The 138,118-nt window shown below is 54.2% G+C and overlaps 3 protein-coding genes, 2 long non-coding RNA genes and 1 pseudogene across 28 annotated transcripts in view; 4 read left to right on the top strand and 2 right to left on the bottom strand.

The window, feature by feature from the left end:
- Window positions 1–839, top strand: part of LOC137202469 (uncharacterized) — a 4,074-nt gene extending 3,235 nt beyond the window's left edge. The window contains exon 3 of the long non-coding RNA XR_010932631.1: window positions 1–839. This exon is cut by the window's left edge and continues 199 nt beyond it. This is a non-coding gene — a long non-coding RNA (uncharacterized lncRNA).
- Window positions 840–19,731: 18,892 nt separating this feature from the next.
- On the top strand, window positions 19,732–49,898 carry CSNK1E (casein kinase 1 epsilon). 8 transcript variants are annotated; one of them, XM_067698084.1, is made up of 11 exons: window positions 19,732–19,876; window positions 29,342–29,429; window positions 37,996–38,106; window positions 38,248–38,396; window positions 39,730–39,958; window positions 40,979–41,149; window positions 42,447–42,595; window positions 46,731–46,923; window positions 47,023–47,162; window positions 47,761–47,823; window positions 48,714–49,898. In XM_067698084.1, exons 2-10 carry the CDS (start codon window positions 29,354–29,356, stop codon window positions 47,791–47,793), a joined length of 1,251 nt encoding a protein of 416 aa, XP_067554185.1. In that variant the 5' UTR covers window positions 19,732–19,876; window positions 29,342–29,353; the 3' UTR covers window positions 47,794–47,823; window positions 48,714–49,898. The 8 variants fall into 8 exon arrangements, with proteins under 8 accessions (XP_067554185.1, XP_067554187.1, XP_067554181.1 ...); XM_067698080.1 differs by lacking the exon at window positions 19,732–19,876 and adding an exon at window positions 25,615–25,860; XM_067698082.1 differs by lacking the exon at window positions 19,732–19,876 and adding an exon at window positions 26,000–26,066.
- A 13,665-nt stretch (window positions 49,899–63,563) lies between these two features.
- Window positions 63,564–112,466, top strand: TMEM184B (transmembrane protein 184B). Of its 4 annotated transcripts, XM_067698064.1 has the most exons (11): window positions 63,574–63,701; window positions 79,315–79,477; window positions 88,079–88,328; window positions 89,849–90,014; window positions 101,690–101,780; window positions 102,298–102,373; window positions 105,152–105,243; window positions 106,218–106,387; window positions 106,858–107,052; window positions 109,079–109,099; window positions 110,057–112,466. In XM_067698064.1, the coding sequence occupies exons 3-11, from the start codon at window positions 88,137–88,139 to the stop codon at window positions 110,296–110,298; spliced, it is 1,245 nt and encodes a 414-aa protein (XP_067554165.1). In that variant the 5' UTR covers window positions 63,574–63,701; window positions 79,315–79,477; window positions 88,079–88,136; the 3' UTR covers window positions 110,299–112,466. The 4 variants fall into 4 exon arrangements, with proteins under 4 accessions (XP_067554164.1, XP_067554167.1, XP_067554165.1 ...); XM_067698063.1 differs by lacking the exon at window positions 79,315–79,477 and having other exon boundaries at window positions 63,564–63,701; XM_067698065.1 differs by lacking the exons at window positions 63,574–63,701; window positions 79,315–79,477 and adding an exon at window positions 65,055–66,723.
- LOC137202467 (uncharacterized) lies at window positions 92,773–103,952 on the bottom strand. 3 transcript variants are annotated; one of them, XR_010932630.1, is made up of 4 exons: window positions 103,070–103,952; window positions 98,737–100,490; window positions 98,432–98,539; window positions 92,773–93,556 (listed from the first exon to the last, which is right to left on the bottom strand). It is a non-coding gene; the product is annotated as an uncharacterized lncRNA (long non-coding RNA). The 3 variants fall into 3 exon arrangements; XR_010932628.1 differs by having other exon boundaries at window positions 98,737–103,952; XR_010932629.1 differs by having other exon boundaries at window positions 98,432–98,543; window positions 99,245–103,952.
- Window positions 112,467–114,090: 1,624 nt separating the features above from the next.
- On the bottom strand, window positions 114,091–128,496 carry MAFF (MAF bZIP transcription factor F). Of its 12 annotated transcripts, none has more exons than XM_067698067.1 (4): window positions 123,595–123,613; window positions 122,280–122,346; window positions 116,488–116,553; window positions 114,091–115,913 (listed from the first exon to the last, which is right to left on the bottom strand). In XM_067698067.1, the coding sequence occupies exons 1-4, from the start codon at window positions 123,606–123,608 to the stop codon at window positions 115,461–115,463; spliced, it is 600 nt and encodes a 199-aa protein (XP_067554168.1). In that variant the 5' UTR covers window positions 123,609–123,613; the 3' UTR covers window positions 114,091–115,460. The 12 variants fall into 12 exon arrangements, with proteins under 12 accessions (XP_067554168.1, XP_067554173.1, XP_067554174.1 ...); XM_067698072.1 differs by lacking the exon at window positions 123,595–123,613 and adding an exon at window positions 123,371–123,584; XM_067698073.1 differs by lacking the exon at window positions 123,595–123,613 and adding an exon at window positions 122,485–122,884.
- Window positions 128,463–129,151, top strand: LOC137202466 (succinate dehydrogenase [ubiquinone] cytochrome b small subunit, mitochondrial-like; annotated as a pseudogene).
- Window positions 129,152–138,118: the final 8,967 nt, after the last annotated feature.

The raw sequence follows: 138,118 nt of genomic DNA, 5'->3' as shown, positions 1-138,118 counted from the left end.
GTTCCTTCCATCACATCAGCTGTTGGTTGAATTTTTTAAAGTGACGGGGGAAACAGTTCCTCGCCTCAGTTTCCCCTCCTGCCGCAGAGGGAACCAGAATGATCCAATCCTCCCCTCTCCGGGGAAGTCCACGCCAGGCAAGTGGTTACTAAAAATTCTCGGGCCGCATGCCAGCCCCGGGGGTCCCTGCGCGATCCCTGGGGTCCCTTCCCACAGCGCCGCCCCGTGGTGGCCTCGGGGGCTGCAGGCTGAGTGCACCCGGCGGACGTGTCCCCTCATTCCGGTTCCTGCGGTGTTGGGAAGCCCCGGCCTGAGCCCTGCTCCGCCCTCTCTCGGTATCCAAACCTCTCCGCATCCTTCACGCCTCCTTGCCACCAACACGCAGAGGGCGCCTCACACCGTCTCATTAGATGCTCCTCCACTACCTCGAGGCAGGACAATTCGCCCGTTCTAGGCGCGGAGATTCGAGCTCTGGAGGTGAAGCCACTTCCAAGGAAAGGGCAGAAGGTTGGAGGCGGGATTGGGGCCCAGGTGTCTTTGTCCCCGTATTTTGTTTGGGACACCAGAATCTGCTAAGTGCTCTTCACAGACATTATCCAGTCCAGCGTTGCTCCTGCTGTGGCCCCCGGGGAATCCAGACCAGGTCACCGGCTGCGCTGTCAGGTATAGTAGCCACGACCCACAGGGAGCCCTTGACTCGTGGCTGGTCGGAGTTGAGAATTGCTGTAAATGTAAAACACACAACCGATTTCGAGGTCTTAGTACTTAAAAAAAGAATACAAAATATCTCATTTATAATTTTTTATGATTGATTACATGTTAAAATTATACTTCAGATAAATTGGGTTAAATAAAATATGAAATTAAAATTGGCAAATGTGGCTTGTATTTGTGGCTCAGATTTCCACAGGACAGCACTTGACCAAAGGTGCCCATTCCTGGTTCCCACCCAAGACCCCTGACAGCCTGTCTGGGATGGGACCCTGGGACCTGCATTTTAACAGGGTCTCTTCAGGGATTCTGCAGACCACCAAAGTTTGAGATGAAGCTCCAGAAATATTTTTGGCTTGTTCACTATTATATTTTTCGGGATCTGGCATAGGGCCTGACACATAGTATGTGCTCATTAAATGTTTGTTGAGTGAATTAGCACATCCAATGCTCATAGTAGGTAAGTAGAAGAGATAAGACGTTAAAAAAAAAAAAAGTAACTATGGGACTTCCCTGGTGGTACAGTGGTAAAGAATCCGCCTGCCAATGCAGGCAGGGGACACGGGTTTGAGCCCTGGTCCAGGAAGATCCCACATGCCGTGGAGCAACTAAGCCTGTGCACCACAACTACTGAGCCTGCCTGCTGCAACTACTGAAGGCTGCGTGCCTAGAGCCTGTGCTCCGCAACAAGAAAGGCCACCGCAATGAGAAGCCTGTGCACTGCAACGAAGAGTAGCCCCCGCTCGCCACAACTAGAGAAAGCCTGTGCACAGCAACGAAGACCTAACGCAGCCATAAATAAATAAATACATTTATTTTTTTAAAAAAAGCTTGCTGCTAAAATACGTCTAATTAAGAAAAAAAAATAGTAACTATGGAGTTCTGAATACCAGCTAAAAACCCAAAATTAACTTATATGTTCTGAGAGGAAATATGGCCAATATATATTGCTAAAGAACATTATCTACATAATCCCATCAAACAAAATATTTTTATATAAAGGACAAATGGTCTGGTTTCTTCAACAAACAAATTGCAAGGAAAATAAAAGAGTTAGGGTAGGAACCTATAGATTGAATGAGATGTAGCAGACAGTGACCAACTACATGCTTTCACAGGCCTTATTTAGATCCTGAATGAAACAAACGAATAAACAAACAAAATGATATTTGATGATGTTAGGAAATTATTGTTACAGGATGATAACGGGACTTGGGGTTTTTTTTTAAGTCCTTTCCTCTTAGAGATACATATTCAAATATTTAAGGAATAATTTATATGACATATGGGATTTGCTTTAAAATAATATGGGATGGGGGAGCTGGTGGGTATAAATATGTTGATTTGGTATATGTCTAAGCTGGTTGATGGTTACATGGGAGGTCATTTATACAATTCTGTACTTTTGTATATGTTGAAAGGTTTCCATAATACAAATATTTTCAAAATAAGAAGTCAAGTCACTTCTCACTAAGACCAACTGGTAGTTCAGAAGTGATTTGACCCAGATAAGAAGAATAGTCCTTCTTTACCTGGGAAAAGATCAAAATCAAAAGATTTATCATTATTTAAACAGACAAACCAAGCTTCAAGACAAAAGCATTATTAGAAACAAGGAATGTGTAACTCCAGGAAGATATAACAATTCTAAACTCTTATGCACCTGATAACACAACTTCAAAACATACAAAGCAAAACAAGGAGACATAAACAAATCCATTATCCCAATCAGAGATTTTATCACAGCTCTTTCAATTGCCGATATATCAAGAGGATAAAAGAATTGCTAAGGATATGGAAGACATAAACAAGAAGATATTAAATATCATTAGTAAACAGGAGAAGTAAATTAAAGCCACAGTGAGTTGGAATTTTACTCCCACTAGCTTGGTAAAAATTACAAAGTTGAACAGTTCCACATTTGGCAAGGATGTGGCTCAGTGGGGACTCTCCTTCCCTCTGGGTGGGAGTAAAAATTGGTTCAATCTCCTTGGAAAATAGTTTAGCCTTGCCTAATAGAGTTGAACATGTTGCACACACAATAATTCAACAGTTCTCCTCCTAAATTTGTTATGTAAGAGTACATATATGTGACCAACCTATAAGGAAAGTCAGAAGAGGAAGGAGGGTACAGCTGCGGAGGGGCACAAAGGTGTCCTTCTAAGATGCTGGCAAGTTTTATGAATGGTGAGGACATGGATGTCTGCACTGTTTTCCTTTGAATTGTATATTCTTTGCATGTCCATGTTAACAATAAAAATGCTATGCCTATATATTTGCCTCTATCACGTCTGTATGTAAATGCATAAGAGGTTGGAAGGAGACCCCAGACTGTTCACAGCAGCTCTTCCTGGAGAGTGTCATGCTGGGGGGGAGGGGCAATTCATATTTTATTCAAGTATTTCTTGATTGTTTGCATGATTTTACAGTAAGTGTGTATGACCCAGGTAATTTTTTTTTTTTTTTGCGGTACACGGGCCTCTCACTGTTGTGGCCTCTCCCGTTGCGGAGCACAGGCTCCGGACGCACAGGCTCAGCGGCCATGGCTCACGGGCCCAGCCGCTCCGCGGGCATGTGGGATCTTCCCGGACCGGGGCACGAACCCGTGTCCCCTGCATCAGCAGGCGGACTCTCAACCACTGCGCCACCAGGGAAGCCCTGACCCAGGTAATTTTAAAGACCCAATTAGAGCAACGGAAGCAAGACAAAACCCAAATGCAATTAACATGAGAAGAGTGAATATGCCGAAAGGGCATTTTAGGAGGCAGGTCTGTGGAATGGAAAGAGCTGTCACTTTCTGGTAAGTCATGTGATTTCCCTAAGGCTCAGTTTTCTCATCTGTAAAATGGGCCTAATGGGGTCTGGTCTCATGGGGGTCTCTGGAGGACTGGGTGGGATGAGATGAGTGAAGGGCGTGGCTCAGCCCTGGGCCCACCGTGAGTGTTCAGTGCACAGACATGCACGTGAGAGAGGTTCGAGTATTTTGGAGTTCAGAGGAGGGGGTAGAGAGTGTGAGATGGGGAGCAGACTCAGCTGACTCAGCTGGGGGAGGTGACAGGTGTGTGCCAGCCTTGGGGAACTGGGAGAATGTGGAGATGGGGTAAAAGAGTGACATATTTAGCTGGTGGATAGGGGGTGAGGAGGAAGGGGCTTGTCCAGGCTGGCCAGGTCTGGGGATGGGGGCAGGGATGGGGGACGAGGTGGGGAGGGAAGAGGCTTCCCTCAGGATAAAGGCTGACACAGGCTTCATTTGGAACCAGAGACATCATGCAAATATATGCAAAAGACCATGCAAATTAACCCAGCTGGTGGCCAGTGGGAAGAGGACCCAGCTGGTGATTTTGTTTCTGTAGTGTGGCCCAGGGCCACCTGTAACAGAATCACCTGGGGAACTTATCCTAGTCCCCTGCCACCCCCAAACCCACTGCTTCCACCCTCTGGAGCTGCAGCCCGGGAGTCTGTATGTTTAAGGAGCTCCCCAGGTGATTATTTACTTCTGAACTCATTTATTAAACATGCACGTAATGTGTTATAATTATAACACATTATGATATATGCACGTTATGATATATAAGATAAACATTCAGACAGAAAAGTAAATCTCCTTCTCTCCTCATTCTCCACCCCCATGCCCAGAGGCAACCACCAGTACCAGTTCCTTTGTGTCGTTCTGGAAGCGACTCTGCACATTCCCAGGTGATTCTCTCTGACCTTTCAGATCCACAGCGTCTTGGAGTCCCAGGGTGATGTCTCTGGATCATTCACAGACCAAACTGTCATTCATTCATGCCTTTGTTCACTCACTCAAAATTCACTAAGAGCCTGCGGGACTCATGCCAGGCACAGCCCTGCCCCTAGGAGCTCACACAAGAGGGGGAGCCATTCGCAAAGGCAGCACTGCCCAGTGGCTAGCTCCCAGCTCTGCAGTCAAGATGCCCTTTTCAGCAAGACCCTCACTCCCTGAGCCTCCACATCCCCAACTGTATCAGGTAGTAATGGTACCTGGCTCTCAGGGCAGTGATGCTGTGGGTCAAGAGAAATGATGAGAGCAGAGCAGGCTCTTCAATAAATGCTTATTTCCTTCCAGAAGACAAGCCTTGCCTGGAGCAGAGACAATGAGAACAGGGAGATTTTTCCAACATAGGCTGGCTTGGCTCGGGGCCAAAAGGAATGAATTGAGGGTGGGAAGGGGCTTCGTTATCTCTCCCCTCTCTCAGGAAGAGATCTCTCCAGGGTGGAGTTTTGGGTGCTCTGGGGCCTGGGAGAGCAGCTGTGACTACAGCATCCCTTGGCCTGGTGCACAGGGACCCCAGGTGATAGAGGAGCCAAGCAGCTCCCTCTGGATCTCTCTGAATCAGCCCTTACCTTCAAGGCCTGCCTCCTTCAGGTAGCCTTCCTGACTGTTCCAGCCAGAAAGGGAAAGGGAAGGAGTGTTTATTACCTGCCGGGCTTACTAGGTGCTTGTCACTGGGCCTGGCACTTTCATACTTCTTAAAATCTAACTTAATCTTCCCAACCCCTCCTGGAGGGAGATAGTTCATACCATTGCACAGGTGAGGCAGCTGAGGCTTGGGGAGGTGAAGGGACTTACTCAAGGCCACACAGGGAATCAGTGGCTGGGTATTTGTCTCCATGGGGGCTCTGAGCCTCTCCTGTCCTCTCCTTGGGACTCCTCCCCTGAGGGCCTGAATCTCCCAACAGTAAAGTGCCAGGGCCTGTGGAGGGACTGGGATCGCTAAGTTCCTGTAGCTCAGACACTCAGAACTCAGTGACCCTGGCTGATCTGCCCTCTTTCCTCCTCTCTCTAAGCCTCGATGACCTCATCTGTCAAATAGGTAGATTACCTCACCTGTCATAGGGAAGGTGTCTGTGAGAACATCTACACACACAGTCCGTCCTCAGCTCCTCCCCCCGCCCTCTCCAGCTCCTCCAGCTCAGAAGGCCCCAACAAGCTCAGCACCCCCCAGGCACCATCCAGGTCCACGGCCCCCATCTCCTGGGCCAGAATCCTGAGCTCTCCCTTGAAGTCGCCCCTTCCTTGCCCCCCACACACAGTCACTGAGTCCTGTAGCTTTTCCCAGCAAAGAGCTCAGCAGGCTCCTACTCCCACAAAGATACAAGCTCCTCCCAGGGTGGGCCCAAGCCAGGGTCTTAGTTTGAGCCGCTGAGCTCTAGGAAGCCCCTCTGTCAGGTTCCAAAGCCTCACTGTTTTCGGGCCAGCACATAATTCAGCTGTGGCCTGGACCCCTCCAAGGCAGAGCGATCACCAACACTCAGGGCCACCTGTTCAAGTGACATAGCCTCCCAGAATCATCCCAAGTTTCCCAATTGTAAGTGAACGCATTCAGGGCACTTCTAGGGGTCGCAGTCTCAGTCCTGAGAGTTTTGGGTAGTCAAGGCCCGTCTTCTCTCTGCCGGTGCCCCTCGCGTCGGCCCTGGGCTTGGCACCAAGGAGCACCTCCGCCCCGCGTGACCCGGACCCGGCCTGCAGCGCCCTCAGCGGCCACGTGGGGGCAGCAGGCGCGCGCCCTCCGCGCCGCCCGCCGTCAGAGTTCTAGCCCTGGGAGGCAGGCCAAGACGTTGCGGGAGGAAAAGCATCCGGGAAACGGGGGGGACCTGGGCCTGGGGCTGGCCGGGCGTTGACTCCCCGCTAGGGCCCCAGGCGGGTCGCCTCACCCCCGCAGCCTCACTTTCCCCATCTATCAAGTGGACACGGCAGTCTGCAAGGGCCTTTTTGACCCTGGCAATCCGGAAGCAAGATTTAGTAACAAACGGAGAGGGGCTTTTGTGCCAGGTGTCCCTGCTCACAAAGCAAGGTCCTGCCTTGGTCTGACCGAAACCTCTCATACCCAGGTGGGGAAAAGGAGCCAGGAGAAGGAGGTGAGTCCCCTGAGGTCACACCTGACTCCAAGCCCAGCTCCCTGCCCATGGAGATCCCCATCTGCAGACGGGGGAACCCGAGTCCCCAAAGGGGAGGGGATTTGCCGGTGCTCTCACACGAGGACAGGACAACGCTGAGCCTCTGTCTCTGCCCAGTGCGCCCTCCACTGCCTCCCTGGAGGTTTAAGGACTTAGCAATCCCACCTCCACCCCTTACTTTGACTTGGAAAATTAAACGGAACAGGAATTGGCAGCTCACTCTGCACGCAGCGGGAGGAGGGAGAGGCTCCACAGGCCCCGTGGGAGGTCCTGGACTCAGGGAATAGCCCCCTTCACAACCTCCGGAGTGTCTGCCATGTGGGCCCTGGCAGACCCTGAGGGCCAGGACCTGCTTCCCACTTGGCCCTCTTCCCACGTTGCCTCAGGGCCAGCCTAACACAGCCCCTTCCATCTCCCTCATGGAGAACCAAAGCTGGGGGTGGCCTTCACAGCCCCTGTGCGTGGCCTGTCACACGTGCACGACACAGCAGCTAGGAGAGGCAGATGAAGATACTGACGTTCAGAGTGGGTCAGAGGTGGGGCCAGGACTTGAACCTCCCTCTCTCCAGGCTGTCTATACCACTGAGCTGCCCACTACATACCTCAGAACAGGAAAGGAGGGCAGAGGGGATATTTGCTGAGGCTCTGCCTTGAGCCTGGCCTGGACCTGGCATGCTTGCCTCATGCAGAGCTCCAGCTGCTCTGAGAAGCAGCCCCATCATGTATTCCACTTACAGATGAGGACTGAGCCGTGGCCACCAGAAGGAGTGAGCAGACTGGGATTTGAAGCCAGGTCGGGTGGCTCCCACACCTTGGCACAGAGCCCAGGGTCTGACCTATCTCCTGCACAGGGGCCTGCAGGCTGCTTCCCCGTGTGGTCCCAGAGCCCAGAGACCAGCAAGGGGAGCAGGTTTCTAGGGTGGCTTGGGCAAGTCAGGGCACCTCCCTGTGCCTTGGTTTCCCCAGCCCTACCCACTCAGCACAAAAAAGTACTAAGGATGGGAATTCCCTGGCAGTCCAGTGGTTAGGACCCTGTGCTTCCATTGCAGGGGGCACGGGTTTAATCCCTGCTCAGGGAACTAAGATACCACAGGCTGCACGGTGTGGCCCAAAAAAAAGAAGAAAGAAAAAAATGTACTAAGGAGAGCCTTCCAGCCAACTGGGCTAGCGTGTTCCAGTCAGTGCCAGTGGTGGGGGAGAGCATCATGGGCCAGGCTTCCAGGACACCCCCGCCCAGGTTAAGGAGAGAGGGAAAGGCACAGCCAAGGGCAACCAGTGTCAGCATCATGGGCCATGGTGGGAGTGGCAGGGCCAGAGGATGAGGGGCTGATGTCACGATGGTGACAGAGTTGCGGTCCTCCCCTGCCACCCAGTGCTCAGATCCAGGCAGTGCCCAGCCTTGGCACAGGGTGGTAATAGACACACTCTTGGCCTCCAGGACTGCCCTGGTCAGAGAAATATGTCAGCAGAAGGGCCAGAGGTTGCGCACCCTCTTCATCGTGGTTGTCATCGTCATCACCACCACCATAGTCATCAACGACTCCAAAGAAGTTCAGAGAATTTCCTCCTGACCCGAGTGAAGCCCACTGCATGGAAGCAGGAGGCTGGGTAAGAAGCCCTCTGGAGGCCTCCCCTGCTGGGGTAGGGAGAGCGGGCAGAGGCTTGAAGCCTATCGCATGAATTCTCTGCCTGGGAGTCCGGGAGACTTCTCAGAGGAGGTGGCCTCCTCTGAGCTTTAAGAGACAGGTTTACGGCTCCACTCGTATGCGGTACCTGAAGGAGTCAGGTTCACAGAGACAGAAAGTAGACTGGAGGTTGCCCCCAGCTGGGGGAGGGGGAGTGGGAGTTAGTGTTTAGTGGGCACCACGTTTCAATTTGGGAAGATGATGGTGGTGATGGTTACACGACAATGTGAATGTACTTAATAACACAGAACTGTGCTCTTAAAAAATGGCTAAAATGGTAACTTTAAGACATATATATTTACCACAATTTAAAACACACACAATTTTCATTAAAAATTTTTTCTTTTTTTTTTTTTTTTTTGGCCACACGTCCTGCAGGATCTTAGTTCCCTGACCAGGGATCGAACTGGTTCCCCCTGCAATGGAAGCGTGGAGTCTGGACCACCAGGTAATTCCTTAAAATTTCTCACTGAAAAAATTTTTTTGATTGAAAAAACCTTCCAAGAAAAAAAATGAAATTTACATTTTATTTAAAAAACAAGAACTGAGCTGGAATTGGGCAAGCAGAGCAGGGGAAAGGGGAGTCCTGCAAAACTGTAGAAGAGGAAAGAGAGTGTGTCCTCAAAAGGCAAAGGCACTGAAGTAGGAGCACAGAATGAAAAGGAGGAAGGAGGTGGGGCAGTGCTGGGGGCGGGGGGCGGGGTGAAGGCAGGCCCCGCCCCGGCCTGAGATCCCAACCTTCCCCACACAGACTCACACTGAACGAGACATTCCAGGCTCCCAAGACCTCTCGGTCATCATAACTCAGGGAGTCTTAGTGTCCTATGGTCCTCCCACCCCTACCCCAGCTGTCACACACAGACCAGCCCTCTGAGAAGACCCTCAGGTCTGTCCTCTGCTGAAAACCTCCTGGGACCCCCGCAGTCTACAGGATAGGATCCAGAGGCTTTGGCCTGGCACTCAAGGCTCCTGGCCCCAGGTGACCTCTGCCATCACTCCTCGGGGGGTTGCACCAGACCCTGCACCTGCCCTCTGGGCACCAGCGCCACTTCAAGGAGTGGCCCTGTAGGAGGCTCTGCTCCTGGGGTCCTCGTCCTGCCCGCCCCCTCCCTCACTGGTGCCTTCGCTCTCCCTCCCTCTGGGAATGCCTTCTCCCGTGTCCTCCGGCGGCGTTGACCTTGCTTCCTCTTCTGAGTGCCTCCTGTACGTCGCGTCTCCACAGACTCCAGGTCCTTCCTGGTGGCAGCGCACAGTAGGAGCTCAGGCGGCATCTGCTGAAGCACTGGTTTAAAGCAACTTTCCCGTCCACCCTCTTAACTCAGTGGGTGCAGGTGGAGCTGGTAGAGAGTCAGGTGTCAGGAGCCCTGGGTTCCTGCCCTGTTGAGATTTGCTGTGTGACCTCAGGCAAGGGTTTCCCCTCTCTAGACTTTGCTTACAACCTTCTAGGAAGTGTGGCCTCCTGGGAAGTCAATCCCGAGGACGTGCTCCATCAGAGAGCAGTAAAGGTGGGGCAGAGGGAGTCATCAAGTTCCATGACCTGAGGGCAGGGCACCCTCATTGACAGGGCCAAGGCCATAAGCCCACAGTGGAGTTTTCTGGGTGCTCACACTCCCACACCCCCAGAACTCTGCCCAGCACTTAGCTGAACCCGCCCTGGCCTGCCGGAATGCCAGGGAGAGGCCAGAGTTCCATCACCAGCGCCACTACCGCTGTCTTGCTCCATGTCACCGCCGTCATCCTCATCCCCACCATCATCAAGAAGCTAGAGGGCCCACCTCTGGCCTGCTCTCTGTACACCCCGTGGGCTGGACAAGAAGGTCTTTCTAGGCCCCTGGGAGGGGACTGGAGGGAAGCCCCCGTGATTCTGTCCCCGACCTTCTCAGGAGTGCAAGGGAGGGAAGGGACCCCACTTGACTGAGCACCTGCAGTGTGCCAGGTACAGGGCTCTATTCTCCATCAACTGCAAGGCGGGATTTTTTCCCCATCTGAAGCAGTGGCTCAGAGAAGTCAGGGTTGCACAGTTGTGGGTGCACAAGGGGGGGCTTCAACCCAAGTCATCTCACCTTCAGTTTGCTCATCCCCCTGCCCGGTGACCCCGTGCGCTGTGGGGAGGTGCAGTGTAGTTAGCAGCCAGGCTTGGGAGCCTTCCCGCCGGGGTTCGAGGTCAGTTCTGCCTCTTACCAGCCACATGATCTTGGGCAAGCCACTGCCCTGAACACCAGAGTTCAGCTGTTAACCGGGGATGCTAATAGCACCGGCTGCCAGGTTGGCCCGAGGGCCGGGTCAGCCTGTGGAGAGCACGTGGAACAGAGCCAGGCACATGGTGGGCGGTGGGCGGTGCATAGGCCTGGGCCAGCAGGATTAACATTTCCCTGCCAGGTAAACTCCTCCTCCTTTAGTACCTTCCTGGCTACCCTCCCACGCCCAGCTGCCCTTCCTCCACGGGAGCGTTTCTCACCCTTCGAGGTGAGGGCCAGTGACACCCCTGCGCCCCGTGCCCCTCCTGAGAGCGGGCGGGCCTGAGTGTCCTGCCAGCCCCTCCCTGCATCTGGGGCCCAGCCCAGGGCTAGCCTCAGCTGATAACTGAATGGGTGAATCCGCATCCGTTTCCTCTTCCCACTACTGCCAGCAACCTCACCTCCCAGAACTTCGTGGAATCTCCCCTGACCTTCTGCTGCCCCATCTCACAGCTCAGGCCACAGGCTCTGTGGTCCTCCCCAGCCCTCATCTCTCCACTCCACCCTTCAAGTACAGGAGGGGGCTGTCCCTACAATCTCTCCACTGCCCTGCACAACTCCTGGCCTCAGTCCTGCCTTCCAGGAGCCTGGAGTCCTGACATTCCCCTACCCACTGGCTGTGTGATATTAAGCAAGGCCCTGCCCCTCTCTGAGCCCCAGGGATGTCAGCTGTAAAGGGAGGAGAAGAACCCACTTCTCAGTGCATTGCTCTGAGATTAAAGAGAGGAGGTGGGGAACTCTTTGTAAACTGTAAAGGGTGGTGCACTTTAGAGATCTGTATTAGTGGGTGCTACATGCTGGCTGGAATGGGAGTGGAGTGGTGGGAGCTTCAGGATATAACCCCAACACGAGCTGGGTTAGAAATCCCCTCCTTTCTCTCAGAAGAACTAAGTGGGAGGAGGCTTGTGTCCTGTGGCCTTGGAGTCAGAAGACTTGGGATCAGTTCAGTTGAATTCATTCCTGCCTGGCCTGAGTTCCTGCTTTGGGCCAAGACCTGTGCCAAGCACTGGGACCAGGTGAATCCACGGTCTCTGTCCCCAAAGGGCTGAGAGCCTGACGCGGAAACAGTTCTGGAAACCCTTTACCATCAACAGCGTGAACCAGGGAGCCAAACAAGGAAGCGTGACTGCTGTGAAGTGGGGGAGCTGGCGGGTCCTAGAGGGGTTCCCAGAGGAAGCAGATGCTGCATAGAGTGAACTGGAAGTGGCCGGAGTCTCCGTCTCCCCCAGAACTCCCTGGAAAGGTCTCGAAAAGCTGCAGAGAGGAGGCAAATTCAGTCTTGAAAGAAACTGGCGTAATTCAATCATAAAAATAATCCCATTAATTTAGTCAAAGAACCACTTAATTGAATTTCTTTCCAAACCCAGGCCTATTCAAAAAGCCAATGAATCCAAATGCTACTGAATTTAAAGTAAACTCCCAAATAATTTAGTGAACGGGCCAGTCCAGTCAAGTCCCTGATAAATCTAGCCTGAGTCATCCCAGTCCCATGACTGCTCATTCAATCAGCTTATCCTTTTTTTAAAAAAAATAAAGTGTAATTCAGGCAAACAATAGTCCACTTTGGTCAAATAACCAGAAAGTTCAGGATGAAGAGTTAACTGAGAAATCCATCACACCTGCTGGCCAGCTGGGGTGGCATCACGTGGTGATGGCCAACGGGAGGGCCAGGAGCCATGGATGTGAACTGGATGTTGGCTGCCCCCTGCACCCCAGCCTTGTGCCTTCAGGGAGTCATTCTCCAGCTCTGAGCCTCAGTATCAACATCTGAAAAATGGGGAGGTGGCTGCGAGAATTAAAACAGGAAAGCAAGGAGAGGGCACCCTCCTTCCCTCGTGCCCTCCTTTACCCGGGGTGTTGTAGGAGAGGAACCTGCAAACTCTGTCGACCCGCGAGTTTCCCTTTCTGTAAGATGGGCTCTTAAACTTTTAATTTAATGTCGTTTTTGGAATGGAAAATATTTTCACATGGATCAAAATTCAAAAGTTACCAAGATGGTACAGTAAAAGTCTCCCTCCCATGACTTTCCCTCAGCCACCCATTTCTTCTCCTGGAGAAGACCCCAAATCATCAGCCTCTTATATCGCCGGTCAGAGATATTCATAATATAGATAGAGGGACTTCCCTGGTGGTCCAGTGGTTAAGACTCCACGCTCCCAACGTAGGGGGCAAGGGTTTGATCCCTGGTCGGGAAACTAAGATCCTGCGTGCCACGTGGCGTGGTCAAAAAAGATAGATAGTTTTTTTTCACTGAGCAATACTTCATGTAGATCTTTCCCCATTTGTACATAAAGTGCTTCCTCCTTCATTTCTATGACTTCATTAAGGTCCATTGGATGAATGTTCTATTCTATCAGCTCCTTATTGATGGACATGATTCCAACACATAACACACACACTGCTATGAACAGCCCTTTTCATAAGCCAGTTCCCTCCTGTGCATTGATACCTGTAAGATAAATACCTGGATTTGGACTGAGGTCAAAGGAAACGTGCAGTTCTCATTTCGATGGGTGTCGTCATTGCTCTCCTCCGGGGCTGTACACACTTACTCTCCCTGGGATGAAGGGGCCTGTTTCCCCGGAGCCTTGCCATCAGTGTGTTACCCAAATTCTGTATCTTTCCCAAGCTGATGGGTGAGAATGGAATCTTGGTGTAGCTGTCATTTGCATTTTTCTTAGTTTGAATGAGGCTGCCATCTTTTTTTCTTTTTAATATTTATTTATTTATATTTGGCTGCATTGGGTCTTCGTTGCTATGTGCAGGCTTTTCTCTAGTTGTGTCGAGTGGGGGCTACTCTTCGTTGCAGTGCGCGGGCTTCTCATTGCTGTGGCTTCTCTTGTTGCAGAGTATGGGCTCTAGGCGCATGGGCTTCAGTAGTTGTGGCACGTGGGCTCAGTAGTTGTGGCTCGAGGGCTCTAGGGCGCAGGCTCAGTAGCTGTGGCCCACGGGTTATCACTAACCCTGTGATTTGGGCAAACCACTTCTCTTCTCTTAGCATCAGTTTCCTTATCTGTAAACTGTAGGATAAAATAGCAGACCTAGTCCATGATCATCAGTGGATGCTAAGATCCCTGGGTAAAAGTTTGATGGCGAACTTTATAACAGAAGGATGCGGTCAACAACACCTAAGGCCACTGGTCAATCTCAGCATCGCTAAATGGTGGAACAACCCCATACTCTATGGCTCCTGCTCTGATGCACTGGGAGGGGCACAACATCACCCGTGAAATATCCTTGAGAAAATCATTGACTCCAAATCAAATCAAGCCTCCAGCCTTTAGAATCGACATCTAATTACCAGCTTATAGGAAATACGGGGGATAGTGGAGCATGTTGAGAGACACCACAGGGATGCAGTCAACCAGTTCTAGACTGTGGGAAACTCGATCTGGAATACTATTCAGCCAGAAAAAGTACTGCATCCCCGAAGTACTGATACATGTGACCACATGGTGGAACCTTGACAGCAAGATGCCAAGTGAAGCCACTTGCAAAAGGTTGCACATCATGTGATCCATTTATATGAAATAACTAGAATAGGCAAAAGACAAAAGTACATTACTGGTCACCAGGCGCTGGAGGAGGGCGGAAATGGGGAGTGACTGCTGGTGGGTATGGGGTTTCTTTTTCTGGGTGATCAAAATGTTAGGGAGTTAGATAGAGGTAATGGTTGCAAGACCCTGTGAATCTACTAAAAGCCACCAAGTTGTATACTTTTTTAAACGGTGAATTTTATGTTACGTGAATTATATCTCAATGAAAGACAGAGAGAGAGAGATTTAAAAGATATATCAACCCTATATAGGGTTGGAGGGAAGTTCAGAGAGTGGGGTATGAATTGAAGAAAACACTCGAGGAATCAGAGGCTCCCCCTGTCCCTCCGGAGATCATTCCTTACCCCAGGTGATTTGAACCTGGAATCCGAGGACCCAACTGTTCTGTGTAAGCGGGGGAGGGGGGTGGATGTGGGGTGGTGGGAATCCCAGCTCTTTCTCGGTTTCTCAAGGGGTCCCTCACTCTGGAAGAGTGGAACCTCCCCTCTCAGTCCGCCCACCCCCGGGGGTCGCACTTGGAGGCACAGCTGACGGCTGGGGGCCCGGTCCGAATGAGGCGTACGTGTCGGGGGAAGTGTCCCCATCACCTCACCCCGCAAGCAGGAGAACCACGAATCCCCGCGGGGCTGGAAGCCGGGGCGGGGCCGGGAAGCCGGGGGCGGGGCTGAAGCGGTGACGTCACAGCCCCGCCCCAGGCAGGCTACCTCCTTCCTGCGCGCTGCGCCCTAGCTGAATCCTCACCTGGAGAGACAGGTGTGCGCATCTTCCATCTCGGAGGCCAACACGCGAGTGTCAGGTAAGCGTCAGCAGGAGTTCCGACTGGGGGCTGGGAGGAGGGTCCGTGGTGAGACTCCTCACTGGACGCAGAGGAGAGCCTGGTCAAAGAACGGAGCGGGTCCTGGGTCTGTGAAGGTACTGGTTGCTCCCCAAACTCCTACCATATCTCTCGGTTATAGTCACGTTGTACAGAAAACGTAGGCTTTGGAGGGATCTGAAGGAGAGGAAGCTGAAGAGGAAACAGCAGGTTTCCAAATATTTCGACCACAAATTATTTTTTTACATGATATCTCTGCTTTGTTGTAAAAGTAATGTGCACTGATTGACTCTTTGGCAACCGGACAAAAATAGGAAGGAAATCACCCATGGTACTAACACATAAGCAAAACAACTGTGGATATTTTGATATATTTCCTTTCAATCTTTTTTCTATCCACAATCATTTTAATGTAATTTTATACTGTATTTACAATTTTTGTGTCTTGCTTTTCTCCTCTTAACATTGTGTCATAAGCATTTTCTCATGTTGTTATTAGTCATTCGTGTATGTGTAATCATTACTTTTAACGGCTGCATGATGTTGCATCTGAAGGATGGGCCATAGTTGGGTACCATTCTGAACCCTTGGAGGAAGGATTTCCGGGGGAGACAGGGAGGTGTAAGAGAAAAAACATGGGCTCCAGGTCAGGCAGGCCAAGACCTCTGCCTCCAACAGTGGGATCTTGGGAAAGATCTTTGCTCTCCCTAAGCATCAGTTTCCACATCTGGAAAATGGCTACATAAAGCTATTTCCCCAGAGTATTGTGAGGATTAAGTGAGCTAATTTATGTAGAAAACCCCCCCACCCACCCCACCGCATGGTTCTGACAGAAAAAGGTTCCATGTGTTAGTGAGTTTGGAGGAGGGATTTGGACCAGCGGAAGCTGCTGAGGGAGTGGAGTAGGGGAAGAGCTGGGGAGAGGGGGATGGGTTCTTGGGAAAAACCCCAGAGTGGAGAGGTCTCTGGGTCTGGGGCAGATGGGCATGAACCAGCATCCACTCTGTGTCGGCCAGGCACAGACAGGGCCCCTAAGGCAGGGCTGGTGACCTCCAGGCCCTCAAAGGCTTCAATTCCTTGGGACGAGCTTCTGAACGAGTTCAGAGTGAGGGGAGTGGACAAAAAGCAGAAACTGAGGCTCCGAGGACAGGTGATTTGTTCAGCATCCACATAGGCAGCAGTAACGAGTACATGTGGACTCCAGGGCTCCTGACTTCCCCAGGGGTCTCCACACCAGAGGCTACTCAAGGTAGGGGGAGGAGGAGATCAGGGCTGAGTCACCAGCTGCACTTAGACCAGGCCAAGTTGTGCTTAGAGAAGACAGAAGTCTCTGTTCTTTGAGCCTCCATTTTCTCATCTGTGAAATGGGGATAATAACTCTCCACCTACCTACTTAGTACCCACTGCCAGACCTGTCCATCCACAGGTAGCCAGGGCCTCCTCCACTTTTAGGGGCCCATTCAGTCATATACCCTCACCCTGAACTCCTCATCTTCTTGATCCCCTGGCCATCTTCAGAGGGGGTCTGGGAACCTGTCAGCTGAACCAGGCAGGTACCTGTGGCCACACCTCAGTTAGGGTGGGAAATCCACGCTCCCCTGAGCCATCTGTTTCTGGACCTGGGAGGTTTTGTTCTGTGTTTCTTTCTTTTTTTAAAACAATTTATTTATTTATTTATTTAGTTTTGGCTGCGTTGGGTCTTCATTGCTGCACGCAGGCTTTCCCTAGTCGCAGCGAGAGGGGGCTACTCTTCATTGCGGTGCGCAGGCTTCTCATTGCGGTGGCTTCTCTTGTTGCGGAGCATGGGCTCTAGGCATGCAGGCTTCAGTAGTGGTGGCACGTGGGCTCAGTAGTTGTGGCTCACGGACTCTAGAGCGCAGGTTCAGTAGTTGTGGTGCATGGGCTTAGGTGCTTCGCTGCATGTGGGATCTTCCCAGACCAGGGCTTGAACCTCTGTCCCCTGCATTGGCAGGCAGATTCTTAACCACTGCACCACCAGGGAAGTCCCCTGTTCTGTGTTTCTAATTTGGCTCTCCTGTAACGTGCCCCTATAGCCTGCTCCCGCTGGATGAGAAAGGGCTCTGAGCCCTGGTGGGAACTCCTGAGTATTAAGAAAATCTTGTAGTGAGTGTCTACAGTCCTCTGAGGCTATCTCTTTCTGCCTGGACTGTCACTCCAGGACAGTAATGAGGGTGTCAGGTGCCCCTAGCAATTGGGTATCTGGGGTCTCTGATGTTCTGAAGCAGAATTGGGGAGGTCACTTTCCAATTCACGGAAAATTGGAGGTAGCCCGTTGCATGGTCACAGTTTTTAAGTCATTTAGAGTGACAGTCAGTCCCAGGACCAGAACCAAGTCCCTGCCTTGGGCCTGGGAAATGATACTTTCTGAAACATCCACACCTCTGTTGCCCCTAAGAACCAAGTAACGAATACTTATTGAGAGCCTCATTTACCAGCCTCTTGTTCTAAGTGCTTTAGAGCAATACTATGAAACAGACACATTATTGTCCCTGTTTTACAGATGGTGAAACTGAGGCACAGAGAGGTTAAATAAGTTGCCCACGTGGAGCCAGGGTTCAACCCCAGGCATGCTGACTCGAGCGTGCATTCCCATTACTGCTGCCTCTTTAGCCTAAGATGGTGTCTGATTTGACACACGTCTGTTTTTCCAAATACATCCCTGTGTTGTCATCTTCTGCGTGGACCATCAGGGCTTTCTGGGATTCCTCACACTCCGTTGGTGTCTGTTGATGTCTTGACCTATGTCTTAACCCTGGTCATACTGATTTCTAATGACTCATTCTGGGTCCTGGATCTCCCACAACAGACACACTCCACCAGAGCAGGGCCCACCCCAAGGCCCAGATGAGGTTTGGCCCTGCTTCCCGTAACTGAATTGGTAATTACTGCATCTGACACGCAGGTGTCAAGCTCCGGGCTACAGACTTTTTGTCCATCACCTCTTTTAATCCACCTGAGGTGAGTACTACTGCCACTCCCATTTCCGAGAGGAGGAAATGAGGCTTAGGAAGGTTCTGTAAACTCACCCAGCCACATAGCCCGGAAGTAACTGAGGACTTGAATCCAGCTGGTTGAAGCAGGGTCTCTACCACCAATGCCTCTCAAGTGAGAACTCATTGCAGGGGTCCTAAACACTAATGCAAACTTTGGCTGCACACCCAGTCTGTACAAATACTTTTGAACATGACTTTTGTTTTTAAATGTATGTATGTTACAACTTAGGTATATATATTCTCTGTGCTAATGTGTGTATTATAGCACAAACATTAGGGACTTCCCTGGCGGTCCAGTGGTTAAGACTCCACGCTTCCACTGCAGGGGGCACGTGTTCGATCCCTGGTCGGGGAACTAAGATCCTGCATGCCGTGCTGCACAGCCAAACAAACAAACAAACATTAAAATAGAATATTCGGAAGACTAAGATGAACTAAGAATACAAATTCTGACTTCTTTCCTTCCCGCACCCCAGTGGATCACTGCATGAACTTTCTGGGGTTCTACAGGCATCTGCTTTGGAGATAGCTACCTTAGTGGACAAGAGAATCCCTGGATGTTTCCAGAGCAGGTGAGCAGACTCATTCAGCGGAGGCCTCAGATACACAGGCAGGTCTGGGTTGGCATGCACCGAGGGAGGCAACGGCAGATTGGGGCACAGTCCCTGAGGCAGGGTGAAGCTCCAGGCTGGGTCTGGGAGGGTAAATGGAGTCTTTCATAACCTTTATGAACATTGATTCTCCTCAACTCTCTCAGCCTCGGGCTTCTAGCTGTGAAACAGGTGGGGCGATCTCCAACGCACGGGATTGTTGTAGAATTAAACAAGATTCAATCCTAAGTGTCTAGTGCAGCGCGCGGCACACTGTCTGTCCAATAAGCTAGTTCAACTTCTCCCTCTTCTTCTCATCTGTGCGTAAAACTCGAAGCTGCTCTGAGCAAAACGAGTGGATAAATCCCATGTTTAGCTGTTTGGAATTGGAGACCCTGCCAACTTCCACCTTCCTTTTCAACCTTCTCCCCAGAGGAAGAGGGATCCCCGGTGCCATTGGACTGGTCTCCCCACAGTGGCTCCCGCCCCCAAATATCTGAGGTTCCCTCCATAGAACATTCACTTGGACTGTTCTTCCTTATCCTCTGTTTCCACTCCACCCTCCAAATCCCACCCATCTTCAAGTCCCCCCTCCCCCACCCTCCCCCACGGCAACTCCCGAATCACTGAAGGGGCTTGGGGGCAGTCTGGTCAGAAGGGGGCTCAGGGACTTGTCTGGATGCTGTATTTGTGTAGCATTTCACATGAAGTTAAGAAAACCCAGGTCATGTATCTTATAGAATGCCCCAGTGGAGGGTGAGGGGGCAGCTCACCACACTTTGGTGCCTCCGCTGATCCCAGGTCCCGTGGATCTGTCCTCCTGCACTCACTGCTGGCATGTTCTCTCCAGCATTGGTTTTTTTTTTTTTCCCCACGCAGCATGCAGGATCTTAGTTCCCCAACCAGGGATCGAACACATGCCCCCTGCAGTGGAAGCGTGGAGTCTTAACCACCGGACCGCCAGGGAAGTCCCTCTCCGGCACTGTTAGTCCGTCTTTTTCCTGGGTATACCCAGCCTCCCCAGGCAGATTGTCACCTCTCGGCGAACAGGGTCCAGTGTGGCTCTCTCAGGCCCTGCAAGGAGTTGGCATCAGGAAATGTTTGTGGACAGACATGTGACATGCTGAGGAGACGATGAGTCGCAGCAACTATGCTGAGTTGAGAAGCGTTGTTGTGGGAATTGGGATTATTAGCCGTGGCAATCATCGTAGTTCCCGCAGCCCGGCTAATGAGTGGTTGTGTGTCCCGGGGATGGGATTCCTTGGATTCCCAAAGGATGGAAGGAGCAAGGTTTGGAGAGAATCGACAGCAGTGCGAATGAGGGAGATTGTGCCGGGCAGAGAGGTCAGGTGAGCCCAGAGGGGCAGCCAGGTGACAGGCTGAGTTGAAGGAAGGAGGTGGATGGAGGCATTGGGGGTGGGGGGGTGGGCTGGAGGTAGGCTGATGTGATCCTTCGGTGATGCTGGGTTATTGTTAGTGTTCACTGTGCCTTTGGACACGTGGCAGGCATTCCTAACTCCACTGGGAGCTGATTTCCCTTAAGAAGACAGCAGCCCAGGGATTGCTGAGAGAGGCTGTGTGCAACTGAGGGGGCGGGCCAACAGCCCACCACAAGAAGGCCAAGAAGGCTGGGAGGGGGTGGGGAGAAACCACAGGCCTGTCCCTGAGGGAAGGCTGTCAGGCAACATCTGACCCGGGGATGGGAAGTGCCAGGCCCTGCCTCCACCCCAGGGACCACATACCCGTGGCAGAGTTCGTGGCAGAGTTCGCTCATTGCACAAGTATTTATGGGGCACCCATTACCAGCTGAGCACCCACGGAGCAGCTATAGAAGGGCTTCTTTCTCTCGGAGCTTATGTTCACGGGCATTAAAAATAAACAAGCTAACGTTTTCAGCCTCTAGTAAGTTCCATAAAGACAATAAGTCAGGGTGATCCAGCAAAGAGGGACGGAAGACAAGGGGGACCACTTCAGATTGTGTGGTCAAGGAAGACCCCTGTGAGGAGGTAACATCTGAGTTGCCGTTTGAATCATGAGATGGAGGCAGCCATTGACGACCTGGGGAGATCATTCTAGGCAGAAGGAGTGGTCAGTGCAAAGGCCCTGAGATGTGACAAAATGAAAGACCAAGGGGAGAAAGGTTCAAGGTGAGATCTGAAAGGCAGTTTGGGGCCAGATCATAGCAGACCTGGAAGAGAGCATGGATTTCACGCCGACAGAAGGGGCCATTGGTGTATTTTCAGTAGCAGAGGGACATGATCTCACCATTAACAGACCAGTGTGGCATCCAAGTAATCCAGCTGGGTTCAGCATGTAGTTGGGAGACAGAGCTGACGGGAAGTGCATGTGTTTTGAATATGGGGGTGATGGTGGGAAGAGAACCCTTTCCACTGAGCCCAGATGTGTGGGACCTCAGGAGCTCTCTCCACAGAGTGCCGGATGTGGAGCGTGTAGGCCGTTCCCCATCTGGTGCAGCCTTAAGTTTACAGACAGGGAGACTGAAGAAAGAGCCTTAGAAGTCTCTTGTCCAGCCTCCTGGGGGCTGTGAATTCTCCAAGGTCCCCCTGAAACTCAGTGGCTGAGCTGGCACTCGAACCCGGGCCTCCTGGGCCCTGGTCCAGGCCTGTTGCTAGCCCGCCCTGCTGCCTCTCAGCTGAAGATGGCAGAGGAGGGAGGAATCACTGCCGGGAATGACCTGACTAGTCACGACGATGTGGTGAGGTCACCCAGGAGAAGCGTCGAAAAGCAGTGGAGACTGGAGAGGGCAGGCCGAGGTGTCAGGACACTGCCGTGGAAGCAGCCAAAGGTTGGGGGAGGGCACCCTGGAAGGCTCTGGGGGCAAGGAGCCCAGGTGAATGGAGCAAGGCAGCATTTTCAGGCTGGCATGCCTGAGGAGGACCTCTTAGAGCAGAGCCTGTGTGGGCCACTGACCCTTGAGGGTCTTGGGAGAGACCCAAGTAGGAAGACCCCAGAGAAACTTCTTGCAGGGGCTTCCTAGAACCAAGACCACAGGTACAGACAGAGAGTGGGCAAGGCCAGTGGCTCACTGGGCCCAGCTAGGACTGCATACCTCCAACCCACGCCCACCTCGAAGGGGCTGGTGGCGGACCCTCCAGGGGGAGGTGAGGCGAGGAAAGAAGCTGGAGATGTAGCCTGCACCGCTAGAGGGAATCCGAGACAGGCAGCTGCATTGGCTCCCTGTCCACTCCTTACAGCAGTAACAGGATCAACATCTTCCTCGTACTCGGGGCTTCTCTGGACCAGGGTGTTTCTGCGCGTGATCATCTGCGTTAGCTCCATTTTACAAATGAGACTCAGAGAGTTTAAGGAGCTTCCTAGGGTCCCATAGTTAAAAGGTGGCAGAGTCAGCATCTGAAGGCCGCTTCTTAACCACGGTGGGCTGCTGTCTTGGATTCCCTCTGTGACCCTGAGCAAGGCTCCCTGAGTCTCTGCCTGTGAAATGATGGAGTTGGCATAAATGACCCCCACTAGCCCTGTGGCTCTCAACTGGGGCCCAGAGTTGCTTCTCTAGTAAAGGAGCTCAGGGGTCTGATGGAGGGAGCCAGGGCCCTGTCCCGGAGCTGTGTTCTCCACCAGCCTGGGCGAGGTGGTTAAGAGAGTGGGCTCTGCCAGGCCACTATCTCTGCTGAGGATAGATGTGAGGACCGAATGCAGGTATCGGGTCTCAGAGAGGGCCTGGCACACAGTAGGTGCTCAATAAGTGATAGCTCTTCATGTGTCCTCAGAGAGAGTGGAGGCTGTCCCTTTACCATCCAACCATTCACTCATTCAGCAAATATTTGTTAAATCCCTCCAGTGCGCCAGACACCAGTCTTGATACTGGTGACGCAGTGATGCCCCCAAAGATCTGTAACTCCCTGCTTTCATGCAACTGATATTCCAGTGGGGGAAGCAGACCAAGAAAAACAAAAGTCAAATAAGTACTATACAGAATAAGTTAGGTAGTGGTTAAGTGCCAGGAAAAAAAATGAAGCAGAGAAGGAGAGGCAGATCTTAAATCAGGATTGGAAGGCCTCCCTGTGAAAGGGACTCGAGAGTCCTGACCTGAGGGTGGTGAGGTGCACAGCTGAGGGAAAAGTGCCCCAGGCAGCGGGAGAGCCAGGTCTGAGGTCAGCCTCAGGGCACAGATTGTGTAGGGTCATTTTGGGGACCCTCCCCTGCTGCCTGGTAAATCCATGGTGACCTCCTCCTCCCCACACCCCACCCCCAAGACTCAGGTTGCAGGTCCCTTGGGGGTGGTGCTGAAATCTTTCTCGCCATCACTGGGCACCGCAAGGTCCCCAGTCCCGTGCTCTGGGGTGCCGGGGAAATAGGAACAAACTGTCTGGAACGGCTCCCCTGACCAGTGCAGAGCAGCTAAAACCCAGGGTGGGACCCAGTGATCAGCTCTTCACTGACACCTGTCCCAGGCCCAACTGCATCTTCTGGGTGGGTGGGTGGAGATGTACAGAGGGGGGCTAGGGGAACTCCAGCCAGACACACCCTTGGGCTTTAGAGTTGAGAGTTAAGTCCCAGGAGGAGTCATTGAGAATCCAGTCTGGAGAGAGAAGTCAGGCCCAGAGGCTGCTAGAACTCTGTTGTAAGTTTTCTTTCCCTTTGGAACTGCCTCCCCTCCTTGGCTAGGTTTTGTGTCCCCTCAGTTTCTCCTGAGAGTTGAGCTGCAAAGTGCTTCAGAAGGACCCATGGGTGGTCTCAGAGCGGAGTAGGGAGGAGGAGAACTTGGGTCCACAGAACAGCTAATCAGGGAGGGGGTGTGGGGAGCATTCTTCCAAGGCAGAGACTGGGGGGCGATGGGATGGGGTGTGTGTGTGTGTGTGTGGAGAGGCCGGGCGCAGGCCTTCAGGGGAAGAGTGGGTCTCAAGACTGGTTGACCAGGATCTTCAATAGTGGTGCAGAGGGGGGTCAGTTACAAGTTCTGGAATGGGAGGGGACATGTGACAAGATTGGGAGGGGAAGCTGGGACATCTGACTGTTAATGTGTACCTGAGGCAAAGGTGAGGAGCCTCAGATTCCTCTCTGAACCTGGGGAAAGGACAGAGTAGGATTTCATCTGTTGTTGAGAGGGTTACATGAGATGACACCTTTCCCAGTGCCGGCTACTTCGTAGATGCTGGAGCAGTATCAGTCCCTTCCTGGAGAGGGAGGGCCGGGAAGCAGGGCCAGGTTGGAAGGTTGGGGTGGTGAAGACAGAGGACACGGTGGTGTATCCACCCTGCTCAGTAGTGCTGGGGGGCCCGCTGCCTGGGACCCTAGGCCTGGCACCTTGTCTCATGTAGGAGAACCTGCAGGCACAGGGAGGGCCGGCTTCCCTGGACACTGGAAGCAGGATTCAGGGTCGGTGAGACTGGGATGGAAACAGATGGCGAAGGGAAGGGCATTGGTAGCCGAGCCTGGTGGCTGGCCTCTAGGACAGGTCACATTTGGAGACCTCCAGGAGATGAGGGAGTCATAAAAATGGGTAAAACAAGTGGGGGCCCTTGGGCTTTGATAAATGTGGGTGGCTGCCGCCCAGGCCTGCTGAGTATGGTCAGGGCCCAGGGTGCGTTTGGGCCCAGAGTGGCAGTTCTCCCAGTGCTTCGAGAGAAGTAGGGAATACAGACCTGTCATATGAAATCTTCCCATCTTAAAACACTGGGAATCAGTTAGCAGAACAAAAGAAATAACGAAAAACACCATGCAAGCCAAGCAAAGCCCACCACTTTTGCTGGTGACCCTCTTCTCGGCAAAAGTGGCTTTGAGGGCAGATCCCCAGCTGACTGCCCCAGGCCTCTCCTGGGAGGCTTGTCCTCACTCTCCTGCTTTTGGAAGTGAGATCATGATAGACTCATTTTCCCAGGGACCTATGAGAGAACAGAGCCATCTCGTGCTGTGTGGTCCCAGGCCAACCCCTTCCCGTCTCTGGTCTGCAGTTTCCTGGGCTCTGAAAGAAGAAACCAGTCTGTGGGGCTCCTGACAGTTTGGAGAGTGTGTGTGACTAAGTCCCTCAGGCTCGAAGGAAGGTGTGATTGTTCTTGAAGTGACTCTTCCCAGGAACCTTGCTTCTGGGACGGATGCAGTGCACTCCAGCATTTTGTGTGTCCACAGCCACAGTTGTGTGCGTGAATGGATGTGTGTCATAATTTGGAGCTTTGCATGGTACAGTGTAAATATCATTTTAATAACTCTGCCCTGGAATCTTTCATCGCCTGCTCTGGAAGCCAGTAGGAAGCCTTAATTAATTCTCGGTGACCTGGGGAGGGACGGGTGTTCCCTCCCGATTTGCAGATAAGGAAACCCCAGCCCAGAGCTGGGCGGGGACTTGGCTGAATGTGCACCACTTGGGGGACCCTGGCTCAAGTGTTGGCTCCATGGCAGTGTGTGGGGTCTCTCATTAAACGAGTGAGGACAGGATTGGGTTGGAGGTCAGCTCTGTACCCATCAGTTTGAACTGCCGGAAGAGGAAGAAGGGTGAAGAAAAAGGTCTTTGCATTTGTTTTTTCCATGGGAGCAGAGCGCAGCATAGCCCCAGCTACCTCTCTGGGCCGTTTGTCAATATCCCTCCGTCTCTTGCTCTCCGGTCAAATCGCTGGCCCCTGAGTCAACCTGGCCTGTGTGCTCTGCAGCACTCAGAGTCCCGAGGCGGAGTGTCCCCCAACACTGTAAACATTCTCCTTTTGCAAACACCGGCCTTCAGAGGGGCCCACTACTAGGGTGTGAGAGGAGAGAGAACCGGGCAGAGGGGAGAGGAGTGTTTGGGTCTAGAAGAACCCAGCTTTTTGTGCGCCCTCCTCCTCCCCACCCCCTCCCAGGTTTTTCCACGTGTGCCCCCACTGGATCAGGGTGTCAGTGTCTGTGTGCGCTCCTCGGCCCCACACGTAAGGCCCCGTTCCTGCAAGGTGCTCCTCGTGAGGCTGGGGGGCCGTGTTTCCTGGCTGCGGGGCCCCCCAGCGTCCCCGGGAGCGGAGGGCGTGGGCCCTTTAAATCCTCCAGGGCGGCGGCGGCGGGCCCGGGATGACATCAGCGGGCGGGCCCGGGGCTCAATGGGAGCCGGCGGGCGCGCGCCAGGCGGGAGCGCGCGAGCCGGCGGCGGGGGCGGTCGGGCAGAAGGGCCGGGAGGAGGGAGGCGGCGTCGGCTGCGCTGAGATCCCAGAGCCTGAGCCCGGCCGGGACGAGCGGAGCGGAGCGCGGCGGCAGCGGCGGTGGCGGCGGCTGGGCCAGGAGAGGCTGGCGCGCCCGGCGGCTCTGCGAATCCTCCGGCATCCGCCCAGGCGGGCCGCCCCCGCCCGCGGCAGCTCCCCGAGCAGCGGCCCGGCACCGGCGCCTTCCCGGCGGGGTAAATATTGGGGGGCCGCGGGCCCGCGGAGGGGCGCAAACCTGGGGGGAAACGGGGCTCCCTCCGCCTCTTTGTTTTTGCGCGAGAGGGAGGGGAGGAGAGGGCGGACACACGCGCGTTCGCACTCGGGTATGGGGGGGCTGCCCGGGCGCCGCCCGCTCGGCCCGGCGAGGACAAAGGCGCGACTGGGGACGAGGAGGAGGAGGGTGACTATTATTTTGCAGACTTGCCCGGGGGAGGCCCCCCCAGTCCGGCCCGCCTCCCCCTCCCCCAGCTGGACCGTTCAAGGCCCCAGCCAGCCGGGGCGGCCACCCCAGGCTGCGATTTGGGGACGCTGAGGGAGGGGGTCCGGGACTGGGGTGCTGGGGTGCACCCGATACTGTTGATTCGGAATTCTCTCCCAAACCCTGGGGCTTCGGTAGGGTTCACCAGAGCATTAGCAGAGCCCCCAACCCCTTCGCTCCTGGCCTGGGTGCTCCAGACCTGGGGGTCAGCAAAGCTGCTCTCCCGCGTGTTGGCTGGGGGCGCTTGGGGGGCCCTGGGGTGATGGGGTGTGTGGTCACCCAGCCACCGATTCTGTTTTCCTTTGTGGAGAGAAAGAAAGGGGTGGGGGTTATTTATCAGATCGGATTCTCCCGTTTCTGCGTGTGAGAAATCCATGTTTTGCAAGTCCCTGTGGAACATAAAACTATGTTTGTGCCCGGGTGTCCTTAGAGAGAGGATTCCCAAGCTCTTCACGCCCAAACTCAAAGTGGGGTGAGCCCCCTCCCCAACTTTTTCCCTTAGTTTTCTTGCATATTTTCTTTTTGGATCACTTCGTCAGGGAGATAGATTTGGGAACAGGGGAAGGGGATCCTGAGTGTCTAAGTTGCACCCAATAAATGCCTGTTTGGGGCTCCTTTGCCTGGGTGTCTGGGATGTTCCTCCACTTTTTATTTTAATGGTCCAGGGACAAGGGCCCTGGCTGGGGAGGGGGGTGGGCAGGGAGTAAGAAAACTGCCCATGTGCCGTTCTGCTTGGTAGTTTGTCTAATTTTTTTTAACCAGTTGAAACTCCGGAATCTTCATGTCCGCCTTTTTTTTTTTTTCTTCGTTTATTCCAACGCCAACCCCCCACCCCGCCCCCCAAAGGAGAGAAGCAGCAAAGAACTGGAAAGCCTCTTCCATTCCTGACTCAAGCCTCTCTCCTCTCCTCTGGGAGGCTTTTGGGGAGACAGTGCTGGGACAGTCTAGGCTCTCCTTGGGGCCCTGGCCCCCCGGGTGTAGGAGGGACGCTGGCGGGTCTGGGTGGTAGCCCAGAAAAGTGGTGGTTGCCTGCAGGGCTGATTGCTCCCTCTCTTCTCTGCCCTTCTCTGCCGACAGCCCGGTGAGTGGGGAGGGGTTGGGGGGTCATGTGCAGTGTATTTATGTAAGACACCCAGACGGAGGGCACGGGTATTTATATAACCCGGCGTGGGTATTTATGTAATATAGGATGCGGGTGTATTTATGTTCCTTTCCTAACCTGCGGCTTTCCCGGCTGCCATGTGTGGTCTCTGAATTGGCCTTGGCGGAAGACGGACGGGCCGGGGAGGGGGGGGGGTTGTTTGTGTGTGTACACACCCGCCCGCCCCCCACCCCCTTCCCCAAGCAGGGCTCACAGTGTATGTCTGCGTTTCTTTCTTCCTTTGGAGTGTACACACGGGACGATGTGTATGTGAGGTGTGTGGCATGTGAGTTTCCCGCATATGTGGAGTGTGTTCTGCTGGCAGCCCTGGCACCTCAGCTGGGACTGGCCAGGCGTGTGGGCAGAAGCCCTTGGTGGAGAGCCCGGAGTTTGGCTGGCGCCGGGTGGAGCTCCTTCCTTGTGACCATTGGTGAAGGGCTAGTGGCGGCTCCCTGGGAACTAGTGCTGGGGCTGGGTGTCTCTCCTGGGCAGGAGCTATTGGCTCCTTGCCTCCGCTGGGGTGGAGAGCTCCAGCCTGACCAACTGTGGAATAAAGCCCTCCCGTCTCCCCTCCTGGGTGGGTCTGGCTTTTGGGGTAGTACTTGGCATGGGGAAGGGGCAGAGCCTCTGTGCCGCACACAGCTGCTTTTCCACCTTCCTGTTTTGTTTGCCTCCTGGCCCTGGCATGAAATAGGTCCTGTTTGAGAGGGTGGAGGCTGCCAGGTAGGGCAGCAGGAACCCTGTCTGGGTCTTAGGGGAGGAAACTGTCACGAACTTGCTGCTGGGGTGGGGTGGGGAGCAGGTGGCGTGTCCTCCCTGGGCCTCAGTTCCCTGTCTGCAGGGAGCGGCACCTCTTTATAGTTTTCTGCACTTGCCCTCTCGTAGACCCTATGAGATCTTAGGGATCCCCCATCCCTCTCCTTATTTCACAGGCCAACCCTCCCCATCCCCCAGAGCAAAAACCACCTCCTCCTGGCCTTTTGAGTTTCCTCCTCTGCTGCCCAGACCTTTGCCCCAGGCCAGAGCAGAGGCATCCCTACCAGGGTGGCCCCTGATGTTCCGTGAGCTTGGACACCCAGGGTGGGGCACAGGAAGGAGGGAAGTGCTCAGGTCAGCGCTTTCCCCCCAGACCTCCTCCCACACCACAGAAGCTGGTCCTTCAGCTCAAAACCTGGCTTTGGTCCCCTCAGTTGCTCTGCAGGGCCCTCTTAGGAGACCCTCCTAATCTGGAAGAAAACCAGCCCCAAACTGTTCATCCAAAGAGATCCTTGCAGAGAGTCCTTTGTGAGGTTCTTGGTGTTGTGAGGTCGAGAGAGGGAGAGGACCAGAAGGTGGATGTTCTGGGGGCCCCTTTCTTGCCTTCCCCGTGAGTTGGGGAGGAGACCTCTCTGGCAGGGCACACTGCAGACTTGCAAGGTCTGCCTCTGGGAAGACCAGCCCAGGCTGTGAAGACCTGGCCTCCAATTCTTGGTGCTGGAAGCTGGAGGCCTGGGGTAAGGATGGGGGCACGGGGATCCTGTCAGTCCTGATGGGGCTGAGGAACTCCTTTGGTGACAGTTCAAGCTGTCCTATCCCTGGAGGTTGGAATTTGCTGGTGGTTGCCATGGCCGCACCCCCAGGGTGATCAGCTCCTGCATCCCACCTCCCCATCACCCCCTTTGTCCTTGATTTTCCTATCAGAGTCTTTGCCCATTGTGACTGGCCTGCCTCTGAGAGGCTCCTATCGGAGGGTCCCTGAACGAGTAACCCCCGAGGAGATGCTTGCTTTGCTCTTTTCCTCCTGGGCCTTGTCTCTAGTCCCCATTCTGCCTGGCTACACTGACACCTGTTCTAATAGCCTCAGCACAGGTGGAGGCTATTGGGCTTCCTGACACCTGGTTGCTCTTAGGCAAAGCAAGGCCAAATCCCTTCCTGGACGGTGGGAGGGAGGATGGTGGTGTCCTAAGTTTCTCGTGGCTTTTCCTGACCTTTGGTGGGGGAAGAGTGGGCTCCGGGGGCTAGGCCCCCTTCCCAGCTTCCCTCTTCTCTGACCCTGTGTCTCTGCTTACTTTTGCAGCAAGAGTGAACCATGGAGCTACGTGTGGGGAACAAGTACCGCCTGGGCCGGAAGATTGGGAGCGGGTCCTTCGGAGATATCTACCTAGGTGAGTGTTTCTGGCTCCAGCTCAGTGGCTCTGGAGCCCCTGGGACAGCCCTGGGCACTAGGAGGAAAGATGCCAACATTTCATGCTTTGAAGTCAGAACGTGGCTCTGGTGGCATGTTTTGGTCATTTTGTCCCCAGAACCATCCCAGGTGGGGAGGGAAGCAGCAGGCTGGGGGTGAGGCAGGCCGAGGGGCTCCTCAGTCAGGGCAGGATGGGGTTCCCACTTGCTGCAGTCTGGGCAGAGGAGTGTATTTTTAACTCTGGTTTCTAGCTGCAGATGAGCTGGGTCTCCAGCTGGGCGTGGGAAAACGCAAGCTGGGTTAGCACCCCTGTCTCTTGTCTCCTGGGGGAAGGATGCTGGTGGACAGAAGAGGCTTGAGCAAGCTGATTGCTCCCAGCTAGGCCCCCTCCCTGTGGTCCGGCCTCTTGGAATTCAGCCCAGGAAGGCTTCGGAATGACGCAGGCTCCCCCGTAACCTCAGGGCCAACCTCAGGGCTGGGGCGGGGGTCGGTCTTAGCTTTTAGGATCTCTCTCCCTGGATGCGCTTCCTGTTGAAAGTCTGAGTTTGCTCTCTTGTTGATTAAACAAATCACTGACATCTCACCCCGTCCTTGACCCAGGAGAATGCCCCTTTCTCAGCTGCCCTGGGGGTGCGGGGGCACAGTCAGGGGGCGCGGCCCTTCCTTGGCAGTCGTTGGTCTGGAGGGGAGAGACTGTGTTGGTAATCGTGAATTGGAGTTGTTAGAGCAAGGTGGCAGCCCCTGGGGTTTCTCCCCATTCCTGTCCCTGTGCCCTTGGAAGCATCTGTGCCTCTGTTTCCCTCCTGGGAAAAGAACAATAAGTCAGTTCTGTCCTGGGCAGAGGAAACTGACAGGTCAGTGTGCCATGCTTGTTGCTTCAGAACTCGGGGGGTTTCTCTTACTCAGTGATCTGGGTCCCTGCCCTCTTAGGGTATGAAATCTGCTTCTCAGTGAGCTGCCCTTTCCCCATCAGAGGGGAGGGGGACACGTATGCCCACACTCTCTGCACAGTACTCAGGCTGGGCTGGGCCCTGTTTGAATGCCGTCTTCCCTCACAACAGCCTCTAGAGATGGTGCCGAGCTGTCCCTGCTTCACACATTGAGACGGGGGCGGCACAATCAAGTTGGCCACCGAGGCTTCTCTCCAAAACTAGAAAAGACAGGGAATTCCCTGGTGGTCCAGTGGTTAGGACTCTGCACTTTCACTGCCAAGGGTGCGGGTTTGATCCCTGGTCGGAGAACTAAGATCCTGCAAGCCGTGTGGCGTGGCCAAAAAAGAAAAGAAAACAAACAAACAAACAAACTAGAAAAGGCAAACTTCCTACCCACAGGCCTCCACGGGAGTGAGAGTGTAGAGGACAAAACGTGGGAGAGAGCCGTCAGACCTGGCTTTGTGCGGTTGGTGAAGGTTGTGTGATACTGCTGCCTGGCCCACGAAGGACTTTCATGAGGCACAAGTGAAATGGGCGCGTGGGAAATCATCTTGTAAACTGTAAAGTGCCAGCCAGATGTGCAGGTCATTGTCAGACACCTAGTAGATCACCCTCCTGTGAGCACTGCAGAGCTCAGAACAGAGGGAAGGAACAGTGCAGGCTGGAGCTGTTTGAAAGGTTTGCTCTGTGACTCTGAGCTCCTCTGGGGGGAGGCGGGGAGGCGTTGGGTTGTGTCCACCTTCTCGCCCCAGCGCCCAGCACGTGGGGGCTCAGTGAAGGCCCTTCACATGAATGAATGAGGAAATGGGGGCTGTGACGTGCAGAGGCCTGTGAAGCGGCTTCACTTATGGCAGGAGAGAAGAAGGTGGGGATGTGGGGGCAAGTTCAGGTCCCCAGTCGATCTCTCATGTGCTGTGTGACCTGGGATCTGAGCCTCAGCCTCTCTCCCTGAGCCTCAGCATTCTCATCTGTGAAGGGGGTGCCCATCTCCTTACTGTTTGTGAAATTGGGGTGGGTATAAAGGACCCTCTTATCATGGAGGCTTTGGGCTCAGGACTGAAGCCTGGAGCCACTGGCTTGAGGGCAAAGGGCAGGGAGAGGCAGCTTTGGGCTGGTGCATACCTGCTGCTAGACAACACCCAGCCCCAGGCCTTCTCTTTGCAGAAGGGAAACTGAGGCCCATAGATGGAGGGGCAACCCAAGGTCATTCAGAAAGTCAGTGTCCCTGGTCCCTGTGGTGGGACCTTGCTGGGGACAGTACTTCCTGTTTATCCAGTAATCATCTAGTTCATTTTTTAAAAAATATATTTATTTATTTATTTTTGGTTGCATTGGGTCTTAGTTGCTGCGCACGGGCTTTCTCTAGTTGCGGCGAGTGGGGGCTACTCCTCGTTGCGGTGAGTGGGCTTCTCATTGCGGTGGCTTCTCTTGTTGCGGAGCATGGGCTCTAGGCGCGCGGGCTTCAGTAGTTGTGGCACGAGGGCTCAGTAGTTGTGGCACGAGGGCTCAGTAGTTGTGGCACGCGGGCTCTAGAGCGCAGGCTTAGTAGCTGTGGCGCACGGGCTTAGTTGCTCTGCGGCATGTGGGATCTTCCCGGACCAGGGCTCGAACCCATGTCCCTTACATTGCCAGGCGGATTCTTAACCACTGCGCCACCAGAGAAGCCCCCATCTAGTTCATTTTAAAAACTAGGTCCGGGTTTACTCCCCTTTGTACAGGCTTTGGAGTAAATTCTACCAGGGTTTAGGTACTGGCGTTTCTTTTCCTCACTGTATGCCCTTGAGCAAGTGATGACCTCTGCCAGCCTTGGCTTCCGCATCTGTAAAATGGAGTTGCGAGGCCTCCAGGGTGGTGAGAAGTAGTGAGATCACAGCATGCAAAAACTGCACATGCTTGGCCCTGCAGTGGTGCTTTTATGTTGTGTCTGTCCCCCAACCCTCAGTCTTGGTTAGGATTTGCTACTGTCAGGAACTGGGTCCTTTTGGGCCTGAGCTGGGGGGTAGGGAGCTGGTTCTCTGCTGGCTGCACAGGCCTCGGGGACCCTGGCCTGATGCAGTGTCCTGCCAGCTCCTTCCCGGGCCCCTCTCGCTGGTGTGGGGATGGTAGTGATTGTAGGGCCTCCCCGGCTGGCCTCACTGGCTCCCTTTGTTCAAAGCTCTGGCCACATTCTTGTCACTGGTGCCAGTGCCAGGGCCTGACTCCAGATGGCCTCTGCAGGTGGGGCTGGGTGCGGCCTGCAGGCCCTGCTTTCCAGGATCGACTGAAGGCGAGCACATTTGTGGATGTGGCCGCAAGGCCTATACTCCTCTTCCAGCGCCTCCTCCCTCTCCCCTCGGCATCGTGCGGGGCCAGCTCTGGTAGGGCCTCACCTTGGCTGCATGGGGTCCGGCAGTGGCCGAGCCTGTGCCACCCACTCTACCAGCCGCTGGCCATGTGCCTCAGGAGCTCTCTAGACCTCTTAGTCTCTGGTCCTCAGTTGCAGATGGGGTGATGGTGTGGGTACTGCCCACCTGCAGTCCCGCCCGGCCCCCGATTGTACCGTCTGTGAGTGAGCCCCCGCCTCAGCTTGATCCTCCCCCTCCCCACCTAGAACTTGCCGAGCTCCCAGACCCTCTAGGGCTGGCCAGGTCTGAGCCCTTCTCTACGTCCAAGTTTGTTTTCCACACTGGCTCGTCCCCCGACAGGGCTGCTCGTTCTCCGAGGGGCCAGGGGCCACCTCTGCCGCCTTTGCCTGGCACTTTTCACTTAATCAAAGTTATCCTTTGTTGTTCCCACAGAAGGTGAGCTGAGCTCCTCCAGGGCGGGGCTGCCTCAGGTGGCCCAGGGCTCGGTATGCGTCTGGTGATTGAGTGAATGAGATGCTAGGGAACTGGAGTAGAGAAAAAAGCAGGGGTTCTAGAGACTAAGTTTCAGATCCTGGCTCTGCCCCAGCCAGTTCTGTGTGACCTCAGGCCAGTTACATATCCTCTCTGAGCCTCAGGTCAGTGGTTGTGAGAAGTGAGGGAGGTCAGAGAGGACTGGCAGCTTCCTGGTAGAGTTCAGAGGCAGTGCAGGGGTCTGGTGGTGGTGGGACCCGTAGGCAGCTGTGACAGCTTTCCAGCAGTTGCTTGGGGTCAGAAGCCTTTGCCTAACAGCTTAGGTCCCTGTTCAGGGAAGTTGTGTGGCATTTGGTCATTGACCTTTGGTGTCTCCGTTTCCTCGTATGATACAAACAGTAGTACTGGCAGGATGGTGTAAGAGCTCAAGGGGACAAAGGGCTTTTCCCCTCCACCTCCCCATTTCGGGAAGGGGCGTTCTCCGGGCACCTCTGCTCCCTGCGCAATCTGCTGAGTCATAAGTGCTGAAGGCCCTGCATCATCCAGTGTCTCTTGGTCTCTTCCCCCTGCCTGGGCGGGGCCGCCATCGACCGGACAATTGCAGCAGCCTCCTTCCGGGTCCCACCCCCTCCACACCTCAAGTCCTCTCCAGTCCTTTCTAATACACCAGTGGGTCTCAACAAGGGGAGGGAGGCCAGATTTTGTCTCACAGGGGATGTTCGGCAAGGTCTGGAGACATTGTTGGTTGTTTCACCTCAGCGTGGGGCTGTGCTGCTGGCAGCGAGTGGGTAGAGTCAGGGATGCTGGTAAACACCCTGCGGTGCACAGGACTGCCCCAGAGCAGAGCGTCAGCAGTGCCCCTGGAGTCTCAGGCTCACGGCCAGGATCGTAGCTTGGCATCTGAGCCCCTTCCCATCTCCCCCGACTCACCTCTTCCACTGTCTTCTTCAGCCACCTCGAGCTCCAGCTGCACCAGACCACCCAGCGTTCACTGCACCCGCTCCTGTCGGGCCTTTGCACGTGCTGTGACCACGGTCTGGGATGGTCCTGCTCACACAGCAGGAGCCCTTGCAGCCTTTCCTCCCACTGCATGGCCATTGGACTGCAGTGAGCCCCAGCTCCCCCCCACCCCCATCCTCACTGTCGCCTGGAAACGTGTGAGGCTCTCCCCAGTGATGAGTTTTGACGTGTCAAAAGCACTTTACAGTTTGCAAAGCACTTTCTCTCCCATTGCTCACTGGATTTGGGAATCCACTTTTTTTTATTTTTAAGTGGTTCAGAAATGAAAACACAAAACCAAAAACCAAAACACAAAAACATGCTAAGTGAAAGAAGCCAGTCACAAAAGATCACATATTCTATGATTCTCTTTATATGAAATATCAGGAGTAGGCACGTCCATAGAGACAGAAAGTGGATTAGTGGTTGCCTAGAGCTGGGGCGTTGGGGGAGATGGGGAGCGACCCCTAAGAGATGCAGGTGTTTTGGGGATGGTGAAAGTGTTCTAAAATTGATTGTGGTGTTGGTTACATGACCTTGTGAATATACCGAAAACCACTGAATTGTACACTTTAAAGAAGTAATTGTGTAGAATGTGAATTATGTCTCAACAAAGGTGTTGAAAAAAATGACAAGACGTAACATGGTATCAGAGAAGTGTCCTTTTCCCCTCCTGTCCTCATCCAACCCTGCCCCGTCTTGACTGGTTTCTCATGTTCCTTTTGAGTGTTTCTTTATGTTGATACAAACAAACACAGATACATATTGTTTCCGCACTTTTTTCTTTAACCACTGAAAGGAGAGCATATAATACATACTGTTCTGTACTTTGCTTTTTCACTTCCTGTATCTTTGAGATCTTTCCACTTCTGCACCGAGAGAGCTTCCTCTTTTCTTTCTCCATTGTGTTCCGTTTTATGCATGGGCCTTTCTTTATTTAACCAGTCCCCACTGCTGGACATTTGGGTTGTTTCCAAGCTTTTACTGTTGCAAACAGCCTAAGTGGACAGCCTCGTCCAGGCCTTATTTTGCACTGTGCGAGGGTATCGAGTAAAGTCCCCAGAGTGGGAGCTGAAGGAAGCCGAGAGGCCTTGCAGCCAGGCTTCCCCGGTTCACACGGCGACCGCTGGGGAGGAGCGACCCCTCCCACGGAGAGCGCAGGCCAGCTCGGGTGGACGTGGTCTGTTAATATTTATTTGTTCACTTATTGTGGCTGCTCTGGGTCTTGGTTGCGGTACTCGGGGTACTTAGTTGCAGCATGCCTGCAGTACCTAGTTCCCAGACCAGGATCGAAACCGGGCCGTCTGCATTGGGAACTCGGAGTCTCACCCGCTAGACAACCAGGGAAGTCCCTGAGTAAGCCATTTTTATACTAATGATTTCTTTCTCTCTCTGTGAAGTGTGTGCTTGAATCCTTTACCCTATTTCCTATGGAGTCACTGGTCCTTTTCCTACTGCTTTGTGGGTGCTCACTGTATATTAGTGTGATGTAAGCTCTTTGCTATTGATAAGCGTGTGCACTATTTCTTAGGACTTTGTTTCTGGTGTTTTTGCCGTGGAGAGGGATTCGTTTTTTTGGAGGAGGGAAGGGAGCCTTTTTTTTTTTTTTTTTTCTTTAATGGCTTCTGGATTTTAAGTCAGGATAAAAAGCCTTGCCTACCCCCAAATTAAAAGGCAGTGCTCCTTTCTTCTAACATCTCGTTGTTTTACTTTTTTATTAAATGTATAAAACATGTCCATGGTATAAGGCATCCTTCCCAACACCCAGTTGGAGGGGGACATGCCTGTCACCTTGAAGGCCCCTGGTACCCCACCCCACCCCGTCCCGCCCTCTGCTTCCCCCAAACAGAGGTAAGCACTATCTTGACATTTTAAGTTATTCTCTTCTGTTAGTTTTATCGCATGTTTATATCCCTAAACTATATATATTTCAGTGTTGTGTGTTTTGAAATTGAGACAATTAGAACTGTGCTTGCATCCTTGTGTCTCTTCCTTCCTCTTTTTTTTTTTTCCTTAAATTGAGGTGAAATTCACACAACATAAAATTAACCATTTTAAAAGTACACAAGTTAGTGGTATTTAGTACAGCCCCAGTGTTGTGCGACCGCCATCCCTACCTAGTTCCAAGACGTTTTCATCACCCAGAAGAAAACCCTGCACCTATTAAGCAGGCCCGTCCTATCTCCCCCTGCCCCCAGCCTGTGGCAACCACCAGTCTACTCTTTGTCTCCATGGATTCATCTGTTCTGGGCATTTCATATAATGGAATCAGACAGTATTTCTTTGCCCTTCGGTGTGTGACTTATTCACTGAGCGTAATTTTTTTTTGTTTTTTTTGTTTTTTTTGTTTTTTTTTTTGCGATACGCGGGCCTCTCACTGTTGTGGCCTCTCCCGTTGCGGAGCACAGGCTCCGGACGCGCAGGCTCAGCGGCCATGGCTCACGGGCCCAAGCCGCTCCGCGGCATGTGGGATCTTCCCGGACCAGGGCACGAACCCGTGTCCCCTGCATCGGCAGGCGGACTCTCAACCACTGCGCCACCAGGGAAGCCCGAGCGTAGTGTTTTTAAGGTTCACTGATGTCACAGCATGTGTCAGTGCGCCGTTCCTTCTCAGGGACAGGCAGAGTCTGCTGTCCACGCCTCTTTTGATGGACGTTCAGGTGTCTCCACCTTCTGGCTCTTGTGAACGGTGCTGCTCCTTGCTGTCTGCACTCAGGGTTCAGATGCTGAGAGCCACCCGCTTAGCCATCGTGTATGCCTTCCACTGCCTGTGGCATCCCCGGGGCGCTTGCACCACCCTGTAGCCGTCCTTCTGGTGCTGGACTTTGTGGTCTTTGTTGCTGTGCAGGTCCTTCGTGTCGTCCCGGTGCTCACGGTTCTGAAGGGCGTACACTTGGGAGTGGACTGGCTTGGCCAAGGGTTTGTGTGTGTTCAGCTTTGCCAGGTAGAGGCCAACCTGGTTTCCGAAGTGGCTGAGCCAACTTACACTCCGATTTTCCCCCCCATACTATATTTTGCTCCACTTCGGACTTCCGGTGCGTGCTGTGAGCTGGGCTGTTTTTTCCCAGATGCCAGTTATTCCAAGGACGTTTGTTGCATGGCCCCATCTCGTCCCCTGATTTGAGGTGCCGGCGTTATCCTGCCTGTCCTCAGTTCTTCCAGTCGTCGTGCCCTCCTCCGGACTTTCTCTGTTGTCTGTGTGCTAAGACTACACCGTTTAGTTGTGGCAGCTCAGTCCCGCTTGGCCCCAAGGAGCCAGCCTCTCAGCCTGGCCCCCAGCCCTCCAAGTCAGCCCACCCCTTACTGTAGCTGGGGAGACTGAGGCCAGGTGCAGCGGGGATTTGGGTCTTTCTTGAGACAGCCTTGCCCCCCTCCCTTCTCTCCTCCTCATCCCCACACCCCAGTGACCTTACCTGTCTTCAGCTCGGGAGTCCTCAGTAGCTCCCACGCTCCAGGATGAAGTTCCCCTTACTGGTCTGTGAGCGTTTTTCGGCTGTGCCCTGACCCCCCTCGCATCCAGCCTTCCTGCTGCCCCAGCCTCCGGTTCTCTGAATGGTCCATAGCCCTCACCTCCTTCCCGTGGCATGAGCTGCAGCTCTGGCTCTCCCCTCCCACCCAGGCTGGGTCGGGTGCCTGCTCTGTGTCCCACAGTCCCTCCGCTTCCCTTGGATACAGGGCCGGGCCCTCTGCACAGCCTCCCCCAAGGGGCGCTGAGCTGCTTGGGGGCAGACACTTAGTTGGTCCTGGTCTGACGCTGCCTGCCCAGCTGAGTGTGACCCCGGTCCCTTGCCCCTGGCAGGTGCCAACATCGCCTCTGGTGAAGAAGTTGCCATCAAGCTCGAGTGTGTGAAAACGAAGCACCCCCAGCTGCACATCGAGAGCAAGTTCTACAAGATGATGCAGGGGGGAGGTGAGGGCTGGAGGGGGCTGGAGGGGGCGGGGCCTGAGGAGCTCTGTGCCTGTGCAAGTGCTTGCGCACGCCCGTGGGAGGGGCCCTGGGGCTGAGCGGGGTGGGGAGTGACCGACCCTGACAGCCCTGCGTCCCCCGCAGTGGGAATCCCGTCCATCAAGTGGTGCGGAGCCGAGGGAGACTACAACGTGATGGTCATGGAGCTGCTGGGGCCCAGCCTCGAGGACCTCTTCAACTTCTGCTCCCGCAAGTTCAGCCTCAAGACGGTGCTGCTCCTGGCCGACCAGATGGTGAGTCCCCCAACTACCCACTCGGGCTGGGGACTGGGCTCCCAACTTCCCTTCCAACCTCCACTGCCCCGTCGTGCCAGTGGGTCCTGGGTACCCAGCTGGAGGATGCTGGAGCCAGGAGGCAGTGACAGCGACGTAGGATGGGCCTGGTTCCTGGACCAGGACCACGGGACCTTGACCATCAGCCGTAGTTGGGGGGTAGGTAGGGAGGGGGTATTAAAATGCAGGTTCCCAGTTTCCACTCCAGACCTGCTCGGTTGGGCTTCCGGGCAAGGCCTGGGACCCTGCCCTCAGGTGAGCGTAAAGCCTGTGATCACACAGACCTGGGTCCTGTCCCTGTGGGGTGACCGTAGGTGAGCTGCTGGGCTTCAGTCTCCTCAGGAGCGTCTTCCCTTTGCTGGGTTGTTGTGCGGTCACCTGGGACGCCACACGGTGCCTGGACCAGAGCAGGAGCCCACGGACAAGCAACGCTTAGGTCCTCAATCCCTTTATAGGTTCAAGGGAGGAAAATTTTAGGAAAAGAAAATTTAAAAAGCATAGAATTCTAGCCCTGGAATGATACGTGGAGATCTTGTTACACAGGGGTCTGTAGCTGTGGCTGCCCTCCAGAACGTCTGCAGACATCCTCCAGTTTTAGGCTAGATGTGTGTGTGCAGAGGAGGGTTGTCAGATTCTCATAGGACGGGAGACTCAAAAAGGGTTTAGGAGATACTCAGAAGCCTGAGGCCCAGGGAGGGCACCAACCTGCCAGAGGACCTATTGTGTGCCTATATGTTAATTTAAGTTTCTAACACATTGTTTAAAGGAAGACAAGGGCCTGTGTGTCCGCCTTACTTTGGTGTCCTCTGGAAGCCAGGGGACAAATCCTGTCGGTGTGCTCCCTGTCGGTGTGCTCCATCTCTGTCACCCCTGCCAAGTTTAGGGTTCACTGGTCCTCCTGTTCCCCCCAGTCTGGTTGCCAGAACAGCCTTCGAGATGCCTCTTTGGTCCCTTGAGGGCCTCTCATGTCCTCTGTGGTGTAGAGCCAGGCAGGTGAGGCCTGAATGCCTTTCTGGGCTTCATTTCTAGATCTTGCCATTCGCTTCCCTGCCTTGCTCTCTTTCCTTTGTCACAGCGAACTTGATGAACTCTTCCTTCAGAGTTCCTCTCTACTGTCACTTCCTCCAGGAAGCGTTCCGTGACCCGACCCTTGAAATCATCATACATGGTGATTGCAGACTGATCTGGCCCTCCCCTCCGGCCCGTGGCAGGGACCACGGATGTGTTTTCCATCTGTACAGCCCCAGCCCCTCTGTGGAACATGTGCTGAACGACTTGCTCTCCCCTCCCCCAGATCAGCCGCATTGAGTACATCCACTCCAAGAACTTCATACACCGGGACGTCAAGCCCGACAACTTCCTCATGGGGCTGGGGAAGAAGGGCAACCTGGTGTACATCATTGACTTCGGCCTGGCCAAGAAGTACCGGGACGCCCGCACCCACCAGCACATCCCCTACCGGGAAAACAAGAACCTGACTGGCACTGCCCGCTACGCCTCCATCAACACCCACCTGGGCATCGGTGAGTGAGCGAGGCCCGGGAGCAGAGTACACCTGCGGGCTGCTGGCCAGGACCCTGGCTTTCCTTCTGCAGCCTGGGTTTATTCCCCTGGCTGGCCGCACAGGCAGGTCTTCTCTTTCACAGGAAGAGCTGTGGGGTGCTGAGCACCCGCCCTCTCGTGCCTTACTCATCCCCGCAGCAGCCTTGGTGCGCAAGGCTGTTTCCCCATTTTTTTTTTTTTATAAATTTATTTATTTACTTTTGGCTGCCTTGGGTCTTCGTTGCTGTGCACAGCCCTTCTTTAGTTGCAGCAAGCGGGGGCTACTCTTCGTTGTGGTGCGCGGGCTTCTCACTGCGGTGGCTTCTCTTGTTGCAGAGCACAGGCTCTAGGCGCGCGGGCTTCAGTAGTTGCGGCACGAGGGCTCAGTAGTTGTGGCTCGCAGGCTCTAGAGCGCAGGCTCAGTAGTTGTGGCGCAAGGGCTTAGTTGCTCTGTGGCATGTGGGATCTTCCCGGACAAGGGCTCGAACCCGTGTCCCCTGCATTGGCAGGCGGATTCTTAACCACTGCGCCACCAGGGAAGCCCTGTTTCCTCATTTTTACGTGTGGGGAATGCTGGCTCACCGTGTGACACAGGTCGCTTAAGGTCATACAGCTTAGCAAGTGCCAAAGTCAGAACTGACCCCAGCCCTGTCTGATGCCACTGCTCGAGCCTTATCCGCAGGGTGGGCCAGGCAAGAAGGCCCCGGGGTGCCTACTGCATAGTTGCTGAATGAATGAGAGCCTGAGCTGGAAAAACTAGGCCTAGGTTGTGTTGGAAAAGCTCAGCCTCGGGCCCCTTCTCTGTAGAAGGGGGTGATAACAGTGCCTGTTCGTAGTGGGGCTGCAGCAAGCCAGCATGTGACAAGGGGGGGCTCGTGCTGGGTGCACGGGGGGGGTCGTTCCCCTCAATCAAGGAGCATGTCCTGGAGAAAGGGGTCCTGACTCCCGCCAGCCGGGAGCCCGAGTGGACCCTGCCCCTCACCTCGTCCTTGACTCTGCAGAGCAAAGCCGTCGAGATGACCTGGAGAGTCTGGGCTACGTGCTCATGTACTTCAACCTGGGCTCCCTGCCCTGGCAGGGCCTCAAAGCGGCCACCAAGCGCCAGAAGTACGAGCGGATCAGCGAGAAGAAGATGTCGACGCCCATTGAGGTCCTCTGCAAAGGCTACCCCTGTGAGTAGCCCAGTGGGGCAGGTGGTTAGCCTGGGACCCCTGAGGCCCCTTCTGAGGGGCAGACGAGCCTGTCCTGGGCTACCACTGCCTGGCACCAGAACGTCAATCACAGGCTCTGCCACTGTTCAGGCACAGCTAGGAGGCCTGGCTGGTAAATAGCGAGTGTCCCCAACCCACACTCCGACCTCACCTCGTAAGGGCTGAATGTCAGGAAGAACTCCGGACCTTCCTCTTCCTGGGAGTCTCCTTCACTACTCTCACGGAACACCTCACTTCTGACACTTCTGGTCACCAAAGGTCTGGGGTTCTTTTCCCCTCAGCAAGCCATTCTCTGACACCAGCCGGGTGTCCTAGAGTTTAACTCAGTTCCGACACTATCTCCCTGGAGGTAGTGTCAGATCCCACAGGGTAAGGGCTCCGTCCCACAAGGCTGTCCCCACCACACTTCAGATGCCGGTCACGAGTCCAGGTTGCCACCTGTGCGTCTGGTTGATGGGCTATAAATAAACCTGAGGTTCCCATGACTCCCTCCTTGGGTTTGATTAATTGGGCTCACAGAAGTCAGGGAAGCACTTACTTGTTTACCAGTTTATTAAAGGATGTGGTAAAGGATACAGATGAACAGCCAGTGGAAGAGATAGGTAGGGTGAGGTTTGGGAGGGTCCCGAAAGCAGGAGCTTCTGTGCGTGGAGTTGGGGGGTGTCACCCTCCTGATGTGGATGTGTTCACCAACTGGGAAGCTCTCCAAACCCCATGCTATTGGGATATTTATGGAGGCTTCATCACGTCGGCACGGGTGATCATTGACTCCATTGCCAGCCCCTCTCCCTTCTCTAGAGAAGTGGGTGGGGCTGAGGGCTGGAAATTCCAAGCTTCTGATCATGGATTGGTCTTTCTGCTGACCTGCCCCCATCCGGGAGCCCTAACCCAGAGTCTCCTCCTTAGAGCAAAAGGTGCTCCTACTGCTCTTACCACCTAGGCAGGTACAAGGGCTTTAGGGGCCCAGGGGCAGGAACCAATATATATATTTCCTGTTGTCTCACAAGGGTCCTCTCTTGCCTCTGATTTTCAGAGGAGGAAATGGAAGTTCTCCTCCTGTGGCCTAGAGTTCCCATCGGGCTCTTGACAGTCTGAAGTTCATAGATTGTTGTAGGGAGGACGGCCTCTTGGACCTTGTCTTGACCCCTCTTAGACCAGCAGTATCTGTAGGGACGGTGGCTGGGTGGGACTCCGCCGGCTGTTGGGGGCCCTGGGGGCACACGGGCCTCATGGTGACACCTTCTGTCCCCTCCACCAGCTGAGTTCTCAACATACCTCAACTTCTGCCGTTCGCTGCGGTTCGACGACAAGCCCGACTACTCCTACCTGCGCCAGCTCTTCCGCAACCTCTTCCACCGTCAGGGCTTCTCCTATGATTATGTCTTCGACTGGAACATGCTCAAATTCGTGAGTCACCTGGAGGCCGAGGCGGGCTTGGGGGACTGGATTGGGAAAGCCAACGTGACCCCGTAGCGGGTGGGGCTCCCGGAAGATGGGAGCTATGAGCCGGACAGTGCAGGTGACGTCACCGGGGTCCCGGAGCCCCCGTTCTCCTCCCACTCCAGCGTCATCTGTGCTGACGGCACGTGCTGCTGCGGTCAGCGGGGCCCAGGCGGGCACCACCTCCCACCACACCCAAGAGGGCCTGTTTGGGCCTTGAGTCCATCTTGGGTGCCTGGATGGGTGGGGCCCAGATGGTGCTGGTGGGCCCCCCTGCTGTCTTGATCGTGGCCTACACCATCCTGCTTTTGTTGCTCTGTACCTCCCAGGTGGCGGCCTTCACTGAGGCCCCCTTGGCCTGCCTGGACCCCTTCATTGTGGTTTCCTTCTTCCTGGTCATGGGACCCTGGGTCTTGCTAGGCGCCTCCTCTCTCTGTCTCTGTCTCTGTCTCTGTCTCTGTCTCTCTCTCTCTCTCTCAAGAGTCTTGCGGGTGGGGTGGGGAGAACTGTTGTAGTCAGCTGGGCCTAGAGCTCCGGAATCTGTGAAATCCTATGTCTTGTTTCCCATCTCTTCTGGAAAAGGGGGCTTCCTCGAGCCAGGCTCAGCCCCGTGACAGCGACGCTATTGCACTGCCCAGGCCCCGCCCCTGTGCCTGTGCCGGGTCCATGTACCCACCCACGTACTGGTAAGGACCCTCCAAGACCTGGCCTCCAAGACGTACTGCTCAGCGGGGTGAGCACAAGAGGCTGAGCCCCTGCTGTGCTCTCTCTGTCCCTTCCAGGTGCCTGGCACCCCTGGGCACCCAGGACCCTCCAGATAGGCCCATGGAGGAGCTGCCCGCCCCACACTCCTGGCCTGTGGTCTGGACCTCAGGGCCCCAGTTCTGACATCCCCGGGTGTGCCTGAGCCCACCGGGGCTAGGCCCAAGGAGACATCCCTTGGCATGGTGGGAGTACAGTGGAGAGGCATGATGGAGAAGGCCCTGCTGCGAGATTCTTGGGGACAAATCGGCTGCCTGATGAACAGAGCCTGAAGGAGGGACGATGTTCACTGCCCTGGAGGGGCCTGGTGGCAATGGGCCCCAGGAGCAGCCTCAACCGGACCCTGTCGGTGGCCTCTGTATCGAACCTGAACTCATTAAACGCCGCTACCTGTACTGCGTTCCATCGTGGCGTGCCTCTTGGTGGGTGCCCTCGGCCTGCCCCACCAGATGCTCAGGACCGAGGCCTTGTTCTCCAGGACGCTGGGATCGGCACTTGGTCTTGTGCCCCTCCTCCCTCTGGCTCTCAAACAGTGGCCTGGTACTGTTCCCTAAGGAGTGGGGCAGAGGTGGGGGGTCCCACAGGCCGAAGGGCCCCAGGGGTGAGAGATGGGCAGTGGGGCACCTTTCACCCCAGACCTTCCGGCTGGGAGCACAGCTGAGGGCCCGGGGCCAGCTCTTCTCGCCCCAGGGCACTGCTCAGCGCACTGGGCACCCGCTCATCCATGTAGAAAGCCATTCCTGGGCCTGGTTCTGGGCTGAGTTTGGCCCTTTTCTCGGTATAGCTCCAGGAATGGATTTTGAATCGTCCAGGCCTGTGCCCTCCAACGTGGTAGCCACTGGCTACGTGTGGCTAATTTTTAATTAAAATTAATTAAAGCTGAAAACGTACTTCCTCAGCTGCAATTGGCACATTTAAAGTCCTCAGGAGCCACAAGCGGCTGGCTAGCGGCTGCCATGCCCAGCAAGGCGGATGTGAACATACCCATCATCACAGAAAGGTCTGTGGGACCTGCTACTCCAGATGGCTCCTCACACAGCTGCTCGTGGGACCATCCAGCCGACAAGATCTCGCCTCAAACCAGGCCGGGAGCACGCGCTCCACCCATTGCTGGCACGCTGACCCCTTCCTGGGATTCCCTTAGAGACAGGCCCTGGACTCAGAAGCTGAGCAAAGGCGCCAACAGCCTTATCCTGCCCCGATCTCTGACTTGAGGGCCATCATACTGGATAATCGGGCACCTTTGACCCCATCACCACTGGAGTGAGCTCAACCGCCTCCGCTGCCCCTGGCAGAAGTATCTGCAGACACGTGATGGAGACCTTCCACACTTTCACCTCGAGACCAAGCCCCTCCCACATCACCCCTTCCCCGCTGCAAGAAACCTTCATCAGCACCTACCAGCAGACTGGACACCATGCTGGACGCCGTGGGCCGCAGACTCTTCCATGGGAAGGATCCTGCCCTTGACTGAGAACTTCCCTCCTTGGAGTGGCCGCCTCGTATCGTTTGGCATCAGGGCCCTGGAATCCCCGGATACCTGGAGCCTGGGATGTTGCTCTCAGCACACAGAGCCACTGTGTTCCGAGGTCTAACTAGCTGGCCAGGGGGAAACTTGACACAGCCAAGGACAGGGGTCCATACGACACTGGTGAATGCTTGTGTGACTCTGATGTTGACCTTTTTGTGTTTTCACATGGGCAAATAAAAAGCCGAGAGACCTCCCTGGTGTGCGTTTCTTGAGGCATCACTTGGGTTGGTTGGAAATGGAGAGAGTAGCTCACCTCAGCCTGCCGCAGGCCTGAGCCTGCCGTTGGCCTGAGCCTCCTGAGGCCACAAAGGGCAGGGGCTCCAGCCCTCCGCTCATCCACGGCCCCTGGGCTGTGCACCTCTGAGTGAATCCCTTGGCTTCACTGAGCCCGAGTTTCTCCCACCAGGGAGTGAGTTCATACCTGCCTTGTGGGGTTGATGTGCCCTCTGCCCATGGGATGGGATGTTCAACGAGTGGCTGCTGCAGCTCATATCATAGGTTTTGCTGTGCTTCTGGCCGGACATTCTCTTTGCCAGTCTGTAATTGAGTGGGTGGGAACCCGGGGTGAGGAGTGGAGGTCGGGAGATGCTGCCCTGGTGCTTCCATCTTCCAGGCTTGTGGGTGGGAGGGCTGGGAATGTGCATCCCTAGAATGTTCTGCTAAGTCCTCTGGGGGTGCGGAGAGCAGAGCGGGACTGGGTGGCGGAAGCCTGGGTTCACACCCCAGCTCTGCTCTGAGCTGTGTGGCCCCAGGAGGGTCCTGAGGCCTCTCTGGGCCTCGGTTCTTCAGTAGGATTCAGGGATCATTCTGATTCCCAGCCACTATCTCCCGGAATTGCTTCAAGTCAAAGGGCCACCCCTACCCCATCTCCCAAGGACAGCAGGGCCTTCTCCGCCAGTTCTCTGGGAGAGACAGGGTTGCAGGAGCCCGCACCCCGTGGCCCGTGAGCAGGCCCCCAACTCAGCCTGCAGGTCTCTCCGCAGATGCGGCCCCCCTCATGCCAGCCCCCGCCCTTCCCTGTGGACGACCCCAGGACCAACTAGGTGACGCGGCCAGGCGCCGCTCCCATGCCGCACTCCTCTCTGGGCCTTCCTCCTTTCCTCCTGCACTGGGGGTGGCCGTGGCCAGACGGCAGAGCCCCCAGGGGCTCAGGCACCCCTTCTGCCACAGCCTGCCTGCTGGGCCTCTTTTTCTTCCATGGGGCATCTAGCCCATTCCTTCTCCAGCTCCCATCGCAAGGCAGGCAGCATCTGTGCGGGTCCCCTGGGCCTCTTGGTTGTGGTCCCCACAGCACCTGCCAGAAGCCATTGCCAGGTCCAGGGGCAGGGGAAGAACAGCCCTTTGAAAAGATTTCCTTGCTAGGCACTGGGAAGCCTGGTTTGAGCCTGGCCCCACCTCCAGCCAGCCTTGTAACTCTCTCTCTGGGCCTCTGAACACCTGCCCTGCTGTATTTGGAAACCTTGAGGAGCTGGGGCCCCTCTGTATACGGAGGGGACCCAGGTTGGGGGGGCCACGGAGTACCCTTGGTTGTCTTGGGGCACGCGACCTCCCTCTGCCCCTCGGGCCCAGCTTCCTCCTTCCGGGCAGTTGTGTGGCTTTGTTTCTCTGTGCGGTGTGATCATGGGTCATTTCCAGGTCTCTTGGGCTTCCTGCTTTGTGGGGAGGAGGTCGGACCAGAGGGTTTCTGAGATGCCACTTCCCCAAGACGCCCACCTGGCCTGCCTCCCCCCGCTCTGACCCCGAGGGAGTGCCAGATCCCGGAGCACGCTGACCTCGCAGGGCTGACCAGGTCTCATGTCACACCCACAGGGTGCAGCCCGGAACCCCGAGGACGTGGACCGGGAGCGGCGAGAGCACGAGCGCGAGGAGAGGATGGGGCAGCTCCGGGGGTCCGCCACCCGGGCCCTGCCCCCTGGCCCGCCCACTGGGGCCACCGCCAGTCGGCTCCGCAGTGCGGCCGAGCCTGTAGCTTCCACCCCTGCCTCCCGCATCCAGCAAGCTGGTGAGCAGACACCTTGGGCAGCGCACGGGGCCCGGCGGGGGCGCGGGGCGGCCGGGGCCCCAGGTGCTGAGGGCAGCTTCCCCCCTCTTCGCCCTCCAGGCAATACTTCTCCCAGAGCGATCTCACGGGTCGACAGAGAGAGGAAGGTGAGCATGAGGCTACACAGGGGCGCACCCGCCAACGTCTCGTCCTCCGACCTCACTGGGCGGCAAGAGGTCTCCCGGATTTCAGCCTCACAGGTGAGCTGCCCTCACGCCAGCCCTTCTGTGCCTCACAGCCGAGCCAGGAGAGGTAACCGCCCCAGCAGGCGGTAGAGCTGGAACCCAGCCCTCTGCCAGGGGCCCAGCCTGCGTGGGCGGCGGGGCGCTCACAGAGGAGGGGCTCGTGGTCCCTGCCATCAGCGAGCCCCCGCCGTCCCGGTCAGCACAGGATGGAGGGATGGGTGGACCCTGTCGGCTGGCCCCACTTAGGGGCCATGTTTGGGCTAGGGAAGTTGGGAAGGGGGAATCCGGGGTTGCCCAGGGAAGGGGTCCGGCAGAGGTGGGCAGGAGACCTGCTCTGGGCCTCCTGCCTATGGTGGAGGAGTCTCAGCAGGACAGGCTACAGGCTGGGAGTCCAGCGGCTCCATTCACGTGTGGCCTTGAGCAGCTGCTTTGCCGCTGGGGGCAGGGTTCTTGTCTTACAAAACAGAGGCATCCTGGGTCCTTGAGATCACGTACCCCTGCCCTTGGCTTGAGGGGCTTGGGTTGGGGGTGGGGCTCCACGGTGGGGAGAGACTTGCCGAAGTGCCGTGGCCAGCAGCTCACCCCTCCCACCTTTCTGCCTCCCTTCCCAAAGACGAGCGTGCCATTTGACCACCTCGGGAAGTGAGGAGCCACCAGCGGACCAGTATTTGCTTAGGTGAGCCGATGTCTGCTGCGGACGTAGCCCCGTCAGGTCTGGAAACGCCCACGGCCCCCTGGAGGAGCCCAGTGTGTGCGCTGAGCGGGCCCGGCCCACGCCAGCTAACTTCTGCTGGAAAACTCCCTCTTGCGTGGGGCAGTCCTCCATCCCCGCTTTGCCTTAACTATTCTGGAAGGTTGGTAGCAGGGACTGAGCCCGGGGCCCCACACCGCGACCTTCCCCAGGGCTCTAGCCTTGTCCCAGCCTCTGGGCCGTTAAACGCTTCGTTCATGCAGAGCGCGTAAGACAGGGCCCTGTACTCAGGAGTTTATCTGCTGTCAGAGAAGGCCCTTGGCGGCTCCGCAAGCCCAGGAGAGGCCCTCTGGCTAGCGTGGGCCTCCATGGAACTTGTGGTTGCCCGAGGCCTTGAGGTGGGATGTCGCAGCTCTGCACTCGGGCCCCGCTTGGGAACCCGCTTGGGGCTCCTCTGGCGGTACGTAGGGGGATGTCGGAGCTCCCTGGGGAACATGTACATGGCCGGCAGCGGCTTACATTTCACAGGCTTGACCTCGCACCAGGACATCTTGAGTACGATCTGCTTTTTGGAAATGTATTCCACAGGTAGCTCTGGGGCATAAATCGGAGTTGACCTTCGTCAGACCCCAGGCCCAGGAACCAGTCCATCCGTGGCAGGGTGGGGCAGATGTGTGGCTGGGGGTTGGCTGCTCACCGAAAGGAGGGAGGGAGGCTCTGTGTCTTTTCTGTGAAAGTGGAGCACCTACTCTGTGCCCCAGAGAGGGACCAGCTCAAAGCCTCGGGGGCAGGAAGACAGGAGCTGAAGGCCGCTGGCAGATGGGCGGCCAGAGGCAGATGTGCACCTGATCTGTCTTCTCTCTCCCCCTTTCTAGTGTCTTCACTGTATTTTCTTTTAAAAAAACAACAAAAAGATGGGGAAAAAAAAACCACTCGAACAAAAAGAAACAAAACCCAGCACAAAACCAACGATGGATTCTATTTCGAGTCTTTTTTTTTTCTTTTTTTTTTCTTTTTTTGCCAATGGCAAGAAGATGGGATGCCCTCGGCATAGAGGATCCTCGTCCCTTCGCACTTCCCGCTGCCCACAGCCTTCAGGCTGCCAAGCGCTCCCAGACATCAGGCTCCACTTGGCGGACGCCACGGCCCTGCCACGGCCGCCGCCTGACATGGCTGGGAGGGGGACACTTCTGCACTGGAGCTGCAGCAGGTCCTCACGGGCCCTCAGGAGGTGGCCTGAGGAGCTGGGGGAATGGATTGGTTGGTCAGAGGCAGGTCCCACTGGGTATCCATGAGCCTTGGGACCACGGGAGACGTGTGCAGCCCCACCCCCCTGAGATGACGGCCGCCGACTTTCTGTGTTGGGCTTTTGCCAGTGCCCCCCTCAGCGTTTGGGTCCCTTCTTTGCCTGTCCACAGAGACCTTGAGGAGGGGGTGGTGAGGCAGGGGGGCCAGGAGTCCTTGTGGGCGTGTGTGTATGTATCTGACCTGTATCTCCCAGGACAGCAGATGTGCCGCCCACCTGCCAGGCCGACTTTGTGTTCTCATGCCCCTGACGAGGACATGGGGGTGGGCGGTGACCTCCATGTCCCTCAAGGAGGGCACAGAGGGTCTTTGACACCACCGACCCCTGAGACTGTCATCAGCCTGTGGTCCCCCTTTTCTGGTCTTAGGGCAGAGTCTGTGGAGACTCCTTCCAGAAGGCATCTGGCTCCTGGGTTATACATTAATTCCCTGGTCCTGACACTCACCTGGGGTCAGGCCTGGGCACTGGATTTATCCATCCTGCCTAGTTAACACTCGTTTTTACTTTATTTTTGTTTGTTTTTTTCCATGTGTGTATTTCCTAATTTATTTACCTCTGTTTCCCCTTTATTTTCTTTTTCTTTTTTTTTAATTAAAGAGCAAAGCTTTTTATTACTTTGTAATTTAAAAAACAAAAAAAATACTGATGAACTTTGGGGGGAATTTTGTACTTTTTTCCTGTGTAAATATTGGACTTTTTTGAGCTTTATTGTGGTTGTTAATTTGAAGTAATAAAGTAGAAAAGGATAAAGTGACATGGGCAGCCCTTGGTCCACCCACCTCTTTGCTCTGGGGGCTTCTGTCCAGCAGACCTGGGAGCCGGGGACGGCTGAGGACACCGGGGAGTACTTGGTACCTCCCTGGGACTGTTTTAACCCTGTGCTTCAAAGACCACACACAAACCACCTGGGGACCTCGTTAAAAAAAGCAGCTTCTGACTCAGGAGGGCTGGAGTGGGGCCTGAGAGTCCGCATCCGAACAAGTTCCAGGTGATGTCCACAGCCCAGGACCACACTGAATAGGAAAGTTCAAAACGCTCTTCACATGATCTTATCCACAATTCTGAGTTATCTTAGCCGTTAATTCTGAGTTAGGTGTTAATCTCCCTGCCTTCAGATGAAGAAACAGTGTGAACGTAAAGTAACTTGCCCAAGACCACAGCTCTCCTGGGTCCAATGGCACCTGTGCCACAGATGAGCCTGGGCAGTTCCTTCAGCCAAGCTTTGATAAAGGAACAGCCCTCAGCCTTGGCTGCCTTTGTCTGGCCAGCTTATACAAGAATTTGTCTAGCAGTCCATGTTTATCCAGCACACATTACTTCCCTGCTTCTCATTCGTTAACCCAGAAGCCACTGTTGCCACGATCTCCACTCACAGGCAACAGCTCAGCCTGGGGAGGGGGTGGAGGGCTCAGAGAGACCGCTTGTAAGTCCTGGGCATCGCTCAAAACCCTCATAATTCAGGTCCCTTCCAGTGCTGGCGTTCGAAGACCCTATGACCCCACAGCCTGGCTCAGGCCTGGTAAAGGGTCTCCTTCTGGCCCTCCTTGTGAGGCTGAGGCAAAGGTGGGTCCTTATTCTTAACCACCAGGAGATGCCAGAGGGCCCTGCATTGTAGGCAGTGAACCACAGGGAGACCTGCGTTGGAGCAGGGTGACAGTGTAGTTGGTGATTCCTAGCCCCTCCCATCTGACACCAAACAGTGTGATGTTACCAACTGTGGGCGCTAAGGGGAAATACAAGGAGTTAATCTTTTTTTAAAAAAAATTTTAATTTATATATCTTTTGCAGTGAAAATCTTAGGTCCTATTAATACTAATGTGCTTATTTGCTGTATCCTATAATATACGTAAGTTCCAAAATTACAATTTTAATGTTACTACTAAAAGTATACCTATGGATGGGAATTCCCTGGCTGTCCAGTGGTTAGGACGCCAAGCTCTCACTGCCGAGGGCCCAGGTTCAGTCCCTGGTCAGGAAACTAAGATCCCACAGGCCTTGTGGCCAAAAACAAACAACAACAACAAAAAGTATACCTATGGAGTAAAAAGTTTTTTACAGGTTTTTTTTCCCCCTTAGAATGTATCTAAGGAAATACTGTCAGAGTATAGTGCCCAGAAGTAACTTGAAATTACTCTTTTCTCTGTGCTCTGTGTGGTTATTTTATTAATTTAAGTAATGAATGGGTGGGGCTTCCCTGGTGGCACAGTGGTTAAGAATCCGCCTGCCAAGGCAGGGGACACAGGTTTGAGCCCTGATCCGGGAAGTTCCCACGTGCCATAGAGCAGCTAAGCCCCTGCAGCACAACTACTAAGCCTGAGTGCTGCAACTACTGAAGCCTACGTGCCTAGAGGCCGTGCTCCGCAACAAGAGAAGCCACTGCAATGAGAAGCCCGCGCACTGCAACGAAGAGTAGCCCCACTCGCCGCAACTAAAGAAAGTCTGCACACAGCAACGAAGACCCAACGCAGCCAAAAATAAACAGATAAATAAATAAATAAATAAATTTAATTAAGAAGAAAAAAATGAGTGGGCTTCCCTGGTGGCGCAGTCGTTAAGAATCCGCCTGCCAATGCAGGGGACGCGGGTTTGAGCCCTGGTCTGGGAAGATCCCACATGCTGTGGGGCAACTACGCCCGTGCGCCACAACTTCTGAGCCCACGTGCCTAGAGCCCATGCTCTGCAATAAGAGGAGCCACCGCGATGAGAAGCCCACGCACTGCAACGAAGAGTAGCCCCCGTTCGCCGCAACTAGAGAAAGCCCGGGTGCCACAACTAGGAAGACCCAATGCAGCCAAAAAAAAAAAAAAAATATATATATATATATATATATATATATATATATATATATAATGAGTTAGTGTGTCCCTCCCCTTTTGGTTTAATTCTGTTTTTTTGGAGGTATTACATATATGAACGTCAAGCTATATAAAAGTCAAGTAGCAATTAGAATCACTCCCATCCCTGCCCCCTCCACTGTGTTCCTACCCACGATCCTCATTGGTTTCTGGTTTGTCCTTCCTGTGTTTCTTATTCAGGGAGCTAATGTATAAGAGAGGGGGTGGTGGCTGACAGCCTCTGAGGAAGTGATATTTAAGCCAGAGGAGTGACCAGGATGCGTCAACCATGCAAACAATTTATTTTTATCGAGTATGCCAAACAACTGCCCAGAAATTTTGCCCAGACTGGAGGGGGCAAGCATGCCACTTGGTGAATCATTTTTATTCATGCAACAAACATTGACTGGGCTTGTGGATGCCAGGTGCTGGGCTGAGGTGGAGTGGAGTGCAGGGGTGAGGGGTGGAGAGCACAGGGTTGGAATCCAGAGGGCTGGCTCCATCTCTCTGTGATCTTGGGCACTGTCTGGGTCTCGGTTTTCTCTGTAAAGTGGAGGTGGCAATACCTACTTCAGAGGTTATGGGATTAAATAAAACCACAGGTGCACGTAAGGGCTGAGGAGGCTCCTTGTGCCAGGCCCTTTTCCCACCCTCTGCTCATAACGGTCCTATGAGGCGGGTGTATTATGATGCCTGAGGTGCAGTGTCCCATCCTCCTAACCTTCACTACAGTCGGGCGCCTCTTAAGTGCTCAGTAATGGTAAATACACATTTCAGACACAAGGTGTGACTTTGGCTGCCAGGGGCCACAGTTAAGACTCAGGTTAGCAAGTGGTTCATCCCAATCCAAGATCCAGTGTGAGACACCCAGTGTGAACTAGGGACAAAAGAGGGAGGAATGTGTCTGACGTCATCAGGAAGGTGTTTCAAAGATGCTTGAACTGGGACTTCCCTGGTGGCCCAGTGGGTAGGACTCTGCGCTCCCAATGCAGGGGGCCCGGGTTTGATCCCTGCTCAGGGAACTAGATCCCGCATGCATGCCGCAACTAAGAGTTCGCATGCCACAACTAAGGAGCCGGTGAGCCGCAACTAAGGAGCCTGCCCGCCACAACTGAAGGAGCCCTGCTGCAACTAAGACCTGGCACAACCAAATAAATAAATAAATTTCTTTTTTTTAAAAAAAAGATATTTGACCTGAGCCTTGAAATGTGAGTTTACTGGGTGGTGGCGGCCGGGTTTGGGGAAGGTGGTGAGGTGGAGACAGTCATTACCAACCAAGGAAACAGCGTGTGCAAAGGACCAGCTTGATACAGAGTTTCCAAGCTCAGAGGGGGAAGAAGATCTACAGCAGCCAAGGCTGGAAGAGGCAGAGGCCAGATCCCAATGGCCTGCTTTCCATCCGCCAGCACCTGCACTGCGGGGGACCGCTGATTAGAGAAGAGGACACCGTGGATGTGAACTTGAGGAGTATGATTCTGGGACATCCGCCAGCACCTGCCCTGTGGGGGACCGCTGATTAGAGAAGAGGACACCATGGATGTGAACTTGAGGAATGTGCATCTGGGAACAGTGGATAGGGAGATTGGAGGATGGAGAAAGGGGACAGGGAGAGTTGTTAGGGAGCTATGGTCACAATCCAGGCAGGAGGCAACCAGAAGGCAGGGGTGACTGAACCGTCTCAGAACGCGGTGTGCTTAGCCAGCTGAGAGAGGGAGTCGGAGGCTCTGAGGTTCCCTGCCTGGGAGCACAGCAGGACCACTGATAGAAAGCTAGAACACCGATGGGGGACGTGCATTCTCAGCTCGAAACTAAGGGGGCGCGGCCAGGGAGGGAGGAGCAGGGCTGGGGGCGGGGCAAGAAGGAGGAGGGTGTGGTCAGCGGGCTCAAAGCCACCGGGCAGAGGAAAGGGAGGCTGGCAAAAAAACAAGCTTCCTACTGATCATTTTCCCCTAGTTCTTTTCCTTTTTCTTTTCTCTTTTTTAAATTGAAGTATAATTCGTGTACGAAAAGCGCACACATCTTTAGTGTACACGGATCCATAGCTTTTTACCTGTTTCTGTATACCCGCGTAATCACCACCTGATGCAGATGTGGGCGATTGTCAATACCCCAGCAAGTTCGCCCATGCCCCTTCCCGTGCAATACTCCCCCTCACAGACACACAGGTGACCACTCTTCTAAAAATCAACAGGTGACCTTTCGACTGGGGTGGGTGGGAAGTGGGGGGAAGAGGCAGCTGAGGGTGAGGCGTGGAAGGGGGTGGTTTTGAGACTCCAAGAGATCTGCTCTCGTTTGGAGGCCAAAGAACCCTGGAGAAGGGGGATTGACGACTGGATGGCAGAAGGTTTGGAGGAGGAAGGAGGGGAGGAGACACCGGGAGAACTAGGTCTGGGACAAAAGGAGGGACTAGGCTTCCTCTGAACTTGGTTCATTCACGCTCCCCCACGCCCCGTAAAACACGAGGCATCCACGTCCCGCGGCTGCTGCCTCCTAGGTGGTGGCATCCCCTCTCCTTTCCTACCTACCTTTTGATGCCTTCCCCCTCCCTCCGCAAGCCAGGGCCTCCCATGGAGGAGTGGATGGGGCAGACCACTGCCGTCAGCTCCAGTCGGGGGCGGGGTCACTCCAGCGTAGCTTTAGAACCTTCCACTCCTGTGTTCCGTCTCATTCCCTTGCCTCCCCCTCCCCCACCCACACTCTATTTCAGAAACAGATACAGGAATAGTTACAGCCAAAATGCTGAGCCCCCATGTCACATCCTCTCCCAGAGCCTGCAACACAGGTTCCCGCAGGAACCCATCTAATCCTTCCAAGGAGTAAACCCATTCCAAGCTCCAACCTCAAGCTGCCCAATCACCAAACATCTACCCTCGCTCAAGCCACACTTCTCTGGGGCCTGCTTTCCGGGCTGCACGTGAATTGGTGAGGGAGAAGGGGTCTGGCGAGCCGGATAAATGTTGCCATGGTGACACGGAGCCACCTTCCTCCTCTTCCTCTGGCCTGCTCCCTGCCATCCTTCCTTTCACCCTAGCCTTGAGGCACCAACAGCATCTCCCTGTCCTCCCAACTGTCCCATGTGAGGCCATGTCCCGTAGCCTATTGAGGTTCAGGAAGCTGCACATCTGGAGCCTGGCTTCACTGAGGCTGCGCTACCCATGCAGGAGACACTGATGGGATGGGAGAGCAGTCCAGCCAGCAGCCAGGGTGAGGGGAGCAGAGGGCCGAGTCCTGGGGTACTGCCCGTTTAAGAAGGCCCCACTGGGGACCTCTACAACAGATCTCTGCAGATAGTAACTTGGGCTCCTGCAGGCTCCTGGGAGAATAGCATCTCAGGTAATTATGCCTCTCAAAGCCTTTCATCTCAACATCTTCAAAGCACCTATGGTCAAGGTGCAGCCCCTCCGAAGTCATGCCCTCCAGGTCACTGCAGCTCTGAGGCTGGGACACCAGGCCTCTTGCTCCTCCTCTCCTCTCCTCTTTTTTTTTTTTTTTTTCTTTGTGCAGTACGCGGGCCTCTCACTGTCGTGGTCTCTCCCGTTGCAGAGCACAGGTTCCGGACGCGCAGGCTCAGCGGCCATGGCTCACGGGCCCAGCCGCTCCGCGGCATGTGGGATCTTCCCGGACCGGGGAGCGAACCCATGTTCCCTGCATCGGCAGGCAGACTCTCAACCACTGCACCGCCAGGGAAGCCCCTCTCCTCCCTCTTATTAAAAGCTTTCTCAGGAGACCCTGGACCGAGCTTCCCCAGCTCCTGCATGTCCCTGACCGGTGGGAGGACCTCCCTTTTCTGATGGCAGTGCTCAGGATAGTTGGTTGCAACCTGGGGTTTTGTAGAGAAGCTGAAACAAGTTCCTAGTGATTCCAAGGAAACTGGCAGTAAATCTTTCTCTTTGGCCTGTTTTCTTTTGCTTGTCTTGGCTAGGTGAGTTTGAAGTGGGACTCACCTCACCTCTGTTGGAGGTACAGGTGAGCACGTTTGTGTGTGTGTGACTGACAGGCAGAAAGAGGAAGCTCCTTCTCTCTGTGTCTCCAACTCAGGGTCTTTTCACAGCAACCTGTAAATTATCACCAGCCACATCCCTGATTCACACACACACACACACACACACATACACACGACCTAGACGGTGTCCCCAGGAACGGCCTTGTTCTGCTTGCTGATGGCCACTGATGCCCTGAAGATCACCACCCTAAGAGGAAAGGCTTTGTGAAGTCAGAAGCATTTTCTCTCACTGGCTGATTTTCCTAGTTCCCTGTGGGGGCTACTGTGGGTTCCGGGTTCATTTAACAGACATTCACGAGGGCTCCCTGTGTGCCGGGTTGCTCAGGTGTGACCTTGGCCAAGTAATGATGCCAAGGTCTGTGCCTCAGTTTTCTCATCTGCCAAATGGCCGTCACTGCTGCTTGTTGAGATAATGAAGAGCTTAGTATATTGCCTGCCACATAGCAACTGCTCAATGAAAAGTAGCTGTGATGAAGATGATGACCCTGTGCATCAGGTTCTGAACAAAGATGACTAAGACCTAGTTCTTGTTTGCCCTCTGTTCATGTGAGGGTCCATTCTCATGAATTCCAGAAAATTACTATGCATTTTATTTCTTTTTTAATTTTTTAAATCTTTTGGCCACACTGCACAGCTTGTGGGATCTTAGTTCCCCGACCAGGGATTGAACCCACACCCTCACAGTGAAAGAACAGAGTCCAAACCACTGGACTGCCAGGGAATTCCCTACTATGCATTTTATTTATTATTTTTAAAAATATTTATTTTTATTTTAATTAACTTTTCTTTTAATTTTTGGCCGCGTTGGGTTTTCGTTGCTGCGCACGGGCTTTCGCTAGTTGCAGCAAGCAGGGGATTCTGTTGTGGTGCGTATGCTACTCACTGCGGTGGCTTCTCTTGCTGCGGAGCACGGTCTCTAGGCGTGCAAGCATCAGTAGTTGTGGCTCACAGGCTCTAGAGTGCAGGCTCAGTAGCTGTGGTGCATGGGCTTAGTTGCTCCGCGGCATGTGGGATCCTCCTGGACTAGGGACCGAACCCGTGTCCCCTGCATTGGCAGGTGGAGTCTTAACCACTGCGCCACCAGGGAAGTCCCTATTTATTTATTTATTTGGCTGCACTGGGTCTTAGTTGCGGCTTGCGGGATCTAGTTCCCTGAGCAGGGATCAAACGCAGGCCACCTGCATTGGGAGCGTGGAGTCTTAACCACTGGACCACCAGGGAAGTCCCCCCTACTATGCATTTTAAATCATACACACACACAAATAGACATACACACATATATTTCCATAAATGATACACCTAATACTGTTCTGTATGATATTTTCTTTTTTCCACTTAATGACATACCCGGGGGAACCAACGTTTTATCAGGGACCTGAGGGAGGGGCAGGAATTAACTAGGGAAAGGAAAGGGTGTGAGAAGAAATGTGTTCCAGGTGATGGGAACAGCAGCAGCAAGACCCGGACGCCAGACACAAAGTGGCTGCTGGGGATAGACTCACTGATGGCAGAGTTTCAGGCAAGTTCATCAAAATCATCTCAGTTGGGCCTGTTTATGTTCTCAGTTGCAAACAGGAATTTCAAAAAAGGCCTTCTTACTGTTTATATATATTAAAAGCAGCACTTCCAGGACTTCCTTGGTGGTCCAGTGGTTAAGACTCCGCAATTCCAATGCAGGGGGCGCAGGTTCGATCCCTGGTCAGAGAACTAAGGTCCCACATGCCATGCGGCGAGGCCAAAAATAAAAAAACAAAACAACCCCCCCCCCCAGCACTTCCTGAGTGCTTATAGCATGCCAGGCCCTGTGCTAACAGCCTTACTTGTGTTATTTCATCTTCACATCAGCCCTGAAATGATGGTGTGGTTATTAACCCCATTTTACAGATGAAGAAACTGAAGCTCAGAGAAGCTTAGTGATTTGCCCAAAGTCTCACAGACTGTCAGTGGTGGAGTCGGATCTGAACCAAGCAGTCTGGCCACAGTACAGGCTAAAGGCTTCCAAAAAGCCACCCCATCCAGATGGCTCTCGTAGTTCCCTCCATCTCTGCTCTGGTTGAGGTTACACTTCTGCCTGTCCCTGATCTTCCTTTCTGGGTGACCTGGGAGAGCCACTTAAACTCCCTGAGCTGCTGAACATCTGAGGTTTTTTCCTCCCCAGCACTCTCTCTTGGTTCTTTTGGTCACGGCATCCCATTTTCCTTAAGGGGCCCACCCTCCGTCTCAGTGCTTTTGGTTCGGTAGGAACTGACTCCTCCCACTGGCTCCAGGGGCGGAGCCATTGACCTAGGTCTGGCCAATTGGAGCACTGCAGTTCCTGGCTACAGTGATTGGCTCAGAGATAGGAAAGAGATCCAAGATGGGCCAATCCGAGGCAAGTATGGCACAGAACTTTCGGAATTCTTAGGAAAGACGTATTCTCTGTGCCTTTGCGGGGTAAAGACTACCTGGGAATGAGGCCGAGACACACACACACGCACACACACACCCAACAGAATGAGAGAAATAGTGTCCTAATGACGGTGTGTGAGGCCTCAAATCCAGCTCTGCCTGGCACTTCCTAATTAAGTGAGCCCTTAAATTCCCTTCCTTTGTTTAACTTAGTTTGAATTGGATTTTAGTCCGTTGCAACCAAAAGGGTCTGATTCAGACCCTTTTGATTCAGGTCTGAATTCTGATTCAGGCCTTCAGCAGCCCCATGCTATAGACTGCAGCATGACTGTCAGCTGCGTGCAAAATACCGTGTCGAAATCTTCATACATATTGATGGGGAAACGGAGCCTCAGAGAGGCAAAGCCACATGCCTAAGATCATACTGCTAGGAAGTAAATGGAGCTGGCCCTGTGCTCTGCCCTCCACACCACACTGCCTCTCCAGGACACCTGGCCAGGGCTCCCACAGCATCCTTGGGGAAACGTGGGAGACGCAGAGACTGCAGGTAAATGGATTCAGAGTGCTCTGGGCTCTGGGCCACTCATTAGCTAGCACCAGTGAAACTGGAGGGAAGGGGGGCAGGGCACAACCTTTGAAAGAATGACATAGCCTGAGGACATGACATAAACTGATTAGAACCGAATGGGTTCACTATGGCAGACAAGTCACTTCCACTAAACCTTGAGCCTCAGTATTCGATCACATCAGCAAGCTAAATGACACACCCACAGGCACCGTGACAGCTCCAAGACAGGTCATAAAGATCAAAGGTGGATGGTGGCCCACTTCCTGGAAATCCCCGCCCCTTCCTAAAATAGCTGGAATACCCCTCCCAATCATTAGCCTACGAAATTACCCACCCCCATAAAAACTGACAACCCCATACCCTGGTGCCTTTCTCATGTTCTGAGATGGCCCACGCCCTGTGGAGTGCGTTTCTCTCTAAATAAATCCACTTCTTACCTATCACTTTATCTCTCACTGAATTCTTTCTGCCATGAGACATCAAGAACCCGAGCTTCATAAAGTCGAGAAACCAGGTGTGTTATCTCAGCTGGAAAACTGGGTTTTGGCCAGGTTCGAGTCCCAGCCACGTGGGTTCAAGTCCGAATCTGAGGTGCACGGTTTCACCAGCACGGCTGAGGCCCTGGCTCTTTCCTCTGCACTCCCCTACAGATGCTAGGAGTGGATTTTGGATGCAGAGATAATCCAACTTGATCCCTATTAACCTTGAGAGGCCCTTAGTCTGGTGGGGGAGACAGATGCATTCAGATGAATTATGATGCACAGAGAGAAGAAAACAGAAGGGAACAACACACCATTTCTTCTTCTTTTTTTTTTATAAATTTATTTCTGGCTGTGTTGGGGCTTCGTTGCTGCGCACGGGCTTTCTCTAGTTTCGGTAGGCTGTGGCTACTCTTCCTTGCGGTGTCGTGGCTTCTCTAGTTGCGGAGCACGCGCTCTAGGTGTGCAGGCTTCAGTAGTTGTGGCACGCAGGCTCTAGAGCGCAGGCTCAGTAGTTGTGGCGTACGGACTCAGTTGCTCCGTGGCATGTGGGTTCTTCCCGGACCAGGGATTGAACCTGTGTCCCCTTCATTGGCGGGCAGATTTTTAACCACTGTGCCACCAGGGAAGTCCCAGACCATTTCTTTAAATAACTTTTTTCTTATTTTGAAGAGATTGCATGCTTTTTGCAAACATTTTGGAAAATACAGAGAAACAAAAATTAAATAAGGGAGAGAGAGAGAGAAGGTAACCAATATTCATAATTCTGCCACTTAGGAGAACCCACTGGTAACATTTTGTTATATTTCCTTCCAATCTTTCTTCTAAGCCTAAAAAAAAAAAGGTTTGTTTTAAACAGTTCAGTGGGCTTCCCTGGTGGCGCAGTGGTTGAGAGTCCGCCTGCCGATGCAGGGGACACGGGTTCGTGCCCCGGTCCGGGAAGATCCCACATGCCACGGAGCGGCTAGGCCCGTGAGCCATGGCTGCTGAGCCTGCCCGTCCGGAGCCTGTGCTCCGCAATGGGAGAGGCCACAACAGTGAGAGGCCTGTGTACCGCAAAAAAAAAAAAAAAAAAAAAAAAAAAAAAGAAGTAAACAGTTCAGATCAGGCTATCATGCAAAGTTATTACTACCTTTTCCAGTCAGTATTATTCCTAATCATTTCCCCTTCTTATTTGAAATGTGTAAAGTGGCTGTTTCAGTATCTACACAATATACCATTGTATGGATCTGCCATAATTTACTTAACTATTCTTTGATGAATTTCAGCTTATTTGCGATTTTTTTGTTGGGGAGAAACTAATTAGACCAGAATGGAGGAGAGGAGAGTGAGGGAGGTGAGAATCAAGAAAGAACCAAAAGATGACATCGGATTTGGCCTTTGAAGGAAGAGTAGTTGGTTGCTGGAGGTGGAGAAAGGCTCCTTCAGTAGCCAGTGAGCAGGGGTAAAGGTGACTAGTGGGTTGGGGAACTGTTATAATTGTCCAGAAATAAGGGGACCTGAACCAGGATAGTGGCCCCAGCATGGAAGGGAGAGGGGCTGAACTGAGTGGCATCTTTGAGCCAGGGTGAATGGGCATTTGCATGGAGTGGGATGGTGACAGAGGGGTAAATTTTTACTTCTAAATTAGACAGCCTGGGGAGAGGATGAGGAAAGCCAGGGAGCAACAAACTAGGGCTCACAGTGCCACCTGCTGCTGACCTGCCATGTCACTCAGGCCAGGTGACTTTCTGTCTTTGAGCCCCTTTCTGGCAACCCAAGCCTAAAAATACCCACCACCTGCCCCTGCCCCTGTCAGCCTAGGGCCTCTGTAAACTGAGACTCAGAGCGCCCTTAATGAACAGGGGCTAACAACTTGAGTCAGGGTGTGGTTTGGCCTGACCACTCTGGATGTCAAATCGTGTCTGGTTTCTATGCTAAGCATAAGATATGGTGGTAATTAAGACAAGGACTTTGCCCTGGGCTGGGGGTGGTGGTGGTGGTGGTGGTTCATGTGCAGGGAGGAAGAGCTGGGAAGTCATGAACAAATGATGATGATGCAATTGATGATAAGCCTTGTTTGTGTGCTGGAAAGCCCTGAGCAACTTCCTACCTGGGGGCTGGGAAGGACTTTTCCTAGAGAACTCTTCATGCTACAGAACGTTTTGAAGCATGTTCTCTATACCAACACCTGTACTAAGTACTGGCATTAGATCAGGACACAAAAAGGACAAAAATCTTTGTCCTTGTAGCGCTTACGTTTTACTGGTGGAAGACAAACAGTAAAACAGGCAAACTATGTCACGATAGAAATTAAGTGATGTGGGAAAAACTAGAGCATGGAAAGGAGGAATCGGGACCGCATGTAAGGGGTTTGGCAAGTTTACTAGGGTGGTTAGGGCAGGCCTTACTGAGTGGGGAACACGTGAGCAACCCCTTGAAGAAAGTGAAGGAGGGGGCATTCAGGTGTCTGAGGGAACAGCAATCCCAGCAGAGGGAACAGCCAGTGCCAAGGATTTGAGGTCAAGCGTGCTTCATTTGTTCTAGGAACAGCAAGGGGTCAGTGTGGAGGGAAGCAAGAGGAGGAGATGAGGTCGGACACTGCTGGGTGGATGGAATGTTAGATGAAGCAAAGCTCTGCAGGGATTTGTAAGGACTTCGGCTTTTATTCAGAGTGAAATGCACAGCCAATGGCAGGCTTTGGGCAAAGAAGTGCGGTGTTCTGACTTAGGTTTTAAAAGAATCCCTCTGGCTCCTGCAATGGAGTAGACTGGGACACAGGGCAGGGCTGGAAAAAGGGAAACAGGTTAGGAAAATGTTGCAATAACCCTGATCAGCTTGGGCTGCTATAACAAATTACCATAGATTGGGTGGCTAATCAACAACAGACATTTATTTCTCATAGTTCTGGAGGCTGGAAGTCCGAGATCAGGGTGCCTGCTAGCGTGATAGATTCTGGTGAGGGCCCTCTTCTGGATTATAGACTGCTAACTTCTTACCGTATTCTCACATGGCAGAAAGAAGGCTAGAAAGTTCTCTGGGGTCTCTTTTTTAAGGGCATTAATACCATTCATGAAGGCTCCATCCATATGACCTAATCACCTCCCAAGGCCCCAGCTCCTAATACCATCACATTGGGGGTTAGGATTTCAGCATATGAATTTTGAGGGGATAAAAACATTCAGTCCATCACAAGAATATTGCAATAATCCTGGACAGAAAGTGGATGGGGTGGTGGCAGTAGAGATGGGGTGGAAGAGGTCAGAGTCTAGATATATTTTGCAGGTACAGCCAACATAATTTCCTGCTCCAGTGGGTAAAGGGGTGAGAGGAGGGATTCAAGGATGATTCCAGGAGTTCTAGGCTGGGGGCTGGAAGGATGGAGCTGCTAACCGTTCTGGTGGGGAGGCTGTGACAGTGCAGGTCTCTGCGTTTGAGAGGAAATGGTTCTGTTGTGCGCATGTTGACTTTGAGATCCTGTTGGAACCTCGGGTATGAGATGGTGAGTACACAGTTCACGGGAGGAGCCTGGGCTGGGGATAGAAATACATTTGGGGATGTTGAACACACCAAAGCCGGAACTTGATTGGATTTTATGTTTTTTAGTTAAACTGAGTTGGGTGTGAACCTGGCAAACAGAAATGGGCTAGGCGGTTTGAATGATATCTGAAGAAATTTGCTAGTTAGGCCACCTAGAGCTCGGTGGGGCAGGAAGGAAGCGCTGCTAGGTGGAGTGGGAAGAAAAACCTCTTTCTCTGTTTTGCAATTTCATTTCGCGTTATTGCACACAGCACCTCAGTATGCATTCATTCCACAATTCCACATGCATCCTTTACTCGACAAATAGCCGTTAGATATTGTTTCATCTTCAAACAGGCCCAAATGGAGGAAAAGAGGTGAAGCTCCATGAAGCCAGCGAGTGCCAGGGACAGAGCTTGGAGCCCAAGACTCTGTCCCTGCACCCCAAGAAGCTCACTGGTGGGCAGGGATCGGAGTGGGATGGAGGTTGGGGAGGCGACTCATGACTGGTTTACGATCGGCTGGAGGAGAGCGGGATCGCTCCCACCACCTGGGGTTTGGGACGGCGGCTCCTTTAAGGCCGGGAGGGTGATCTCAGCCTCGCGCTCGCTGCCCCGCCCTCTCCGGCGGCGCGCTCGGTGCGCAGGCGCGCCGCGGCGGCACTCTGCTGGGCCCGGGACGAGCCGACGGCGGCGAGATACTAACGCTGCGGTGCCGTCAGCCTGCCTCGCTCTCACAGTCCGGCTGCCGCGCGTCGCCCGCACACGCGCCGCCATGGGCTCCTGAGGTACCCTACCCACCGGCCCTGAGCTGGAGGCCCCGAGGGGTCGGCCGAGGGCTTCCGGGGGCGGCGGGGCTGCCCCGTTCTGGAGAGGCCCGCTCGGGGGGCGCCCCGCGGGTCGCATTGGCCGCGGGTCCCCGGGCGGGGAGCGGACGAAGGTGGCCGGCCTGGCGGGGAGGGAGGGGGCGTCTGCGGCCCCGCCCGTCTCGCCCTGCGCTCTCTCCCCACCTTGCGAGGTCGCGGGCCGCCCGTGGGTGTGCGCTGCCCCCTCCTCGCCAGCGTGGCGGGGCCCGCGCCTGGAGTGTAATCGGACCTGCCCGTGGGGGTGGCCGGGAGAGAGGGGAAGCGGATGGACAGGCCCTTTGCAAGTGGGATGGTGTGCGCCCGGTGGGTGTGCTGGCGCCTGGCACAGCCTAGTGAGTGGGGGAGTCGGCCTTGCCCTGTGCGGGTAGCTGTGATCTGGGCTGGTGGCTAGCCTGGCGAGGCCTCTGGGGATGCGTGCATGAAGGTGTACACGCGTTGCATACAGGTCAGCAGTTTGGAGGGGCACCGGCAGGAACCTGGGGCTCCAAGGATATGTGCTTGGAAAAGGAGCACAGAGACTGGTTTAGGGTGTGTGCATCCGTCCCAGACATTTCTTCTCTGGGCACACTGCTTGGGTCTAGTGCTAGTTGACTCTAGGCCAAGGCAAGGAGATGGGGTTGAGAGGTGGGCGTGAGTATCTGTTCCCAACCCGTATCCCCTCTGGGGTTGTGCAAGGCCAGACATTACACACCCACACACACGCACACGCCCACACCCAGGGCACTGTGGGGCAAAGCAGGTGTTTGCACGTATGATACCTGCGTGTGAGGAGAAGGGCATGTGTTATTTATCTGACTGCTGGGTGCTTTATGTAAGGAAAGAAGCAGCAATCTGTGCCCTGGAGGCCCTTGTGCTGTGGAGGCAGCCAGGCAAATAAGCTCACGCACCTGCAAAGGCGGCGCAGGTCTCAGAGGTGTGACTCCCGCACAGCTTGTGGGTGCAGCATCCCTTCCTATCTCCCTTCCTTTCCAGCGTGCTTGGTGGGCCCCCTAGGCTCTGCACATCGGGACATCTTGCTGGAGGGTGCCGTGTGTATCAGAGCTGGGACCGTGGGGTGGGAAGGCCCCAGCGGTCAGGTCTGTGTGCCCATTTTATTAGGCTTTGAACAGAAACACATGATGCCCCTGGGATCCAGGACCTCTCAGGTCGGTCGGGGAATCAAACTTAGAATCAAGTAGTCACAATGATGTGAAAAATATAAAACAATAGAGGGGATGCAGAGTGGGTTCAGTGCTGGGGGAGGGGAAACGTGGCCAGCAGAAAAGGTTCCAACATGGGGTGGAGGGGGCGAGGGGAGCTGAGCTGAAACTGGAAGGCTGACTAGCATTCGTCTGATGCTTTGGTGCTTTCCACGTATATTTCCCCACTTAATTCTCTCGGAGGCTGTGCGTGGACAGAACTGTTTGTTATCCCTCTTTACAAATGAGGAAACTGAGACCCAGAGGGAGCACGTGACTCCTTGTCCATGTACGTGGCAGGCCTGGATGGAGTCATCCATGAACCAGGACCTCTCTTGCTGCCAGGTGTGCTGCCTTGTAACTTACTGAGCATCTACGACATGCCAGGTACTATGCTAGGGGCACAGGGGTCTAAAGATGAATGGGACCTGGTGCCTGGCCGCTACGGGCTTCCAGTCTGCTGGGGAGATGGACGTAGACAGTGACCCCAATCCAGACGCAAGGCCCCCATAGCCAGTGTGCATGGAGAAGTCACCATCAATTCCCCCCAAGAATTGGCCACAGGCAACCTGGCTCCTTTGTGCAGCCTCTGGGATCCTGGATGTGTTTTAAGTTGCTCCCATGTGGTAGTGGGTTACCCCAGGAACCCCTTCTAAAGGCCTCCAAGTGGGTGGGAAGAAGAGCTTCAGGGCAGAATGGGTGCAGGTGATCTTGTCCTAGTTCACTGGTGTTGGCCGAGTTCTGTGGAGCTCGGGCTTCTGTCTGGAGGCTGTTTTCTCCTCCTCTGCCTTTGAGGTTTTGCTCCTGGTTTCTGGCGGGCCGGCCGAGCGCTCTTCCCCAAGAGGGGCTCCATGCTATTTCCAGTCCCTCCTGTGCTCATTTCTCCCTGTGAATTCCCTGGAGTGGGAAGGCAGAGTACGGTCCTTTATTGTTTTGAAACCAAGTAACTGTGAATACCCTTCTCACTCTGCTGGGCCTTGAGACTGGGGATTTGGTGTGTGAGTTGTGGAAGGCCAGCTGCTGGGCCCTGGGAGAACTCTGGGGGGGTCTACCACTGGACCTTCACAGGCAGTGAGCACTTGCTGAAGACCTACTGTGTGCCCAGCACCGTGCTGAGTCGTGGGTTGTGTCTTTTAAGAGGCTGTGGTTGGCTGAGGCTGTCCACCGTGTAACAGATATGCGACAGAGAGTGCTCTGCTTGTGGTGGAAACAGAGGGCCCTAGTGGGGCCGGAGGACGGTAGGAACAACAGCCTGTTCATTAAGCACTTACTGTGTGCCAGGTACAGTTCAAAGTGCTTTCATGACCGACTGAGTTTCATCCTCCCACCACAGTGAGGTGGGAACAGTTACCTTCACGTTTTGCAGAGGAGGCAGCCTAGGAGGGTAAAGCCGCGCTGGGCTGTGGAGCTGACCTTGGAGCCCACGCTCTTCCCCCACTAACCCTGGGGTGTGCCCGACATCATCGTAGAAGCGAAACCTCCTGCACCTTGAAGGACGACGGGGAGTGCTCTGCCTGTGGAGGGAGAGGGCATTCTAGGCAGAGGAAGCCCCCCTGCGCAGAGGTGCGGAGGCCTGAAATACCTCGCCCAGACATGGCTGTGGTGGGCCCAGGGCGTGAAGACCTTTGAAGGCCCCACTAAGGAGTTTGAGCTTGACCCCGGTGTGGTCACCAGGGAGCCCTGAAGTTTTCCAAAAGGAAGCGACAGCCTCAGCCGCGTGTTCCGGGACAGTGTGCCCGCGGCTCCTTCTTCCTTCGTTCCTGCAGGTAACTCCAAGGAGACTGGGCCTTTCCCTCCTTTGCTTTCCCTCGGGTCACTGGCATCCTTTTCGGTCCCTGCTGCCTTGCGCTTCTATCCTTCCAGCAGCTTCTGGTCCCGACAGCCCTGTGTGACTCAGGACAGGCCTCTGGAGCTCACTGCTGTAATGCTGGCTCTACCCTGGCCTCCGTGGCTGGCGGTAGGGTGGCCCCCTGAACTGGAACCGGGTTCTTCCTGGCCCTCCCGGGTCTGGCAGGTCCTTGCTGACCTCTCACACTGTGGCTGTGGACAGGGTGGGCCGCTCCTTTTCCCCCATCTTCCATCCTCTAGACCCCCATGCTCATCAGTGCTGTAAATACAGGCAAAGGGGGGTGGGGATGTGTGGGTTCACTGAGGGGATGCCTGCCCTCCCCGCCTGCTTTGCTGGGTGTTGAGCAGCTGAGCGCCCCAGTTTGTCCCTCCCTCCAGGGCTGAAAGACTAGGGGTCTTCGCACAGGATGTCTGCTGAAGCACAGCTTTGGCTCTGGGAGCCCATGGGTGTAGGACGTGAGGGGAGGAATCAAGGAAAACTTCTGAATTGGGTGCCTGGGGAGAGGAGGCGGAGAATTCAGGAAGGGGACAAAAATGGTCACTGGGAGCATAGGAGAAAGAAGCACCCCTTTGGGCTCCGGGGAGAGAGGGAGGTAAGCTGAGCCTTCTGGAGGAAGAATTGGGAGCTGCGGCTCTCTTGTTAGCTCCATGGCCTTGGACAAGTTGCTTACCAGGTTCTGATTCCCATTCTTAAAGAATAGCGGGAGATGATGCAACTTCCTTCATTTGTAAAAGAGGAGTAATAATAGTGGAGCCGTGATATGGCTGTGACGCTCTGATGTCTGCGCGGAGCTCAGCACAGCGTCCGGCTGTACGTGGTACGTGCTCAGTAAACACTGGCTTTCATTGTTACCTTACAGGCTGTTTAATTTATTCAAGAAAGAGGTGTTGCACGCCTGTATGCCAGTGCAGGGAGCTGAGTCCAGCTGGGGAGAACCGTTCCAGTTGTCATAGGTGCTCTGAGGGAACACTGAGGCATTCCCGCCTGGGCAGGCACCTCTCTGACCAGGTGACGTTTACGCTGTCACCATGTATAAGGAAGCAGGTTCCAGGCAGAGGGAACAGCATGTGCAAAGCAAAGGTCTGAGTCCTTTGTCTGCAAAATTGTTTGGCATTGGGGCTCAGCACGTAGTAGGCCCTCAGTAAATGTTAATTGAATGTGATCTTCTTGGCCTCAAAGAGGACAGGAAGGGGAAGAAGTAAAGTGTGAGGGGCCCTGGAGAGAAGATTTGGAAGGTCCCCCAGTTTCGGATTGTCTCCCGTTTCCTGCCCATTTTGTCTACCTCTGCCGGGTGGCATGTGGTGCAGGTACCTTAATGCAGTGCAGCTAAGCTGCCAGTGTTCTCATCAGGGACTCGTGCTAGGCCCCTGCTTTGTCCAAGTCCTGGGAGGGGCGGTGCTGGAATTAGGCTGCGTTTGTTCACATTCCTGTTCGCTGCTGTTTAGTGCATCTGAAACCCTATGCTTGGGCAGAACTTAGAAGGATGACATGGGGCCTCGGTCTGGTTGGTTGTTTTTCCCGTCTTGGATTAATGGTGGCTCAGTGTGTGGCACGATGCCTTGCACAGAGTAGGTGCTGAAATCGCTTTGACTAACAAACCAACAGTTGGATGGGTTAGTATCATTGCCACACAGGATAAAGCTGGAATTATTCTTGAGAAGTGATAGGTCCGAACAGGCTTGTTTATTAGAACTGAGTTATACCAGGAGCTGACAGGTACATTAAACAGCCTTGGGTGTGTTCAAGGACAGGCTCCGTCCAATGGTCTGGAGGTCTCAGGCCTGGGCTGAGAGGCAGGAAGCCCCACAGTCACCTCCTTTTCCTTCTCCTCTGGGGCGGAAACCAGAGAGGGAAGATCCCACCCAGAAAACTTTTGTTCCTGACCTACTAATCACTTCCAGTTCTACCATGTTTTTAAAAGGTCACACACAACAAAATGAGTATTTCATGGAAGGTTTGCAGTGTTTCAGCCTGTGAAAAACAATGGGGTTCTCTGCTTTTGAAAATAGTACTTGTTGATTATAGTAAATTTGGAACCCAGAAAAGATTGGAGGATAAGAATAGAAATCACCCCAAATTTCTAAAACCAAGAAATAATCACTGTTGAAGCGTGGGCATATTTTCCTTCTAGGCGTCATTCCTGCATTAGCTCATTGTTCACATAACACCGAGCTGCAAGCGTTTACCCATGACATGAAAGTTAGCCGTAGATATGAAAGAATCAGAGAAGTTCTAAAACAGAGCCCCTTGGTGCTTTATTTCAAGGTCTGTAGGAAAGACGAGGTCTCCACCCTTCTTGCTGGATGGCACGATGATGTGAGGAGCAGGTGGGGCACTGCACAGAGTCAGAGAACCTGGTGATGACCTTGGGCCAGTCACTTGCCCTCCAGTGGGGTTATTCATCCTCCTCTGCCCACCTCCTGGCTGCCACAGGGCTCACTCAGATGAGGTCCCAGGTTAGAAAACCTTGAAATCCACCCCGCCCACAAGAGGAGGGCCTGGTTTCTGTCTTGGAGGGAGAGCCGGTCTTCACCGTCAAGTGAAGATGGATAGAGAAGGGATCCCCCTGAAGACTTCAGTATCCTTGTTCGGGAGCCACGATCTGAGGACCCTGTAGCTTCAGGCCATGGGTGGTCCCAGGACGGCTGTCCCCAGCCCTCACCTCAACGAAGCGGGTGGAATGAGACCTCTGGAAGTTACTACATCTGCCGCCCTGAAAGTGATTTTCAGATAAGACAGCCTCCCCACCCTGGGAGAAGTGTGTGGAGTTTGGTGCCTTTATTTTTCTCCTGCTACAACCCCTGTGGGCAGCATGCTCGCAGGGAGGCCCCGTCCTGTTGGCAGGTGGCTGAACACCTCCACTCTGCTGGGTGGGGCTGTTTCCCAAAGCCCTCTGGGTTATCTCTTACAGGAAAGCTCCAGGGGAAAAATAACTAACCCCACAGCTGCTGCTGCTGTAGCCACTGGCAGAGGCTCCTGGTCTCCATCTCTAGCAGCCGTGGTTTTAGTTCTGTCTGGAATGAACAGAGAACCGGGGATTCCATCAGCAGTCATTTCGGGTGCCTGCAGGCACAATGATAGGTGTTGGTGAACGGATGTGTGTGAGGAAATTAATATTAATTAATGTTAACATACTATTTAGTACTAATGTTACTCTTTTTTTGTTTTTAATCTAGTTTTTAAAAATTTTTATTGGAGTATAGTCGCTTTACAATGTTGTGTTAGTTTCTACTGTACAGCAAAGTGAATCAGCCATACGTATACATATATCCCCTTTTTTGGATTTCCTTCCCATTTAGGTCACCACAGAGCATTGAGTAGAGTTTCCTGTGCTATACAGTAGGTTCTCATTAGTTATCTATTTTATACATAGTATCAATAGTGTATATACGTCAATCCTAATCTCCCAATTCATCCCACTCCACCCCACCCCTTCCCCCTTGGTATCCATACATTTGTTCTCTACGTCTGTGTCTCTATTTCTGCTTTTTATTTATTTATTTTTTAATTAATTTATTTTTGGCTGTGTTGGGTCTTTGTTACTGCACATGGGCTTTCTCTAGTTGCGGCGAGCGGGGGCTACTCTTCCTTGCAGTACGCGGGCTTCTCATTGCGGTGGCTTCTCTTGTTGTGGAGCCCGGGCTCTAGGAGCATGGGCTCAGTAGTTGTGGTGCATGGGCTCTAGAGCACAGGCTCAGTAGTTGTGGCCCACAGGCTTAGTTGCTCTGCGGCATGTGGGATCTTCCCGAACCAGGGGTTGAACCCGTGTTCCCTGCATTGGCAAACGGATTCTTAACCACTGTGCCACCAGGGAAGTCCTCTGCTTTGTAAGTAAGATTATCTGTACCAGTTTTTTCAGATTCCACGTATATGCATTAATATATATTTGTTTTTCTCTTTCTGACTTACTTCACTCTGTATGACAGTCTCTCCGTCCATCCACGTCTCTACAAATGACCCAATTTCGTTCCTTTTTATGGCTGAGTAAGATTCTATTGTATATGTACCACATCTTCTTTATCCATTCCTCTGTTGATGGACATTTAGGTTGCTTCCATGTCCTGGCTATTGTAAATAGTGCTGCAGTGAACATTGGGGTGCATATGTCGTTTTGAATTATGGTTTTCTCTGGATATATGCCCAGTAGTGGGATTGCTGGGTCACATGTTAGTTCTATTTTTAGGTTTTTAAGAAACCTCTGTACTGTTCTCCATAGAGGCTGTATCAGTTTACATTCCCACCAACAATGTATGAGGGTTCCCTTTTCTCCACACTCTCTCTAGCATTTATTGTTTGTAGATTTTGTGATGATGGCCATTCTGACCGGTGTGAGGTGATATCTCATTGTAGTTTTGATTTGCATTTCTCTAATAATTAGTGATGTTGAGCATTTTTTCATGTGTTTGTTGGCCATCTGTATGTCTTCTTTAGAGAAATGTCTACGTCTTTTGCCCATTTTTTGATTGGGTTGTTTGGTTTTTTTTGGTATTGAGCTGCATGAGCCGTTTGTATATTTTGGAGATTAATCCTTTGTCAGTTGCTTCGTTTGCAAATATTTTCTCCCATTCTGAGGGTTGTCTTTTCATCTTGTTTATGGCTTCTTTTGGTGTGCAGAAGCTTTTAAGTTTCATTAGGTCCCATTTGTTTATTTTTGTTTTTGTTCTCATTACTCTAGGAGGTGGGTCAAAAAAGATCTTGCTGCGATTAGTACTAATATTACTAATCCTCACTGGAATTGGTGTAGGGCTTTGCAGTTTGCAAATTGCTTTTCACATATATCATCTCATTTAATCCTCCCACTGGCCCTGGCCCCTTGGAATTATTGTGCCGACTTTGTAGACGGATAGACTGAGGCTCAGAGGGGTGAATTTGCCTAAGATCCTGTGGAAGGAAGCACCCAGGTTTTTGATTTCGAATCCTGTGTGCCCTTGCTCCTCTGAGTGACCCCTTCAGCACAGCCGTGGCCCCCAGAGAGCCTGCATTCCCACTGGGAAGGCCAGCAGGTGGAACTGCTGCTTAGACTTGGAAAGAGCGTTCATAGAGGATCCGGTCAAAGCTGTGGGGGCCCCAGGAGACAGCAGTCTGCTCTGCCTGCTGGTGTGCGGGGGGCCCAGGCTCCCTGGGGGAAGGGCAGTTGAGCTGGGGGCTCTGATGGACAGTGGAGGTGGGCAGGTGGAGAAGCAGGGGAGGGCTTTCCAGGTAGCGGGACCACCTGGAGCACAGGTACTGGCAGGTGAGTGGAGGAGTGGAGGGAGGGAGCTCTCCCAGAGCAGTTGGCGTCAAGGCCTCACCTCCTGGAACAGAAGTACATCTCTACATGTTTGTCAGTAGGTTTTAAACAAATAAGGCATGTGAAAATCTAGATTTAGCAAAACAGTACATACTTGCTTTACAAAGAAAGCTTGATGCCCTGGGCAGTGGTTAGAAAAATGTTAATGGCGATATAACCTCGGTGCATTTAAGTATGATTCGATTTACAGGCGTTCCTGGCTGTCCAGTCTGTTGGAGCAGAGCACGGGCTGGGAAACGGGAAGGCTGGCGAGGGTTCTGCCTCTCAAATGCTGGCTTTGCTTTGCCAAGAGGTGTCTCCCGCTTGGTTGGGGGCGGAAGACCATTTCTTCCATTTGCAGTTCTCAGTAGTTGAGCCAGATTCGTGCGGGTGGGAGGAAGCCCTGCCCTGCCCGCTGCATTTACCCAGCTGTCCTCACTCACAGGGAGGACACTAGGTATCCAGAGGCCCTCCTCCATCCTCTGCCAGCCACCGCTTGATGAGTGAGGTTTAGGTGGCCATGGCTGTTACCTAACAGGTCCGTGATGGACACAGCAGTAAATGTCGTGGAGCCTGAGTGTGTCTCGCATGGCTGTGGTGTCCCTACAGCTCACGCATGGGAAGTGGCCAGAGGTGCTTGTCACTCGTTCAGGATAGCTAGACTGGAAGCACCCCGCCGTCTCGGGCTCTGCACTCCCACCTGTCCCCTCCAGACCTGCTTCTGGTGCACGCTCCGTGGCCTGCCTGCTCTTCCCATGGCGCCTTTGCCCAGGGAGACCAATTAGGGTCAGGTGTCGAGGTGACTCCAGTCATCTCCCACACTTCCCCCTGACCTGGGACCAGGGCACCAGAGCCTGTCCGTTCTGGGGACGGCCGAGGGGCTGAGCGGGTCTGGCCCTTCACTCACAGGTGAGGAAATGCGAGTCCATGGACCAGGACGCTGGGCGAGTTGGGGCTGATTTGGGTCCAGAGCCATCTCCCGACCTAGTGCTCTCTCTGTGTCTACTGTGTCTTCATCTGGGCATCCTTGGAACTACATGTTGTCAGTATTTTCCCCAATAATTAGGCTTATTTTTTGGATGAGCAATTAAGATGTATCCTGCCTCTCTAGCAACATTTTCAAAATTACAGATCCTTGAAGGCTTTCACCCAGCAGTTGCACTTCTAGGAATTTATCCTACAGATGAGTTACCACGTGTGCAAGGTTAGTCATGGCTGCCTCATTTTTAATAGCAAAAGGTTGGAAGCAACCTGAAAGTCCATCAGCAGGGGCCAGGGACAAATTATGGTCCATCCAAACCATGGACAACTGTGCAGCCATAAAAAATAAGATGGAGACTCCATGCACGGGTACAGAACAGTCACCAAGATAGATTGCTGTGAAGGTAGCGGGTACAGGACGTGTGTCTGGTGTGCTTCCATCTGCGTGAAAGCGAAGGCAAACAGAAAGTGCATTTGCTTATGTATGTGCTCAGGGTCTCTGGGGATTCACACGAAGTCGGTGACTGCAGTGTCTCTGGGGTGGTGGCTGGTGCCGGGAGACTGTTCACTGGAGACCCTTCGTACGCTTTGAGTGCCGATTCATGTGAATATGTGACTTTTTCAAAAAGTTAAACTGAATACAATTAAATAAACAAGAACCATAAGAAATGTATCCTCACCCTCTTGCCCAGTGCAGGAAGGTCAAGGCTACCCCCTCAAGGACCAGCCATCCTCATTCAGGCCCCTGACCATCAGCTAATCAAGAATGCAAGCTTGGGTCTCAGGAAGGGGACCAGGTGTATCTCGGGAAATCTGACCCGTGGCCCCAGCCCTGGAGAAATGTAACCGCCTCCCTGTTGTCTGGCTTGTCATCTAAATCCCTGCTCTGATACGCTTATTTCCCCTGAAACCTTCAGGGGCTTCCCCACTGACACATAAATAAAGACCCTGTCCCAGGCCCTGTTTACGGGGTCCCCTGTTGTTGAGCCACCCTTGACTGGTCGCTCTTTTCTCCACGTGCCTCCTCGCCTTCCCGCCTCCGTGCCTTTGCTCATCCTGTTCCCTCTGCCTGCTTGCCTTTCCCTCTCTAGCAGTCTCCACGTGCCCAAATCCTCTCTGCCTCTCAAGGCCCAGCTCAGACCTCCCCTGCTTCTTTATCTGTTCCTCTCCATTGGCACTTAAGCCTTTTACATTGTGTCCTGGGTGTCTTGATTCCCCACTGGCTGTGGGCTCCTTTAGGGCAAAGTCCACATCACAGCCCCTGTTTTGTTAGATGTTTGCCGAGTGGGTGAATGGTGGCTGCTCTCTTCGTGGTGGGATCGGGAGCCATGGGGGGCGGGGCCCGTTTCACATCTGTGAACGGTGGTGCCTGGCACAGGGCAGGCCCCCCCTGCAACAGGAATAACAAGTCTTATGCCCCAGGGCTTTGTGTACATTCTTTCCCTCATCCTCACAAGGACCCATGAAGTGCTGTGGTTCAACTGTGGTTCCCCCGTAGCATGAAGAAGCAGAGCAAACATCTCGTCCAGGTCACACAGTTAGAAATAAGATTTGGACACAGGTCTGGCTGCCTCCAAAACGCCTGCCTTTGATCAGCTTATTCTACCACTTCCCCTGACTCATGAGTAATACTGATCCCTTGGCCCACTCTTATTAACTGCCCCACTGGCCACGGGCAATCTTACATTGTTATTTGAGTGTATTTTCTTCCCCACTGGACTGTAAGCTCTTAAGCAGTTAGAGTCTTGCCGGAGATACGCTTTGGACTTAGCACATAGAGGGTGCTTGAAAGTGTATGTTTATTAACCGACTCCAATAAAGTATACAACTAGACGCGCAGTGCGATGGATTTTTACCTCTGTAAATACCCGTGTAAACCACTGTCCAGATCAAGCTGTGGAACATTCCCAGCCTCTCCCTGGGGGCTCCCTGGGGCCTCCTCCATCCAGGTCGTGAACCTCTGAGGTAACCACTGTTCACACCTCGTCACTACTGACTGTTTTTGACCTTTTTGCAAATAGAGTCTCATACGGGAAAACCTGTAGTGAGTCACCCAGGTTGTGTAGAGCAGTCCTTGCTCACTGTGCCACGGAAGTTCACGCTGTTTAAATATACAGTTGACCCTTGACCAGCACGGCTTTGAACTGTGTGGGTCCACTTACACATGGCTTTTTTTCAATAAATACATACCGTGCTACGTGATCCACGGTTGGTTGAATCCGAGGGTGTGGAACCACGGATACAAAGGGCTGGACTCTAAGTTATACGTGGATGTTTGAGGGCCGGCGCCCCTGACCCATTGTTGTTCAAGGTTCAGCCATCCCTGTTCATTCTGAGGATAGGCATTTGGGTTGTGTCCAGGCTTTTTCTGTTATAAACAGGCCTGCAGTGAAGTTTCTTGTTCTTGTCTGTGTGGCGCACATGGACTCCTGTGGGGTGTGCACCTGGGGTGGAACGCTGACTCGCCCAACTTAGTACACGTTGGCATGGATGAAGTTCAGGCTAGGATTTCTCACTGGGGTGGAGCTGGGCTGCTTTTTTTGAGTTTTATTTTATTTATTTTTTTATACAGCAGGCTCTTATTAGTTATCCATTTTATACGCATCAGTGTATACATGTCAATCCCAATCTCCCAATTCATCCCACCACCCCCACCACCCCGCCACTTCCCCCCTTGGTGTCCATATATTTGTTCTCTACGTCTGTGTCTCTATTTCTGTCCTTGGAGCTGGGCTTCTTACCAAAGGGGTCCCAGGGGTCAGGGCAGGTTCAGGGATCTCAGTTTAGACAGCCTGCACCCAAGGGCTAGCGGGACTGTTGAGGGTTCCGCATCCAAAGGGGACCCGTTTGCTTAGGGCTGGGTGGGGTTTAGCTGGATGAAAAGGTGGTCTCATTAGAGGGACACAGAGTCTAGCTAGAGAGACCGAGCACTGGCCCATCCGTTCTCAGTTTGAGAGAAAACCGTAAAGATCAAAATTTGGCCTGGTATGTGTTGAAAAAAAAAAAAAAAAGACTTAATTACAAGGCTGAATTAAGTAAGTGTTTGCTGAAGGATTTTGGATTACTTTGTTGTTCTCTTTTATTTCTGCACCTACCCCCCCTGCCCCCAACACCAAGTGAAGGACAGATACATGATTGGATGGTTTTTCTTTCCTGTTGAGAGATTCGTGGGAACTTGACCGCAGGAGAACAGGGACAGATGTGGAACCACTAGCGTGGCCTCAGCTTGTCCGTGTTGATCGAAGGGGCGTGGAACTGAGAGATGGGACCCTGCCCCCTCGTGAGGGCATGTGATCCTTTTTCCAAAGCCTAACCAGGCAGCACCGCCCAGCCCTTGGCTACGCTTTCCCTCTAATCTCCTCTGGAGAAGGGCCAGGCTGTGGGTTGCTGACCTGCTCTGATGTGGGTCAGCCTCCCCCAAAAGACAGCCACCCAGAAGTCCACAGAACAAACAGCCCCCAGAGACCGGAGGGCCCGTCATCCCCAGGCAACTGAAGTGAGAGCAGTGGCCAGTTCAGATTAACCGTGCTCAGGTCAAGTGCTGCTAGTGAGCTCTGCGAAGGTGGAGATTCCTCCGTGTATCTTAAATAAAAGAACCGAAACCCCTCCCAGGCTGCGTTCGTATTCCGTATTCTGGAGATGTGCGTGCGAGCGTGTTGCCAGCCCAGTTTGGCCCGTGGGTGTGTAGCAACTGCCCGAGCGAGCGCTTCATGGGTGCAGCTCAAAAGGCTTTGGATCTGAAACTGATGAATGAAACTATGACCTCAGAAGATTTTAAAAAAAGAGCCAACTACCAGAGACAGGACTGGCCCGGGTCTCAGAGACCATTGGGAGTGTGCTCGCTCAGCCTGGCTGAAGGATGCAATGATTGAAACGGGAGTGAATCATCACAGGTCACGTCGTACGGTGCCGGGCCCTGTTCGCAGTGCTTTCCTTATAGTGACTTGTTTCTTCCCTACGGCTCCCTCGGAGCTAAGTGTGGCTGCAGCCCATTGTACCGCTGAGGAAGCTGCAGCAGGGAGAGGTTGTATAACTTGCCTGCAGACACAGAGCGAGTAAGTGACGGAGCTGGAAGTCAAGTCCAGGTGTCTGACTCCAGAGCCCACGGCTCTTCAACAGCCCTCGGATATCTGGGCCCCTGACAGGACGGCACGGGCAGCGTGAGGAGCCATTTACCAGGATTCTGTGGGCACATGACTTTAGCTCTCCAGGCCTCTGTTTCCTCATCTGTAAACTGGGTGTATTAGTTTTCTACTGCTGCTGGTAACAAACTGCCGGAAACTTAGTGACTTAAAATGCAAACTTATTATCTTCTGGTTTTGAGGCCAGAAGTCTAAAATGTATTTCACGGGGCTAAAACCAAGGTGCTGGCAGGGCCGTGTTCCTTCCGGAGGCTCAAGGGGAGAATCTGTTTCCTTGCCTTTTCCAGCTTCTAGAGGCCACATGCATTCTTTGGCTCTCAGGGCCCTTCCTCCAGCTTCAGAGCCTCTCTTTCCCACTCCTGTAAGAACCCTTGTGATAATATCTGGCCTACTCAGATAATCTGGGATAATCTCTTTATCTCAAGATCCTTTACTTAATCACACCTGCAAGGTCCCTTTGGCCATTTAAGGTGAAATAGTCACAGGTTCAGGGGTTTAGGATGTGCACCTCTTCGGGAGGCCATTATTCAGCCTTCCAGGCAGGAAATCCGTGGGAGACACGAAACAGCAAGGTGTCTCCCAAGCATGAAGCGAAATGGTCGAATAAAATCTGGGTGACATGGTGAGATTCTGCGAAATACCTAAATTCCAAGGCAGGTGCCTGAGTCTAGTGACTACACAGAGCTCTGTAGCTTTTCTGGAAAAGGTGGGTGTCTTCAGGAAGGGAGTCAGCCAGAGACGTCCCTCCCAGAGAAGGACGGGGTGGGGCTTGTGTTAGGGGCCGTGCGCGTTTGCATCACTCCGAGCTGTTTGCTAAGGCATGGCTTGGTTCATCAGGCCTCTCCAGGGCCTGGTTGAGTTTTACTCGAGACCCCTCACTTCCCTGTACTCCCATCCTGTGCTCTCAAGTGCCCTTCTGGCAGCTAATAGGAGGTGGAGAGGACATTCATAAACTGGAACTCCTCCCTTTTCTTGGGAGCTGGGTCTGCCCGACCCTGTTCCCTTGATCCCCTGAAGCCTGGCTTTCTGCACCCACAAGGTGCACTCTGTCCAACCTTGCGGCTTGGTGCTCCCCAAGGCCCTCTCTGGGGACCTTGATACCCCTGCCAGGATGTTCTGACTGCAATAAAACCTACTCCACACGGCTGTCAGGAGCGCTTTGTCAACTGTAGAGTGCCACAGGCCTGCTCTGGGTACACCCCTGGCCGAGTGTCTGTCAACATATCCCCAAAGCAGTCATTCAGCAAGTACTTTTTCATCACAGTACTTGGTCCCTGCCCTCATGGAGCCCCACTTACAGGATGTTAAGGGAACACATCTAATCACAATTATGGTCAATACCAGGGAAGACATGCCACGTGCAAACTGTAATAGGCCGTAGAAGGGGATAGCTACAAAGGCAGGTGGGAATAAAGATCTGGGGGTGTGAGGGGGGAGCAGGATAACATGCCATTCCCGGGACTTGGTGCAAGGATGGTGGAGGGTGTCAAGGAGTTTTAGAGTTGGAAGGAACTGCAAAGCCCAAACATTCATTCGCTTGCCCCCTTATCCAGCCAAAGCCTGTTGAGTGCTAACCATATCCAGGCTCTGAGGTAGGTGCCGGGGATCAGAGCTACACATAAGACATGACCTCTGACCTCCACAAGCTTGCAGGCTGGTTGGGGAGAAGACAGGGATGAGTGGTCACCCTTCAGAGGTTCCTTGATCAGTGTTCCTGCCAGGAGACTCCTAGCCCTGTTTGACTGGGAGCTTCCTTATTCTGGCAGGACATTGCTAGATCGTGCCAGCTGGTACAAATGTGTCTACCTTGGCAGGTTCTCACCTTCCTGTTGCTCGCACCAGGTGGACTGGGCTGTGTCCTGACGGAGGCACGTAGGACAAGTTCTTTGCCCTCGTTGGTGTGGCTCTCCACGATGGAAGATGTGTGTGAGATGGTGTGACTCAGCCTCCATCCTTTGCCCTCACCCAGCCCATCCCTCCCTCCAGCCAAAGGTCCAGGTCCTTAGCTGAGCTCTGGATGGTGGGGAGGGGACCAAGTGACGGAGAGCCGGCAGCATGCAGCACGTGGCTTAATGCCGGACATTCATCAGTCATCTGATTGATTCTTCTCTTCCAGGTCCCTGCTGTGTGTCTGGCACTGTGCCAGGCCTACAGAGAATTGACTCAGGTGTGGGGAGACAGGAACACTGTCAGAACAAACCTCACGGAGCGAGCACGGTGCGGCTGGGCGGGAGTGAGGGGGCCGGCCCTCGGTGAGGCCGTGACGTTGAGGATGACCTGTGAGTGAAAGTTGTCACCCGCTACGAGGACCAGGGCAGAGGGGAGGGTGCGTTGGCACAGGGGCCAGAGCTACATGTGGAGGGACCCGGTATTGCCAGCACTTAGGGAGGGAGGCTGGGACCCAGCTGGCAGGACCCTGGGCTCTGCAGAGGAGTCAGGACTGCATCCCACCTTCAGAGCCTCACATGTTCTCAAAGGATTTCAGGTCGGGAGGCGGGATGGGGTCATGTTTGAAAATAAGTGAAAAAATAAACCACACTGGATTCCTGCTTCCTTGAGCATCTGCCTCCCCGGAGCTCTGGAGGATGGGCCACGCCCAAGTCCCTTCTCCACCTTTCTGGAATCCAGAGCGCTCGAAATCCCAGGGGTTCTTCCTAAGTCTGCAGCAAGCTAATTTCGTGGCAAAAATCTGACCTGAATTGATGCGAGACTAATTAGGGTCTTTAAAAATATCTCACCTTTCTCTGTGGAAGTACTGTGTGTTTGATTTTGGGGTGCCGCCCAGACCCCTCTGGGGGTGTTACTGCCTAAGCACCATATACAGCACCGTAATCCTTCCTAAAGTTTGAAAAGCTCTGAATTCCTAAGCTCATTTGGCCCAAGGGTCCTGGTTATAGCACGATGCACCCAGGAAACAAATTCGGAGACATCCAGTCCCGGCTGGGTGGTGGCGCTGAGATTCCAGCTCAGTTTCCCCAACTCAGAGCCTAGGACTGCAAGGGAGGCGGGTGAGTGAGGGCCTGGGTGTGGAGCCACCTTGCCAGTAGGTGGGCCACTGGGAGAGAGAGGCAGGACTGGGCCTTGACTGGGCTTTTGGTCTGATTCAGCCTGGGACTGAGGGCGGCGGGAGGGCAGAGGCAGAGACATTGCAGAGAAAGTTAAGAGCCATGTCATCGACTGGCTTTTTCCACTGCTTACAGCACCACTCTTTAGACCTTCTCTACCCACACATCCCTATGAGTAGAAGAACTTTGGGGGCATGCACCCCCAATATATGGAGAGTGATGAAGTTATTCTATACTTGTATTACGTTAGTTATACTTTGTATATCATAAAACCTACACCAAAAATGGAAATCAAAGGATGAGTTAAAGATGTAATAATTTTTAAAAATTAAAAAAAAAAAAGTTTTGTTGGTGGTACAAAAACCTTTGACTTCATGTACTTATTTTTAGAAACTGTCCTCTGATGCTCTGGGAAAGAGCCGTTTGTTTAGATACTTGGTTTTAATGGCCGCCGTCCCTGAAAAAGATCCCTGCCCAGGACATGTAGCTGCACACAGAGGAAATGCATCATTGGCTTTTTTTCTAAATCGGGTTACTCATTTTTCCATCCCATCCACTGTGTACGCAGAGGATTTGTTGAAATTTGGCTAGTACATTTCCATCCTCCCTGATGCCAATCAGATGTTCTTGTGAACTAAATGGAAGGTATTTTAAAGTTCTTAACACATGAGTCCAAAACCCACTCAAATGCTTTGGAAATTTTTAAACAGATTAGAAAATTCTGTTACGTAGGCTTTTAGGAGCTCAGATATGAGCGTTTTTGTAAGTTACAGACATACTGTTTTTGGTGATAAAATCCTACAACAGGAGAAGCATTTTCACATATACTTTTGCAGAAAGCTCTGCCCTGACTGAGGTTTCTTTCGAAGAGCAGTTCCTTTCTCATTCATTGTGATAACATGCCTTTCCTGTGAAGGGACATATTAAATATGCCTTAAGATGTTTTTGAAACATCCCTGGGAAGCATCTCTCTGATAACCAGTGGTCATAGGAAAAAATGGGGAATTGGAACTTTTTTTTTTGGTAAAAGAAAGATGTGTTGGGCTTCCCTGGTGGCGCAGTGGTTGAGAGTCCGCCTGCCGATGCAGGGGACACGGGTTCGTGCCCCGGTCCGGGAAGATCCCACATGCCGCGGAGCGGCTGGGCCCGTGAGCCATGGCCGCTGAGCCTGCGTGTCCGGAGCCTGTGCTCCGCAACGGGAGAGGCCGTGGCAGTGAGAGGCCTGCGTACTGCAAAAAAAAAAAAAAAAAAAAGATGTGTTGAGCTCCGTTGTTGGGTTTGACAAATCTTTCTGATTGCATTTCTACAAGATAACCAGTAAATCTCTGATACAATTTCCTGAGTGACTGCCCATCTCTTTACAAATTTGGTGGAAAATTCTACTGTTCTACGGTCTAAAGCTTTTTATTGTGGAAAATTTCTAACACAAGTAGAGTGCATAGTTTTGATAGAATGCATTTCTACCCGTCAGTCACTCAGCTGCAACAGTTAGCAACATCTGGCAATCTTGTTGCATCTGTCCCTCTCCCCCTTTTCAAAGAGCAAAAGCCCAGATGTCATGTTCTTTTTTGCCCTTAAGTAGTTCATTGTACATCTCTTCTTAATAAGAACCCTTTAAAAACTTTTAAATTTTGAATAATTATAGGCTCACAGGAAGTGGCAAAAATAGTATGTAGAGTCCCATGTACCTTTTTTCCCCCCAATGGTGACATCTCAAATTACTGTAGGACAGTATCAAAACCAGGACATGGACATTAGTACAGTACTGTTAACTAGGCAGAGAGACCTTATTCAGTTTTCACTGTTCTTATGTGTGTGTAGTTCTATGCAGTTTTGTCTCCTGTAGACCCCTGTAGCCGCCACCACTATCAAGATACAAAGTATCTCACCGCCTGGAGGGAACTCCCTGTGTTACCCTCTGGGTATCTGTGCGCCCAGTTTCCTTGCTGCCTCCGCCAACCACTAATCTGTTTTCCATCTTTATAGATCTCTCATCTTGAGAATGTTATATAAACGGAATCGGGCAGTATGTGATCTTTTGAGATTGGCTATTTTCACTAAACATAGTGCCCTGAGATCTGTTGGGACTGTTGCCTGTGTCAATAGTTTGTTCCTTTTTGTTGCTGGGTAGTATTCCATGGTCTGGATAGAGCAGAGTTTAACCTTTCACCCGTTGAGGGACGTTTGGACTGTTTCCATGTTTTGAGGATTACAAACACAGCTGCTGTGAACATTTGTGTATACGTTTTTGGGTGAATTTACAATCATATCTCTAGGATAAATGTCTAAAAGTGATTACTGGGTTGTATGGTAGGTGCATGTTAGTTTTACAAGAAACTGCTAAACTCTCTTCCAGAGCCGCTCAGCCATTTTATACTCCCACCAGGAACGTATGTGAGAGCCAGTTTCTCTGCATCCTCACCAGCATTTGATGTCACTGTTTCGTATTTACATGTGGGTAGTGATATCTCATTGTGGTTTTAGTTTGCATTTCCCTAATTGCTAACGTCGAACAGCTATTTATGTGTTGGCCACGATCCTTCTTGAGTGAAATGTCTGTTCGTGTCTTTTGCGCATTTTCTGATTGGATTGTTTGGGGTTTTTTTGGTTTGTTTTCTTTTTTTACTGTTGAGCTTTGAGCATTCTTCCTATACTCTGTATTCTAGGTGCTGGTGTGTTGGGTATGTGGCTGGAAGATATTTTCTTCCACTATGTGGCTTGTCTTTTCATCCTCTTCACAGAGCCACAGCATGAAAGTTGTTACTTTTAGTGAAGTCCAGTCAATTTTTCCTTTTACAGGGTCATGCTTTTGGTGTCAAGTCTAAGAACACTTCGCCTAGCCCTAGGTTTCAAAGATTTTCTCCTGGGTCTTCTAAAAGTTTTGTAGTCTTACACTTTACATTTAAATCCATGATGCGTTTTGAATTCATTTTTGTATATGGTATAGGGTTTAGGTTAAGGTTCTTTTTCTTTTTTGCTTCTGGATATCCAGTTGTTCCAGCACTATTTCTTAAAAAGATGATTCTTCCTCCATTGATAAGGACTTTTATTTTTACATACCCACCATGCACCTAACAAAATCGGCGAGAATTCCTGTGTGCTGTGTATTTCAAAGAGGTCTTCTTTTAATCATTGGTTTCTTCGCACCAGGACCCAACAGGGTCTAGTAGACATTGCATTTAGTTGTAACGTCTCCTTGGCTTTGTTCCGTAACAGCCCCTCAGCCACCTTTGTTTATAAGCCCCTAACTCCTGGGAGAAACCAGGTCATTTGTCCTATAGACCGTCCCGTGGTCTGGCTTTGGCTGCTACTTCCTGGTGGTATCATCTGTTTGGTACCCTCTGTATTTCCTGGATACCGGTGGTTAGTTCTAGCGACTTGTTTTGATTCCAGTTCACTTCTGGGGTGAGGGTCCTTCCTAGGTGGTGCTGTGTGCTGCCTGTGCACCTCACTAGGGGGCTCAACACTTCTGGCTGCCCCTCTTTAGTGACGTTGACCTTGACTGTGGGTTTGGAGGGTGCTGCCTGTTCCATCCCTTATCAAGTTCCCCATCCGCCTCTCACTTAGTGGTTTCATCGTCCACTGATGATCTGTATCTATGCCCATTATTTGTGTTAGGAGTTGCAAAATGGTCATTTTTTTGGTCGCGTTCTGTCTCCATTTACTAATGGGCTTGTGTAAAGCGGAACACTCCCCCGACAATGACGTCGTTGCCCTCAAATGTTATAGACGAAGCAGCTGAAGCTCTGAGAGGTGAAGTCAAGCCAGCAGGCGGTGGAGTCCGGCAGGAGCTCGGCTTGGTGACTTCACAGCTGGAGTTCGGTTACGCTCCATAGAGACTCTGCCCCAAAGTCCCTGCCGCTTCAAAGCCTACCCCACCCCCTCCCCAGCCTTGGCCAAGGCAGTTGGTGCTTCCTCGGGGTTCCCTGGGTGCTCGGCACTCACCCTTGTGCAGTGCGGTGGGGTAAGTAAGGCCTCTGGGTACCCCTGTTGCATCGAGCAGGCGTGTAGAGGAGCCGTGAGTCCTTGAGGCCGAGGCCGGGTCTTCCGTGCCCAGCACAGCACCCAGAGGCCTCCGGATGTGTTTGTTGGAAAGATGACTCCAGTGTCTCCCCTCAGGCTCTCTGCCTGACCCTGGCAGAAGTTTAACGTTCAGTCGATTAAGAAAATACAGGGGACCTGCCAGAGCATCTGGGGTTCTGAGCTGCATCCGTGTATCCCCCCCTCTGGCATGTGTGTGCCGCATTGAAGAAAGGCAGCCGGGGGGGTGGGGGAGGCTTTTCCCTGGGGAGCAAACTCCCACTTCTCCCAGGTCCGGGGCTCCACCGGACCAGTGTCCTGCTCACCTGTGGGACCCAGGCAGGCAGAGGTCCTTTCCAGGTAGGTGCCCGTCCCGAGTGTGAAAGGATGGGACCCCAGTGTACATCCTCTGCCACCAGCACCCACACTCTGTGAACTTTGCGGGGTCTAGTGCCGTGAGCTGCCTGGGGTCCTGGGAACAGGGTGAGCTCTGGGAGACAGCCTTCCAGGAGCTGCCTTCACCTGCCTCTCTGGGTGCCGGGGACCCTGCATCTGTAAGTCAGAGCATTGTCTGAAGTATTTTGGGGGGTGATTATGAAAACCCTCAAGTCATTTGGTGCTACCCCAGGAAGCTGTAAAACCCAGTTTCACATCATTTTTCTCATCTCTAAGATGTAGATAGTGTTGCTTACTTCAGAATTGCTGTGAGAGAAAGCATGAGATCACGCTGGGGAAAATGGTTTGCAAACAGCGAGGGCCACCCGAGAGTGAAGTAAACGGTTTGTATATCACAGGGCCCCCAGTACGAAACATGGCCAGCGTGGGTCGGGCCGCCGGAGTGCTCCCCCAGGTTGTGGCTTCCCCTCCTGGGAAGTACCTCCCTCCCCTTCCTGCAAGAAGAAGTCAGGGCCCTGGTGAGACGGCCGTGACCCCTGTCCTGGAAGGGGGCTCTGGAGCCCGAGGGCAGCTCATCCACGGCCCGGGTTGGTAGACAGTAGGCACCTAAAACGTGTTATAGGACCTGGGTTTAAGTCCAGCGTCTAATTTGGGGGCAAGTCACCTGCCCTCTCTTGAGTGGACTTCTTGGGAACCAGATGACCTACATAAGGAGGGCACTTGAGTGTGAGGAAGCAGAGTCCCAGCAAGAAACGGGGCGGAGCCTTCATCAGCTCCCACAAGCTACATAGATGCCCTGGAGGGTTACCTGTGGTGCGGGTTAGGGTGGGGTCAGAGCTCAGCCGTCTCCCCTCTGGGGAGTCTGTACAGGGCCTTCTCAACACTGCCATTTGTAGAGGACAAAACAGCCTTTGACACACCCGGCCCTTGCTCAGAAGGAGAAGATTGGGGAGTATTTGTACTTCCTGAAGCCCCCCCTCCCATTTCCTTGTGTTTGTTCATTTAATTTGGGATGACAGACAAAGATGATGATTTACAACCCAAATCTTCTTTTTCTGGAAATATTTCTGGCACTGCTTTTCAGTTTTGCAACCATACTTACAGGAGCTATTCTTAGACTTGTCACTGTGTCTCTTTTTCAAAGCACCACCAGTCTTTATATAGGCACCTTCTCCAGTTTTGAGTTTCTTTATATAGATGACGTCTCCAGTTTTGAGTTTTTAATCTAGATTCTTCTCTTGGTTGGTGTGTTATAGATCATTTATTTTTATAGGAAAATAGCAATATAGAGGGCTCTCCTGGGGTAATAACTTACAGCTAATAGCAGACATGGCTCAGATGGGGGCAGAAGGGTGGGGAGATGGTGGGCAAAGAACCTCTTCTTCATTGCGGGGTCATGGTGCACCCCAGGAAAGCCCAGGGAAACCTCCCGTTGGTGTCAGAATGTTTTGGCTGAGAATATCAGCTCAGACTGGGAAGGCACTGGGAGAGGTCATCTGGGCTGACCTCAGGGTTCAGGCTGAGATGGTTGGGTTTGGGGGTTTGGCCATTTTCTGGGTCAGGCAGTGGGGACCCTCTGGGCCCAGTGAGCCCGTGCAGACACACGGCTGGTTGGGGTGGAGCTGAGACATGAGCCCCGGCCAGGGCTCTTTCGACTCTCACCTTTGCATCTGTTTGCATCAGTGGTTGGTTGGTCCCCTGGTCCATTGCAGGCTAGTCTTCCAGGGCCTCTGTTGCCAGGAGGCTCCGTGGCCCCAGGATGGCGTGCCTAACCTGTCAACAGGTGGCAGCGCTGAAAGGCACTTCCGTCAGGGCCTTGGGTCTCGGAAGCTCGCGGATGCAGGAGTGGCCAGCCCGCCCAAGAGCAGTTCCGGGTGGTTCTGACAGAATGGCTTTGCTCTTTGAGAGCGGTTCTAGCCCCGGGCCAGCATTGGTCCCTGTTTGTAAACTTGCCAGGAGATCCCTCACAACAGCTCTTCCCATAACATCTGGGTTGCCATCCAGCGTGAAACCATTAATTTGTTGCCACCAGGAAGTGCAGGGCTGACATGACAGCCCGCCTGGGGTAACTGCCTGGGACCCTGGAGTGCCATCCTGTGTCCCGCCCACTCCCATCTCTCCCACCCAGAATCTTCCTTTAGGCCAGCTTCCTCAACTCTGTTCTTTGCTCCTCTGAAGTACCTCAAAGTCCTTTTGGAATAAGTTGTGAAAATCAATAGATGATAAAATAAATGTTACAAGTGGCCTTGGTGCTCAGCCCGGTGCTGGGGATTTAAAGATGGAAAAGTGGTCTTGCCTCGAAGAGTAGGCAGACTTAGGAGGATAAACGCGAGCCAATGACAGAGCGGCGTGTTACGTAGAACAACAGAGGCGGTGAAATGCGTGGAAGTACCTGACTGGGGAAGGTGAACGGGACAGGCTTTTAGGAAGAGTGATACATGAGCTAAGTTAAAAGGTGAGCAGTTTGTTGGTGGGGAAGGGCCGCGAAGTCTCCAGAACGGCACAGCTGGTTGGGGAGGAGTGGATGCTAGCCATCAGGGAAACTGGGGAGAAATGGCAAAGAAGAGACACGTACCCGTAGAGGGGATGCCTCAGTGCTGACGTGATCTTGCTAGACCCGGAGGTGTAAAGATGGGCGGAGCCAGCAGGTAATTACTGAGCACCTGCTGTGTGCCCACCCTGTTCCAAGTGCCAGAGATCCAGCCGTGAGCAGAGCGGGGCCCCTGCCCTCAGGGAGCTTGTGTCTGCTGCAGGAGGTAGTTAATGAACATGTGAGTAAGGTACAGTTTGTCAGATGGAGTCGGATGGTAACGAGTGCTCTGAGGAGAAATCAAGCAAAGCAAAGTGGTCAGGAGCGCCTGGGGTGAGGGAGGGTTTGCCACATTTGAGCAGCTGGTCAGGGCAGAGGCCTAAAGGAAGTGCGGGAGTGAGTTGTGTGGCTGGGCAGAGACAGCCAGTGCAAAGGCCCTGTGGCAGGAGCAGGCTTGGCGTGTCCAAGAAACAGCAGGAGGCCAGTGTGGCTGGAGGGAAGGATCGAGATGGGAATTGTGATGAGATCAGAGAGCACGGAGGGCCCGTGTGCTCTGTAAGGACAGCAGCTTATACTCCGACGGAGATGGGAGCTGTCGGAGGGTTTTGAGCAGAGGAGGGACCCAATCTGGCTAACATCTTAGAAGGTTCACACGGCTGCCGTGTGGGGATGGTGTGGGCAAGGGCAGAAGCAGAGAGATCGGTCAGGAGCCTGTTCCATTAATCCAGGGGAGACATGCTGGGGGCTGGAGTGAGACGTGGTCAGGGTCTGGTCACATTTTGAAAGTGGAAGTAGAGACCTGGAGGGTTCTTTCCTACACCGCCACTGACGCTTGGAAGGAGGCTAACGTTGCGCTTCCCTCTCTCTAGGCCAGCTCATCGCTTACCCCGAGGGTTTCTCTCAGGAAGCCCCCTGCTGCCGGGCACCATGACTGTGAGGGGGGCCGCACTGGCCCCAGATCCAGCGTCGCCCACAACAGCAGCAGCCTCACCCAGTGTCTCCGTGATGCCCGAAGGCAGCCCCACAGCTATGGAGCAGCCTGTGTTCCTGATGACAACCGCCGCTCAGGCCATCTCTGGCTTCTTCGTTTGGACGGCCCTGCTCATCACCTGCCACCAGGTACCCGGGCCGGGCAGGAGCCCCTGAGCCAGTGAGCCCCAGCCCTCTAGGGAGGTCCTGAAAGGTTTGTTGTCCAACAGAGTGTTAGTTAGGCCAGGCCAGGCTACACTGCAGTAAAAAATAAGCCCGGAATCTCAGGGGCTTCACCCGGGGGAGTCAGGTTCCCACTCAGTCAGCCCAGTGCAGGTCAGTTTTCGTTCTGTGGCTCCAGCATCTTGCAGCTTTTAAGACATCATCCATCTGACAACTGTGGGGAGGGGCGTGTGCAGAAAGCACTCTGGGTGTTTAACTTTCTCAACCAGAAATGGCCCACTTCCAAGGGCCAGAACTGGTCATGTGTCTAGCCTAAACTGCAGGGGAGCCTGGGAACTGTTCAGGGGCACAGGATGGCAGTGACCCCTTCGCAGATGAGAAAATTGACACCCAGAGAGGGAGGAGGGAGGGGAACCAGCCTAGTCACGTACAGGTTGGTGGTGGAGCTGGGATAGAAGTCAAGTCTCACGTCCCCCTGTGCTCGCTGTCCCCGGGGAGGCTGCCATGGGCTGGGATGTGCCTTGGCTGTCCCAAGAAGAAGGTTTGAAGGTTGCCAAGCGAAGAGGGGAGGCTGAGCCTGTTCGGGTCCCAGTGTTCCCTGTCCCTTCTAGAACTCGACTGCTTCCAAGGTGGTTGGCTCACAGCAGATGGGGAATACTTTGTTCTCTTCCTCCCAAGCCCAGGGCTCGGCTGGGCCAAGCATGAAGTCATGGGAGCGGAGACGAGAGACTCTGGCTGCTGGGACTGTGCATCGTGGTTAGAGCAGTTCTTGGCACTTGTATGCAGCTTTTTTTTTTTCTCCTGCTTTCTAAAAACCACATTGCATTCTCCCAACTTCCCAGCAAGGCAGGCAGCACTGCACCTGTTCAACAGATGGGAAAATGAGACAGGCCATCACTGCAGCCATTCAGCCAGGAAGTGCTCCCACCTTCTGCGAAAGTGAGGGTCCCGTCCCTCCCGCCCTCTACACCATAAGTTAGTTAAGGGACGGGCTGGGGTGGGCGACCACCTGGACGCCTGTGTGTTAGCTCCATGCCCCAGGGGCCAGGTGTTTAGAAAGGCCAGGCGGCGGAGGGACACGCACACGCGTGTTAATAGCCTCCTCTGCACCAGGCACCCAGTTCCCAAACCTGGCCGTGCACACGGGTCCCCAGGGAGCTTGTCACAGCTGTGGATGCCGGCACGTCCCTGGCTGATGTGCACGGTCTTGGGCGTGGCCTCGTGGCCGGTGTCTGTGTGGTGGCCCTGGCGCCACCACGCGCAGCCTGCAAGCTTCACGCGCCCTGTGGTTGATGCTCCCACAGCCTCACGACGGAAGTTTTGTGTCATCACACTTTACAGAGGAGGACGCCAAGCCTCAGGGTTGAGTAACTTGGTCCCAGCGCTCGTGAGGACGGAGCTAGACACGGGCTGGCCTCCTCCTTCTGTGGAGCAGGCGGGCCAAGGCGGGCCGCGGGCCCTGACTGACCCGGCCCCTCTGCCCCCAGATCTATATGCACCTGCGCTGCTATAGCTGCCCCAACGAGCAGCGCTACATCGTCCGCATCCTCTTCATCGTGCCCATCTACGCCTTCGACTCCTGGCTCAGCCTCCTCTTCTTCACCAACGACCAGTACTATGTGTACTTCGGCACCGTGCGCGACTGCTACGAGGGTGAGGACAGCGCGAGCGGCGCCGGGAGGGCCAGGGGAGGGGGGTGCAGAGCTGGGCCGGGGGCTGTGCACCCACCTTGTCTGGGTGTCCCAGCTTCCTCCCTGAGGGGCCAGCCGTCACTTCTTGAACCCCTTCACGGTTTCCATCCAGGTACCAGCACACATGTAGCCAGCGTCTCATCTGCTGAGGCGCTTTTGATGTGGCCCCCAAACACCTCCACAGATACCTGGGAGCAGGGACCCTCCACCTGTGTCTCATTTCTCAGTGCCGGCATCTCTGATGGGGGAGTGGGCAGCAAATAAGTGGTCCATTTGTAGGTAGAAGCCCCAGGTACAGACAGGTAAGGGGCTTATCCAGGGGTCCGTGGTAAGGTGGTAGCAGGACTGGACCTCCCTCCCCACGTGTCTTAACTCTGAGGGCTTTGTCCCTGGAGGAGCCTGTGCTACTGGGACAGGTGACTCGCTGCCTTTCAGGGGGCAGTTCTCGTGTGTGGTGTGAAAGCACCACCCGCTCCTATACCGAGTTGCGAGCACCGGCCAGGCCCTGTGCTGGGCCCTGGGCAAGCCCGCCCTCAACCCGCCTGCTCTCCGGACATCTGTGCCACCTAAACTGTCAGCACAAGGAGACAGGGACGCTCTCTCCCAGTGGCCCTGGCCTGGGGTGGGCAGGGAGCAGCGTCTTAGAGAATGAGTCAGCGTCCGCCATGTCGTACCGTGGATGAGCGTTCATTCTGGGCAGAGAGGAGTCCCAGCGTGCTGGGCTGGGAGGTGCTGGGAGCTGTGCAGGGGGCCGGCCGCGGCCAGAGGAGAGACCAGCAGCTGGAGGGCATTGCCATGGGAGCAGGGACGGGGACATACAAAGCCTTGTGGGACATAGAGGGAAACTTAGATTTTCTTTTTACTGGTGATACACAAATATACGATGTGATTGGAAACTGCAGTTTAGAAAATCTCCAGGTCGTGGGGGGGTGAAGGGGAGGGGCTGGCCAGAGGCCCCAAGACAAGTCACAGGCCAGCGATGCTTTGGCCTGTACCCAAAGAGGCCAGCAGGGATGGGAAGGAGGGCCCTTGAATTCAAGACACCTGCTCTGATGCCCACCCTCCTCTCATGGTCCTGCGTTTTCCCGTTTTCTCCCCGTACCTGCACTGTTGGTTTCGGGTAGAGTGACCAGACCTGGTATGCCTTATGCCGAGGCCCGGCAGCTCTGACCACGACTGGTTATTTGCTTCCCAGACCCCAGAGGGCTTTGCCCCAGCCCTGGGCTCAGTGGATATTGGGGTGCAGCATGCTCATCCCCAAAGAAGCTAGAGTCTCTCTTCTTGTCCCACTTTGAACCTGAGGACTCGCAGGGCACAGGAAATGCCTTTGGACTTGGCGAGGGAATGCAGGCACCTGACAGGCACAGACTGCGCCCCACCAGCCCTGCGGTCACATTGACCCCTTTTCCCGCCCACCCGGCACATCAGTTTCCCCAGTGGCTGCAGAGCCTCCTCCTTCATCTTGCCTCCAGCATCTCCTCGGAAAGGCCTCCCCGTCGCTCCCGCTCCCAGCCCCCTGTCCGAGTCCTCTCGGCCTCACCGTGGTTTGCAGTTAAGCTCAGACAGCCTGCGAGCCCGGTTTGCTCCGTCTCCCTCGTGGACTGTCAGCTCCATGAGAGCAGGAATGGGCGGAGAGCCTGTGCGACAGAGCCAGGCACGTGGTGGGTGCTCACTCCTTCTGCATTTTTCGAATGAATAAGGGACTTTATTGAACACCTGCTGCATGCCTTGCGTTCGCCCGCGTGGGGCCTCATTGAATCCCCAGGCTGGCCCGGCTCTGTCAGGTGAGAACACTGCGGCCAGGCGGGGACCTGCTCAGGGCATAACTGGGGCTCTAGCGCCTGGTGTTCCTGGAAGCAGTGGAGTCCCCAGGGAGACCTTTGGGCACCTGGGGAGCTGTAAAGGCTGAGGTTGGGGAAGGTGGGACTGAGAACCCTTTTCCGTTCAGCTGCCAGCCTTGCCCGGTGCTCAGGAGCAGCCAATGCCGACTGGTTTCTTGAGAAGCAAAGAGCTGATCCCTGCTGGGGGCGGAGGTGGGGGGTGTCTCCTATGTGATGGGGGGCAAGTATAGGCTCCTTTCTCTCCTGGGCCCTGAAGTCTGGGGCGCATGGCAGAAGGGGGGCACCGCCGGGGCCTCCGCACCATCCTCACTCCAGGCCTCAGAGGCAGCAGCAGATGGTTGGTAACTCCCCCCACCCCAGAAGCCCTTTTGTTCAGGCCCTGCCTGTCCCAACTTTCCTCCCAGCCACGTAAAGGTCCTCCCGGGAAGCCTGCTGCCCTGCGAAGCACATCTCCTAGCAACGCTATTATCCGCTTGGCCTCTCCGAGGGAGTTTACAAACAGCACAGCAGCTGCTGTGAAGTTCAGGCTGCCCCCCCCCCCCGGAGTTCACCAGCTTGCAGTGTCTGAGTCAGTGGGCTTGGCCCTGGCCTGGCCAGCTCGAGCACCTCTGCTCTGTCTCGGACCCTCCCCTTTTGTGGTCTTATCTGCAGCTGCCAGCAAGAGCTTCCCTTGTAGAGTTGGTGATGGGGTGTGTCCCTTACACTTCAAAAAGAAGCCCCTCCCCGTTCATTCCTCCTCCCACCCTTCCTCCTCAGTGTCCCAACGCCTGGAGCCAGCCCGTCCCGCAGGCCAGGTCAGAGCCAGACTCTCTGCCGGGCATCGCAGGGACATTTGCTTTTCTTTTTAACAAAATTAAAACAACTAAAATTTTACTTTTATTAAGGTAATACATGCATATGTTTGAAACACAGAACTGCCCCAACTCCTCCTCACTCCCAAAGTCATCCTGCTTTAAACTCTTTAAACCGGTTTCTTTTTCTAGAATAACCTAAAAATATGATTATACTGTTGTTTCTTGATTTTTCAATTTTATGTAGTGTTCTATAGTGACTTCCTGCTGTGGAAGGTCTTGATTTAGGTATGTTACCTCCAACTACACACACACACACACACGCACACACACACACACACACACGCACACGTTTTCTTTCCTTCATCTTTTTAATGTGACCCTATCATGATTTTTCTTAGTCTGTGTTCAGCGTATACATCATTACACGTCTGTAAATGTTGTTCAAAGCTGAGCCTTACAGTGTCCCAAGACGACGTTTCCTCGTTTGACTTCATTTTTCCTCTGGTTACTACTTGTCTTGCTTTTTGGTTTGCTCTGTTTTCTGTGTCTCTATCATTACTTTATTCCGCAAATGCTTCAGGCAAGTGAAAAAAGAAGCCCTCCTGTCAGTGACGCCAGACACATCAGCTCGCCTCCTAGCTCTAGGGTTTCCGGGTGGTGGTGCTCCTGGAGCCCTGCCCTTCTTGCTCCCGTCTGCACTGCTTGCCCTTGAGGCCTCCTTCTGCTCAGCTGTTGTCCTGGGTCTTTCCTTCACCGTCATCCCGGGAATCCTGTCGCCTCTCCTGTCGTGAATCACCTGCTCCTTGGATGCCATCTTTTCCACTTTTGACGTCTGCTCTCTTCTTAGTTCGCGCACGTCTAGGAGCTCCCTGAGAAAAAAAGTTGCATGGGAGTTTTGTTTTTTGAAATCTGAAAATTATCTGCAAATATCTTTATTATATTGTTTATTCGATTGGTGTTCAGTGGGAATATGATTCTAAATTGGAAATCATTTTCCCTCTGAATTTTGAAGGCATGTTTTTCACATTCTCTTAGTTTCCAGTGTTGTTTTTGGAAAGTCTGCTGGATTCTGATCCTTAATGATTGTATGTGACCTTTTTTTCCCCCCCCCTGGCTTTTAGGCTCTTGCCTTTATCCCCATTGTCCTGAAACCTCACAAGCGGTGGGATGTTCATTGTGCCGGGCCCCTGATGGGCCCTTTCAGTTCAGTGTGGAAGCAACCCCCGTCCTGTGGTTCTGGGAAGTTTTCCTGAATGTGTTTTGATCATGTCTTCCCCTCCGCTTTATTAGCCCTTTTTCTGGGATTCCTGTTAAGCAGAATGTTGCACTTCTGGATTGAGCCTCAAATTTCCTTTACAATTTCCTGGGATTTTCCATCTCTTTTTTGTTCTGCTTTTCAGGAGGTGTTTTGTTTGTTTGTTTGTTTTGTTTTTTAATCGTTACCTTTGAGCTTTTCTGTTGAAGTTTTTTTCTCTCTCTCTCTCTCTTTTTTTGGCTGCGTTGGGTCCTCGTTGCTCCACGCAGGCTTTCTCTAGTTGTGGCGAGCAGGGGGCTGCTCTTCGTTGCTATGTGTGGGCTTCTCATTGCGGTGGCTTCTCTTGTTGCGGAGCACGGGTTCTAGGCACACGGGCTTCAGTAGTTGTGGCACACGTGCTCGGTAGTTGCGGCTCGCGGGCTCTAGAGTGCAGACTCAGTAGTTGTGGTGTATGGGCTTAGTTGCTCCACGGCATGTGGGGGTCTTCCCAGACCAGGGATCGAACCCATGTCCTCTGCTTTGGCAGGTGGATTCTTAACCACTGTGCCACCAGGGAAGTCCCTCTGTTGAGGTTTTATTTCCTTTATCATGTTGTAAAATGTCAGGAGCTCATCCCTGCTCTCTTTTTCCTAGCCTTGTTCTTGGTATTGGTTCTTCTTTTTCTGGGGATGCTAATTACAGTTTTCTTCTGTTCCCTGCATTATCTCTGTCTCCTGAATTCCTTCCATCTGTTTGTTTGCTTTGCTCTTTGACCTTTGGGTAAGAAGCTTTCCTCAGATGTCTCAGGTCCTTGGCTATTTTTTATATTTAAGAATGGGGGCTTCCCTGGTGGCGCAGTGGTTGAGAGTCTGCCTGCCGATGCAGGGGACACGGGTTCGTGCCCCGGTCCGGGAAGATCCCACATGCTGTGGAGCGGCTGGGCCCGTGAGCCATGGCCACTGAGCCTGTGCGTCCGGAGCCTGTGCTCCGCAACGGGAGAGGCCACAACAGTGAGAGGCCCGCGTACCGCAAAAAATAAAAATAAAAAAAGGATGGGGCTTAAAACTGCTGGGCCTCCTCCCAGTTGGGTGATAGGACACGGGGCGTTTCCTCTTCCATTTTCGTGTGGTGGCGGGGCAGACACCAAATGAAGGCTTTGATTCTGGACCTGTTTCCCCAGAGAATAATGTTCTCATCTCCTGCCTGGGAGGAAGGAGCTGAGGGGCTGAGCTACAGGTGCAGCCCGGGAAAGGCCTTGGACATCTCCCCTTGGTATTTAGACTTCCTCTCTCTCTTTTCTGCAAGTCTTCGCGTTGCTGTCCTGAGCTGGGCCAGGTTCTGTGAGGACAGAACCATCACAACCTGTCTTGAAAGTAAAAAGCCCAGAGCTCCACGTGGACACTTGTAGGCCAGCGTTTCCGTTTGCACCCCTACCCACAGCCATCAGAGCTGCGTGGTGCGCCCCGTCTTCGGGTTCCTGGGGTTCTCACTGGCTCCCTCCTGCCCCTGGGGTTAGTGACCGTGCCGCATCTTCCAGAGCTTTGGTCGACATCCCTTGTTTGCTGCCTCTGGTGCCATGTCCTTGTCCTCGAAGGTTTGTACCTTCCCCCCATTCGTTCTCACTTCAGGGGCATTTCAGGGGAGAGTGGAGGTAAACCCTGCGAATTTGGAGGTGGTGTTTCCATTTTCCAGGGAGAAGTGAATGCTGCCCACGGTGCCCCTGCTCTGCAGCTACTGCCTGGTAAGGGCCGGAATTCACAGAGCCTAAGGAACGTGCCACCAGGGTGTAGGGGGCAGGCGGGGTGGAGGGGTAGAATCCAACCCCCTTACCTACATTTAGTGTTTGATTGTGTTTGGGGTGAGAGGCAGCCCCTAAAGTTGACTCTGAGGCAGCCTGGGGAGCTCTGTGGGCAGACGTGTGGGTGGCCAGAGCTCAGACGGGGAGGCGCCCTCCACAGGTGTTTCGCGCGGCACTGTTTTCTCAGTAACGTTCGTGTGGCACGTCACAGTTTACCATGCAGTTTTCATTACTGTTAGCTCATTCTCACCTCTCAATTACCTGGTGGGGTATATATTATCACCCCCGTTTTACAGATGTGAAAAAGAAATTCACGTAGGCTAAGAAACTTGCCCAAGTTACCCAGAGAGTGATTGCCAGAGGCTGGACTCAGCCCTGGGTCTCTGAGGCCTAGGAATTGCTCCGTGCCGGCTTGGTGAAGGAATACAGGACAAGTTTCTCCCCTGCAAAAGTGTGAACTCTGGTTAAGGGAAGAGATTGTACATGCATGAAAGCAGCAAAGGAGGACGCCTCATTTTCTGAAAGCTGTCCCGGTTTCAGATTTGGGACAAAACTTAGCTTCCTGGAATCTGGCCCAAGTAAAACGTCTTCCCAGGTAGGGAGCACACAGCCTGGATGAATACCGCTGAGGACCACAGAAGACCCAGAGGCCAGTGTGCTGCCAGGAGGACTCACGGGCTGGTGGTGGCCCTTGTTGGCCATGGCTCTGAGAGAGCCAGGAATCAGAAGAGCTCAACCAATCAGAATAAAGGCAGACATCCGGAAGAAACAAATAGAAAGAGGGACCAGAATCAGTGTTTCGGGTGGCAAGAAGCATCAATGAGCAGGAACGGCAAAGGACAGAAAAGCTATGAGGAAGGAAGAGCAAAGTGCCGTCGGAGCAGCTCAGTGTCTGGGGACAGGTGCTTAGGGAGGACCCCGCCCACCTGGCTGTAGCACGTCGCATCCGTCGTTGTCAGCGGTGATCACCAGTCACAGAAAAAGCAGGAAAGAATGTTTGGGTGCCCCTGTTTACTGAGCAGAGAAGGTTTCTGTCCAAAGTGGTCAAAATTAAGTTTTCCGGGCTCATCCACAAGTTACTCTGAAATATATCTTTCCAAATAACCAAAGTATTTCTGTGCAGCGAAAAGGGCTAGGCCCTGAGGCCGGCTTTAGGGGCTGCAGGTGTGTGGAGGAGGTGAACTTGGGATCGTCAGTGACCTGGAGCCAGTGTCACTTGCAGTGGGGGACTCACGAGGACAGTCCTCTGCAGCTGGCAGGGAGAGTCAGAGTGTGCTTCTTAGCGGGTCCTCTCTTGAAGTCCCTCGGGCCCCTGAGGGCTGTGTGGTTGCAGTTGTCAGGCCAGGGGGGATGCTGGATGGGAGGCTGGGTGGAGAGTAACCTCTTGGTCTGCAGCTTCCTGTCCAGACAGCTCTTGGTAGGAGAAGTTGCCAGTGAGGAAAGAAAGCCTTGCATCTCAGGGTCGGAAGGGACCCTAGCTTCCGACCTAGCTGCTTGGAACCCCTTTAATGTCTCAGCTCAGAGGCTGCCTAGCCTCTGATTGCATGCTTCCACTGGCAGGGAGCTCACTACCTTTCATCTCTGAAGACTACCTGCCAGAAATTGTTTCTTATACTAAGCTGAAGTCCTAGGATCTGCCCCTGGGATGAGTGGGTCCTGTCTGACCGTCTGGACGAAGGTGGTCCTCACTTATATGAAAGTGATCCCTAATGTCTTTTCTCCAGGCCTCAAGTCTCCAGTGCCATCCTCCTTTCATCTCCATTCTGGTCCTTTGCTCCTGATTGTGTGCATTTGTCTCTAGTTCCTTTAAGATTTGGTATCTAGAATGGAGCTGAAAGTTCCAGGTACCTGATTTTCCAGGGTGAGAAAGAGAGAGGCCGGGGTGGGGTGGGCGGGAACCCATCCCTTCCCTCATGCTGGATGCTCCCTGTGGGCCCCTTGGTCACTTGTGTGTCTGGGGCCTCTCCAGGGGACCAGAACTGGAGCTGTGGTCAGAAGTGTGGTCAGGCGACAGTGCTGCTGGTCGAGAACCCCACTCATAATCTTTTTTGCTCTTCTGATGTCCAGAACCAGCATATCACTGTGTTTGTTCCTGGGGTGTGTGTTGAGTTGTCCAGCTGGGGTGGGGGATGGGGGTATTTTGCATGGCTCGGAAGGGCATTGATTTGTCCAGATGGTCAATGGGTCTTGGTGTGGGCTGGATGAGGAGATCTCGAGGAGATTCTGTCTTGTCTCCCTTCTCCGAGATGCAATATTGACTCACTAATGACTCTTTAACAGACACCGTCAGCAAACTGGTATTTGGCCAGACTGTCTGGCCCCATAGCACTGTGAAAAGGTCAAAAGTCCTGAACTGAGAGATGGATGAAATTTGATGATCTGACCAGTTGAGTGCAGAGCTGCATATGGACAGACAGGTGGACCACGTAATCAGGAGCGTGCCGCGTGTGCTGTGGCACAGGAAAGGATGTGAGCTCGGGCACCAAGCTCTTCCCAGGAGTGGATTGCAGGACAGCCTAGCCTGGTGGTTCTGGACAGAGAGACTGATGAACCTTGGCCCCCTGTGGCCTCGCCTGAGGGTTTTGTCTTTGGGGACTGGAAGTCTGGTCACCTTGGGGAAGGTGCAGCTTCCCAGGCTGTGACAGGGTGAGCTCCTTGAGTGCAAGACTGAGTGTTGGCCATACCTGCCTGCCCCGCCTCTCTGAGCCTCACCTGGAGCTGTGGCCTGTGTCCATCCATTCGTTTCGTTTGTTCCTTCCGTGTTGATTGAGTATGGAAGTGTCAAGCCCTTTGGTGGTGGTTGTGGGTGGGCCTCGGTTCCTGCCTGCAAGGTGTTTACAGTGTTTACAGAAGACAGTGGGTGACACTATGGACTGTTCATCGTGAGCACAGCCTTATAGATAAGGCATCACACTCCCACCCCTACGGCCCATCCTCACAGCAGCCTCACCAGGAAGAAGCTGTTGTTATCCCCGGCTTAGAGATGAGGAAACCGACGCACAGAGCACTTAAGAAACTTGCCTGAGCTCACACAGCTCCTAAGTGGTGGAACCATGATTCACACCCAGGCAGTCTGGCTCCGGGATCCATGGCTTTCTGGCTGCTTTATGCTGCCTCTTGTACTGGAAGGATCAGACAGATCAGCAGACAGATTGTGGGGTGTGATGTGAGCATGGCGACAGGACGGGGGAGGCCGCCAAAGACAAGGTGGCATCTGAGCTGGGTCTGCCTCTGGGGTTTAGCAGAGAGATCGGGATGTGCCGCCGAGGGGAGGTGTGAGAGATCACGGCGCGTCCTGGGAACTCCGGAAGTGGTTTTACGTACATTCCACTTACTGTAGCTGTGTCCATAACTACCCCCAAACAGACTAGTGTAAAACAGCCATGTACTGTGTTCATGGATACTGCACGTCAGGAATTTGGACAGGGCACGCTGGAGACAGTTTGGTCCTGCTCCGTGGTACCTGGGCCTCAGCTGGAGACCTGAAGGCTGGGGGAGGGGCCATCTGATGTCTGGTTTACTTACGTGTCTGGCAGTTGACGCTGATGTCAGCTGGGGGCCTCACTTCCTCCCCCACATGAGCCTCTCCATGTGGACTCTCCACGTGGGCCAGCATGGGCTTCCTCACCGCATGGTGGCTGGGTCCAAGGGCAAGCGTCTCAAGAGAGGAAGAGCCGGAAGAAAGAGGCCTTTTCTAAGCCCAGCATCAGATGTCACTTCGCTTCCGCCGTGGTCACCCCAGTTCACCCAGATGCAAAAAGAGGGAAGAAGACCCCATCTTCTGAGAGGAGTGTCGTTGTCATGGGATGTGGCTGCCTTTGGAAGATACCGTCAACCACAAGACAGCTGGACCCAGACTGGAATGGGCACATCCACCCTACTTGGCCTTATATGGTTCTGGACGAAGGTTATTAGCAGCCTGACATCAGATTGGGCGTGATGCCCCCCGCCCCTCACCCCCCTGCCGTCAGATACCCCGAAGTTTCTGTCAGTGGAGAGTGATCTGGAGCCCAGTCAGTGGAGACTCCTGCAGCCACCAAGCATCCCGAGCTGCTTCCGTGTCGGACAGGCAGCTCACAGGGCCCTCAGCCCCGTCAGGGGACAGATAAACAGTAGTGGCCGTGACAGCCAACACTGAGAGTGCTGGCCACTCTCCTGAGCGCTTTGCATACTCACTGAAATCCTGCCACCTCCTAACTCCGTAGGGGCTCTTTCTGTCTCCATTTTAACAGGTGAGGAAACTGAGCCACAGAGAGGCTCCCAGCAGAGTCACACTGCAAACCCTCTGCTGTGTGTCTCTAGGGGGACGGTTGCAGCACAGGTGACAGATGCTGTGGGTCATGTTTATGCAGGGTGCCACTTGGGCCCCTGTTCCCCAGCCCCAGACGTGCAACCTTACTAGGTTAGAGCAACTGAGGGGCGTACAGCCCGCAAATATATTCCTTTCCACGTTGCTGAAGGCCAACTTCTACCTCCAAACGTACGGCCAGGATTTCCTGTGTTCCAGTTTCAGGCAGTCGAGCGTTTGTGGTGTGGTTAGTATGTGCCGAGGGCTGGGCCCACGCTCGAGGGAGAAGCAGGCTCCCAGTCGGTAATCACACTCCGGGGGTGGGCCGGGCGGGGGCACAGCGTCCGTCCGCAAACCGGTAGGTTCCGTGGGTGGGGACGCATGAGCCCCCATGGTGGTGGCCGAGGACTTCTCATGGTGGGTGGTGTCTGACGGGTTGATGGTACCAGGAGGTCAGAGGACAGGGCGTCCAGGCCGTAGGATCTGCAAAGACAGAAACACGGAGGGCACGAGACCCTGCCGAGGGGAAGGGGGCACCTAGTGTTGCTGGGAAGGAAGTGTGACGGGTGGGCAGGGACCAAGCCACCTGGCGAGAGATCTTGAGCTGAGCTAGGGGGCTGCACCGGGGGCCCTTGAAGGCCCTTCTGCTGCACCGGGGTTGGCCGGTCAGATAAGAAGGAGCCCGCTGGCTGCAGGGCTGCTGGTGCCTCTCCCTTGATCTTATTATCCCCTGACCCCGCCTTGACCCTCCCCTTGGCCTCACTCCTGCGCTGGACACGTCTCCTGTTCCCCTGCGCTAGGTCCCTGATCTGCCTCCTGCATCCTCTCCTCCGTGGCGTCCTCCGCTGTGCACCTTGTCCTCCCCTCCACGCCCTGGCGCCCGGCACTTCTGTGTGCTTGTAGCACCCTGCAGGCAGCAGCCTGCCTTTGCTGACCCCGCAGAAGTCCTCTGAGCAGGAGACCGGTTACAACATAGCGCTGTATTTGCGGCATTTACAGCGTGCTTCTACTGTGCCCTAGGTCGCTGTTGTAAACTTTGGATCTCTGTGGGTGATGTCAAGCTGTGTCATGATTCAGGATGAGCTGGCCCAGCTTCCTAAGGAATTTGCACTCTATTTTGTGCACCTCTCATAGGTTTTGTTACAGCTTGTCATGCTGTGCTCACTGAGATGCCGCTACACGCTGCTGAATGCATAAGGGGTTCTATCTCATTCTTGCTGAGAATTTCTCCTGAGATCCCTCTGGAGAAAGTTTTATTGTTGCTTTGTCATAAAATTGTGATCTGTGACACACAAACAGAAAAGTGCTTAAAGCTAATAACTAACTGTAAAGCCGAAACCCAGACCACGCACACTGCCAGCTCCTCAAGCCCGCAGCGCCCCGTCCCGAGCTCCCCTCCCACAGCTCCCCACACGGCCCTGGATTTGGAGCTAATCACTTTCTTGCCTTTCTTTGTGGTGTGACCAGCAGTGTGTGTGCGCCTCCCTGAACAGCATGATTTAGCCGTGACTGATTTTGATTACAAATGGAATATTCACTGCGGATTCTTATGTCCCTGAGTTTCCCTCCCCGTTGCTGCCTGTGACTGTGGTTCTTTCACTTTTGTTGCTGTTTAGAATTCCACCATCTGTTTATCCATCCTGTTGATTTGAGTGCTTTTTCTCTGGACATTGTTTTCACAGCCTTGGTCATCTATAATTTCCTGAGCCTGTGCTATGAATACCTTGGGGGGGAAAGTTCCATCATGTCAGAGATCAGAGGGAAGCCCATCGAGTGAGTATGAAGTCCCCCCAGCGCCCCCCCACACCACCCTGTTTCCTGGGCCTGACGTTCTCCGAGCTCTCCTGGCGTCAGCTGGTCACACAGACCATCTCTGCCCGTGACCTTGACCTCTGCCTCTCCCACACTTCCTGAGCGAGGCCATTCATTGGAACTCTTGGGAGGGCCTGTCTGGCTCTTTCTCCTCTCTCTTCCTGTCCTTTGCTGTTTGCCTGTTTCTCCCTCTTGTAGTTTTTACGTTCAGTGCCTTTTAAGTTGGTTTGTTACCCCAAGGTCAGTGTCTCCCTGCTCCTGCATATACCCTACTGCATATGCAAACACTCTCCTGCTTCTCTCCCTGTGCTTGGCCTTGTGCTCAAAGACTGCCCAGGATCCAAGCCCCATCCTCACCCTACCCCGCCCTACCCCAGCTTGTCTGGATCTGCAGGAGGGTGAGGGCGGCCTCCCGCAGCCCTGCCTTCCTGAGTCCGGCTCTTTGCTCACCAGCCCCTTCTCTGCTCGCCTCTTCCAGGTCCAGCTGCATGTATGGCACGTGCTGCCTCTGGGGAAAGACTTACTCCATCGGATTTCTGCGGTTCTGCAAGCAGGTGGGTACCCCCAGCAACTGCCCTGGTCAGGAGTTGCAGGCCAGGCACCAGGAGCCTGGGTCTGTGCCCTGGAGTAGCCGCTGCAGGGGCCGTGCTGCCCCTGGTTGACATAGGGACAAAGACGGGTATAGGGCCCACCTGCAGGGTTCCCATTTCCTGTGAGGCACCCCAAGCCCCAGCACCCACTCCCTGAGCAGTTAGGGATGCACCTGCATGGGTGGGGTGTGCTCAGAGGGGAAGCAACAGGTCTCCCAGGAGTGCCTGATGCAGCCCTGGGCAGGAAGTGGTCCCAGACTCCTGCTCACTTTGACCAAGTTGTGGCGTGTGAGTGTCTGAGGAAGTGCATGGCGAGTCTAGAATCTGTTTGAAAACTTCTGATTAGCTGCGGCTAGAGGCCAGGAGGGTTCCTGCATTAAAGAACATGACAGAACAGGCCTGAGCAGCCTCTGGTCCCTTCCCCCATTTCCCACTTGTCAGGCAGTCTAGCAGCTTCCAGTTTCCAGAGCTGCCGCCCCAGTGGCCTCGAGTGGCCTGGGTGGAGGCAGTGTGGTGTTGTGCGTAAGTGCACGGGTCTGGGTGTCTGACCATCTGAGTTTGAATTCCAGCCTCTCCTGTGACTGTGTGACTTTGGATAAAGTACGAAACCTCTCTGAGCCTTGGTTTCCTCTTCTGTGAGATGAGTGTAATGATACTTACCTCAAGGGATGGTTTGAGGAACAGGTGAGGGAAAGCCCTTAACACAGCCCTGGCTCAGAGCCCGCTGTCCCTTGCCCGGGAGGCAGGCAGGCACCACGCCCAGCTGGCATGACCTCGATTTAGTCTCCTCTGGGGCTCCACAGGGCCTGTCAGCCCGTCCAGCATCATGCAGCGTCGTCACGAGGGGAAATGAAACCCACGGCGCATCACCGTGACCTGCGGGAGGACTGGCCTTTCTGCTCCCTTTTGGGCGGGGCCGTGCCTGCAGTGCAGACGCACCCACAAAGCACTGCCTGGGCGGCCCAGTCTGCAGTTCTGCTTCCAGATCCTCCTTCCCTAGGGTGTTTCTAAATTCAAAACCTCCCCGCAGGACCTGCAGGGAAGGAGTTCAGACTGTCTTGGGTTCAGGGTGGGGCCTGTCAGAGCCATTGTTTACCAGCGCTGGCCCAGCTGTGACTCACCGCCTTCTTTGATGGTGATGTTGTGTATGAAGTTTTGACCCCAGATCACTAGCTGGGTTGCCTTGTTGCAAATTATTCCCCAGCCCTGTGGGCTTTGATGTTCCACTGCTGTTCCTGGAAGTGGCAGGGTCAGGCAGTAAAAGGAAAGAGCTGAAGAAGCCTCCTCCCCCCTTTCCCACGTGAGAGAGGACACCGCAGCTTTGTCACCAGTGCCGGTGCCTGGGTCTGAGTCTCCTGGAGAGTTTGCCTCTTCTGCCACTTCAGCTTCTCTGTGCCTCAGTTTCCTCATCTGTACCCTGAGGACGCTGACAGTACTTAGAAGTCACGGGGCTGTCGTGGGCCCCAAGTGAGCTGACCCGGGGCAGCAGCAGCCTATTGGCAGGCTCGCAGGGCTCGCCTGGGACACGCTGCTGACCCTCCCTTTCCCCAAAGCGTGCTGGTCCCGCTTCCCCTAGGGGGCGGGGGGCAGGGGAGTTCTGTGGGTTTGCTGACAGCAGCATCGCCCCTCTAGCCCCCGTCACACGCACCTCTCCTCCTGGCAGCCACGCGGCTCAGGCCGCCCCGGGCTCCCCTGCAAACTGCACTCGAGCCTCTCTCGGGACAGAGACTGTGGGTTCCACGGGTTACTGTCTCTGCTCCGGGCCCTTGTCCCATTTGGAGGCACGCTAGCTTGGCCTTGTTAGATGGCTCCCGTCTCCACAGAAGGGGCCTCGTGGCTTCGACTTACTTGGTTTCTAGAGAATCGCGCTTCTGGTGATCTTATGGGCACCGAGGGTGCCTCTGGCGTTTACTGGCGCCTCTGTAGGGATGTGTGGAAACCTGGCTGAGGGATTCTTCCCGTGGCAGAGGCCTCTGCTGAGCGCTCAGAAGTGGGAGACCTCCAAGGACGCCCCGTGCGGTCTTGTTCTCCAGTCCCCGCACAGCGACCGTGCAACACGGGGCTGGTTACAACCATCTACCGTGAGCAACCGCTTGGAGGCCGGGTGACCGCCCCCTCGGGCTTCGGCAGCGGTAGTTGGCAAAAGGCCAGAATTCAGACGCCTGCCGCTGCCGGGACTCCGGACCTTGGGCTTCAGGCTGCCTCCTATTTTATGCTCCTGTGGGGTCATCTCCATCCCCAGTAAGACCCCAGCTTGACAGAAACCCTGGACCCAGGCCTAGAGCATGGGGCAGGGAGCCAGACCCGGGGCAGACAAGGAGACCCTCACCTGCCTCTGCTCTCTGGGGCTACCTCCCTGCTGCCGCCCCTCACCAGCACTTAACCCCTTGCACTTATCCGCTCTCTGCCCCCGGGCCGAGCTCATGCCCCTGGCATGAGCTGCTCGCTCTGCCCGTTCCCCCGTCCCTGGCACATTCACGGTGGCCCCTCCTCTGGTGGAATCTCTGTCTCCTGCGTCTCCGCCATTCTTCCTTCACCCCATCCTGTCTTCTCACGCAGCTGCATCGCCCTGTTACTGTCTCGTGTGTTTTGCCTTCCCCTCCTGACAGCAGTTCCCCCAGGGGCAAGAGGTTGGGCCGCCCCCATCCCCTGGCATCCAGCCCAGGCCCAGCTGGCCAGAGGAGCTGCTGCTTCCGTGGTTTCTGTGCTTATCCTTGACTCTTGACCTTCTCTCTGCAACAGGCCACCCTGCAGTTCTGCGTGGTGAAGCCGCTCATGGCCGTCAGCACCGTGGTCCTCCAGGCCTTCGGCAAGTACCGAGACGGTGACTTTGAGTAAGCAGCGGGTCCCCCCACAGCGCGTGTGGGGAGGAGTGGGCGGCCCTGCCCTGAGGCTCGTGCCCTGGCCTCCGATTGCCCCACCCCCGTGTCCATCCTCTGAGTGGAGGCCAAGCCTGACCCCGGCCTTCCTCCCGCCTGCCGCACCCCTGAATCTTGGGGCCGGAGCCTGGCAGTGGTACCATCGCACTCGGCCCCGCCTCTGGCACCAGAGTGAGCGCTCAGCGTCTGTCACCTTCAGGCTGCAGAGTGGTGCTGGGTGGGGGCCGGGGAGAGCAAGAAGGGACAGTGACCATCCCAGGGCAGGGGGCGAGAGGGCCAGGGCCCTGAGGGGCCCGTCTCGAGTCTCCTCTCCTGTGTGAATTGACGCACACACAAGACTGGGGGTGGTTAGGGGAAGTGACCACGTGGCCCACGTGGCCCTGAGCTTGCACGCACTTCAGACACACTCCCTGTACCCTACACGACAGCCCCCAAGGGCCGGTGAGCAAACAGAGGCTCACTGGGGACGTCCCTTGGCTCAGACGCAAAGAGCAAAGCTGAGCTTCGGAGGGAAGACATATGGGAACATATGTATATGTATAGCTGATTCACTTTGCTATAAAGCAGAAACTAACACACCATTGTAAAGCAATTATACCCCAATAAAGATGTTAAAAAAAAAAAGCTGAGCTTCGTGTCCCTCTGACCATCAGTCTGAGGCCCCGCCCCCGAGGACACCTGGAGTCCTCCACCAGGAGCGTGGGCACCGGAGCTGCAGGTGGCAGGGCTGGCCTGTTCTGCAGGTGCTCACCCGTGCACTCCCCGCAGTGTTTAGACCGCTTTGATCACCCGTCCCCTCCCTTTGATGGCTCGGGGAGCATTGCTGAGAGCTGTGCAGAGTGGCATGTGGGCAGGGCAAAGGGGGGAAGGAGGCCCCTTGTCCCGCAGAAGGGTCAGTTCAAGCCAGAGAATGCTCCCTGTTCCCACAGCGTCACCAGTGGCTACCTCTACGTGACCATCATCTACAACATCTCTGTCAGCCTGGCCCTCTACGCCCTCTTCCTCTTCTACTTTGCCACTCGGGAGCTGCTCAGCCCTTACAGCCCCGTCCTCAAGTTCTTCATGGTCAAGTCTGTCATCTTTCTCTCCTTCTGGCAAGGTGAGCCTCCTCCCAGCCCCTGTGAGGCTGGCCTGTGCCCCTCTGTCCCCTAAGCCTTGTCCTCTTCCTCCTGCCCACTGTCCCCAGTGCCCCGAGGGCCCAGGCCATGGGGCTGTCCCTAGGCGATCCTGGCCTGGAGCTCAAAGGGACCTCTGTCCACTGAGCACCTGTGGGATGTGATGTCTGGGCCCTCAGGGGCCTTTCACAGGAGCCATGACTGTGGGCGGGACTGCTTCCTGGACAGGGGGAGCCAATCCAGGTGGTGTCCAGCCAGGACCTGGGGAGTGTGGTTTCCCTGAGGCCTTGGCCTGTGTCAGCATCCCTGCCCAACAGGAGTAACCGTGGAGCCTGCTTCCAACCTCCCTGGGGAGTGTGGCATTTGGGGGGCCATAAGGAGGAAGGGAGATGGGGAAGGGGGTCCAGTCTGGGACCAGACGCCCATGCCTCCCCTTCCACACCTCCCCTTCCAGGCATGCTCCTGGCCATCCTGGAGAAGTGCGGGGCCATCCCCAAGATCCACTCGGCCCGTGTGTCGGTGGGTGAGGGCACCGTGGCTGCTGGCTACCAGGACTTCATCATCTGCGTGGAGATGTTCTTTGCAGCTCTGGCCCTGCGGCACGCCTTCACCTGCAAGGTCTACGCTGACAAGAGGCTGGACGCACAAGGTATGAGCCAGGGTCTTGGAGTCGACCCCCCTAGTAGGAAGGGTGCTTCCCGGCCCCGCCCCAGGGCCCCTCCTGCCTCCCAGGGTCCTTCAGGTGTTGATGGGTCAGGTCAGGGATCCCAGGTGTAGGAAAGGGGCCACAGAGGTCCAGGCTCCCCTGTCCCCTGTCACAAGGTGTCAGGGTCAGGGACTGGTCCTGGAAGCTACACCCACCTGTCTCTTGCAGCAGATCTGGAGTATGGAGACGATATAGCACAATATCCCCATGGGAAGGTCAGGACAGAGACCCGAGAATAAGCAAGTTCCTGAGGGTTCCTGACATCGAACACTGTTATCCATTTTGTCCTGTAATTCCCTTGTCTCTAAAGCTCTTTTTTTTTTTTTTAACCTGATGCCTTCTAAGAAACAGACTCAGATGGTAATAGCTTTTAACAGCTTTCTTTTTACACCTGCTAATCTTCGCTTTGTTAGAACAGCAGTTGGCAAGCCCGGTTGTATATTAAGGTGCCCTGGAGAGTCTTAGAAGTCCATGCTGTCCAGGCCCCACCCTCGGAGCTTCTGCATAGTTGGCCTGGGTTTGGGCCTGGCAGGATGTGCTGACAGATCCCCAGGTGATTCTAACTTGCTGGCTGGAGAATCAGGGGCTGGGGGCTACCTCTGGCTGCTGCCGGGCAGAGAGGGGATGCTCATGGGGGCGGAGGAAGCGGAGGCTCGGGATGCCTGAACTGACTCACCCCGTGGGGGGGCGGGGCCTGGGGAGGAGGAAGCCTCCTGGTCTAACACATCCACCCCGGGGTTTGGCTGCTGCCAGCTCCCTGCCTGTGGGGCTGAAAGCAGGACCCACTTGCCCAGGCCCACCACCTGTGCCCGCCTCGGGCCCCGGGAGCGGCATGCTGAGAGGAGTGTAGAAACGCTGGCCTGGCCTGGCCTGTGCAGGGCTCCTCGGGCCCCCCACCTCTCGCCCTGCCTTCCTTGTTCTTCCCCTGGTTGGGAAGAGGCCTTAAGATGCCCGAGGCCGCTGGGAGCATGTGGGCCGAGTCGCCCTCCAGGCCCCGCGACTCGGGCACCTGGCGCTTGCAGCCTGGGCGCTCTAGGAACCTTTTCCGAACTGCATTCTACACATAGTGCTGGGCGCTGGGCTGGCCGGGGCTCACCGCTGCCGGCCGGCGTCCCACCTGCTGGCTGACACCCTCCCAGTGTTGAGGGCGATGTCCCTTCGACCTGGTCCTGACACCCTCTGCCCTTGGGAAAGTCACCCTCATGCCAGGACTCTGAGGCCGTGGCCAAGAACCCTTTCTACACCCTTGAGGTTTACCATGGTTCAAGCTGGCGCTTCTGCACTAGTGGCCCTGCAGAGGCTCTCCGCGGTTGCCTGGGCTGTCTTCCCGTCCACCGCCCCCAGACACATCCAGCTCCAGCCAGAAACAGCGTTGTCAGGCATCCAGCTGTAGTGGGGATGCCAGCTCAGCCCAGCCCAGCCAAGGTGCTGAGAGCCCTTGTCCACCACTGTGCTGGTCCCAGGCTGGTTGTCCACCCACTAACCGCGGCGCCCGGCCCCTCTCAGCCCGTCAGGGTTGGGTGCAAAGCCGTGGTGTGGTCAGTACACGTCACCTGCCCCCTCCTCCATGTCGCGTCTGTGGAGTGTTGTGAGGTTTGTAAAGCAGGCGACACGGGCTCAGCAGTTCTAGCTAAGCCTGAGGAGAAGTGGGGTGGGCGGTCCCTACTTCAGTGCGGAGGTGGAACTCCGACCAGCGTTCTGGGGGTCCACTCTTTGTCCCCCACCAGAAGAAAGCGTGAGCCTCGGAGGAGGAGTCTCCTAGGTGGACACGCCCCGCAGGCCCCCAGGGGGCAGCGGGCTGCCTGGGTGCGGGCAGGGCCTGGGGCGGGGCGGGCAGGGTGCGTGGTGCGGTGCCGGCCTCGGTGGTGGGCACGAGGCGTTCACTCAGCTGTCTCTTGTCTTCTCTGTTTCTCTGACTCCTCTCCCCCTCCCCCTGCCCCGCTTTTGCCCCGGGTTTGGCCGCGGGCAGTGCCGACATACGGCCCTTACGGTAGGTTCTGCTCTCAGTCTGCACGTCTGTCCTGCACGTCAGTCCTGGTCCCTGTCACCAGCATGTGTGTCTCCCAAGCTCCTTCGCTGTGTCCCCGCCTCCTCCCCCCCAGGCACCCCTGGGCGGCAGAGCCCAGAGCACGCGCCTCCAAGGGGTGCCCTCCGTAGAGCTTTCCTGTTTCCGTCCTGGTCTCTCATTGTCCTGGAACATGCCCTGCACTGTCTGGGGGCACGGTGCCTGTTAGTGGGGAACTGGGGAGTTAGTTCTGTTCCGTGGCAGAGAGCGTGAAGGGGAAAAGAGCATGCACGTTTGAGTCTCAAGACCTGGGACCAGAGTCGGGCTCACCCCTTCCATCTCGGTTTGGGGGCCTGGGCCATTTCTGCCCCCCCAGAGCCCTTGGGGATGATTTGTTAGGGAATTACGAGGACGTACCTCGAGGCAGGTGGCCCCTGTCCTGTCAAGAGCCAAGGTGTCTGCTCCGCTGTGGGTCCAGGCCCCTGTCGACCTGTCCTGATGGAGCGGGTCCCTGGTCCACTCCCCAGAGTGGAGGGGAGCACCCCGCAGGCGAGAGGGGCCTGGGCCAGTGCTGTGGAGACTGGGCCCCTCCCCTCCACTCCCTGTCTCCAGTTGGCGCGGAGCTTGTCTTGGCCTCCCCAGGGTGCTCGGGCTCGCGCCTGCAGCACACCAGTCTCCACCCCAGCTCCCTTCCCGCCTGCCAGACTTTCCCAAGTGGCTGCTTACCTTCTCCCCGGGGGTGCGTTCCACTCTGCACCCCGCCAAAGGAGCCATTTCTTTGCTTGTCCCTTCTCATGTCCGGGACCCCATTCTCTGTCCCAGGAGGGGTTGGTTAGATGACACAGCCTTGGGGCAGGGGTTCGGTCCTGGGACCAGGGGCAGGGGGCCAGCTGCCTTGCCTCCCGCTGCCCGGACCCCTCACCCCCGCCTCCCGCCCTGCAGGCCGCTGCGCCCCCATGAAGAGCATCTCCAGCAGCCTCAAGGAGACCATGAACCCGCACGACATCGTGCAGGATGCCATCCACAACTTCTCGCCCGCCTACCAGCAGTACACACAGCAGTCCACCCTGGAGCCCGGGCCCACCTGGCGCGGGGGTGCCCACAGCCTCTCGCGCTCCCACAGCCTCACTGGCACCCGGGACAACGAGAAGACTCTCCTGCTCAGCTCTGATGACGAGTTCTAGGTGCGGCTGCTGGCGGGGAAGGACTGGGACCTTGGCCCAGGGCAGGGTGTGCCCCTCCTCCAGCCTCACATCCAGGCTGGGAGGCAGGCTGCCACAGCTTCGGCAGTGCCCTTTAATTTATTGGACCAGAAACACATATCGCTTCAAGAGGAACAGCCAGATGCTGTCTGCCCAGAGGATGGCCCAGGCTCACCCAGGAGCCTTCAGGAATGTTTATACAAGGCCAAGGCTCTACTGCCTGGACGACGGGCACAGGACAGTGGGAGCGACTCCCATGCCCCTGCAGCTCGTCCTTTGGCGGCAGCATGTTGGGACCAGCCGTGCCCAGGCCCAGACGCTTGTGTTGTGGACCAGCGGCTGCAGCCTTCTCAGCCCCTCCCCCAAACACCGTGCAATACTCTGACCCGGGCTCTCCCTCCCGCCTGCTCCCTCCCCTGTCCCCCTGTCTGATGCTAGATTAGCCTCACCCTGGGCAGGAGGAGGGAGGAGGGAACGGATGCTCTCTGTGGACCTTCCTCCTGACCCAGGCCTAGCTGGCATGCTGCAGGGGTCAGAGCCAGACACCAAGAGCCATGGGTCCCACCTCAGAAGGGTGCTCAGGTGCATCTGGGCTCCTGAGTGATCTCTCTGTGGCTGCACCTCTGCCTGCCTCGTGCCCCTTCCTCCTGGCCTGCTGAAGACAGCCAGCCGCCCACACTGCTCTCCCACTTGCGGTCTTTCCTCTTGAGAGCATTTTGGGTAGAGCCCTTGCTTCCCAGCTATTCAAAGGGTCAGGGGTTCCCAGCCCTCCTTCCCAGGCTGAGCAGTCAGCACCTCTGCTGGATCCTGGTCTCTCTCCCTGGGGCTGCTCCCTCCTGTTTCCTGGGGAGGGTCTGGTCTCCGCATTTCAGACCAGCTTCCAGCTTCCGGAGGAGCACCGTCCTCCGGGAGGGAGGGGGGAGGGATGGGGCATGTGGCGGGGAGCCAGGAGATGGGAGACTCCTCTCTGGCCCCGTATCCAAACAGGGCCCGGTGTCCTCATCTGGCCCCAAGGCCCATCTCTTCTGTGCCTTAGTCACATATGAAAGCTCCCCTCACTGGGCCCTCAGCCTGTCCCGGACACTCCCTGGGGGCCCCCTGTTAAGCTGCTGGCGCTCAGAGGATCCTGCAGTGCTGGGCCAAGCGCCCTGGCACAGGCCTCGGGTGGCCAGGACCACCAGTCCCCTCCCCCTCCCCCACCTCCACGCCCATATCATGGAGCCTCCCGGGGCCACAGCCCCCAGGCAGGCCGGGCTTACGCTGGCCACTGTCCTCGGAAGAGCCTTGTGATGGGACACAATGCACGTTCATACAGGCAGAGTGTTCTGTCACTTGAAACCCAGAGAGCACATGGGTTTGGGCTGCAACAGCCTGGAGGAGGGGGCAGAGCGGGGGAGAAGGGCCTTGCCCTGTGGGCGCAGAACTTCGCTGTGGCATCTCTCCTTCTGGCCACTCTTGGACTGAACTGTGCCGAGGTCGGGAGGGGGGTTCCATCACAGTAGTGTCCCCCGGCCTCCTTCAGTGACCAAGCCAGCTCTGCAGGTGGCAGGCGCAGAGGCCTGCATGTCTGGTACCGGAGACCAGCTCTCAGGCCCCTGGTGGGCCTGGCCAGTGGCAGCAGGCTACGCAGGAGGCAGCCCGTCCCAGGAGGACCTCTGTCCACCCCCACCATCTGCTTTCATGAATCTGTTTCTCTGATTCTCCTTCCAGGCCAAAGTGTGCTGCTGACTCCCTGCCCCACTGGTCTTTGCCTACCCTGCTACCTGCCCGCTGGCATGGTGGATGCAGGGCTCCGTGGCAGGGAGCTAGCAGCCCCTGGGGGGCTGGGGGCTGGGAACGCGTGCCCGACCACTCCACCCCTCCTTCCTAGGATGTGTAATCTGCCTTGTCTTTTTATTTTTTATTTTTTTGTTAATTTTTTTCCCCAATAGAGTAGCTCTTTGTACATAAAAAATACTTGAAAAATTAATTGTATGATGTATGAGAAGACAGAGTCCCCTAGTTTTGTATCTCGTGTGTGACTGCCATGAGTTCCACCAGAAAGCCGCTCTATTTTGGTCTCTGTGACATTTTAAATGCGTGACAGAAGTGAGCAAATACAGTGAGAAAGAAATATATATATGAGATAATATAGATTGTATTGAATTCTCCTCTGCCTGTGGGTAAGGCTTTTTCCTTCCTCTTCTTCGGCTCCCTTGTATGTGTTTGGGGGTGAGTTTAGTGGTTGTGGACAAGGGTGTCCTAGGAAACCCCCTTCCTTCCGGGTGTAGGTGTAGGTAATGGGGCGATTCCCATTGCCAGAGACTGAAGTTGGGGTCCAGGCCCCTGTTGGACAAAGTGTCTCCCCCTCCCCTGGCCAGTGGGACATGGTGGCAGCCTTGGTCACTAGGGGTCCACCCTCCTCAACACCCCACAGGGCTGACGTGCACAGTGGGTTGATAGCTCGTACCCAGTTTGGTCAACCAGATGGGGGGCCCATACTCTGGCAGCCCCATTCCTGCAGGTGTCTCCCAGGGGTTGGAAGAGATTTCCCAGTCCTCATGCCTCCCAGGCTATCTTCCTGCCTCCCTGGGCCCACCCTCCACCCTGGGACCCAAGGCGCCTTCCCCCAGGGGTAAGGAGGCCTGGAGCAGGGCCTGTGGGGCAGTGGGCATGCGCCAGACACCTGGCACCTTCCTACCACCGCCGCATGCCTTCCTGGGGCCTGGCCTGGCTGACGGGGGCACTCAGGAATGCAGCGTGGGTGGGGGCAATTCCCAGCCCAGCCAACCTCCACTCGTCCCCCTGACAGCTTCCTGCTGCCCTTTCTGCCGGCCTGAGCGCAGCGTCTCTGGATCAGGATCCTGGGCCCCAACCTGTGAGGGGAGAAAGGCCTGTGGACCAACCCAAACCGTGTGGTTTGGCCCTTCCCCAGCTCTCAGACCCTGCACCTTCGACAGGAGCAGCCTTCTCCCAGCCCCGCCATCCCTCCGTACCCAGCCACGCAGAAATCCTCCTCACCGCTGTCAGGTGCGCTGGGTAAACTTTCACTCTGCGTGTTAAAGCTTGCAGCCCCTCAGGTTCCCAGTGCTTGTCACACCTACGCCCTTAGAGTACCTTAGTTGTACACATGGGTAAACCGAGGCTGCAAGAAGCGAAATAAGTCATCAAAGGTCATACAGCTAGAGAAAAACACACCTCGATTTCCCTGACCCACAGACCACAGAACACCCCATTGGGCTAGCAGATTGGGTTGAATTACAGGGAGTTTGGGGCCTAGGATGAGACACAGGGTTGTGCTTCAGGCCCGCAGGCGGGGGTTGAGGAAGCTACTTCTCTCCCTGCTTCTCAGTGCCTTTTGGAACACGAGAATATTTTTTACTTGGCTGTAGAAAATCTGACCTCAATGTGAAAGGCTGGAAAGATTACTCTTCAATCGGGGAATTTTCCTCCCTGGGCGGGGCTGTTTGTTTGCTGAAGGGATGCCCAGGGAATTTAACCCCCCATATCATTATCCTCCTGGCTCTGCCTTCCCCAGGGAAGCTCCTTGGCCCCAGGCAACCAGATGGAAGGACAGATGTTTGGGCACCACCCTGCCCGGTTCCACCTCCGCCTAACCTGCCCCCGCACCAAGCCTGGGTGCAAGAGCTAGTGATGGGGCACAGTTCTTTCCTCTGCAAATTGGGGCTAACCTTCCCACCCAGCAGAGGGGCCTGTCTGGGGTTGAAAGCAGAACCCCCTCTTGGGCCCCTCATTCAGAACCCCCCCAAAAAAAACATAGACCAGGACACACACTTCTAAACTGTGGAAAAAGAGAACTTGACTTTATTCAGAAAGTCTACAAAATACAGAAGGCGGATAACTCGCTTACTGTAAGTCAGAAAAATAAATAAATTCCGGGGCCGGGCAATTGTTTTTAAAAAACATTTTTTGGTTGTTTTTGCCATCCGGCTTCTCCTAAGTATAAGATAAAATGTGATTTATTTGCAGATATAAAATATAAAGTCCAGCTCAGGGCCACACACCACTTTTCCCGGGCAGTGGGCGCTGGGCTCTGGCTGGGGAGAATAACTTAGATTTGTGCAATAAATAAACAGCAGGGAGGAGCAGCTGTATAGTTGGGGGCGGGCAGGCGGGGGAAGGCTCGGGCTGGGCTTCCCAAGAGAATGGCGATCAATGGCAGTGGTCAGCCCCCATCCCACAGGGTGGACAGGTGGGACCCTTCCCTTTAAGGACCCCTATCCCAGGCTGCAGAACCATAGGATCTGTCTTCTCATCTCCCCACCGCCACAGTGGTCACCTCCTTGGTCCCCTTTCTCTTTGGCTGGCCAGCTCCCTGGCTGCAGGGAGAGCCCAGGGTTGAGCCTGGCCAGCTCCTTCCCTCTCTTCCATCTGTGTCACCTTCTCTCTCCCTCTACTTCTTTTCACCTGACTCACAGAGAGCCATCTCCCAGGCCACGGAGGCCCTTTCACCACCTGTTCAGGCCCTGGCCGCTGTCCCCCTGACAACCATGGCTGGAATCTCAGGGCAGCGTGGGAAGACAGGGTTCCAGCTCCACCACTAAGCATATGTGGCCTTGGGCACGTCCGATAGAGGCCTGTTTTCTCATCTGTTAAGTGGGCTTCACTAGGTGATTTCTAATGAGTCTTCCAGCTTTGGAAGGCCAGGCATCCGGGTGCAAGGCGGAGGCGGGAGCATCAGCTTCCCAGCTAGACAGCCCCACAAGACCCATACCGGGCCGAGCCTAGTCCTGTATCCCTGGCGGGTGGGGAGGGGCTGATGGCACAAGCTGAGCTGTTACAGAATGAGGGGTGGCCGTCTTCCCCTCGATGGCCCTTCTCTAATCCGCTCTGTATCCCCTCCTCCCAAACTAAGAAGTCTGAAATTTTCTACCAGAGGAAACCCCAGACCCCGACCCCACCTACCTCCTATCTCATCACCGTTGCCCCTCCCCAGGGCCATTAGGTCCCAGTTTCAGGGGCCGCAGGAGGAAGACAGGCTCTGGGGAGGGAACGTGTGTGTTCACCACGGGGGCTGGTGGCTGCAGAGATATGGCACTTGGAGACAGAGACTGCGCTTAGGCACTTAGGGAAGGCAGCTGGGGTCAGAGGGGCCTGTGGTTTGGAGAATGGGCGTGGGCTGAGCGAGCGGGGCTCGGCGGCCACTAGGAGCAGGCGGCGGGGCCGGGGGCGGGGCCCGGGCCGGGGGCGGGGCCGGGGCTCGGGGCTGACTTGACGATGGTGATGACGCTGGCCGGAGCCACCAACGCGGCGGGCCCGCGGGCGGCGGCCACGGAGCGGGCGAAGCCCTGCAGCGCCTCGCACTTGCCGCGCAGCGCGTCGAGCTCCAAGCGCATGGCGGCGTTCTCGCGCGCCAGCTTGTCCACCTCGCGCTCCAGCTCCGACTTCTGCTTCTGCAGCTCCTCTTTCTGGCACACGCGCTTCACGCGGCAGCTGGCTGCGTAGCCGCGGTTCTTGAGTGTGCGGCGCCGCTGCTTGAGCCGCGTCACCTCCTCGGCTGAGAGCCCGCGCAGGTGCCGGTTCAGCTCGCGCACCGACAGCCCCATCAGCGCCTCGTCGGACAGGTGCGGCGTGTTCTCGCTCAGCTCGCGCTTGATCTGCGGGCAGCAGGTCGGGCGCATGGGGAAACTGAGGCCCAGGGTCACAGTGCGACCTGCGGGCCCAGAGCTCTGGACCTGGCGCGCAGCAGGTGCTGGGGACGGCTCCCCCTCCACCGCTAGTGTTCCCCCTTCACCGCCAGGGGCACTGAGGTGGTGGCTGGACTTGCTCCAAGACTCGGAAGGGGAGCAGTAATCCCGAAAGGGGAAACCGGGCCAAACCGGGATCTGAACACAAAAGGAGCCACCCCAGAGCTCAGCCCGGATTCTAACCCAGCGACCGGGCCTGGACTCAGCTGGAGAAACCCAGGAAAGCACCTTTGAAGTCCTACAGCCCAGGGAACGTTGTTCCGATGGGGAAGCAGGTCCAGAGAGGGAAGTGACCTGCCTCGGGGCACACAGCCTGTGGCCAGAGCCCTGGCCTCTTGGTTCCCAGCCCGGGGCCCTTTCAGTGGCTTCACGAGTGCTGAGCCACTCCTGGGGATTCCAGGAACTGAAGGGGAAGTTGGGATGGGAGCTCAGCGGGGGCAGGGAGGGAGGGGAGGACCAGAGACAATAAGGGCTGCCTTCTCACCTTCAGGGCTTTGCTGGATAGGGGATCCACAGACATGTTTGCAGAAGGTGCCCTCTGGGCTGAGACCTAGGGGAGACAGGAGGCCAAGGTCAGTTTTTTTTCCCACTTGGAATAAAACCCAAACACACTACCTTGGCATTCAAGGCCCCCGCTGTCTTAGAACTCATCTCATACCACTTTCCTCTGGCCCAGTGGTCCAGCCACAGTGGCCTCACTGAGTGGTTCATTCCAGCCTCAGGGCCTTTGCTGTTCTCTTTACTGTTCTCTTCCCTGTTATCTCCCCATAGACTCTTCATCATTTAGGTCTTTGCTCAGTGCCACCTGTTCAAAGAGGTCTAGCTATCCAGCTAAACCACTCCTTGTGCCATATCACATAACCCCATCTACTAACCCACAGGCACCCCAGACTCATTTCCCACTACCGCCCGCCTCCATTCTGCACTCCAGCCACAAGGAATTTCTTTTTTTTTTTTTAATATTTATTTAATTTATTCATTTGGTTGTGCTGGGTCTTAGTTGCGGCAGGCAGGCTCCTTAGTTGAGGCACGTGGGCTCCTTAGTTGTGGCATGCATGTGGGATCTAGTTCCATGACCAGGGATCGAACCTGGGCCCCTTGCATTGGGAGCACGGAGTCTTAACCACTGCGCCACTAGGGAAGTCCCAGAATTGCTTACACTTCCTCTCACCCTATGCTTTCTTGCCTTTGGGCCACCCCAAACCTTGTGACACTTCTCCCCCCACCCCCACTTTATCTGGCAGACTCCTACTATTCAGCCTTCTGCCCTGGACGTAGACATCTCCTCCTCCAGGAAGCCCTCCCAGGCTCCTAGGACTTGTTCAACACCGCCCACCCCAGCAGTTCTCCCCTACGTTGTAATGGTCTGTTTCCTGGACTCCCTACCAGACAGGGAGCTCCACAAGCAAGAACCAGGCCCAGGCAGCTTTGGGTGCTGAGGCTGCCAGCACAGAGGCTGGCAGGGAGCAGGCACCGGTGAAGTGTGAATGGGTCTGTGACACTGTCCGTCACCCAGCTTGTCAGAGTCTGAACCGAGTGCCAAGCCCAAGCCCCGCTGAATACCATCGAGAGACAAACCTCCTGGCCCTACCTCCGATTCTTCCTGCTTTCCATCTGCCTCCTGGCTTCTGCATGGCAGGGATGGTACACAGACACCAGGAGGATGGGAAGGGAGCAGAAGGGATTCTATCCTCATGACTGGCTCCCAGGTGGGGTATGGGAGAGGAACATGGGATTAAGGGTAAAGCCTGGGTTTGAGTCCCATCTCTCTTTGCTCCAGGCTGTGTGACCCTGGGCAAGCCACTCCACCTCTCTGGGTCTCCACTTTCCCATCTGTAGGATGCAAACAATACCTGCCTCGCAGGGTTTTGGTGGAACTAAGTGGTACGAACCGGAGAGGTCAGTGAGCACCTGGGTGGTTATTAGAATTGCTGAGTCTGTCCAGGAGGGGTTGGGCCTGTCGCAGTTCCTGGGACCTCGCTTTGATTTGGCAGCTCCGGCTGGCCAGAGCCACACAGGAAAGGTCCTGAGAGACCGTCTGGCCCCTGCCTCCTCACTTCACCCAGGGGGAGGTGGAGACAAGAGAGGGGCATCTCTTGCCTGAAGTCACACAGCCGGTGAATGGCTGCCTCCCCCCAAATCAGGAGGAATTCTGAACACCTGTAAAGGCCCCAGGACTGAATCCTGATCCCTTTCACACCATCATCACCCCAGTTCTCCCAACAACCCTGTGAGGCCAGAGATGTCAATAGAGTAGTCCAGGGTCACACAGCTAACAGGGGGTGGATCCTGGGACTGAGGCCACATTGAGCCACGTGTCTCCTCCCAGTGTGGCCCTTACAGGGCACCCTCTCTGGGCCCTGTTTCTCCAACCCTGTGAAGCGGAGGACTTGCCAGTCTACGAGGCTGCCCAGCTCTGATGTGCTAGGATTTGTATCTGGTCTGCTAGGGATATGCAAATGACATACAGATATCCAGGCCCCCTGGCCGGTTGTTCAGGGAGCGGGGGTGTTAGGTGACACCCAGGCAGTCTGGGCTACACGGAGAGCCTAATGGGAGAGGGGAAGCCTCTCCTGACGTAGGTTAACTGAGAGCCTGCTGGCCGCTGAGCACAGGGTGCTAGGGCTGATGCAGAACTTGGGAGGAACGTCCCCTCGGATACGTCATTTTTCCTCTCTGGACCTTGGCTTCCTCACTTATAAAGTGGGGACAATCATCATAGTATTAGCGTGTAAAATACAAGAGGCTTAGACAAGATCAGAAGTGGCAGATGGTTGGTTTATCTCACCATCGCCCCTCCCTCCACTCCTAACACAGACGTCAGTAATCAATCACAGCACTTTTTCCCACTGAGGTTGGACACAGCCCCTGAATCTTTCTCAGCATAGCACTGTTTTCCACTGAGCTTGGACACAACCTCAGAATCCTCGTCAACACAGCCCTCCAGATTAGGCCCAAGAGGAAATTGTTGGCCATGCCCTCTTCTGTCTAATGGCTGAAGGCCCCACCCCCTCTGCTGGCTGTGATTCTAAGTACTTTGGGGCCCTAGGGAAGCTTTGAACCTGTTCTTCCCTCCTTTCATCTTCCTCCTCCTGACCTGGCCTCAGTAGCCTCAAGCACATGCTGGATGTCAGCTGAGGCACCTATGTTCGCGCAGGAATGTCCTAGCTCAGCAAAGTCAGGCAACCACAGAGGGCGAGTCACAAGAAGGGGGACCTTTCTGATAACCTCAGGCTTTCAGCCTCCAACTCCAGGCCAGGGGCTGCTGGGCTGTCAGCCAAGGGGCCAGGGTCCTCCACCAGGCTGCCTCGGCCAGTCCGGTAGACCTGGGACCTGAGACAGCAGCTGTTCCAACCTCCTTGTTCTGTAACTGAAGCAACAGGGCAGCTGTTTGGCGGCAGTGGTGGGTTGGAACCCAGGAGTCCCGACCCCCAGCTCAGGGCTCTTTCTTCATTGCCAGTCACCGCACTTCCCCCACGCCCCCAGCCCTGCTTCTTCCCTTTTTCTTCTTGAGGCCGGCAGAGCTGACCTCTGGGGTCTGCAGGTTCCTAACATTCCCTTGGAGGCCTGGAGAATGAACTTACCCTTGGGGGATTGACAGCTGCCCTGCCCAGTCAGCAGCCACATCCCAGGCCCCCTAGTAGACGGCCCACCCGCTGGCATGGGCTCCTCGCTGACTGCTGAGCCACTTTGCTTCCTCTGTGAGGACAGAGGGGAAAAATGTGTTTTCCTGGGCCTTGGCAGCCAGCACGGGTGGAGCCTCCTCCCTGCTGGAAGGGGAGCAAAGCTGGGAGGACCCAGCTGGGAAGTGGGAGCCTGGGGGTCCAGCGCAGGTTCTGCCACCTGCTCACACCCGCTGTGTGACTTCAGGTATGCCACTTCCTCTCTCTGGGCCCAACACGCCAAACCACCAAGCCTAGGGTACCTCCTAGCACTGACAGTCTCAGAGTTTAGAGTGTCAGATTCTGGCCCAGAATGCAGCTCCAAGACCACTAGCAGAGTAGAGACCCTGGAGGAAGGGAAAGGAAATCAGGGAAGGCTTCTTGGGGGCAGGGGCATGAGAACACAAACTCAGAGACTATCAGCCTCAACCCTCCCTCTGCTCCACTTGCATAGCCAGGGACCGCTTCCTCTTTCAGCTGAACCATGACCAAAGCCACCTCCTCACTGGCCTCTAGTTGTGCCTGCCTCCACCTCTGACCCCACCATCCATCCTCCCCCAAGAGCTGTCAGAGGGAGCATTACTGACACAAACCTATAAACCTGATCATGTTCGGCCCATTTCAAAACCCTAGGACGCCAGCCTCCCTTCCAGCCCTTTGGGCCTCCACTATGTTCTCTCCCCACTCTCTTCCAGGATCCTCAGGCTGACAATAAATGAATGAGCACCCAGTAAACTCAACCATCTCTGCACTTTTCCCAGAGGGTCGCACGGGGTGTGTGTGGAGGGGGGTGGGGGGAGGATGTCACCCGGACCCTGAAGTATCTGCTCGCTTTGGAGAAACTGCTTCAAGAATCCTACAGCCCATGCCCAGGCTTCTTGCTTCCCTGGGGTTCCCAGGCCTTTTTCTCTAGGTGTTGTGGAGTTCTACCAGAATACTGACCCAGTGCTCGTTCATTCATTCAATCAGCAAACACCCAAGAAGCACCTACCCTGTAGGTGCCAGGCTCAGTGCTGGGCTTCCTTAGACCCAAAGTTGAATCAAAGCCCCTGCCCTCAAGGCATTCATAGATGATCATCACTTGAACTGACAGCCTGGCTGACTGGTCACCTCCTCAGGGAAGCCTTCCTTGATTGCCCTGGCTAAGTCAGAGCTCTGTTATATACTTTCTAACCACAGTGACTTCCCCCTCATACCACCCATCTCAGCTGTGGTTTTACATTTAGGTTAGTGGCTCTTCCTTCAACTTCATCTCCCTTCCTTGACTGTAAGCTCCCAGAGGGCAGGCTTTGGATCTGATTTGTTCACCATGTTATCCCCAGCATCTAGGCCTTGGTGGGCTCCATGGCAATGCAGGCTAAAAGTGTTAGGACTGAGGGAGGCATAGAGGCCAAGGGAGCCGACATTGGGTCCTGGACCCTACTGAAGGCCCAGGGGTGGTTCCATGGGAGGTTAAACCTCTCAGTACTAGCTTTCCATTTATGACTGAGTCAACCAGCCATTCCCTCTTGCCCCCCACCCCCCTGGTCCCTAGCCCTACGCAGGGATGTTTCTTGCCCAGCTTTGAGGATGGGCCTGCTTGACTCCTGTGCTCCTGGCGGCCGCCTCCCTTACTTGGACTCCACATACTTCTGGACACCCTTGGCCTCAGCCTGGGGTGGTCGGCTCTGCTTTCTCTCCCACAGTTCCCCTGGAAATTAGTCTGTGTGTGCAGGCTGCCATACCTCCCCCATTCTACTCCCATCCTACCACCTTGGATGTTACCTAGTTCCTGTTGCAGATGGGGACATGGAAGTTCCCAGCTGTGGTAGCTGCTCAAAGATTCAAAGTTAAAAGTTTATCTGATCGGACTTCCCTGGTGGCTCAGTGGTTAAGAATCCACCTGCCAATGCAGGGGACACAGGTTTGATCCCTGGTCCGGGAAGATCCTACATGCCGCGGAGCAACTAAGCCCGTGCACCGCAACTACTGAGCCTGCGCTCTAGAGCCTGGGAGCCACAACTACTGAGCCCATGTGCCTTGAGCCTGTGCTCTGCAACAAGAGAAGCCACTGCAATGAGAAACCCACGCACGGCAACGAAGAGCAGCCCCCCTCGCTGCAACTAGAGAAAGCCCACATGCAGCAACGAAGACCCAGTGCAGCCGAAAATAAATAAATAAAGTAAATTTATTTTTTTAAAAAAGGTAATCTAATGGAGCTCAATGCCCTCCTCCCAACCCCCGTGATTCTGTAGCCTTGTGGGTGGGAGGACAGGGAGGGCAGAATAGGACCAAGGAATCCCTAACCCCCAGCCCACCCCTCAGCCTCCCTCAGCAGGGGGCTGATGGGGAGGGGGTGGGGTGAGGTTGGGGGCCCCACCCCTCTCGCACTACCCCCTCATGCGCCAAGACCAGCAGTCCCACTGCTTGTTTTCCATGCCTGGCCCAGGCCCTCAACTATCTCCTCAGGTCCAGTCATCCATAGGTCTGTCTGACTAGTCCCACCTGTGAACTGAAACCACCAGGAGTGCAGAAACCAGCTCCACCCCAACCTTGGGTTCTCACCCTCCCTGACCCAGCAGGTACAACCTCTAGAACCCAGACCACCCAGAGGAAGCGTGGTATCCCTTCCTACCTCCGACTTTTGCCGTGGGTTTTTCTGGCTCTTCCTGTTTCTCCTGAGACTGAAGGGTTGGGCAACCCTGGGGATGAAGGAGAGTCCTGAGGGGAGAGTCTGTCTTCCCCCAGCTAGCCAGAAAACCTGGGGACAAGGACCTGGACCCCAGCCTACTTTGTTGCCAGACCCACTAGGGTGCTGGGGCCAGGGGTGGCCCCCTCACCTCGTCGCCCAGACGAGCCCGGTGGGATCTTTGATATTTCGCCCCACCCTGTGGCTGAAGGCGCCGGCCCTGGGCGGGGGACAAACACCGCGGGTCACATGGCTGCGGTCCTGGGAAACTCCGGGGAGAGCAAGGGCCTGAACGCCGCCGGCTGGTGGAGAGGAGACAACCCGGGAGAGAATTCCCGGACCCCTTGTGACTATGGACTGGGGCGCTTCTCTAGCTGCGTCCCTATTCCGTGTTTATTCCTGTGGTCACTCTCTCTCCGAGGTACGCTCCGCTGGTACACAGGCGCCAGGATCCTTATCCTCCTGGGAGCGCGCGGACACACACACACACACACACACACACACACACACACACGCGCACACACACACTCACACACACGCACACTCCCCAAGGTACACGGCGCAAGCACGCACCTGACGGCATACCCAGGAAAGTGGCCAGGGAACACACACGCACCGCCGCCCTCGGACGTAAACAAACCGCGCACGCACGGCCCGCGGGCACCGGTCCAGGGACTGTTCTCACCGAGTCACGTACTTTCACACACCGCTCCCGGCCCCGCCTGGGCGGACGCTGACGCTCGCCAGCCCGCGCTGTCCCTTCCTGCCTGGCTTCGCCGCCTCTCGGCCTGCGCCCCCCAAATGGGGCCCCTAACCCCCGCACCTCGCCAAGCTTGCTTCGGCCGCGTCTCGGCCCCGCCGGACCTCTGCCCTTCCCCCCCCACCAGTCGTCAAGCCAGTCGTCCCGGCGAGGGATCCACGGGAGCACCGACTGAGTGAGCCCCGGCGCCCTGCCCCAGGCACGTTCCCGGGGTGCGGAGACTCTGCCGCCTCCGGGTCCCGCGCGCCCGTCCCGGTCCGGGACCAGCGACACTCACCCGCCTCTCGGCCTGCTTCGCCTGGCGTCCCTGGCACTCGCGGGTCCCGCTGCCTTCCGAGCTGCTGTCCCGGCCCGCGCCCTGGTCAGTCTCCCCTCAGGTCCCGACCGCGGGTCGCTCCGAGCCCAGCTCCCGGGAGCGACGCGCCGAGTTTTGTTGTGGGGCGGGAAGCGCAGGGGGCCGCGCGGAGTTGTAAGGCGAGCTTCCCGGAATTACTCACTCACAGGATTCCTTTCATTCATAAAAACTCAGTCATGCGGTGACGTCACCTCCCCGGCCGCCCCCCGGCCCCGCAGCGTCCTCCCAGCTCCTCAGCCCCGCCCCCTGCCAACTCCGCCCCGGAAGACCCCGCCCACATCGAGGCCACGCCCCCAGAATTTTCAATCCCAGTTAGAGCGCGGCTAGGGGTGTTCACGTGACACCTCACTAGAGCCGCTCGGATGAAGGTGTCATTTGTCTCATTTTACAGTCGACAGTTCTGGGCCTCCTTTCGACCTACACCCTCTGCCTTGATGATCTCATCTAGTCTCGTGGTTTTAAATGCCATCTATAGGCTCAGGAGCTCCAAATTTGTATTTCCAGAGCGAACAGCTTCTCTGAGTTTCAGACTGTATCCAACTGCCCACTCAATGCCTCCACGTTGGTACCAGATGGGGCCTGCATACCCTGCACGGCCAAAATCCAACTCCTGAGCATTAACCCTACCTCAGCAACCCACACCTCCAGTCTCTCCCACATCAGCTGTTCAAGCCCAGACCTAGGAGCCTTGCCGCATCCCTTTCTCCTTCCTCTTCACTTCACGAGTCAGGCTGGCTCCACCTCCAACACTACCCTGCATCTGACCACTTCTGGCCACCCGCAGTCCTACCACCTGATCCAGGGACCATCAACTCACCTGGACAATGGCGGAGGGCTCCTGATAACTTCTTCACTTTGCCCCTAAAGGCTTTCTTTGCACACCAATGTTCTTCTCGAAACAAAGATCAGATTGTTTCACACTCTCCCACCCTCTGGCTTAACGCCCTCAAAGGTTTCCCTTTGCATTTAGAATATAAACTGTACTCCTCTCTTTGGCGTACAGGGCCCTAAGCCATCTGGCCTCTACCCAGCGCTGCAGCCTCACCTCCCGTCTCTCTCCCCTCACCACTACTCTTCAGCCACACTGCCCTTCTTACTGTTCCTCAAACACACCAAGCTCATTCCTGCCACAGGTCCTTTGCACTTGCTGTTTCCTCTTCTGTTCACTGCCTGGCTCTTTCTCATCTTTAGAGGAGCTCAGATGTCCCTGCCTCAGAGACGTCTTTCCTGACAGCCCTGGCTAAAGGAGCCCCCACCTCTGAAATTCGTTTTTATACTACCTTAATATTCCCATAGGGTATTATCTTGCTTATGTATTTGCTTATTATTCAGTGTCTGTCTTCAACCAGAATGTAAATTTCATGAAGGTAGAACCTTGTCTATCTTGCTGACCACTTCACGTCCTGTACCTAGAGCAGTGCTCTGTACATAGTAAGCCTTCAATAAACGCACGTTGAAGAAAGAAATGAGTGAAGGCTCAGAGAGGTAAAGTGACTTTCCAAAGTCACCCAGCCAGGAAGTATAAGAACTTGAGTCTGAATCCAGACCTAACTAATTCCTGATCCAGACGTTTGGGGCTCTGTCCAACTGGGTGGGGCCCAGCATAAACGTGGGGATGTATTCAGGGCCTGGAGCTCCACCCAAAAGAGGCGGCTTTGGGGGCAAAACGGGAGAGTGTCCCAGTTCCTTCTTTTCTTTGCTCATGGTGTTTCCATTGCCTGAAGTGCCTGCTGTCACTCCAAGAGCCATGTCTTTTTTTTTTGAAACTGACATCACAGCACCTACCTTATCTTACTGAGTAGGGCCTAGGACCTCCCCAACTAGGAGGTCTTTGTGTGGAGCCCTGGTCACCAGCAAGGCTCCCTCTTCCTTTGATGTAGTGTACTTTGATTTCAGAGCCCTTGCTACGCTTCCTTGCCTCTGGGCTGTGGGCCTTTGTCCACCTGGGATTGTGACATCTATCCCTTACCTCCCAAAGGCCTTGGGTTTCATATGCAGATTGGCCCACTAGCTTCCCAAGTGACCAAATATTGCAGCAGTTATGTCTGGCACTCAAACAATTCCCCTTACCTTATATTTACATATCAAGGAGAGCCACTCATGTTACCTCTTGGGGTAAAAAGTTCTCAGTTTTAGAAACTGCACAATTGCGATTGTTTTCTTTACCCTCCATTTTCAATGAGCTTTTCAAAAGCTGAGGTCATAGTAGGTGCTCAGCTAGTGAATGAATCCCCAGTGGGTCTGCACAACGCCCCTGGACACCAGGCTGCCTAAACCCTCTCCCATCCCCTGCCTGCCTGCACTAGGGGGTCAGGGCTTCAGTATCCACCCAGCAGGGACTGCTCCCCACGGATGTGTCTCCCTTTCTGGTCAAGGTCAAGGGACATGGTGCAATGTCATATTTAAAAGTGGGAGCTCTCTGGCTTGAAGGGGGTTCCTAATGGCCAAATCTGGGACAATTTGAACATCAAAAGAAGTAACAGTAACCATGGATTATAACCTACTGAATAAGAGAGGAATCCAAACTGATATGAATAAATAAATGAGAAAACTCCTCCTTCAAGTAAAAAGAAGGACAGAATTAGAAAATGACAATTAAGACCACAAAGTCATAATCGATTCCTCAAAGAATCACCAGTGGACACAAAAATTTGATGAGGAACATGATATTACATGGGTCCAAAGTATTTCTCCATGGACAATTATTAATTACGAATAGAATGATTGTAACTTTACAGTGGAGAAACCTGGCAGGTACCATCTTCACTAAGTGACCAAAGTTAATATCACCAGGAATGGGACAAATTGACATGCGTAGCTCCTAAACGATTCATGGAGAAGGAGACAGCATCACTTCTGTGGTGTTCCTGCCAAAAATTCATACAATCGCTCTCCTCATGAGGAAACATCAGACAAACCTAAACTGAGAGAAGTTCTATAAAATAACTGGAACTGTATGCTTAGAAAAAATGACAGGATCATGAAAGATAAAGAAAGGGGAACTGTTCCAGATTAAAGGAGCCAAAGGAGATGATCGAATGCAACGTGTGACCCAGAATTTTCTTTTGTCATGAAGGACGTTATTAAGATAATTAGTAAAATCGGAATAAGGTCTGATAATAGTATCGTATCGATGTTAATTTCCTGGTTTTGATCATTGTCCTATGGTCATGGTAGAGAATGTCCTTGATTTTAGGTAACACACACCGAAGTGCTTAGAGGTAAGGGGCATCTATCTGCAATTTACTCTCAAATGGTTCAAAACGAGATTGAGAGAGAACAGATTATTGAGAAAATGTGATAAAATATTTACAATTGGGGAATCTGGGTGAAGTGCATATAGAAATTCTCTACCATTCCTGCAATTTTTGGCTTAATAAAGAAGTAGGTTTTTGTTTGTTTGGTTCTTTTTTCAGCCGTGCCACGCGGCATGCGGGATCTTAGTTCCCCCATCGAACCTGTGCCACCTGCAGTGGAAGTGTGGAGTCCTAACGACTGGACCACCAGGGAAGTCCCTGTTTGTTAGTTTAAGGTAGGGGCTGTCAGGAATTCCCTGGCGATTCAGTGGTTAGGACTCCAAGGTTTCACTACTGAGGGCCTGAGTTCAGTCCCTGGTGGGGGAACTAAGATCCCGCAAGCCACTCGGCCCGGCCAAAAAAAAAAAGAAAAATTAAGTAGGGGCTCTCAAGTTAGCCTGTGGGCTCAAATCCCAGCCTCACCCACCACCAGCTGAGTGACTTAACCTCTCCCTGCCTCCTTTGTAACCTGGGTTTACTAAAAGCGCCTGCTTCATAGATTGTGAAACAATTTCTTGGGTTCACACTTAGAAGCATTGGGCACAGTGTCTCGTATGGAATACTGGGTTAGAGAGAGATGAGTCCTCTGGAGTCCCCTAGAACACTCCCTCTGAGAACCTGCGTCTTCCCCAGGTGAGTGACTCGAAGCCAGTGAAGACCTCACCCTGCCCAGAGACCCCACCTCCTGTCAGTAGGGAGTGGCCTTGTTGCCAGTTTCTAGGGATAGAGCCACCCTCTGCCAGCACAGTCCAGCAGACTTCTAACCGGCCCAGCTAGTCCCTGTTCACCTGCTCGAGGGTCCAAAACACCAAACAGCACCCAAGCAGATCCCTGTGGGACCCTGGTGCACAGTAGGCACCTTGCCCAATAGTAGCAGCTCAGTAACCAGGCTTGACCCAAGCCAGGATCTGCAGCTCAGATCGCACCCCTGGCTGACCCCAGAGTGGGGCATTCCTTGCTCCGAGCCTCAGTTTTCCACCTGCAGAGTGAGAGTGTAGAATTAGGGCAGTGGTCTTTAAACAATCTCAAACCACAGTAAACTTTCTTCACATGAAAGTTGACTCTGCAGAATGTCCCTCCTCGTAAAACAGCTAGAAGCTGGGCTGCTACGGAGGAGACCGGGTTTGGCTTCAAGGTTCCCCTGTTGAGGGTTCTCTGGAGGCCCTTCCTGCCCTGAGATTTGATTTCCAGGCCCCCATGAATGCCTGTCCCTGGACCCTGGGGCCTTCCCTGCCCCGCTCTGCGGGGCAGCTCCATCAGCTGGGCTGGGTCCCACATTTCCTGCAGGGCCCTCTACTAGGTGGGAGTGATAATCAGAGGCACCCCTTTCGGCACCTTCAGGCACCTTATATTGTCCCAGTTCTTCCACCCACCGCATGGCCCACATCAGTTTCTTCTTACAGCTTATTACTTCTGACTATACTTATTCCTATTACGTTTATGAGATGCTTCCTTTGAGCCAAGCACAGCGCTAAATGCCTAAACCTGTTTGCATAGTATATATTTTCCCATAGTGTATCTTTTCTCCCACTGCTAAACAAAACAATCATCCGAAACAAAAATTATCTGTACTTTTTATCACATTTCAATATCTTTATAAATTCAACTTTTCCTTCTTACCATAGCCCTCCCCAGTGAGGCGGAACGGTGGCGCAGAAACAATCATCCTCATTTTAAAGCGGACGTTCTGGGGATGACCTTGAGCCTTCAGGAGCGACATGGGGACTCTCTGGAGGCTGAGTGTCCTCTGTGGTGCCGGAGGAGGGCGAGCTCTGTTCCTCTAAATCCCAGTGGTCAGACTGGCTCAGGTCTCAGCATTTCTCTGGGACCGACCTACCCCAGGATGGTGTGGAATACAGCATATTCACCTGTCACCCAACCACCATTCTGCTTCCAAGGCTGCATCTCTCCACTGGATTGGTGAGAGGATTGTCAGTGTTTTGCTCCTGGGCCTACTTCCAGCTGCTTATTTGTGTTTTGTTGGTTTGTTTTTAATATTTATTTATTTGGTTGCACTGGGTCTTAGGTGCGGCAGGCGGGCTCCTTAGTTGCGGCATGCGAACTCTTAGTTGCGGCATGTATGTGGGATCTAGTTCCCGGACCAGGGATCGAACCTGGGCCCCCTGCATTGGGAGCTCAGAGTCTTATCCCTGGACCACCAGGGAAGTCCCCCAGCTGCTTATTTGAATCCTTGCTCTGCGATGCACTGCTTCCTGGCGGCAGTCCTCACTCTTCATAGTCACTGAGGCATTGGACCAGCTGTATGTTCGCGGGGATGCATGGCAGAAAGCTGTCAAGGCAGGCCTTTTGGTGCCCTCGGCTTTCACCTTTGCTGGGTGGGCTTTGTTATTTCAACTCTCATGATGCGGGCATCTGCAAAGCTGTGGCTATTCTGTGGAAGTTCTGACCCTTTAGACATAATACCTTGAGAATTGATTGTAGACCAGCTCGCCTTTGCTCCGTCATGCCATTCAACTCACAATAACAAGGAAATAACAGATAAGTCCACTGGTGAGACAAACCTCTTCTCCTAATCACCTGGTTATTTTTTTTAATTTTTTAAATTTTTTAAATATTTAATTAATTAATTTATTTTTTGGCTGCGTCGGGTCTTAGTTGCGCACGCGGGATCTTTCCTTGTGGTGCGCGGGCTTCTCTCTAGTTGTGGCGTGCGGGATCAATAGTTGTGGTGCAAGGGCTTAGTTGCCCCACGGCATGTGGGATCCCCTGCACTGGAAAGCGGATTCTTAACCACTGGACCACCAGGGAAGTCCCCTCCTGGTTATTTTTAGAATGTAATCTTTGAGGAAAGATGTGAGAGGAGTTGCATCCAAAAAGCTGTCAGACTGAGTTCTGTATGCTGGGGAGTTAATGGGGTGTCTCTCAGCTTCTCACAAGACTCACAGTATAACTAAACATTATATATGAGCTTTTGCCTTTTAATTTATCAAACTCTTACAGGGAATTCAGCTTTATTACTCTCAATATCCGATCAAGCATCTATATTTGTCCTAGGATGATGGAGAAAGGGAAAGACTGTTATTTCGTAAGTAAAGTCTTGGCAGAAAATTAGGCAGTGTTCAGTTTTTGCAAACATCCCCTCTCTGTTCAGTTGATACCAGTTACCAATGGTTCTGTGTCCCAGGGAAATTTGAAAATTAGAAATGCTGATATTTCACATTACTGATTTCTAAATCCTAGGAAGAAGAGCCTGGAGAGTTTCTGAATATAGAGAAGTTCCATGGAGGGAAGAGGTCCCTTTATAGACGTTTCAAATTGTTACAGATTCTAAACTGAGACTTAATCCTCAAATGTGTTTGTTTTACTGGTCCTAAAATAATCTGTCCACAAATATAAAATTATAAGTAGTAAGTTGTTTTTTTCCCACTGTGGGAATCTCTAATGTGAAAATGTATTCTATGAAGGTAAAGTTTTTTAAAAATCAAATGCTATATAATAAAAAGTAAATAAATAAGGCAAGCTGAGGTTCTGACTGATTTATGGGTTCACTAACTGTCCAGGGAGTACCCTCCTGTTGCTGGGTGTGCCTGATGCCCTTAATCCTCTTCCCACATCTTAGGAGTTAGATGTTGCAGGTGAGGAAATTGAGACTCTGAGTGGTGAGGAAACTTGCCCAATATCACACAGCTAGTTCCCAGCAGAGGAGGACTTGAACCCAGGTGGTCTGACTCAAGGGCCATGCTCTCCCACTGCCCAGGGCCAGGCATAACCATGGGCTTTGTTGGAGAGAGATATCCCCTGTCACGTGGCCATTCCTCCCCCTCTTCTCCCTTCCTACTTTTAAATCATAAGGCAAACTAGGGAGGGGCTGGCAAAGGGTGTCCCTGCACTGGGCTGCTGTCTGCAAGGGTCCTGGGTCTGGGCTAGAGATGGTCCAGCAGGGAGAAAAATGAGTTTGAACAAATCCAGACAACCGTAGTAACTACTGTTGTCCCGTTTATGAGACACTTCCCTTGTGAACCTTTTATCTCACAAAACGCTGTGAGATGAGTGTCTTTCTTGTCCCCACTGTGCAGATGAGGAAACTGAGGCTCGGAGAGGCAATGCCATTTGCTCAGGACACCTCAGTGAATAAAGGCCCTCACGACCTCTGTGTGAATATGAGCGTTTCACTGCCACTTCACCAGCTTTGGGTGTTCCCTTTTTTTTTTTTCTCATGGCCACGCCACATGGCATGTGGGATCTTAGGTCCTCTTCCAGGGATCGAACCCATGCCCACTGCAATGGAAGCACGGAGTCTTAACCACTGGACCACCGGGGAGGTCCCTGTTCCCATTTCTTAAGTTCTGCTAATTTTCTAGGCAAATAACATTGTCTTGTTTAAATTTACATTTCTCTGAATATGAATGGGCTTGGACACATTCCCTTACTTTTGCTCATCAGTTGAGTTTCTTCTCTGCAAACTGACATTTCAGGGTACTGAAAAGTACAGGTACATTTCTCTGTACTCTGCAAACTGACATTTCAGGGCCCTGAGACTTAGAACTGTACAGATGCCCTTTTTTCTCCCACCCCTCCATCATATTTTCCCTCTAAAAACTTTTTCCTCCTGACAGCTTCAGTGTACTTGGAAATCTGCCACTCCTAGTCTGAGTCCTTTCCATGCCCCGAGCCTGTAAACCCATAACCTTGGGCACCTCGTTTGTCTGCTACTCTTCTGCCCTGCCAGCTGCTCTGGGCTTCGGAGAGAAACTACCACCGTGAACACGACACCCACAGCAACAAGACTCCACTGCGAAGTCCTCCTCCAGTCACAGCCAGGCACTCGGGGTCCCTGATCACCGCCTCCCTTCTCCAAACCCCATTCTCGCTGGCCTCGTCCTCGCCCCCACCTGCGAGGCCCGGCCTCAGCTCCCTGCACTGTTCATCCCCTCCCTCTCAGTCCCGGCACAAGCTGCTCCTCCTCCGGCCCCAAAGCTACCTCCCTCTCTTCTTTCCTGGACCCTCAGACTCACCCTCCGGCTCCTGTCCTCTCAGCCCCGAAATTTCCCCAAGCGGCTGCCATCTGTAACACCCACTCCCCTACATTTCGCTCCTCCACCCACCCAACCTGTGCCTTTTCTTCCCTTTTATGGCCAGACGCTCGAGTCGTCTCTGCCTCTGAGCCCTCCCTGCCCCCTCCCCTCCCAGCCTCGCTCCAGTACCCACAGTCCTCTGAAGGGACTCTTGCTGAGGTCCACGTGACCTCTCTGTGTGCTCCGTCCTAATCTGTCTTGTCCTTTGACAGCCCTGGACCTTGTTGCTCCCTCCCCTCCTCCTTTTGATACACTCTGGCCCCTGGTGTTCCAAGGCGTGGGTTTCTCTCCTCCTTTTTCAGTCTCCGTCTCTGGTTCCTCTTGACCTCTCGGTGATCAGTGATGCTCAGAGCTTCCGCCTTTGCCCGCAGTCTCTTCTCCCAGGGGAATCTTATTAACCCTCAAGAGTCCAGGCGGCATCTGATGCTGATGACTCCCTAATCTCTCACTTGCGCGCCTCTGTGTCTCAGGGCCAGATCTTCTTAAACAGCTACACAGTAGATGTGGATTTCCCCCTGCCCTCCCCCCATCCCTCCACCCCCCCCGACCCCCCCCACCCTCGCTTCCGGTACGTCCAGCCCACCACAGTCACAGCGCCACTCAGCGTCACCCTCCAAGCCTGCACCCCTGCTCCCCACACATTTCTCAGATGGGTTGGTGACACCACCTTCCAATCAATCACCTTAGAGAGAAACCAGGCCACCATCCTTGCCTCACCCCCGTCCCTCAATCCCACAGCTAACCCGTCACCAAGTCCCCGTGGTCTCCTTAGCTTCCCTCCATGCTCCACTCTCTTCGCTCAGCCATGGTCTCAGTTCAAATCACAGCACCTCTCCTCCTGGACATGGCAACGGCCTCCTGCCTGGCCTCCCTGCCTCCAGCACCTTCTAATCCAGCCTCCAGGGGGAGAGTAGAGAGAGCTTTCTAAAACCTAAATTGGACCCGGACACTCCTGGGCTCAGAAACTTCCACGGCTCCCCACTGCCTTCAGAACAAAGTTGACACTCTCTCCACAGACCTTCTAGGTCTGGCCTCTGCCTCCTCTGACTGCCCAGCTCTCACCCCTCCCTCTGGGCTCTTCCATACCGCCACGCTTTGGCTCCTGTAGACCCCTCTACCGGAAACTCCCTCCCCAGGTGCAGCTTGTCCTTCAATATCCAGCGCACAGGTCACGTTCCTCAGCGAGCTTCCCGAGTAACCCCCGGGCGGACCCAGGCTCCTGCCCTCACGGTAGGGATGGGCCCCCTGCACAATGGCACTTTTCCCTCCGAGTTCGTGTTCCGTGTTTTTGTGGCTGTCTTCTCCTCTTAATCCACAAGTTCCTTAAGGACTAGAAATACATCTTTTCATTTTTGTGTCCCCAGTGCCTAGCCCCGGCCGTCGTGCAGTTGTGGCACAGTAACTATTTGCTGGATGAATGGAGGAGTTGCCCTTGCTCTGCAGGGGCTGGGCCGTGTCCTAGGCTGGAGCAGTGGGGCAGGCTGGGCAGGGGAGGGAGGCAGGGAGGGAGGGAGGGAGGGAGGGAGGGAGAGGGTATGGTTAATTTCCTAAAAGGTCCTTCTGCCCTGATAGTGGAGGCTGTGTCCACTCGCCGGCTGTCCGCTGTGCCCTGCCTGATGGGATCCTCGGGGAGTCCCTGCCATGCCCCCTGATGACTACTGCGTCCCAGAGACCATTCGATTCAGCCTGCTCACAAATGTGTGATTTGCAGCAGAGTTTCGGGAGCCCCTGGGACATAAACAAGGGCCACCAGGACAGAATGTAGATCATCCAGGATAATTCAAACATGCATGGTTGCCCAGTGTGTTCTGCCCATGTTCTTCCTTCGGGACCTCACCTCCTCTCCCTGCCATTTCACTCACCGTGCCTGGCCCCTGTCATCACCCAAGGCTTCAGACCCCCTCTCTGCTCTTGGCCTCTGGTGGTCTTCTCTATCTTGGAATCACCTCCTTGAGGGCTGAAAGGGCCTCTGTAGGATGCTGTGTGCCCAGCACCCTCTTTTCTCCTGATAATTCTGTGCATGCCCAGCTAGAGTGGGAGCTGCCAGAGCTGATGGGCTCGGGGGTGGGCACACAGCCCAAGCTGACTCAGTGAGAGTCATTTCCAGGAACTAAGGGAAGAAGCTCAGTCCATCTCCAGTGCTGAGAGCTGTAGGTGGTGCGGGGGCTACGTTCCTCGCTCCTGGGCAGAAGAAGCCAGAGAAGAGAGTGAGATGGATGTGCTGAAAGACAGAGGCCGTGGAGGGCCTGTTTAAGGCTCACCGTGAGGTCCCTCCAGCATTTGGCCGGTCACCTCTTTCTTGGATTCTGGGAGATTCTCTGGTTACTTTCCAGTCTTTTTGCCTGTTTGCCGGTGCTAATTTGAGTCGGGTTTCTGAGGCTTCCCATCAAGAGAGTCCTGACTCATTCTGGTCTCTTTCTTCTTAATCCCATAGAACGCTGTGCCTCTTACTCAGTCCTCTCTTCCAAAAGCTCTAAAATTATGGTGGTATTGCCATATTAAATTAATTTATATACATTTTAGAAAACTTTAGGCTGAAGACTGACTGGGAATATGATTTACAGTTGCTTAAGCAGGGAGGTTTCTGTCATCACAAACAAAACCGGAAGCTCATTGCCTTGTCAGTCGGTGTAGTCATCTGGGATATTTGCAACTATCCTAGCTCCTCTTCTTCCGGCCGCCTGGTGGGACTGCATTTCCCAGCTCCCTTGAGGTTGGGCGTGGCCACGTGATGCGCTTCGGCCAGTGAAATGTGAGCAGAAGACTCAAGCGTCACTTCTGAGCGGCGGCTTTAAGACCCAGGGCCTGATTCACCGCATCCCCAGCCCCGTGTAGAGCTGAGGCCCCTTCAGCCTGGGTTCCCGAGTGATTTTGATAAACAGGACGCCCCGCCCACCACCCTCCCACATCAGACACACAGTGTGAACAAAGATGTTAACTCAGTTAAGCCAGCGAGACTGTGGGGTTGCTCGTTACTGCAGCATCCCCTAGCCTATCCTGCCTGACGGAGTCTGGAACATCATCTGCTGTCAGTTCGTGATCTCCTCAGGAAGACCGGATTTGCCTTTATTCCAGTGCCTTTTCACAACAAACAATTATCTCTGTATTTGAGGCAACTTTGTATTCAATTGTGAACTTTAAGGACAGGAATGGATATCTTTTTTTGTTTTTCTTTTTTGCGGTACGCGGGCCTCTCACTGCCGTGGTCTCTCCCGTTGCGGAGCACAGGCTCCGGACGCGCAGGCTCAGCGGCCATGGCTCACGGGCCCAGCCGCTCCACGGCATGTGGGATCTTCCCAGACCGGGGCACGAACCCGTGTCCCCTGCATCGGCAGGCGGACTCTCAACCACTGCGCCACCAGGGAAGCCCAAGAATGGATATCTTTCGTGTGACCCCACACCACCAGGAGTGAGGCCGTGCAGACAGTAGTAGGCACTTCATAATTGCTGGCTGAGGACTTCCCTGGTGGTACAGTGGTTAAGACTCTGCGCTTCCACTGCAGGGGACACGGGTTCAATCCCTGGTCGGGGAAGATCCCGCATGCTGCACGGCTCAGGGGGAAATAAATCATAATTGCTGACTGAAGAAGCTTAAGTGAGGATGAGAAGCCCAGGAGGAAGAAGACAGGGATGAAGGCTTTGCACACTCTGACCCTCATGAACCCCCCGTTGGACCTCGTCCTGAGAAGCCACATCCTGCATGATCCCCAGCGCACGGCCTGCATCTTTGTCTGAAATGCCGTCTGCTCAGCAGGCTCTCCAAACCCTCCCCATCCTTCAGAACCCAGGCTCAGGCCAGCTTCTTGGCCAAGCTTCCCTGGCCTGCTGGCCCTGAGAACCAGCCTCCCCTCAGCCCACAGTCTGTCCTGTGAGCCCCTGAGCTGGGCTGAGGGACCCCCAAGTGGGGAAATCCTGCCTTTGTTGGCCAGGACTGGCTGTCCCCCTTAGTCTGGGAGCACACGTGGCCGCAGCCTCACAGCTCAAGGTCACCTGTGCTCGTTTCCCCCCTGAGGAAGGCACAAGCCCCGATGGCCCCCTCCTCAGATCAGAGCCACCTCGTTACTGTAATCATTACACAGCTGCCTTGTGGCCTCTGGGCCCTTCAGTCAACTCTTCCACTGCAGCAGAATGATTTTTTTTTTTAGTCACTTCCCTGCCTGTAACCATTCTGGGGCCCCCATCGCCCGCAGGGCAAGGTCCTCAGGCTCAGCCTGGCACTCGTGACCCTTCGTGCCTTGCCTCTGGGGCTCACCTGCCCATTCACCTGCTCACACAGCAGGTTCCAGCAACACCTGACCTGTTGCCGTTCCCCAAACAATCCACACAATCTCACGATGTTGCCCTTTGCCCATACGGCTCTTTCCACCGGGCTTTCTTACTTTCCTAATCCAGCTGGCAAACTCCCATTCAACCTTTGAAACCCAACTTAAGATCAAGGGTTGGTGTTTTTTTTTTTTTCTGTAAAGGTCCAAATAGAAATATTTCAGGCTTTGTGGGCCATACAGCTTCTGTCATGATGACTCAACTCCGCCACTGTAGAAAGTATGTTCATACATAAACGAATGGTGCTGTGTTCCAATAAAATTTTATTTCCAGGAACAGGTGGCAGGTGGGATAGTTTGCCCACCCCTGTTCAAGAGTCATCTCACAGATCTCCCCAGAAGACAGAGTTCAACCATGACTTCACGCAAAGCCCTCTGTACCTTCCACATTTTGTCATAATACAAACCCCGATTGTAATGATTCTACAGTTGTGATGATTAAATGGGATGGTGGTCACACCATCATCTCTCACCTCACCTGGGTTGCTGCAAGAGCCTCCTCATTGGTCTCCCAAGCCTCTGCCTTGCCGTTACAGTCTATTCCTACAGAACAGACACAGTTTGTTAAAAGGTAAGTCTGACAGGCCACTCCTGTGCTCAAAAACTTCCCGTGGCTCCCCATTTCCCTCAGAGTAAAAGCTAAAGTTTAGAAATTGTCCACAGTGTACTACAGGCCCTGATTTCCCTTCAGCCTCATTGCCAACTACGGAGCACAGGCTCCGGACGTGCAGGCCCAGCGGCCATGGCTCACGGGCCCAGCCGCTCCGCGGCATGCGGGATCCTCCCGGACCGGGGCACGAACCCATGTCCCCTGCATCGGCAGGCAGACTCTTAACCACTGCGCCACCAGGGAAGCCCTTCCCAACTTTTTAATTATAAAAATGTTCAAACACACAGAAAATGGAAGGATGAATACAAAGGCACTCATATACACAACCCCAGATTCAACACACTAGGTTTTTTGAAAGTAAGATGGTAATATCATGACACTTCACCCAAAGACTTTAGCAAAACACACTCTATGTCTGACCTCTCTGTCTTATTGTCTGTCTTTCCCAACAAGACTGTGAACACTGTGACGGCAAGGATTTTGTCTATTTTCTTTGCTGTGGTTTCCTCAGCACCAAGAACACTGCCTGACACATAGTAGGTCCTCCTGCCGTGTAGGGAAAGAAAAGTCAAGACAGGTCTTGATTCTGGTTCTGCCTCTCACTGACATGTGACTCTGTGAATCATTTCCCCTGACGGAATCTTGGTTTCTCCATCTCTAAGGTGGAGATAATAGTACTACTTCTCAGGATCGTCGTGAGGATCAAACAAGGTAAAAGTGTAAAATTCACCGTGAGCATGTGTGTTAATTTCCATCTAACTCTTTGAGGAGGGGACTTGGGTCGACTTTGGGCTCTGGGATGATTGTAGCTGCAGGGAGCACAGCCCCTCAAGAGAAGCTCTTTGGCTTGAACTGCTCCAAAGCGAAATCCAGCAGAAACTGAAAGGAGTACCTTCTCGGTGCTCACTTGCCCCCTCCCTTTCCACTGCTTGCTCATTCAGTGCTTCCTACCAACTCCGGATTCTTCATCTCTTGCTTTACCCACTCATTTAATAGTTTTCACCAGAAACACCCAAGGGAGGGGCACCCAACTTCATCAGGCCTTGAATCTATTGTATTATTTTCTTCTATTTATTACTTTCTTTCTACTCTATTTTATTAATTTCCTCTATGGTTCTTTTAGTGTTTCTAAAGATTGATCCAGATGATTGATCTCTCTTCCTTGGCCTTTTCTGCATTTCAGATTCAGTTGTGTGTCTGTGTTGCCAGACCTGCCTTGTAGACTCACCTTGAATATGGGAGAGTATTTGCTGAAGAATGGGACTCATCCTGTTGAACCTCTGAGGTTTCCCAGGTCAGATTGCTCAGCAGTGGGTGGAATACCCGACCTTTTGCAAGCTCCCTGATAACCATTGCCCTAATTTCAATTGTTTGGGGGTGCGGAGGGCAAGATACATTTCACTGAG

Source organism: Pseudorca crassidens, chromosome 11, assembly GCF_039906515.1.
Source record: "Pseudorca crassidens isolate mPseCra1 chromosome 11, mPseCra1.hap1, whole genome shotgun sequence".
NCBI lineage: Eukaryota > Metazoa > Chordata > Mammalia > Artiodactyla > Delphinidae > Pseudorca > Pseudorca crassidens.
The sequence above is the reverse complement of the archived record's forward strand: the minus strand, read 5'-3'. Positions and strand labels throughout refer to the sequence as shown.

What these genes read in the sequence shown, in the direction of transcription:
- CSNK1E (XM_067698084.1), top strand. Translation starts at nt 29,354, where the DNA reads ATGGAGCTACGTGTGGGGAACAAGTACCGCCTGGGCCGGAAGATTGGG. An exon ending in CCTCTGCAAAGGCTACCCCT is followed by an intron (nt 41,150 to 42,446) that starts GTGAGTAGCCCA and finishes CCCCTCCACCAG; the next exon opens with CTGAGTTCTCAACATACCTC. An exon ending in CCCGGATTTCAGCCTCACAG is followed by an intron (nt 47,163 to 47,760) that starts GTGAGCTGCCCT and finishes CCCTTCCCAAAG; the next exon opens with ACGAGCGTGCCATTTGACCA.
- MAFF (XM_067698067.1), bottom strand. An exon ending in ACCCACGGCAAAAGTCGGAG is followed by an intron (nt 116,554 to 122,279) that starts GTAGGAAGGGAT and finishes TGTCTCCCCTAG; the next exon opens with GTCTCAGCCCAGAGGGCACC. An exon ending in TATCCAGCAAAGCCCTGAAG is followed by an intron (nt 115,914 to 116,487) that starts GTGAGAAGGCAG and finishes TGCTGCCCGCAG; the next exon opens with ATCAAGCGCGAGCTGAGCGA.
- TMEM184B (XM_067698063.1), top strand. Translation starts at nt 88,137, where the DNA reads ATGACTGTGAGGGGGGCCGCACTGGCCCCAGATCCAGCGTCGCCCACA. An exon ending in ATCAGAGGGAAGCCCATCGA is followed by an intron (nt 101,781 to 102,297) that starts GTGAGTATGAAG and finishes CGCCTCTTCCAG; the next exon opens with GTCCAGCTGCATGTATGGCA. An exon ending in GCCGACATACGGCCCTTACG is followed by an intron (nt 109,100 to 110,056) that starts GTAGGTTCTGCT and finishes CCCGCCCTGCAG; the next exon opens with GCCGCTGCGCCCCCATGAAG.